Here is a 112,417-nt window from a genome sequence, read left to right as displayed (position 1 = left end):
CCTCTGCCTTTTGGGTTAACTTATAATTAACAATAATAATGTATTAAACACAACTATGTGTTACTCAATATAGTTTTCTTATTTGATCTTAACAGACCTATGTATTATTCATAACGCTTAACATTAATCAGCATTGCTCTTTTATTCTATGAAGTAGAAAAAAAGAAGTGCTGAAAAGTTCAATAACTTGCCCACGGTTGTGTGCCTATTAAGTGGCTGAACCAGGAATCCAGCCTGAAATCCTCAGACTCTCCGTTGATCTCTTTTGGCACGGTGCTTAGCTATTAACCAGGGAGATCAACCCACTGCATTATAAATAGGCCTTTATGCTCCTTTTCCTTTCCTTTCTCTCTTCCTTCCTTCCACTATTTCTGCTTGAGATTACTCTCAGGTATCCAAAAATAAATTATTTCATTGCCACCTGTTACTAAGAGGAACAGAGCCCAAGGTTTATGCTAATCAGCCAATCTTAAAAGAATGGAAAATACATGCCTTAAAAGTCCTGCTACCGAATTACAAGTTGGTTGTGTGTATATTAAGCAGACATTACTGTTCAGGCAGTAAATATAGCAATATATTATTCAGTTTCACAAAGGAATAAAGTATTTCAAATTTGCTGTGACACTTGAAGTCTCTGCACCCCTGTAATTAAGCATCTGAACTTTTAATTAAAAAATAAACAATACTGTATATTTTTCTATTTTCAAGTTGTCATTACCAATGGCATTGTAAACCACACCCTATTAGTATTGCTTTTAGCACTGCTTCAACTTTCCTAACTTACTACACCAACAGCTTTTGTCAATTTTCAAGGTGATTTATCCCTTTTTCTTTATTATTGTCTTTTTCATGTGGCTGAAATTTCTAGAAGTACAAGAACCAAACTATATTAAAAATTGAAAAACACAATGACATTTTCTAATTGCATTATCCTTTTTTTTGAGACAAGAGACTCGCTCTATTGCCGAGGCTGGAGTGCAGTGGCATGATCTCAGCTCACTGCAAACTCCACCTCCTGGGTTCAAGCAATTCTGCCTCAGCCTCCCGAGTAGCTGGGACTACAGGCACACGCCACCACGCCCGGCTAATTTTTGTATTTTTAGTAGAGATGGGGTTTCACCATGTTGGCCAGGCTGGCCTTGAAATCCTGACCTCGTGATCCACCCACCTCGGGCTCCCAAAGTTCTGGGGTTACAGGCGTGAGCCACCTCGCCTGGCCTGCATTATCCCCTTTTATACAATATCATCCTGATGCTTTCTAATGCGAATTTTTCAGGTAATTGAAGTGTATCTTTACTTTGGATAGAAAACATCCTTTGACAATTCCTTACTGTCTTATTTGACAGAGTAGCATAAATTCTTTGATTCAGTCAGTGTTATGAACACATTATTTTACAAAGTTGTAACACAACTATGCCTTTAGGACCTTGCTGTACAAGGTTCTCTATCCAAACACTTTGTAGCCCCTGCTTACTACCTAAAACCTAGAGTCTTTGGAGTCTTCTGTCAGTGGGCCAGCGTATTTCTCTTGCTGCCTAACATCCTACCTCCGCCACCCTGGGCCAAACCCTCGCTTTGCTATGTCTATATCTGGTGTGAGTTTGGAAATGTGTTAGCTGAAGTTGTTACAATAATGTATTCATTATGTTACTAAAGGTCTTCATGAGATTTGCAGGGCTCTCCCAGGAGAAAGACAGTTTCTGCTTGTAGTCTTTGTGGCATCTATGTGGCCTATATTGCTTCTCAGTGATTCTGTGAGCTTAAATAATATTTTAATTATGTTTTTCGTTTTCAGGTCTTCCTATAATTTCCTAACATTGATTGCTTAAAATATTTAAGTAAAAAGTGTCTCTAAATCAAATTTTAATTTCCATAAATGTCTAGAGCAATGGCTACAAATTAACATGCAATTTGAATTGGAGTTCTTTGGCAGTATGTTCAGAGAAATGGTGACCAGATCTCAATACGAGGAATTATGAAGGGTGGCCAATGTGTTCTCCAGTGAGAAGCATTTAACTCTCCAGTGTTCATGATAAGTAGGTTGACAGTTCAAATAATTTATTGCTGCTTTATAGTATACATAATTAAATGAAACATGTTAAACTCAAGGGAATTTTTAATAGGTTACTTGCAATTGTTATTGCAGGCAACAACTTGTACATGATTTTATTTCCAAATCCACAAAAAACAAATTTTATACAAATCAGCACTGTAAAAATGTCAATTACAGCCCCAGAGGCTTTGCTGGCAGAATAATTGTCTAAATTCTAGAATATGGGAAACAGGTTTTTTTCTGGATTCATCTTTTTTTCTTCATTTTTTTTTTTTTACAAAAAAATTTACAAGTGAAATGTTACTACAAAACTTTTTATAAGGAATTTTTGCAAAACATTTACATTTTACCATCGACTATTTCTGTTTTAAAATCATTATGTAGATTTAATACCCTATGCTGCACATCAATTTATGTGGGATGACAACTTAGTGACATGCATAAAAAAACACCACAAGGCATTAAAATGGAGACTTAAATACAAATATTGTTGCAATAAAACAGTTATAAAATTGAAAAATAGGACCTAAACATCATGCTTATCTAAGTTTGACAAATTAACTTTTTCTCCTAGATTACACACTTTTATTACTGCTCTCATGAGAGTGTGATAAATAATGACTTAACATCAAGTTCTAATGTAATCAGCAACACATACACAAACCTAACCAAAGAAAGTATACTGTAAGAAAAAACTATTCTAACACTGGAGTTTTACCATGATAAATACATAGCTTTGCACTGATAATTACAATAAAGAAAAGTTTTATAACGGTGGTAAAGGGAATGAACAGTGAAATGCCATTAAACAAAGACTCTACTGCACATCTGTGCCCTATTACTTATAACAGCTATATCCCACTGAGTCAAATAAAGGACATTGAAATTTACGATTCTTCTAAAGACAGAAAAGTAGACTCAGAATGGTATGCAGAACAGACTGTCAAAATATTTCTAATTTCAGTGGTGAAATGTGCACCTGCTAACACAAATTAACATATTTTATATGCTATAAAGCTATCCAGATTCATCTGATAAATTTATAATAGGCCTCATTGTTGATTAAAAAATAACTTCCATTTCTAATGGACATACATAGGTTTGCATTAGAACTGGTTCATGGAATAATGATGCAGAGTGTTCATACTTGGTATTAACAACAACAAAAAGTGTCACTCTGAGGAAACATGATTAAAACATTAAGAAAGTTTCTTTGCATAAAAAAATTTATAGCACTGATTGTGTAGCATAATGATAGATAAAATATATATTTGATGTTTCAGCTTCTATATAATAAAATTAAAATGAACACTACCAAATGCTCCTCTGTACCAAACAAAACAACAAACCAATTCTGATGTTTTAAAGCCAGATACATCAGTTGTTAAGAGTACATTAAATAAAATATACAAAACAATTTACAAAATCCAACTAAAATTTAAAGACTCTGTTACAAGTCTACAAAAGCTTTAAGAAACTTGAAATTTATAACCACAGTGTAAAAATTTTTTTTTCCTTTAATCTCAAAGCTTTTTTATACAAACTGAAAGCACAAAAGACCTTCAGTTTTATATAACGCTACAAAGGGCTGGCCTAAAGTGTACATAGTGTAAACAGTGATCATTACAGTATTTCTCCTTCATCAAAAATACAAGAAACATCACAATTTTGGAAGAGAATTCGCATAAGTAGTACTTTTCCTGAAATTATAGAGAATGCACAAGAAAACACGTACCTATATTCAAACAGTCCCCAAAGCAATGATGTTAATAAATTGAGCAGGTAGGTAAAAACTTTTAGTTTTCAAATGGTCAATTTCACTGATTATGATTCTGTGTAAATACTTTTTTAAAACATAAAATATCCTTATTAATATTTAAGTTACTGGTTTATAATCCAATTTTTTTCATATGAAACTTTTGGCCATCTTTCCTAATAAGACCCTTTCCTAGCCGGGCATGGTGGCTCATGCCTGTAATCCCAGCACTCTGGAAGGCCGAGGTGGGCAGATCGCCTGAGGTCAGGAGTTTGAAACCAGCCTGGCCAACATGGCGAAACCCTGTCTCTACTAAAAATACAAAAATTAGCCAGGCGTGGTGGCAGGCGCCTGTTAATCCCAGCTACTCAGGAGGCTAAGACAGGAGAATCGCTTGAACCTGGGAGGCGGCGGTTGCAGTAAGCTGAGATCGTGCCATTGCACTCCAGCCTGGGCAAGAGAGCGAGACTCCATCTCAAAAAAAAAAAAAAAAAAAAAAAAAGACCCTTTCCTGTAAGACCCTTGCATAAACAATAATATAGTTTTTTTCTTTAGTCACTTACTTCACTGAAAATTATTCTGCCTTTTCAAAAATAAAAGTTTTGCTTCATAATATATCTATTATATATTAGGCTAATTTTTAGGGAAAATTCAGTTATTGATGTAACATAAAAACATTACTGTGTTATAATTCCTAATTACCTTCTTACATAGCACTAGAAATAAAATGGGACTGGCCAATTTTTAGTAGAGGAAAACAAGAATTACAATGTAGTTAAAAGAGAATTTTCTGCTGGCCTTGGAAAAAAGTATAATTCTTTCTTTGGCTACCAAGTGAAAGCATAAAGAATTCTGCACATTGTCAACATAACTCATATTTACAAAATACGAAACTACAGAACAATTTACACTCTATGCAAATATTTCCAATATAAACATTTTAAATGAAATTTTGTGGTTCAACCTAGGGTTAGGAATATAATCAATCCTAACTTTAGAACACTGCATGTTAAGATGCCTCATTTTATTTTTCTGAAGCTATGATGAGTTTGGTTTAACCATTTTTTTCCCAGCATTTTCCTAAGGTGTCGACCTAAAATTTAACCTAAGATTTAACTCTATGTTCCTCTTGTGTCTCCAAATGGAGAAAGTAATTGGACTTCACTGATTGTCTGCATACACACTACTATAATGTAGTGGTAATAAAGATCTGAGATGCATCTCAGATTACTGTTTTGGAACTTACCTAATTCAACTGTTGAAGAATTTCTAACATTTAGAAAAGACGGCCAAACTATTTTCGGTTGATTTTCCAAAAATCAAGCTAAGGAAATACAGTATTATCCCTATCATCAGTTAACTATCTGTTTTCTGTGCTATAGAGAAAAAGAATACACGTAAATTATTACTGACTGAATTTATAACAAAGTACTTTCAAAGAAAATAAGTCCAATTAAGGTCCAGCCTGCAAACTACTAAGGTCTTTTTAAACATGTTAACACGTGATATTAAGAGATGGGAAGATTCTGTATAAAGGTTATGTGATATATTTCCAAACAACTACAACTTATAGTATGGAGGAAATACTTTTCTGTTTCCAGTACATCAGTTTGCTTTTTGTATTTTTAAAAATTCAACACTTCATGTGTTGACCCCAAACCCTGGAATACTTAAAGGAGCCAAGAATGAAAACATAATTTCCTACTCTGTAATCCACTTGACCAGCCCATTTCCAGATTTTCAAAGGTGTGTAAACAAGTGCAGCACTAGAGGTCTCTGTTATAAATAACTTTTCAGAATTCTTCCATGTTGGTTGAAACATTGGGAGTTGCTGGATTCGAATCTTGAGAAATGGCTGCAACTGTGACAATTCTTGGGGAGCCAAGCACCTCTGTAACAGATGAGTCCAGTTCTCCCGAGGTAACAATGGCAAGAGCTGTCCCACCACCTTTTTTATTCTGGTGCGTTTTGACATGTTTGGAGAGATGATCACTCCGCATAAACCTTTTAGAACATTCCGGGCATTCAAATCTCTTTTCACCTACATAGAAAAACAGTAAATGGCGTTATACACATTTTGCTTAAGTGAAATTATAATTTTTAATAATCTCCCTTCTGGTCACATTATATGACTTTTTGTACAGTTTCACTAGTTGCAAAATGCTTTGTTTTATTTAAAAACGTTATCAAATAAGCAATGCAAAGAGAAAGACCATGTGATTGAGACGAAAAGACCTGAAGTTTAAGTCCTGCTTCTGCTATGAACTGGAAATAAAAGCTGGAGCAAGTAAATAGCCACTGGAACTCTCAGTTTTCCCATCTACAAAGCAAGAGGGTTTTTAGCAGACAATTTAAAATATCTCTATCAGATGTAACAAATATATATAATGTTCAAGGCTCATGTCCACTCTTCTTCAAAACTGCTAACCTGGTTTAGTTTTAATCTTGGAGGCATGAAATATCTTGGAACTATTTCAAATAAACTAAGTTAATAATTTAATAGCATACTGAGTTCTTTACAAGGCAAAAATGAGAGGCAGGCACATGCTACATTCAGAATTTAATAAAGTTTTTAGGTTTCATAAGATAACAGTTTCTGTTGTCCAAAGCAATTCTTAAATATGTTTTCTTCAAAATATAAGATAGACCGACTGGACCGACTTCTTTGTTTTGGAATAAAAGCTAGTTTAATGTTGACTAAAAAGAAAAAAGCCATTTTGTTTTTGTGTATAATAAATGAGGCATATCAAAATTTGGTTAACTGGTTTATCCTGATGTGTACAATGAATAACTGTTAGCCGTAGATCTTCCCTCTAAAATTGTTACTTAAGGGACTGAAATGTTGTTTTCCCAGTCTGATAAAACTTGGATAATAAGTGATAGGGTTTGGCTCTGTGTCCTCATCCAAATCTCATCTTGAATTGTGCTCCCATAATTCCCACATGTTGTGGGAGGGACCCAGTGGGAGATAATTGAATAATGGGGGTGGGTTCCCCATACTGTTCTTGAGAATAAGCCTCACAAGATATGATAGTTTTATCAGGGATTTCTGCTTTTGTGTCTTCCTTATTCTCTCTTTGCCTGCCACCATCCACACGAGATGTGATTTGCTCCTCTTTGCCCTCCACCATGATTGTGAGGCCTCCCCAGCCATGTGGAACTGTAAGTCCAATTAAACCTCTTTCTTTTGTAAATTGCCCAGTCTAGGTATGTCTTTATCAGCAGCATGAAAACAGACTAATATAATGAGAAAATTCAATTTGGATAATTTCTTTTCTTGGCCCTGCTTTTGACTTACCAATCAAAAAATCTATAGGCTCAAGTTGGTCCACGTCAGATAGTCTCTCTTTTTCTTTACATTCTCTTTTTCTTTACATGTGTGCTTTTACTTTTGAGTAAACTTTGAAAAAACCATTAGTCTTCCTTATTGTTATAAACAAATATTAAAACTTACAGGAGCACTGCACTCAATACAATATTGTATTAAACATCCATCTGAAGTAACACAAAGAAGATGCACCTCCATGTCATACCACACACCAAGATACATGCTACAAAGATTTAAAACCAAGTATTAAAAAAAAAAAGGAAAATATTTCTATAACCTAGAGTTTGAAGGTACTTTAAAAAGTACAACAGGTTATTTAGAAACTATAAAAGAGAGAATAGACAAATCTGACTACACAAAAATAAAATACTCTGTATGACGTAAGATCCCATAAAGTTAAAGGAGAGAAAAAAAGGTCAACAGAAGCATAAAAACAATGTGATAAAATGTAACACATTTTGATAAGAGCTCTTGGCAAACCAGGAATAAAAATTTATTTCTTTTACCTGCTATACCCCTACATATAATTAATGGAGAAACTTCTGAACTATTACTTTATATATCAGGAACAAGATAAGAATGCTATTATATATATCATTACTATTTTCAACATAATATGAAACATTCTGACGAAGCCAACATATAAGACAGTAAAATGAACTGACGTACAATCATTGGAAGAAAAAAATTGAAATAGATTATTATTTACAGTTATTACTATTTACATAAATAATCTGAGAAAATAAACAATTAGAATAAATTTGTCAAGTGGCCAGATTCACAATCAATCGATAATAAGCAACACCATCCATTAATTATATAAATCAACATGTAATGCAAATGTTGAGGCTACAGTGAGCCACTGCACTCTAGCCTGGATGACAGAGCACGGCCTTGTCTCAAAAAAAAAAAAAAAAAGTGTGTAGACAAGGCCCTGACCCCAGGTCAAACACAAACTCTATGCCAAGCCACACTTGGCAAGCCTGGTCTTGGTATCTTATTCCAGGGTCTAGCTAGGTTCTGACAGGAGGAACCTGGGATTTCTCTGTACAAAGATGGAAGCAGTGGCCTACTTAAAAAAACAAACAAACTGTATTTAGGCTGGGCGCGGTGGCTCACACCTGTAATCCCAGCACTTTAGGAGGCTGAGGTGGGTGGACCCTGAGGTCAGGAGTTTGAGACCAGCCTGGCCAACATGGTGAAACCCTGTCTCTACTAAAAATACAAAAAAAGTAGCTGGGCGTGGTGATGCACGCCTGTAATCCCAGCTACTTGGGAGGCTGAGGCAGGAGAATCGCTTGAACCAGGCGGGGTGGAGGTTGCAGTGAGATTTGGATGCTAGGAGATAAATTACCTGCTGTAACTGCCCCGGGTGTGCCTGCCTACCAGACACTCCATCTTGCAAGACCACCATTAAAAGTCTTGCTTCCATTGTTTGTGTCTCCAAGTCCATTCTTTGGGTTTGGACAGGTGAATCTGTGTTTCTCACAAACCTGGGGGCCTGTCTGGGATCTCTGTGCCTGCATGGAGTGGGACTCCAGCCGAGAGGGGAGAGGTGTCCCACCCGATTTGGGTGGCCCACTCTGTCCGGGCGTCCTGGCTCCCCACAGAAGCCACAGACAAACCTGAGACTGTTATTCAGGAGGCAGCAGAGGCGACACAGGGAGAAAAGCAGGCACTGCAGCAACCAGGCAGCCTCGTGCAGAAGCCAAGGGAGGAAAATTGGACTGTAAGTACTGTCTTGGTGGTTGGGCATTTTCAGAGGTTGAGTGTGTGTGACTGAGATGTACCCTAGATATGAAGCAAGTGCGGAGTCCCAATCCATGGTTCCGGTCTCCCGTGAGGAGAATGGACAAAGAATGGTCAGAGAATGGATGAAGTGATTCCATGGGTGTGCAAGAAACCTCCAGTAGGGGGTGCTGAGAACACAGGGAAAAGCTCAGACACAGACTGACCAAAAATGGGAAACAGAAATTCTAGGCCTAGGGGACAAGGGCAAGAGGGAGCCAAAGAGACTCCCTCTGACATTTACCACGATAGTCCTATGGCCTAAGTTTGGCTCAGATAAAAATTAGGTGTGCCAAGCTTTAATTCTCTATGTGAATAATAAAACCCCAACCTCACAAGAGATAGGTTATGCTCTCTGCTGGATCAAGGAATTAGCCCCATATTCCCACTTAAAGAAGAAGAAAAAGAGCCTAGTAAAAATCCCTCACCCAGGGAAAAGCCCTGGGACCCCATCATCCATGCCCCTCCATACATCTCACAAAATAGGGGACAGGAAAATCAAGGGGCAGCAGGAGGGTTAGAGGAGGAAAGACCTGGACACCATGGTGGAGCCAAACCAACTGCTCCTCTAAATCCTTATCCAAATTTAAGAAAATAACACTGTAAGAGGGATATTGAGAACTTCCCTATTCCTTCCACACAGCAGGCACCTAGCATGTTCCCTCTTAGGGGAGTTCCCACGGGACAGGGAGAGACTGGCTTTGTAACTGCTCCTCTTACAAGTACTGAAATTAGGAATTTCAGGAAAAAAATGAAACCACTCCTAGAAGATCCACTCGGTTCAGCAGACCATCTGGACCAATTCCTAGGATACAGCTCTTACACCTGGGCTGAAATGATGTCCATCAAGAATATCCTGTTCGTAGGAAGAGAAAGGGGAATGATCAGGAGAGTGGACATGACCATCTGGGAGAGGCAACACCCTCCCAGGCAAGAAGTCTCACCAGCCAAACAAAAATTTCCAAATGTTAATCCTGAATGGGATAATAATGATCCCAGGGACCGTGCCCAAATGTAGGATCTCCAGGAACTAATAATTAAAGGGATCAAGGAGTCCACTCGTAGGACATAGGACACATTCACGATTCAACAAGAAAAAGAGGAAACTCCTTCTGCATTCCTATATAGGCTCAGAGATCAGATGAGAAAATGCTCCAGATTAGATCTAGAGGACCCAGTAGGGCAATGCCTTTTGAAGGTTAACTTTGTAACTAAGAGCTGGCCTGACATTACCAAAAAATTACAAAAGATGGATGGATGGAAAGAGAAACCAATTGAGGATTTACTGAGGCAAACTCAGAAGGTCTTTGTAAGGAGAAAGGAAGAGAAGCAGAAACAAAAAGCAAAAATCATGGTTTCCACTGTGGAAGAGGTAGTCAGAAAAGGCTTACATCAAGATTCCCCACTTAGGAGACAAGGGAATTATAGATTTCAACACAAAGAAAGAAGGCAAATGCAGGGAAAAGGTCCTAAGACTATGAGTGGATGTTACAAGTGTGGAAAGACAGGGCATTTGAAGAGAGGATGTCCTAAATGGAAAAAAGAAAAGGTGATACCCCTCATGACTATTGATGAAGACTAGTCGGGGGGCAGGAGCGCCTTCTGAGTAGATCCCACCAGGAACCCTTAATAAATTTGAAGATGGGACCTGAGGGAGAAGTGACATTTTTGGTTGATACCGGGGCAGCTCACTCCTCCCTAATTCACCAACCAAGGGGTACAGAACTCTCTAAGAAAAAATTGAAAGTATCAGGGGTAAAAGGGGAGGGATTTCAGGTTCCGATATTTAAGAAAATTTTAATTACATCAGGAGCAAAACAAATTGAGGCGTCACTTGTTCCTGAAGTAGGAACTAACCTCCTGTGTCGAGACCTGATTGTGAGATTGGGTTTAGGATTAGGAATAGAGGAAGGACAAATAAAAGTAATGATGGGCTTCCTGACAGAGGAGGAGGAAAGAAAAATTAATCCCCTTGTGAGGGTTAGGGAAGGCAACAGAGGGTTAAAAATCACACCCTTACAGATTAACCTAAAACAACCAGAAGTAGTTTGCAGAGAACAATATCCCATTTCCACTGAAGGGGGAAAAGGTCTCCAACTGGTAATAGAGGGATTGATTAATGATGGACAATTAAAACCCTGCATGTTACAATACTCCAATTCTCCCAAAGAGCCTGATGGGTTGTATAGATTGCTACAAGATCTAAGGGCTATAAATCAAACTGTCCAGACCTACCACCCTGTGGTGACTTAACACTACACCCTCTTTAGTAAGATACCCTATGAACGTAAGTGGTTCAATGTGGTGGATCCAAAAGATGCATTCTGGGCATGTCCCCTAGACTTTAGGATTAGCGAACCTCTTTGCCTTTGAATGGGAAGATGCTATAACTAGGAGAAAACAACAGTACCCCTGGACTGTGCTGCCACAAGGTTTCACAGAAGCCCCAAACGTATTTGGTCAAATCTTAGAAAAAGTCCTGGAGGAATTTCAACCTTCCAGGGGAACCCAGTTGTTACAATACATAGATAATCTTTTAATTTCTGGGGAGAGGAGGGCCGAGGTATCAGAAACTACCACAAGCTTAATTTCCTAGGAGAAAGGGGATTGCGAGTATCTAAGAACAAACTGCAGTTTGCAGAAAAAGAAGTTAAATATTTAGGACACCTGATTAGTGAAGGGACGTGAAGAATAAACCCAGAGAGAATACTGGGAATAGTGGGTCTGCCTTTGCCTAAGACAAAAAGAGAACTCCAAAAATTTTTAGATTTAACTGGCTACTATAGGTTATGGATTGACTCATATGATCAAAAGACAAAGACTCTATATATCAAGTTACTAGAAGAAGAACCCAATCCCTTGCAATTGTCCTCAAAGGAAATTCAGGTGGTAAAAGAGCTAAAGCAGGCCCTCATTACAGCCCCGGTCCTGGTCCTCTCATCTTTAGAGAAACCATTCCATCTGTTGGTAACAGTGGATCACCCTTGGGGTGCTCACTCAAACCTGGGGAGGGAAGTGGGAATCTGTTGCTTTTGCCTCCAAGCTTCTCGATCCTGTCTCTCAGGGGTGGCCCAAATATGTGCAAGCAGTGCTGCCACAGCCCTGCTGGTAGGAGAGTAGAAAGCTAACCTTTGTTGGGGCCCTAATAGTAAGCGCCCCAGACCAGGTCAGGAATATATTAAACCAAAAGCCAGGAGATAGTTTGAACACATTCTTCATAAAATATGAAGCCATATTATTAAGAAAAAAAAATTATTTGCTTGTAACAACAAATATTTGCCTAAATGCAGCCAGTTTCCTATGGAAAGGAGAGGAGATCAAAGACATCAGACCAGAACTGCTTAGATATCATAGAATAACAAACCAAAGGAGGACCAAACCTTAGGGAAGCTCCACTACATGATGGGATAAGGCTCTCTGTGGATGAGTTGTGATGAATGATAGATGGCAATGCTGTCACTGATGGAGATAAACACTCCCTATGCGAGAAAGGTAGATTACCTAATGGCTGGTCAGCCCAAATCTGTAAATTATATGGTCTTAACCCGGCCATAAAGCTCCTTAAAGCCAAAGAAGGCACTATATATACTAATTCTAAATATGCTTAATGGGTTGGAACACACTTTTGAAAAAATCTGGACACAGCAGGGTCTAATAAATAGCAGGGGAAAATAATTGGTACATGGGGAACTGGTCAAACAGGTTTTAGAAAGCCTCCTGCTTCCAGCAGAGGTAGCCATAGTTCATGTAAATGGTCATCAGAAAGGGAACACTATAGAAGCTACAGGAAACAGGCTTGCAGAAGAAGCTGCTAAGCAAGCCTCCCTGGACGAAGAAATTAGACTATGTAGCCTGCTCCCAAACAACCCTAAGCTAGTATTAAGGCCCCAGTTTACCAGAGAGGAGGAGGAAGAATTAGACAGGACAGGGGTCACTCAGACTGAAGATGGCAAATGGGTACTTCCTGAAATAAGTAAACCCCTAATGAGAAAACTAGTATCTACATTACACAAATGGAGTCAATGGGGACCCCAGGCTTTGTGTGATACAATACTTAGGAATTATGGGTGTATAGGGATTTATACTCTTGCTAAACAAGCATGTGGAAATTGTGTTAACTTGTCAAAAGATAAACAAAAAGGTGATTAGAAAACAGGAAGACCTCCGGAGTAAGACCACTTCAAAGCATTCAAGTAGATTTCACAGAAATGCCCAAAGTAGGAAGACTGAAGTATTTACTCGTGATGGTAGATTACCTTTCAGGCTGGGTAGAAGCCTTTCACCTTCCAACAGCCACTGCTGGGAATGTGGTCAAAATAATATTAAAACAGATTTACCTAGCTTTGGACTGATGGAAAATATTAATTCAGACAATGGAAGCCACTTTACCTCAAGGGTGTTAAGGTGAATTATGGAAGGTTTACAAATTAAATGGGATTATCTCACCCCTTGGCATCTCCCTTCCTCTGGAAAGGTAGAAAGAATGAATCAAACTCTCACAAAGCATATCACCAAACTAATCTTAAAAACTAAAATGCCTTGAACCAAATGACCCCCAATAGCATTCCTTAGATTAGAACAAGCCCCAATAAAAGACTTGGGATTGCCCCTCTATGAGTCATTATATGGGCTCCTATATTTGCGCAGAGCTACAGATCTTCCGGCTATGGAAACCAAGGATCAATTTTTAAAGAAATTATATAGTGGCCATATACTCCACCCTGTCATCCCTTAGGTTAAAACGACTTCTAACTCAAACTTCACCTCTTGAGTTCATGGCTCACCACTTTCAGCCTGGTAACTTGGTGCTGATTAAGACTTGGAAAGAAGACAAGCTCCACCCAAGCTGGGAAGGTCCCTATCAAGTGCTCCTGACCACTGAGACAGCCATGCGAACAGCTGCATGAGGTGGACTCACTATACTCGAGTCAAGGGACTGGTAAAGGAGACCCTGGAAAGGAGGGGAAAAGACCAGTGGAAAGTGCATGGGTCACCTAAGGAACCCTTAAAGTTAACTCTGAGAAAAATCTGAAAAGAAAACATGGTTTTTTGTTCTTGCGATAGTTTACTGAGAATGATGGTTTCCAATTTCATCCATGTCCCTACAAAGGACATGAACTCATCATTTTTTATGGCTGCATAGTATTCCATGGTGTATATGTGCCACATTTTCTTAATCCAGTCTATCATTGTTGGACATTTGGGTTGGTTCCAAGTCTTTGCTATTGTGAATAATGCCACAATAAACATACGTGTGCATGTGTCTTTATAGCAGCATGATTTATAGTCCTTTGGGTATATACCCAGTAATGGGATGGCTGGGTCAAATGGTATTTCTAGTTCTAGATCCCTGAGGAGTCGCCACACTGACTTCCACAATGGTTGAACTAGTTTACAGTCCCACCAACAGTGTAAAAGTGTTCCTATTTCTCCACATCCTCTCCAGCACCTGTTGTTTCCTGACTTTTTAATGATTGCCATTCTAACTGGTGTGAGATGATATCTCAAAGTGGTTTTGATTTGCATTTCTCTGATGGCCAGTGATGATGAGCATGTTTTCATGTGTTTTTTGGCAGCATAAATGTCTTCTTTTGAGAAGTGTCTGTTCATATCCTTCGCCCACTTTTTGATGGGGTTGTTTGTTTTTTTCTTGTAAATTTGTTTGAGTTCATTGTAGATTCTGGATATTAGCCCTTTGTCAGATGAGTAGGTTGCGAAAATTTTCTCCCATGTTGTAGGTTGCCTGTTCACTCTGATGCTAGTTTCTTTTGCTGTGCAGAAGCTCTTTAGTTTAATTAGATCCCATTTATCAATTTTGTCTTTTGTTGCCATTGCTTTTGGTGTTTTGGACATGAAGTCCTTGCCCACGCCTATGTCCTGAATGGTAATGCCTAGGTTTTCTTCTAGGGTTTTTATGGTTTTAGGTCTAACGTTTAAATCTTTAATCCATCTTGAATTGATTTTTGTATAAGGTGTAAGGAAGGGATCCAGTTTCAGCTTTCTACATACGGCTAGCCAGTTTTCCCAGCACCATTTATTAAATAGGGAATCCTTTCCCCATTGCTTGTTTTTCTCAGGTTTGTCAAAGATCAGATAGTTGTAGGTATGCGGCGTTATTTCTGAGGGCTCTGTTCTGTTCCATTGATCTATATCTCTGTTTTGGTACCAGTACCATGCTGTTTTGGTTACTGTAGCCTTGTAGTATAGTTTGAAGTCAGGTAGTGTGATGCCTCCAGCTTTGTTCTTTTGGCTTAGGATTGACTTGGCAATGCGGGCTCTTTTTTGGTACCATATGAACTTTAAAGTAGTTTTTTCCAATTCTGTGAAGAAAGTCATTGGTAGCTTGATGGGGATGGCATTGAATCTGTAAATGACCTTGGGCAGTATGGCCATTTTCACGATATTGATTCTTCCTACCCATGAGCATGGAATGTTCTTCCATTTGTTTGTATCCTCTTTTATTTCCTTGAGCAGTGGTTTGTAGTTCTCCTTGAAGAGGTCCTTCACATCCCTTGTAAGTTGGATTCCTAGGTATTTTATTCTCTTTGAAGCAATTGTGAATGGGAGTTCACTCATGATTTGGCTCTCTGTTTGTCTGTTGTTGGTGTATAAGAATGCTTGTGATTTTTGTACATTGATTTTGTATCCTGAGACTTTGCTGAAGTTGCTTATCAGCTTAAGGAGATTTTGGGCTGAGACAATGGGGTTTTCTAGATAAACAATCATGTCAAACACCGCATATTCTCACTCATAGGTGGGAATTGAACAATGAGATCACATGGACACAGGAAGGCGACTATCACACTCTGGGGACTGTTGTGGGGTGGGGGGAGGGGGGAGGGAGGGAGGGATAGCATTGGGAGATATACCTAATGCTAGATGACGAGTTAGTGGGTGCAGCGCACCAGCATGGCACATGTATACATATGTAACTATCCTGCACAATGTGCACATGTATCCTAAAACTTAAAGTATAATAAAAAATAAATAAATAAATAAATAAATACAAATAAACAACAATTAAAAAAAAAAAAAAAAAAAGAAAACATGGGCTGGCCCCAGTTCTGGAAGACTCTTGGTTATATGGGTTAGGGGCAGACATCACAGGGAAAGACCCCGTAGGGCGATTTATTCTCAAACTCATCAAAAACTCAACCCCCCAAGTGTCTGGTACTGCTCCAAGCCCAGGCCCTAGTAAACACTTTAGTCCACCAAATAATGATCTTAAAAGGCTAAAAATAATTGAGGTAAAGGATGTAAAGCAAACCTTAAAAACTGAGGGTATGGGGATGTGAATGCCTGGGTTGAGTGGGTCACATTTTTGGTACAAGCCCTCAACAAGAGTAACTACTATGCATGTGCTGCGAAAGGACCTCAGGCATGGGTGGTTCCATTTCCCCTAGGATGGAATACTGATCCTGGAGTAATGTGTTGCATGTTGGCTCTATACCGAGACAAGGATGCATGGGAAAATGAGACTTCTAAGAATCTGTCATTGCTCTTTCCCGCATTGTGGAGAGGGGTCAGAACCCCTCATTCTCTACAGGGAATATGAACTACTCCTCTTGCCTCTCCAGGCAGGGGGCAGAGGTCAATAAGCCCATGGGAGAACTCTCAACTTGTACCCACATCCTAAGCATCACAGGTTGAGTCAGGCAATGGCAATTACTCAGCTCTCCATACACCACGGCTGATGTCTGGTGGTACTGTGGGAAAAAAGGATGATAAGTTGTTACCGTCCAGTTGGACTGGGACTTGTGCTTTAGTCCAGTTGGCCACTCCCTTCATCCTGGTATTCCATAAGATACCCGAAAATACACACGGCTACCAAAACCAGAGAGATTTGACGTATCTTTTGATCCCAATATATATGTTAACTCTATAGGAATTCCCGGGGGGGGGGGGGGGTGCCTAACGAATTTAAGGCCCGAAACCAAATAGCAGCTCGGTTTAAGTCAGCACTCTTCTGGTGGTCAACTATTAAGAATGTGGACTAGATTAACTACATCTATTATAATCAACAGAGATTCATCGATTATACTCGGGACATCCTCAAAGGGGTGGCTAGCCAGTTAAATGCCACCAGCCAAATGGCCTGGGAAAACAGGCTTGCGCTAGACATGATACTAGCAGAAAAAGGGGGCGTATGTGTTATGCTGGGTGGGAAATGGTGTACTTTCATTCCCAACAATACTGCCCCAGATGGGACCATCAGAAAAGCTTTACGAAGATCAACAACTCTGGCCAATGAACTGGCAGAAAATGCTGGAATTTATGACCCATTTATGGGTTGGCTAGAAGATTGGTTTGGAAAATGGAAAGACATGGTAGCCCTCAATCCTTACATCTCTCATAATTGTGGCAGAAGTCTTAACAGCAGTGGGATTTTTGTATTATCCCTTGTGTGGGGGGACTAGCACAGAGATTAAAACAGCTATTAATAAACAAATGCCCATGACTTAACCAGCAAAATAACCTGGTACTATTAGAAACAAAATTAAACTCAATCTCCTATGGAGAAAGTAAAAGACTTCTAGAGCAATTCAAGGACAAAAAGGATTTAGATGAAAATGAGACCGAAGGAAGTAAACAGAAAAGAGGAGGGACTTTGTGAGAAAATGTTTTAAATGATCTATTTTCAAGGCATGATAAATCTAAATACTGGCAACCAACCTGCGGATGTAACAAACTGCACGGCTCACGCACCTAGAAGGTCACAATGAGCAAACAGAATGTAGAGAAGGGGTCAGCCCACAAAAGCGAAGAAAGTTTCATTATTGGGAAATCGAAACTTAAGCGGGGAAGGGAAGATTACACCCTTATTAGGGGGATAATGAAACTTGGATGATATCCGGGAAGATTGTAACCCTGTAATACTCGACCAATGAGGAACTAGGGGAGGGATTTGCATGCTAGGAGGTAAATTAACTGCTGTAACTGCCCTGGGTGTGCCTGCCTACCATACACCCCATCTTGCAAGACCACCATTAAAAGTCTCGCTTTTGCTGTTCTTTGTGTCTCCAAGTGCAGTCTTTGGGTTCAGACAGGTGAATGTGTGCTTCCCACATTAAGTAACATGGTAAAAGGGACTGTGCAGATTTAACTAAAGTTATGGAGCTTAATATAGGGATATTATTCTGAATTATCCAGTAGTGCGTAATGTAATCACATGAACTCTTAAAAGCGAAGAGTTTAGCTAGAATCAGGGAGATTAGAATAGCGAGGGGAAACGTGCCCTGCTGTTGCTGGAGGGGGCCACACGGACAGTATGAGAAGGAGTGTGGGCAGCCTCCAAGTGTAAACACTGGCTCCCAACTGCCAGCTGGCAAGGAAATAAGGACCTACATTCTACAACAGAAAGGAACTGAATTTAGCTGACAATTCGAATGACTTTGGAAGCAGGTTTCTCCCCAGGACCTTCAGTAAGGAATGCAGTCCTGCCAAAGCCTTGATTTTGGCTCTGTGAGAAACTGAGCAGAGCACCCAGCTGAGGCCCCTTGAACTCCTGACCTAGAGAAACTATGAGGTAATAAGTGTGTGTTATTTTAAGCGGCTAAATTTGTGGTAATTTGTTGTGGCAGCAATAGAAAACTAATCTAGTTACATATGATATAACCTTATAAAAAATTTAAAGCCCAATAAATTATAGCTGACCTAATATATGGCTCAAGATACGTAAAACATCTTCATTACAAATATCCAAAGTACGTCAAGAACAAATTTCAAATTTCATTTCTTCATGAAAATCTCAATGTATCCCAAGAAATTTTTAATAAACTGAGTATAGGAAAAAAGAATGCTCCTTTTGCCTAGATTATCTAGGAGAATACCATGCTTTATCACATTAAGAAAATGTAGTCTTTTAAAAGGATTTAAATACAATGTTCATATTTAGAAACTACATTAGACTACTTACTATTATAATATTCTTAACAGTAATTTCCCTTGGAAAAAATTTGCTGAGATTTCAAATGGAGTGATAGATTGGAATGGATGAGTGGAATAAACCAGATCTTTTAAGCTTTCTGTATCTGAAGCACCTATCAAGAGTCAGTTATCTAGCTGTCAGAGTTCTGCCTATAATCTGTTTTTCAAATTGCTACTCCCAAAACTAAGCTATGATAATGTATGAAACATAATTTTTAAATTACTAATGCTATTTCTAAGTTTGTCATTTGATAATATACCTCCATATTTATAAATTAAAATTAATTTCAAGAGCAAATTAAGGTAATATATTAGTTTCCTCGGGCTTCTATAAGAAAATACCACAAACTGGGTGGCTTAAAACAACATAAATTTATTTTCTCATAGTTCTGGAGGCCAGAAGTCCAAAATTAAGATCTCAGCACAGTCTTGCTCCCTCCAAGGACTCTAGAGAAGAGTCCTTTCTTGCCTCACCCTAGCTTCTGCTGACTGCTGGCAATCCTTGGCATTCCTTGGTTTGTAGCTGCATTGCTTCAATCCCTGCCTTTGTCTTTGCCTGGACTTTTCCCCTGTGTCTTCTCCTCTTATAAGGACATCAGCTATTGAGTTTAGGGCCCACCCTAATCCAGTATGGCTTCATTTTAACTTCATTTCATCTGCAAAGACCCTATTTCCAAATAAGGTCACATTCACAGATACTAGGATTAGGATTTAAACATATCTTTTTGGAAGAAACAATTCAACCCACTAAAGGGACATTTTTAAACGTGTGGCATTTAGAGACCGTAAGACCGATCCTTTCTCTTCCTCCTCAAATTCCTACGTAATTTGAATACAAAAATGAAGACCTTTATGAAAACCCACTTCCACATAATGAATAGTAAATATATTATTTCTTCCTTATTATTTTCTTAACAGTTTTTTTTTTTTTTTTTGAGACAGAGTCTTGCTCCATCGCCCAGGCTGGAGTGCAGTGGCGTGATCTCAGCTCACTGTAAGCTCTGCCCCTCAGGTTCCTGCCATTCTCCTGCCTCAACCTCCCGAATAGCCGAGAGTACAGGCCGCCACTGTGTCCAGCTAATTTTTGTATTTTTTTTTAAGACAGGGTTTCACCGTGTTAGCCAGGATGGTCTCGATCTCCTGACCTCATGATCCGCCTGCCTCGGCCTCCCATAGTGCTGGGATTACAGGCGTGAGCCACCGCACCCGGCCTAACAATTTCTTTTCTCTAGTTTACTTTAAGAATCTGGTTTATTATACATATAACATGCAAAATACGTGTTAATTGACTGTGATCGGTAAGGCTTCTAGTCAACAGCAGGCTATTAGTAGTTAAGTTTTAGGGGAGTCAAAAGTTACATGCAAATTTTCAAATGCTTGGAGGTTGACTTGCCTCACCTCTGTGTTGTTCGAGGGTTAACTGTAATCATTTTTGAATGTAAGGACTCAAGTTATTCAAACTGAGAGCCATGTAGTTCCTGAAACACCCCTACCTTACTCCCAGTCTATCAGTCCCTCCTACATTCTTTCTTACCTACGCGGCCTAGAATATCTAAAGTCTTTTCATGAGTACCCTACATTTTCCAGTATCATTTACCTGGGGGTAAAAGTAGATAGTTGCCCTTGGTATACACTAGGATTGGTCCCAGGACCCCGTAGATCCCCAAATCATTTGATGCTCAAGTCTCTTATATAAAATGGTGCATACAGTATTTGCATATAACCTACACACATCCTCCCATATACTTTAAATCATCTCTAGATTACCTTTATGACTAATATAAATAGTTGTTATATTATTTTTAATTTGTATTATTTTTTACTGTTTTTATTTTTTCAAAAATTTTCAATCTCTAGTTGGCTGAATCTGAGGATGAAGAATCCACATATAAGGAGGGCTGGTTGTAATAAGGGGGGAAAGATGATAATTTGAGAGAAGTCGTGCTTTAATTTTCTTTAAGTAGAAAATTGAGAGTAAGGCGAGGTTGAAGGGGAGTGACAAGGGATATAAGAAGACTTAAGGAGGTTTAGATAATAATTAAGTTAATGAGAAAACTGACAAAGAAGACTAAGATTGATAGGCAGTTCTCAGAAACTGGTTGAGATTTGAGACCATGAATTTATAGGGACACCAATCTGCCTAATGAGTGATTTTTCATTTTTTCCTGTAGCAATTATCAACTCAAATATAGAAGCTCTTTGGTTATTTCATTATAAATGCTTTATTTAGGCTATTTAATCCACTTTAATAGTTTTAACTATCATCTATAAATAGATGACTACATCAAGATCCAGATTCCGAAACTCAGCTGTGAATTAGACATTTCCTGGATGTGCCACAGACAGCATCATTCAACATGTCACAAAGAGAACTCATCAACACAAGGATCATTCTAATCCTTATGATGCTTCAGAAAGAAAGAGGGGGCAGGAGCAAAACCAAGAAATGATGTCACTGAACATGGTGAAGAACCTCCAAAACTTTGCTCTTCCATAAAAGCAACAAAAACCTATGGGAAAAAAACTGTCAAAAGCAACCATTTCAGATTCTGGCAATTAATCAAGGCTTGCAGCAATCCATGGAAGTGTTTATTCAAGAAAAATGGCTGAATTTCTGTAAGAACAGCAAGCTTTGTAGTATTTTAACTTACTAGTCTCATTTTCCACTCCCCACCTCTGTGGCAGCCTTGAAAAATAACAGCCTGAATTCTTGGCACCATCTGGCAGCCACTAGAGGGGGTGGAACACAGCTGAGGCTCTTTCAAAGCCTAATTCCCAAATAATCATTCCCTGAAGACTCCACTTATAAAACTGTCATATTTAATCTGACTCTGTGAGGTAGCCCCATGAGAAATGCCATCTCCCAGATGTAAGGCAGGGCATGTGTTTGTCTAAAACAATTAGAAGCAAGTATTTTAACTTCATGGATGCCCAAGACAGGGGATAATAATTGGGACAAACAATAGACTAACCAAAAGGCTTTAAAGGAAAAGCTAGCTGAGAGCTAAGACATTCAGAAGAGCTTTAAAAACCTCTGACATATACACAGGAATCTAGAAGGTCATACATGTTTAGAAGGTCACACACGTTTAGTGCTGTGAGCCTGCTCAGAATAGCATGAGAAGGCCCTAACTAATCTGTGCCTAATCCTGAGGCTCTAGGTAAGCAGAAAGTGAAGGCTAAGGCAGAGATGTCAAATGACTGGCTGAGTGCTGAAGGCAAGCTGCAACATGCACACAGAACCTTTCAGCACAGGCTGAGAGACTCATTAGTTCCAAGGTGTTTAAAGAAAGAATATTTGAAAAATAGGTAAAAACTTCCCCAATTTGAAAAAAAAAAATAATAATAATCTGCATATCCAAGAAGCTCAATGAACTCCGAGTAGGATAAATGCAGAGAGTGACATTGAGTCACATTATAATCAAACTGCTGAAAGACAAAGACAAAGAGAAAATCTAGAAAGCAGCAAGAGTAACTACATTTAGAGCCTTGGAAGACAATTAGCCTCTTGAGCCTTCAGTTTACTTATTTATGAAATGATGGGGTTGCACAAAATAATTTTCAGGAGTCCCTTTGGCTCTAAATCCTATTATCCTTGGCAGAGTTAACAGAAGTGTTTGCCTGATACTGAGGCATGCACATGAGGCTTAACAGAAAACTGTTTTGAATTCTTAAAATATAAAATAGTAAATCTCTCTCCCTTTCTACACTGTAGTCTCTCAAAATGAGTTTGTCTCCACTTTTTTAACATTTATGTTTTAATTTATATACAGTAAAATTCATTCTTTTGGTATAGAGTTCTATGAGTTTTGACAAATGCATTCAGTCACATAATCACCACCAAAATAAACACACAGAAGAGTTGCTATCACTTCCAAAAATTCCTTTGTAGTGTCTCTTTGTAGTTGAACTCTCCCTCCTCCTTACTTATGCCCTAGAAAACACAAATCTGTTCTCTGTCCTTATAGTTTTGATTTTTCCAGAATATCACATAAATGATATCATATATTATGCAGTCTTTTGATTCTGAGATCTTTCACTTAGCATAATGCATCTGAGTTTCATCCATGTGGCTGTTTATTAATAATTCATTCCTTTATGTTGGGGAGTAGTACTCCAATGTATGGATATTTTTATCCATTCACCAGCTGAAGGACATTTGGGTTACTTCCAATTTCGAGTAATAAATAAATAAATCTGCCACACACACACACATGCACACTCATAGCTTTTTTGTGTGAACACAGTTCTTAGTTCTCTTGGGTAAATACTCAGAAGTAGATTTGCGAGATCATATGGTAATTGTATGTTTATAAGAAAATGCCAAACTAGTTTCCAAAGGCAGTGTGTCATTTTGCATTCCCACCAGCAATATATGAGAATTCCAATTGCTCTGCATCCTCACCAGTACTTGCAGTTACCATGTTCTCATGGTTCTTGCTTTTGATTTTAGCCATTCTAATAGGTGTACAGTAGTATTTCATTATGGTTTTATTTTCCATTTCCCTAACAGATGATATCAGACATCTTTTCATGCACTTTTCTGTCACATACATATGTTCTCTGGTGAAGTGTCAAATCCTTTGCTCATTTAAAAAAAAAAAACTGTTAAATTTGTTTACACTGAGTTTAAAACTTCTTAAGGTGTTCAGCATAAAAGCACTTTGTCAGGTATGTGATTTTCAAACACTTTCTCCCAGTCTGTATCTGTATCTGTTAAGAGTTTTCATTCTCTTAACAGGATCCATCACAGAGCAAAAGTTTTTAGTTTTCATCAAGTCCTATTTACTGATTTTTTCTTTTATGGATTACACTTTCGGAGTTGTGTTAAAGCACTCGTAAGCCTATCTCAAGGCTGCAAAGATTTTGTCCTATATTTTATTCAAAAAGCTTTGTTGTTTTAGGTTTTGGATTTAAGTCTCTGAATCACTTGGAGTTAGTTTTTGTAAAAGACTTGAGATATGTAGGTTAAAGGTTTTGCATATGGCTAATTCTTCTATACAATTTATTGAAAAGACTACTTTTTCTTTACTGAACTGTTTTTGCACCCTGTGTGTGGAGGGGAATTTCTGGACTCTATATTCTGTCTTACTTATCCATGTGTCCTTCAAAACTACACAGTTTTGATTAGTGTAGCTTTACAGGAACACCTAAAATTATGCAGTGTAAATCAGCCAATTATGTTATTTTTGAAACTGTTTTGGCTATTCTAATTGCTTTGCCTTTCATATAATTTTAGAATCAGCTTGTTATTTACAAAAATGCTGCTGGAATTATGAGAAGGATTATACTAAATCTGCAGATATGTTTGGGGAGAAATTAAATGGAAACAATATTGGGCCATCCAATCCTTGAATACAATGTGTATCTCTGCATTAATGTAGTTCTTCATTGCATTCTTTCATCAATGTTTTAGTTTTTAGCTTACATGTCTTGCATATATTTTGTTAGATTTATGGCAAAAGGTTTCACTGTTTGCATCATATTACAAATGGCACTCTTTTTGTAAACTACTTATATCCCGTTATTCACTGCTAGGATGTAGAAATACAATTCACTGTTGTACATTTATCTTGTATCTGGCAACCTTGCCAAACTCACTAGTTCAAAAAGCTTTTTGGTAGGCACCATGGATTTGCTATACAGACAACCTGGTGTCTGCAAATAAAGATAGTTTTATTTCTTCTGTTAGAATCTGTATGTCTTTTATGACATTTTCCTGCTTTACTGCACTGGGTAGAAATTCCAGTACTATGGTGAATAAGAATGGTAAAATCAGATGTCTTTACCTTGTTCCTGATTCCACAGGGAAGCAATAGGTCCTTCATCATTAAGAATGATGTTAACTGCAGATTTCTAGCAAATGCCCTTTACCCAGTTAATGATGTTTCCTTCAACTCAGTTTGCTGAGAATTTTTACAGAAATACATGCAGAATTTTGCCAAATATTTATTGTGTGTTTGCTGTCATGTGATTTTTTTTCTTTTGTCATTATTAGTGAATTACATTGACTTTTTCAAATATTCAAACAGCTTTTCATTCTTGGAATAAACTGTACTACGTAACAATGCATTATCCTTTTTATATATTGCTGGATTTGCTAGTATTTTGTTGAGAATTTTGACAACTATACTTACGATATTGGTCTAAGTTTTTTTCTTTGGTATCATGATAATGTGAGCCTCGTAGAATAAGTTGAGAAGTGTTCCTTATTTTCTGAAAGAAATTGTAGAATTTGGTATTATTTATTCCTTAAATGGTAGAATTTGTCAATGAAACCATACGGGCCCAGAGTTTTCTTTGTCAAAAGTTTAAAATTACAAATCCAATTTCTTTAACAGATATAGGAGCATTCATGCTATCTATCTCTTCTTGAGCCAGTGTTGGTAGCTTGTATCTTTCAAGGAGTTGTTCCATTTTATCTAAGTCCTCAAATTTAGGTTGTAGAGTTATGCATAGCATTCTTTTTATTTCTACTCTTTATTATTTCCCAACTTCTTATTTTGAATTTAATTGGCTCTTCATTTTCTAGTTTCCTAAGGTGGAAGTTTAGACTATTGACTGAGGACCTTTCTTTTTTTACCAGTAAAAGCATTTAATGCTATGAATTTCCTCTAAGCACTGCTTTACCTGCATCCCACAAATTTTATGGTGTATTTTCATTTAATTGGAAATATTTTCTAATTTCCCTTGAAACTTTTTCTTGGCCCATGTGTTGTTTGATTTCTAGGTATTTAGGGATTTCCTAGATATTTTTGTTATTTGATTTCTAGCTTAATGATGTGAGAACATACTTCGTATGATTTTTTTTTTTTTTTTTTCAGATGGAATCTCACTCTGTCATCCAGGCTGGAGTGCAATGGTGCAATCTCAGCTCACCGCAACCTCCACCTCCAGGGTTCAAGCAATTCTCCTGTCTCAGCCTTCCAATTAGCTGGGACTACAGGCACATGCCACCATGCCTAGCTAATTTTTGTATTTTTAGTAGAGGTGGGGTTTCACCATGTTGGCCAGGCTGGTCTCAAACTCCTGATCTCAGGTGATCCACCTGTCTTGGCCTCCCAAAGTGCTGGGATTACAGGCATGAGCCACCATGCCAGTCTGATTCTTATTTTAAACTTGTTAAGGAGTGTTTTATGGTCCAGAATATGGTCTACCTCAGTGCATGTTCCATGTGCTCTTGAATAAAATACACATTCTGCTGGGATATTCTTTAAAGTGGAGTGTTATTCAGATACTCTCTTTATCCAGAGTATACAGTTGGATCCTTTTTAAAAAATGTCATTGGACAGTATCTCCGTTTGGATTAGTATAATTTATACCACTTGCATTTAGTGTAATGATTGATTTGATTAGATTTTAAGTCTATCATTTTATCATCTGTTTTTAAATTGTCTGTTTTTCATGCTTCTGTTTTCCCTTTTCTCCATTTTTTTCAGATGACAGTCAAGTATCCCTTATCTGAAATGCTTGGGCCTATAAGTGTTTCAGATTTTGGATTTTTTTTCCAGATTTTTGAATATTTGCAGAATACATACTGACTGAGCATCCTAAACTGAAAAACAACACACTCCAATGACTATTTCTTTTGAGCGTCAGGCTGGTGCTGAAAAAGTTTCAGATTTTGGAGTGCTGTGAATTAGAGATTATCAACCTATATTTGAATGTTGTTTAGTATTCTCATTTAATTTACAAAATTATTAAAGTCTATAATAACTTATCAGTCCTATATATAGGAGACATTTAGGTGAGTATCTCCTCCCCACCCTCTCTGTAGTGGTTGGTATATAATATATATCTAACTTTTCAAAATATACATAACAACTTCTATATTTTCAGAGTAAAACAAAGCAGCTTTTTAACTATTGGCTTCCTTACCCTCCCTTTCTGTTATATTGGCCATATGTATTACATCAACATAAAATGACAATCTACGACAATGTTAATTTTTTTTAACTGTAAATAGACATATGTTAAAGAATTTCAGCAGAGGAAAAACAGTCTGCTCTATTTACCCAGGTATTTAGCATTTCTTTTGGCAAGTGGCTGAGAAAACAGAAAAGATGATTTATTTTTATTTTTTGCCCTTCCTTCATTATTCAATTTCAAATTTCTCTCTGGTATAATTTATTTTTACCTTGAAGAACTTCCTTGGCATTTCTATTGAGGCAGATCTGATAGCAGCAAATTCTCTTAGTTTTCCTTTGAAAGTATCTTTACTTTGCTCTTGTTACTATACTGTTTTGAGGATATTTTCCTTGGACATAAAATGGTGAGTTGATAGTTGATAGTTCTTTTCTTTCTCTGTCCTCCACAGTTTCTAAGAAGAAATCCGCCATAATTTGAATTTTTGTTCCCCTGTATATAATGTGTCCTTCTCTTCTGGCTTCTTTCAAGATTTTTTATCTTTGATTTACAGCAGATTGATTACAATATGATATCGTTTTCTTTTAGTTTCTGCTTGGGATTCAACGAACTTCCTGAATCTATTATACCTAACATGGGAAGTCCCAGCCATTATTTCTTCAAATTTTGTCTTACATCAGTATTTTTCTCCTTTCCTTCTGGGAGCCCAATGACACAAATTTAAGACCTTTTATTATTGTCCCACAGATCCCTGCAATCCAGTTTTTTCTGACTCCCCAATCTTCTTCCTTTCAATTCTTCAGATTTTATAATTTCCAGTGGTCTATCTTCAATCTCACTGACTCTTTCCTCTATTATCTCCACTTAGCTACTGAGCATCTGATAAACTTAATATCGTATTTTTCTAGTTCTAAAATTTCTATTTAGTTCTTTTTTATAGTTTTTATAGCAGATTTCTCCACTAAAAACTTCTGCCTTTCCATTCATTTCAGTCACGCTTATCTTTAGTCCATGGATCATGGCTGTAAGAGCTGCTTTAAAGGTCTTATCTGATAATTCCGAAATCTAGATCATCTTGACATCCGTTATCTTCTCTCTTAATAAAAAGTCAGCTTTACGTGGCTCATAGTATGTTGAGTAATTTTGGATTGTATCCCGGACATTTTGGACATTATATTGCAGAGATTTTAGGTCCTGTTAAAAATTCTCTGGAAAATGTTTTTGTTTTAGCAGGCACTCAACCCGTTTAGGTTCAGACTAAAAGTTCCATCTTGCCCTCTTTGAGCAGCAGTTCCAACATCAATTCACTTTTCAAAGGCTTTGTTATGCTTTTTGTCTCTGCTCAGCACATGCTGGGAATTGGATGGTGGTTTTTAAGATGTTTAGTTCTTGAGGCCTTTGCTGTGGTTCTCTGTGTCTGTGCTGTGCATGCAATGCTCAAGGTTGAGCCCAGTGCAAGGTTGAACCCAGGACTTCTTTTGATCTACACACAGAATTAGGAAGCATCTTTTATATCGCTCTCAAAATTTCCCCTATGCCTTTCCAACCTCCAGTTGTCTCACCTTCTAGTTCCTCCGGCTAGAAAAGCCAAGTTACTGGGGGCTCCCATAATGTTCTGCACTTACACCACGACTGGGACCACCTTCAGAGTAGAAGTGACAAGACAGAAAAATGATGTTGATTTACCTCAGATGTGTTGGAAAACAGACTCTGCTTTCCAGTTCCCCTAGCCAGAGATATGGGTATTTTCTAGAGATTTTTTGGTGCCTATGCTGCTACTATTTCAGTGTAATCTGCAAATGGAACTGGTTTTGGAGCAAAAGGCCCCTTTTCTTGCTTTTCTGGTTAGATACAAGAGGTTTCTCTTAGATTGTTTGCTACCTGCACCTGCTATGCAGTGCCCGCAGGGTTAAACCTGGGAGACAAAGGAGGGAAAAAGATCTCTATGAAATGAACACATATGATACACTGTTATTCAAATTCAAGTTTTCACTTCATTTCTCAATTGCCTGCTATAGTTTGCTTTTCATTGTCCTCATTTAGATACTTAAGAAAACAAATAAGTAAACTTGTCCAGAGTTTTTAGTGTAGTCAATGGAACAGACAAGTTTTAGATAACTTGGTCCATTCTGGCCAACAGTGGACACAAAGGGCAACAGTTTTGACTGTTTCACATACTAGTTAAAACATTTATATAAGAAAATTCTGGGGACGGGCACTGTGGCTCACACCTATAATCCCAGCACTTTGAGAGGCTGAGGTGGGAGGATCACTTGAGGATAGGAGTTTAACACCAGCCTGGGGCTGGGCACGGTGGCTTACGCCTGTAATCCCAGCACTTTGGGAGGCCGAGGCGGGTGGATCCAAGGTCAGGAGATTGAGATCATCCTGGCTAACACAGTGAAACCCCATCTCTACTAAAAATACAAAAAATTAGCCGGGTGTGGTGGCGGGCGCCTGTAGTCCCAGCTACTCGGGAGGCTGAGGCAGGAGAATGGCATGAACCCAGGAGGCGGAGCCTGCAGTGAGCCGAGATCATGCCACTGCACTCCAGCCTGGGTGACAGAGCGAGACTCCGTCTCAAAAAAAAAAAAAAAGAAAAAAGAAAAAAGAGCAGCCTGGGCAACATAGCAAAAACCCATCTGTAAAAAAAAAAAAATTAGCTGGGTGTAGTGGTGTGGGCCTGTAAGTCCCAGCTACTCAGGCAGCTGAGGTGGGAGGACTGCTTGAGCCCAGGAGGTCAAGGCTGCAGTGAGCTATGATCACATCACTGCGTTCTGGCCTGGGTGACATGGTCTCAGCAACAACAACAACAACAAAATTCTGGGAGAAAACTTCAATGAAATTGATGGAGTTTTCTGTTTCATCTGTTTTGATCAAATATTCCTTATTTTGTTAAAAAAATTGAAGTTTCATTCCCAAATGAATTTTACAGAATCTGTTTCATTTCCACTTAAGTTTATAATTATTGATACAATTATAAATACATTTAACTTTATATAAAATTGTATCTTGGCTAAAACACTAAGTCGTCATATATTATAAAGAACCTATACTGCAGTTGCACAAGACTTTTTAGGGGCTCTTTTGAAAAGGATTTTTTCTTAGCTGGTGAAAAAGAATTTGAGGTATGGTTAAAGATGTAACCTCCCTATAACACTAGTTGCTAAAAATCATCCCTAGATTGCCTTACTGCTAAGCAGATTATGAATGGCAAATAAAACAGTCCAGTAAGTAGGCAAAGTATCTACAATAAAATATTCACAAAGTACACTATATTAACACATGTAACATAAAAGTGTGCATATCTATATGACATCCTTATTATAGACATTATCCATTTAGTTGTATCATTATAGTATTTCCAAGTTATCAGTATTTTTTTTTAAGAGACGGGGTCTTGTTATATTGCCCAGGCTGGAGTGCAGTGGCTATTCACGGGATCATAGGCACTATAGCCTCGAACTCCTAGCACAAGCAGTTCTCCTGCCTCAGCCTCCTGAGTAGCTGAGACTATAGGTGTGCACTACTGCACCTGGCTAAATGTAACCCTTTAAAGTGTAAGAGAGCAGCATGATTACATCTGTTTGTTTATTCTCCCCACTGAAACACCCATTAAAATAATAGTAAAGGCATAAAAGGGTTAAATCTACAATAACAAAAAAAAAAAAAAAGGAAAGGAAGTCCATCAGCAAAACAATGATTATATCAAGTGTCTGCAAACTAGAATATAAATTGTCAAGGAAGAGAATATGTTCTAGAAGACAGTCAATGTCTTCTGCTGGGAGGGAGACATGGAACATAAAACAAAATTAAAGTCCATACATAGACTATAACTACTATCAAAAAATTGGGGCAAAATGTTAATATTAAAGATTTGTATCTTAAAAAAACATGGTTGCACAGCATATTATTGTATTTTGGTAATTAGGCATCTTCCAGTGTAACACAGTGTTCCACCCAGTTACCTAAAATAAAAGCCACTAGCTTGGCAGAGGCAGTGGCTCACACCTATAATCCCAACACTCCGGGAGGCTGAGGAGGATGGATTGCTTGAGCTCAGGAGTTCAACACCAGCCTGGGCAACACTGAGAAAAATCTGTCTCTGCAAAAAATAGAAAAATTAGCCAGGTGTGGTGGCATGCACCTGTGGTCCCAGCTACTTGGGAGGCTGAGGTGTGAGGATCACTTGAGCCTGGGAGGTGGAGGAGGTTGCAGTGAGCTGTGATCGTGCCAGTGAACTCCAGCCTGGTGACAGACAGAGACCCTGTCTCAAAAAAACCAAAACAAAACGCCACTAGCTCATAAAGTTTTCAAAATCTTTCACTTAAGATTTCATCAAATCATGACCATGACCACCACCACCACCACCACCACCATCATCATCATCAACTTGAACAAAAACAAAGAATCACTGGACAATTCAGGAATGCCTACAACACTGGAAAAAGATACAGACAAAAAAATCATCCTGGAGGAAACATAAAATTCTAGATTGAAAAACTGAGATAATTTCAGCAAGCACCTGCATCCATACAATGAGAACAAAATGCAGTAAAAGAAAACAAAACCCACCAACAATGATGGAATGCACTATTGGAAATTAAAATGCAATTCAATAGAAATATCTGAAAGTAAAGTTAAAAAATTTCATGGAAAATAAAATGGTAGTGAGACAAAAGATATAAGAGAAAAACTGTAAGACCAAAAAAAAAAAAAAAAATCAACCTAGAGATTCCAAACTATGTCTACTAAGAGCCCAGAGCCCAGAGAGACAGAGAGAGAGAGACAGAGAAAGAGAGAGAGAGAGGGAGAGAGGTGACCCAGAGTACAACTCATTAGCACAACAAATAAAAATCTATTCTCAGATACAGCATTATGAAATTAGCAGCACACCACAGATTAAAAGGCGCCCTTAGAGTTAAAAACAAAACAGGGGCACTTCAAGAAGACACAGGAACTAATGTGAAAGACCTTCCAATGGCCAAAGGTGAAACAATTTGAGCAAGAAAATCATAGTATTGAATTACAACCCAAAGAACAAAAGAACTACTCATGAGACCACACCAATGTAAATAAATGATTGCATAAATAATTGGAGAAGAAAGTGTAAGTGGTACAAAGAACAAGGAAAATTGAAAATGACCTTTCAAACATCACAGTAATAACTGCTGCAGGCAAGATCCACTGAGGAATGCTAAAAGTGAAGCTTTAGTATTTTATTTGTAAGAAAGCCCCCCAAACTCCTCTAAAATAGTAATTACTGTGGTGGTTTTAACATATGTCCACAAATTCTTTGATACTTCTCCCTTCAGGAGGTGAAGCTTAGTTCTCTTCCCCCTGAATGTCGACTGAACTTAGTGACTTGCTTCTAACAAACAATATGGAAAGAGAGAAAGTGTAAGTTTACAGTGAAGAAATGTGGCACACCCTACATTAACCAATGCATCAGGGTTAACATCACCAATAATGAGATAATCACATTACATACTTCCTCTTACATGATAAGAGAAAGACACTAATGTGCTATTCTTCTCATGACAATTCACAACCTTAGTCTAATCATTAGAAAACATTAGACAAACCCAATTTGACAGACATTCTAAAAATACCAAAACCACTTTCAAATGTGTCCAGGTGATAAAAGACAAGGAAAGGACTAGGAAAAGTCACAGATTGCAGGAGACTAAGGAAACATGACAAATAAATGCAGTGTGTTATTCCAGACTGAATCCTGGAAAAGAAAAGGTATATTGGTGGAAAGTGTAATTAATAGTATTGCAACAATGTTAATTTCTTACTTCTCATAAGGTACTGTGGTTATACAAGAAGTTTACATTAAGGGAAGCTTGGTGAATGATATGAGAACTCTGCTAGCTTTGCAACTCTTCTCTAAGTATAAAATTATTTCAAAATAAAAATAAAGTTGCAGGGAAGAAATCAGGTCACCTACAGAAAAAAAAAAAAAACAAGAAAAAATAACAAACCTCTTGTTGATAAAACAGATGAAAGAAAATAGAGCTGTGACAATGTTTTAAGAGTACGTAATTTTCAATCTAGAATACTGTATTAGCCAAACAACCAAATTAAGCAGAAAGAGAAAATAAAGAATCCTTTAGACAAATTTACTTCCCCATGCTTTTCGTTAGGAAGCATTTCAGCACGTTTTCCAGCAACGAAGAGAGTAGACCAAGAAAAATGAAAACACGAGATCTTGTGAACCAATATGAGATCTAAACAAACAGAGAAGGGAAGAAATCTCAAGATAATACCCCTGGAACAGGTCTACAGAAGAAACTGTTCATGTTCATTAGAAAGATGGAAGGCTCCAGAAAAAAGGAAAATGTGACTGGAATTCACATTGTTCTTAAAAACTTGAAATAACTAAAGATTATTTCAGGTAAAGTCAAACAATACAAGAAAAAAGAAAAGGCATTGTCTAACTTTATTGGAAATAGAGTGGTGAGTTAAGAGAGAATGTCTGGCCTGCATACAGTTTTTCAAAAGAATCTTAATGTCTTCAGATGGTGCAAAGTGAAGTAAATCCTTAATTCTAAATGCAAGAACTCAATAGATAGTATAAAATATTGATAGATCAATAAATAACAGTGTGTAAGTATATGATTTAGATACATGACAGTCATCCTAGAAAGAACAAAAATGCAAAAATAGTTAAAATAGTTAGCTATGATATTCTCTGGAAAGCAGGACGGGGTGGGGCAAAGAGCCTCCTTATTACAGTAAACTTTTCTGTGATTTCATTTTTAAATACCATATGCATATATTGTTTTGAAAACCTTTATAAATTTTTTTAAAAAGCAAACAGATCACTATTTTCAGCAGTGAATACAAATAACTCCATTCATTCATAGCCAAGTCAATAAGTTTCTATTTGTAGTAGTGGTTAGACATCAAATAAAGCATAGTTGTTGCTACGAATGGTTAAGGCTTTCAACTTAACATATTAAATGCTTAATCAATACTTATTTCAAAATATATTTTTTCATATTCTTTTAGACAAATTTAACAAACAGGAGTTACTCTGTTAAATCTTTAAAAGTAACAATTTTAAGTATACTGATATTAATATTTTTTAGTGTCAACCTGTTTTAATTAAACAATTTTATGTATATTTAAGATGTTTGAACCACTGAAAGTAAGCTTAAAGTATATTGGATTATGAATTGTCAATCCAGTAGATAATAATGGTGTGAATCTTTTTTTAAAGATATGCCCCAAATCATAATATTTGGTTTTGAAGTATATGTATATATAAACTCTTGAATAAATTTGTTTTGTGTATCTGCAAGTGTGTGGATGTGTAAGAGAGAGGGACTTTACTAACTCACCATTTCTTAGACAAAATGAAGCAATCGTAATGTGAGGTTCCAAATCAAACAAAGTAGAAAATTTTCGTGGCTTCCCTAATTTATCCCACTGCTAATCCAGGATGGAAACACTGCATCCTTTCATGCAGACCTAAATAGCAGAGTATTTTTCTAAAACAGATATCAACAACTGGTATGGGATTAACTTTTAATTAATCATATTTGCCAACATCAACGGTGTGTATACTATACAGAAAGATTTCAAATTATCTTTTTTAAAATTAAAATTCAGAGCTTTACTATAATGCTAACTTTTTCAGGGATTGCGACGCTATACTAACACAGGGTGAGCATCCCTAATACAAAAATCTGAAATCCAAATTGCTCCAAAATCTGAAACTTTTTGAGTGTTGACATGATCCCACAAGTAGAAAATTCCACACATAAGTACTTAACACAAACTTTCACACATAAAATTATTAAAAATATTGTATAAGATTACCTTCAGTCTTTATGTATAAGGTATATATGAAACAAAAATGAATCCCCAAAGTATTGCATTGTGCACATGCAAGATCTCAAAAAATCCGAAATCTAGAACATTTCTAGTCCCAAGCATTTCAGATAAGGGGTACTCAATCAGTACTCATTTGTATTACTACTTTATGTGTATATCAAATTAAATAACTTTATATTTACCATTTTTAATAGATTTCATAATTTTTTCTTTTCTGATACTACTTTCTAATCTTAAAATGGAGCTAATTTCTATGCCAGTGTTGCTGTTGTTAGAATCAAATGAAGTAATATATTCAAAATATCTGACTATAATATAGCAGCTGATTTAGAAATGTCAGTTTTATTTCTCCCTTTGTCCCACATGTATCTTGGTACAGGTTTAAAGTATAAAGTATAATTCAATAATTTATTGAAATTAATTTATTCAATAATGAAATACTGAGTCCCAAATTCTAAATATTCTGAAAAGGGTAGCTGTTCTGGGCAAAAAAAGAAAAAAAAAAAGAAAGAAAGAAGGAAAATTGCCCAAAAAGAAGTCAAGGCTTAATATAAAACCACAGTCATTAATATAGTAAGAGCATTCGTGTAGGAACTGGCAAATAGATAAAAACTTCAAAACAGAGAAACCAGAAATTGAACCACACTTAAAGGAGACATTATGTAAAAGAGGACAATCAATAGAGACAGAATGGGCTGTTCAAGACATGGCTTTCCATATGGAAGAAAAATAAAATTGTACCCTCATTTCATTCCATCAACAAAAAGAATCTTGAGCTGATAAAAGACCAAACTTACAAAAACAAAACTTTAAAGCTATTAGAAGAAATTGTTTTTTGAGACTTTATGACCTTGGGACAGAAGAAAAATTTATAAACAAAAAGCAAAAGACAAAAGAAAAGATTTATATTTGACTAAATGAAAATGTAAGACTTCCATATGACAAAAGGTATGACAAAGATAAAAGACTAGCAATAGTCCTTTATTGAAAGGGAAAAGTATAACATATAAATCATATAAATAAGGAAAACTTCTGAAAGAAAAAATGAGAACCAGAATTAAAAAACAAAGCCATAAATGACTAATATACATATGAAAGATGCTTAATCTCATGGATAACCATGAAAAACACAAATTTTTAGAATAAGAAACAATTTTAGATTGAAAAAAACTTTCAAGGCCTGACACTACTGGGTACTGGTGAGCACAAAGTGGAAACTATCAATCACTGCTAGTTAAATAGCCACTGTAGAGACTCTTTAGCCATTACCTAGCAAAACCAAACATACACATTCTCTGTGATCCAATAATTCCACTTCTCACACATGTTCTCATCAACTAAGTTTGTGATAGCAAACACACACACAAACCCTAGCAATAACCTCAAACAGTATGGGAATGAATGAATATAGTGTGGTAGACTCATGTGATAAAATATTATATAGCAGTTCAAGGAAATTCATATATGCAAATATACATATATGTACAAACGGATCTCAAAACAAGTGACATTTATAATTCTGCAACATTGTAACATTTCATAATACACACAAAACATTTTTTATGTAGATCCATTAATCATATATGTCAGAGTATTAAAAGTGTATGTAAAACTTAGACACATTAGATTTATAGCAGCTGCAGTCTTTGAAAGGTGAAAGGGTAAGCATGATGTTCACTTTATAACTGCTTTGCTGTATTTAAAAAAAAGCAGAAAATATAATATTAACAACTGACCATTATGAGTGAGGGTTGTTAGATGTTTATTATTTAATTATTCTTGATACTTTGGTGAATTTTCTGGATTTGTTAAAAAAAAAAAAAAACTAAAACACACTAATGAAAGTCCCCATTAAGATGATAATTCAACTCTCTTTTCACCTATTTAAACACTTACGAAAAATAATGTATGATTTCAACATGCTAAGAATACTATATAAACAAATGGAATAAATTCCACTTGTCTCATAAATATGCTGATAAAGTTTACAAAAAGTAGAATAAAATGTATCTCAGAAATGAGGTTAAAAATGTTCATCTTAAACATCTTCCATATAATTGCTAAAGTAAATGCCTTCTCCTTCATTTGCATATTTCCAATTTGATAGCTAAACTATCACTAAAATTTTCATGTAAAAACTGAAGAAATAAGTAAAAAGTACAAGTCCTAAAATCAACTAACCTGTATGGGTTCTTCTATGTCTCTGGAGCTCATCACTCCGTGTGAATCTTTTGCCACAAAACATCCAGTTGCATATAAAAGGTCTTTCTCCAGTATGCCAGCGAAGATGTGCTCGTAAATGAGATGTTTTGCCATAAACTTTACCACATCCTTCAATATGACAGATATGCTGCTTCTTTTTTCCTGGTTCATTACTGCCTCTAGCAAAAACAAAAACCGAACATTAATTACACTGCCAAATAGTAGGCTTACAATTATAGAAATATTAAGAAGAATCAAGGTAATTAAATGATGCTTCTCTGAATAGGTTTGTTTGATCATGATGCCGTAACTGTAGTTAAAATCAGAAAATTTTCAGTTAAAGACAAAATAAAACAGGTCTGTGTACCAAATTGCTATGAAAATGTGTTAATCTCAAGGAGTTTATGCTCTATTATGGACTCATGTTCCTGGTCATAGTGGGCTCTTCCCTTGGGAAAAAAATCTCTCTAAGCCTTTCAAAACACTTGAAACTTCTCTAAAATTTCAAAAGGATGGCTAAATCCAGTTAAAAGTGTAAGATGCAGAGTTTCGTTTCTAGCAGGACAGTGTGAGGAGTTCCATGGATCTGTTTCCCAGTGAAAATTCTAAAAAAAGCAAAAAATACCACTTAAAGTCTCTGGAAATGGTCCTAAAAGCAAATAACATCAAATAAAGAAACATTTATTGAAGAAAATCTCACAGAAATTGGTAAGAACCGTAAGAGTCTGTGGTATTTGAACCAAGACTCTCCCCTTCCCTACTTCCTCCCGTCTCCACACAGGAACATTAGAGACTGGTGCAGCTAAGAATATGATTCCTACTCTTCCCACCTCCCGGTCAGAGGGGTATGGCCCCAGAAGGGGCAAGATGTCTGCATTTCTTATCTTACCCCTGGTTGCCTGTTGCTAAGTTCCAGGCAAGTGTAGCAGAACCAAGTCCTTAGCCCTGGGACAGACTCTACCTTGGATGTGGCATGATGAAAATACCAAGGTCCAGGTTGCCCTTGACCTGGCCCATTCATAGTTCATAAAGTCAAAGTTCTAAGCCAGGAGAGGCCAGTTGAGAAGACCTGAGGCTACTGCTGCCCCTGCAACCAGGCACTCAGCTCTTAAAGCAGGGTTGTCACTCAGAAAGAAAGCCACTGTCTCAACCCCCAGCTCAAAAGCCATAAATCAGAAACACACCATAAAACAAAGAGCTCCAAATCTCTTCCCAAAGGAATTGACTTCATTTGCAAGACAATGTGAAGAAGTTCAAGCCTAAGGGTACTCTCAAAAAAAGTAGAGATGGTTTCAAAAGGCAGTTAATTGGGAGAAGACTAACAGATTCACTGGAAATAAAGGCTTAACTACAGGTTGGCTAGTTTGCCAGAAAGAAGTGAGCAAAGAGGCTGTGAAGAACCTTCTTAGGGTCAGAATAAACGTCAAATACTGAGATTCTTGGGAAAAGTAAACAAAACTAATAAACTTTTAGCTAGACTGACCAAGAAAGTAAGACTCAATTATTAGAATCAGAAATCAAAGAGGAGATATCACTACCAACCTTATAGAAACACAAAGGATTACAAAGGAATACCATGAACAATTCTATGGCAATTACTTGGGTAACTCAGAGGAGATGGACAAATTCCTAGAAAAATACGGACCAAAATACTAAAACTGACTCAAGAACAAATAATCAATCAGAATACACCTACAACAATCAACTAGACTGAATTCGTAATTAAAACTACCCATAAGAAAAGCCCAAGAACAGACAGCTTCACTGGTAAATTCCACAAAACATTTAAAGAATTAATACCAGTTTGGAGGGAATACTTTCCAATTCATTCTATGAAGCCAGTATTATCATTACCAAAATCAGATAAAAACATCACAAAAAGAAAACCACAGACATATCTCTTATGAATATGGATGCAAAAATCCTCAACAAAATATAAGCATACTGTCAACATTGTACCAGAGGTTCCAGACAGAGAAACTAAGTAAGAAAAAGAAACAGAACTCCTGCAGGGTAGAAAGGAAAAAGTAAAAACTATCTCTGTTCACAAATTCCATGACCTTATACACAGAAATCCTAAAGACTCTACTAAAAAAACAAACAAACAAAAAAACTGTTATAACTAATCAAAAAGTTCAACAAAAGTTGCAGGATAAAAGATTAATACATTAAAAAATGTATTTCTACATACTTGAACAATCAAGAAAACAGTTCAACTTATAATAGCATCAGAAATAAAATTGGAATTTAACAAAAGTACAAAATGTATACTCTGAAAACTATAAAACACTAATGAAAGAAGTTAAAGATTAAACAACCAGAAATACTTCCCTTGTGCATAGACCAAAAGATGTAATATTGTTAAGTTGGCAACCGTCCCCAAAGTGATCTACAGATTCAATGCAATTTCCATCAGAATACCATCTGGTTTCTTTATAGAAACTGACAAACTGATTCTAAAATTCACATGGAATTGCAAGTGTCCCTAAAGAGTCAGTACAATTTTGAAGAATAACAAAGCTGCAGGACTCACATTTCTCGATTTTAAAAGTTATTACAAATCCAAAGTACTCAAGACAGTGTGGTACTGACATAAAGATAGTCATATAGATCAATGGAATACAATTGAAAGTCCAGAAATAAATCCATGTTCTATGGTCAACTAATTTTTGACATGGGTGCCAAGAACATTCAACAGAGAAAGGACAGTGTTTTCAACAACTGGTGCTTGATGAACCCTTACCTAACACCATATATAAAAATTAACCCCAAAATAATCACAGACCTAAATGTAAGAGTAAAAACTATAAAATTATCTTAAAAAAAAAAAAAAAAACAACTAGGAATCTTAATGACTTCGGATTTGGCAATGAATTCTTAGATACAATACCAAAAGCAGAAGCAATAAAGGAAAATAGAAAACTCTAGACTTCAAAATTAAAACTTTGGTGCAAAGGCACTATCAAGAAAGTATACAGACAATTCACACAATGGGAGACAATATTTTTCTTTTTTCTTTCTTTTTTTTTTTTTGAGATGGAGTTTCGCTCTTTCACCCAGGCTGGAGTGCAGTGGCGCGATCTCGGCTCACTGCAACCTCCGCCTCCTGGGTTCAAGCAATTCTCCTCCCTTAGCCTCCCGAGTTGCTGGGATTACAAGCATGCGCTACCATGCTTGGCTAATTTTGTATTTTCATTAGAGACAGGGTTTCTCCATGCCGGTCAGGCTGGTCTTGAACTCCTGACCTCAGGTGATCCACCTGCCTTGGCCTCCCAAAGTGCTGGGATTACAGGCGTGAGCCACTGCGCCCAGCCAGGAGACAATATTTTCAAATCGTATATCTGATAAGGAATTTGTATGTAGAATATATAAAGAGACAATTCCATAATGAAAAATAAATAATTTAAAATGGGCAAAAGATCCAAATAAATATTTCTCCAAAGATACAAACATGGCCAATAAGAACAAGAAAAGATGCTCAATATCATTAGTATCAGTAAAAACAAAACTGCAGTGACATATCACTTCACTAGGATAGCTTTAATCATAAAGTCAGATAATGACAAGTACTGGCAACGATCTAGAGAGACTGGAACCTTCATACCCTATTGATGGAAATGTTAAATGGTACAGCCACTTTGGAAAACAGTCGGTAAGTTCCTCAAATGGTTAAACATAGAGTTACAATATGACCCAGAAATTCCATTTCTAGGTAATTTCATATAAATACAAGAGAAATGAAAACATATGTCCACACAAACAGTTCTACACAAATGTTTACTGCAGTATTATTCATAACGGCCAGTGGGTGGATAAAACCAAATGTCCTTCAATTGACAGGATAAACAAAAATATTGCATATCCATAGAGTGGAATATTATTTGTCCCTAAAAAGGAATGAAGTATTGATCATACTGTAATATGGCTGAACCTTGAAAACATTATGCTAAAAGAAACCAGTCACAAAAGACCATGATTCCATTTATATGAATTGTTCAGAAAAGGCAAATCTATAAAGACAGAAATTAGTTGTCTAGGATGGAAGGGTTGGGATAAGGGGGTGATGCTTAAAAAAGATACAGAATTTATTCTGGGGATGATGAAAACACTCTAAAATTGATTGTAGTCATGTCTACACAGCTCTGAATATATTAAAAACCACTGAATTGTACACTTTAAATTCGTGAACTGTATGGTGTATGAATGAGTTTTATATCAATAAAGTTACATAAAAATTTTATGAAAAAGAAAAAAAATGGGCTGGGCGAGGTGGCTCACACCTGTAATCCCAGCACTTGGGGGGCTGAGGTGGGTGGATCACCTGAGGTCAGGAGTTCGAGACCAGCCAGGCCCACATGGTGAAACCCCGTCTCTACTAAAAATATAAAAATTAGCCGGGTGTGGTGGCGGGCACCTATAATTAATCCCAGCTACTCGGAAGGCTGAGGCAGGAGAATCGCTTGAACCCGGGAGGCAGAGATTGCAGTGAGCTAAGATTGCACCACTGCACTCCAGCCTTAGGCAGCAGAGTGACACTCCATCTTGTTGGGGTGGGGGAGGGGTGGGGAAGAAAGAAAAAATATTTTTTAAAAGTGTAAGGAACAAGGTGGAGGACCGCTCAAATTTCATTCCTAAAATAGCCCAACTTAATTCCCTTTCTAATATTATATATCAACTTCTAGGCTACAAAGGTAATGAGGTTCTAGTGACCATCATTCCCAGCCAATTACTTGGTTTTAACTCCTGTTTTATGCCTTCCAATTAGACACAGTTGAAAAATACAGCACTTACCTTCCTTCTCCTTCCCTACAATTAGGACAGGAACAGGCAACTCTTCGAAGCCTCTTGCCAGGTTGTACCTCTTGATCAGAAGTCTGCTGGCCTTGCTGCAAATGCACTTGTGTGAGTTGGTCAGGACTAACAGCACCTATCGTGGCATTAGCAATTCCTCCAACTGCTACAGTTACAGGAGCTATAGTAGCTTGCTGGACTTTTACTCCATCTTGTCCCTGCTGCTGACCTAAAAAGGAAGAAAAAAAAGAAGTATTGTAATGTTTTCTACGCCTAAAGAAAGGATTAAAAAAAAATCCATGTGCATAATAAATTTTTTCTAACAATCTGTGTAAAGTACAAAAACTAAGAGGTTAATGGCTTATACTATGTCAATCCTTCTAAAAAATAGTATTCTTTAGTGGCTCAGGTTGCCTATGTATCTAGATAACGGAACTATATACATACATCATTTAACCCACTTCGTGGCTTAATTTCTCTCTCCATCTGTAAAATGAAGATAATACTTGCCACTTACCTACTCACTAAAATACTATGAGGATACATGAGATAGTCTAAAAGCATTTTGAGACCCTAAAAGATGTTATATAAACACAAAGCTTTATTACCATTTCCACGGTAAGCAACATATCTTATCACAACAAGAAAATACAGGAGTGAAAAGTCACTAAACAAAGGATTAAGTTTTATGGACATCTTGCATTCCTAAATAGTTTAAATAAACATCTCTTTATTGATTCGACTCTTTTTAGTGTATACATAAAGTGGTTTTTGAAATGCAAAACCACCCAAGATTAATCCATACTGTCACTGTAATCATAAAAAGACATTTAAGATATTATTACTTTATTCATTCACGTTATATAGCTTAGACTTCATCACTCAGATTATTATATATACCAGCTTGGCTTCTTCACTTTGGGAAAAATATAATAAATAATGCACAATAAAACAACAACAAAAAAATCTATTTGCATGGCTTAACATTATCCTGAAATACAATGCTTTTTTTTTTTTTTTTTGAGATGGAGTCTTGCTCTGTCACCCAGGCTGGAGTGCAGTAGCACGATCTCGGCTCACTGCAACCTTCACCTCCTGGGTTCAAGCGATTCTTCTTCTTCAGCCTCCCTAGTAGCTGGGATGACAGGCGTGTGCCACCATGCCCAGCTAATTTTTTTTGCATTTTTAGTAGAGACAGGGTTTTGCCATGTTTGCCAGGCTGGTCTCAAACTCCTGACCTCAGGTGATTCACCCGCTTCGGCCTCCCAAAGTGCTGGAATTACAGGTGTGAGCCACCGTGCCCGGCCTACAATGCCTTATAATTATCTTTTCTTTCACACAGTTCTACATTCTCTCCATCAGGTGTGGGAATAACAAGTATGTGAATGGACTGAAAAGAAAACACCAATTTATGAAAGAATGTTTCTACCTCAGAAAGTTGATGTAAGTATTAAGTAAGTAAATTTACAAATCCTCTACCAGAGTGCTGGCACGGAATTGCTCATTACATGGTAGCTACTGTTACCAATTCATCTCTGCTGAGTTCAGTGGCAATACAAGAATAAAATATGTCACTTTGGGAGGCTGAGATGTCAGATCACAAGGTCAGGAGATCGAGACCATCGTGGCTAACATGGTGAAACCCGGTCTCTACTAAAAATACAAAAAATTAGGCGGGTGTGGTGGCGGGCGCCTGTAGTCCCAGCTACTCGCTACTCAGGAGGCTTAGGAAGGAGAATGGCATGAACCCGGGAGGCGGAGCTTGCAGTGAGCTGAGATTGTGCAGCCTGGGCGACAGAGCGAGACTCTGTCTCAAAAAAAGAATAAAATATGCTAGCAGAAACAAACATGCCGGTCCTGCATACAAAATAAAAGGGTTTCTTTCAGGCTGGGCGTGGTGGCTCACGCCTGTAATCCCAGCACTTTTGGAGGCTGAGGCAGGTGTAACACGAGGTCAGGAGATGGAGACCATCCTAGCTAACACGGTGAAACCCCATCTCTACTAAAAATACAAACAATTAGCCGGGTGTGGTGGCACACACCTGTAGTCCCAGCTACTTGGGAAGCTGAGGCAGGAGAATCGCTTGAACCCGGGAGGCAGAGGTTTCAGTGAGCCGAAATTGTGCCACTGCACTCCAGCCTGGGCGTCAAGAGTGAGACTCTGTCTCAAAAAAAAAAAAAAACAAAAAACAAAAAACAAAAAAAGGGTGGGGAAGGTTATTTCAAAGCTGCACATGTAGTACCTTAAATGTATGGGGCAACCAAGAAGAGGCAATAAAAAGTACCAAGTAAGAAAATAGTACACATTTTCTAAACAAAATTAAACCTCTGACTCTCCCAGCCAAAATCAATCTCACTCTCCTCTGCGTATCCACAGCACCGTTAATCCTTCTGGTAGCACCCATAACTAACATACACATTAAAAAATTTATTTTGTCACTGTTTTAGTAAGGATACAAACCCTCTACTAAAATTTACATTTTTGTACACCTTTGAATTAGCATGGTGTGGTAAGTAAAGCAATGCAAGTGAAGTGAGAGTTGTAAATTTATGACTGCGCACTCAGAGATCCTCAGTTTCCTCAACTCTAAAATAGTAACACTGACTTCCATAAAATTTCTGCTCCCTATCTACTTTAAAGAGCTGTTCCTGAGGATCAAGTTGATTTTCCAGGGGTAAAGGCTATATAAATTATAAAGCAATACATAAACAAAAGTTATAATTATTTTGTTTCAGTATTTTTGAACACGTATTCAGTAAAACTAGATGCCTTAAGGATGACCTTGGCTACACAATCTATTCAAACTACTTGTGTACCAAGAAGCACAGTGATACACACACTTTGTTTACTGCAAAAAATGCATTTCTAGAAATGAGAGTACTGTCTGAACAAGCACTATACAAAATCTACAGCATGGTCCCTATGGAGCTGCAGGTATTTTAAGTTGGTAAGTACCCTTTACATCCCCTGAAGACACAGGTATTTTTGGCCGTGATTCTTTGACTACTTTTCCCATAACATTTATATAACAGTCATTACTTTAAAGGTCGCAATAATATTTAAGATGACCTTTATTTTGGTAAAGAACTGCTAGATGAGTTTCAAGTCAAAGCTAAGTTTGGGGGTGAGGGGTGGGGAAGAACTGCTAGAGATTCCTGATCCCTCTGGTCCCCTGACCACGTCCTTGACACACTCCTCAAGCCTCCACATTGTGAGCATTTCTTTGTTCAGTGCCTAAACAACTTGGAAAGTTATTTCAATGAATAATAGAGGCAAATTATATTTGAGTTTGTATATTGAAGCCTGTTAATTGACTTCATCTAGATGTTTCACAGACAGCTAAGTTCAACATACTGCTTTATTTCCACTGCCATCAGTAAGCCACCAAACTCCAGAGCAAGACCTCCGAGGCCCCACTTAAGTTTAATTCTATTGACTTCTCAGAGCTCATCTCTATTAGTCTCTCCCTTGCTCACTCTGCACCTGATATACTGGCCTCTCTTTTGGCCCTCAAATAAATGAAGCTCATTTCCTTCTTAGGGACTTTGCATATACTCTCCAGTCTAAGTGGGGATGCCTTTGCACCCAGATCTTTGCATAATTGATTCCTTTGTAATATTCTGGTCTGAGTTCAAATCTCTCCTCTTTAGAAATGCCATTGCTGACCATCCCATCTAAAAGTTCCCCTCAGTATATCACTGTATCATCACCTAGTTTTGTCTTATTTGTCTTAAATTACTTTGTCCTTTTATAATTTGGTCTTCACCTCACTTCTGAAGGTAAAGTGCCATGAAAGTAGGGATCTTGCCTATTATGTTCACTGCTGTATCTCTAGTATCGTAACAGTGCCTAATAACTCAATAACAGTGCCACTCAATAACATATGCTTAATAAATCAAAGTTTAAAAATAAAAAATGATTTCATCTTCCAGTCTTGCTTCTGCTAATGTCCCTGTTTCAGTAAATGCTACTCCTACTCTCCTTGTTATCCACACTGAAAACCTTAAAATGTCATCTTTTAGGCTACTTCTTTAATCATTACATCCAGTGATGACCAAATTTTGAAGACACTACTGCATAACAGCTCTTACGCTAACCTGTTTCCAAGCAAGATTATCATCTTGATCCAAGCCCTTGCTCAATCTGTGCCTCTACCAACCTAAATTGAGCTTTCCCTCCTTTCTCATCCTTCACACTGCTGCCAGAAAAATAAAAAAGTAGTGTTCTGATCATCTCGCTTTCGTGCTCAATAACATTTAATCATTCTTCCACTGACCAAAGTCTGGCATTCAAAGCACTCTACCACAAGGACTTACTCAGCTCCTGGTTCACAGTCTTCCTCCTAACGACCAAATCTATTGTGCATTTTCTCAGTGACCATTACAGGACTGCTCTGCTGCATTTGACACCACTCACCACTCCATCCTTATTCAATTTTGACTCTGTGAGCTAACTTCCTACATTTCAGAAACCCCTTCTTCTCTGTTAGCTCCTTTTTGTTTGGTTGTTTTTTTTTTTCTTTTTTTTTTAAGAGATGGGGGTCTCACTCTGCTGTTCAGACCAGTCTTGAACTCTAGGGCTCAAGCAATTCTCCTGCCTTGGTCTCCCAAGTAGCTGAGATTACAGGCATGCACCACCATGCATGGCCTTAGCAATTTTTTAAAATCAGCACTTAAATCTAAATTTATGTCACATTCTGAAAAGATTTATCAGCCAGGTGCAGTGGCTCACACCTGTAATCCCCGCACTTTGGGAGACCAAGGCAGGAGGACTGCTTGAGCCCAGGAGTTCAAGACCAACCTAGGCAACACAGTGAGATGCCATCTCTTAAAAAAATTAAAAAATTAGCCAGGCATGGTGGCATGTGCCTGTAGTCCTGGCTACTCATGAGAATGAGGTGCTGAGGTGAGAGGATCACTTGAGCCCTGGGGATCAAGACTTCAGTGAGCCATGATGGCACCACTGTACTTCAACTTCAGCCTGGGTGACAGAGAAAGTCCCTCTCAAAAACAAACAAACAAACAAACAATCAAACAAAAAACACCCTCTACTCTTCCTAGGCCACTCTCCAGGGTTCTGACTTCTCATTCTAACTCTTCTTGGGGGACCTCATCTACTTTCATAACTTTTACTGCTATGTGTAAGCTGATTATCTCACAGATCTGTGCCTTCCACTCAGAAGTGTCATACTCTTACTATCAACTGCCAGTGAACATTTCCACCTGATTCCTCACAAGCAATCTAAGAACCAGATAGCTTAGCCCACTTTCCTAATATAGCTCTTTTTCACCATTCAAATAGAAAATTTGGAAGTCATTCTTGATTCCTCTCTATCTCCTTCATCCCTGACAACAAGAGCAACTATTGTTTTATATCTACTATGTGGTAAGGCACTTTACTGGATGTTTTCCATATATTGTTTCACATCCCTATGGGCTGAATATTACTGTCCCAAATTTTTATTTTTAATAAATGGAGTCTTGCTCTCTTGCCCAGGCTAGAGTACAGTGGCACAATCATGGCTTACTGTAGCCTCTAACTCTTGGACTCAAGCAATCCTCCTGCCTCAGCCTCCTGAGTAGTTGGGACTACAGATGCATGCCACCACACCTAGCTAATTTTTAAAATTCTTTTAGAGATTATGTCTCACTATGTTGCCCACGCTACACTCAAACTCCTGACCTCAAGTGATCCTCCTGCCTCAGCCTCCCAAGTAGCCGGGAGTACAGGCACAAGCCACGGCACCCAGCTTACTGTCCCAATCAAGATGAGAAAACTAAGGTTCTCAGGGGTATGTAAAACATCCAAGATCCTAAAATGGAAAAGTGACAGAGCTGGGATTTGAACCCAGACTTATCCAACTCAAAAAGCTATTCTCTTTCCACCATATACATTATCTATGTTGATCATAAGTCCCTGTTGAGTCTACCTCTTCAAAATATCTCAAATGTCTCCATTTTCACCATACCTATTGCTTGTACACTAGTGCAAGCCCTTATCACCAGTTTTGCCCCTTCTAATATTCATATTGCAGACCTAGCTCCCCAGAAAACCAATGGGCCCTCCATACATTCACAATAAGGTCAGTATTTCTTAGCATAGTACATGAAGTTCTTCATGATCTAACTCTTGCTTAGTTTTATAACTTCATCTCTTGGCACTCCTGCTCCATGCCCACTCTCACCATCACCTACAGTGAACTCCTGTCTTCTCTAATGTTCTGTGTCTCCGAGCATTTGAATAATATAGCTGGAATCCAACACATTCTCCCACCCCAAATCTCCATCTCCCTTGGTCTGACAAAAGCCTATTCATCTTACAGATTTTAGTCTTTAATCCTTCTTACCAATGAAACTGCTTTGTAAAATAATTTTTTTAATAACTCAAAATTTATTGGTATTGTAACTACACATTATGGTGAAACAGACTGAGGATGGCTGTTCTTTTATTTTCTTCCACATTACCAGAGGTAAAACATTCCAAGGCTGCTTGGAGTAGCCAAGCCATCTTTTTTATTCCTTTTTTTGTTCTGCTTTTTTTTTTTTAATTTTTTTCAAATATAGAAACTGGGCCAAGGTAATGGAGGGGGACAGTTTGTTGGTAGGTAGTAAGATATCTGAATTGCTAACTATTCAACAAGATCTAGCTTGTTGGACAATTTCTTGCTCATTTTCTTTTAGTACCAGTAGTTTTTTGCCTTAGTAGAGCAGTAAAATTTGAGAAGACTTGAATTTAAGCTAACACGTAGAAAGGAAAGTCAGGTTTAGCTAGTAAAGGAAAAAGGCATATTCCATATAGAATAACCTAGTTCTCTGGATTGTGAGGCAGGGGCGTATGCCTAAGCCAACAAATTCTAATTTGAATTTTGGTATACCTAGCTCCCTAAGGGATCTCAAGAATTGGTTGAATTAGAATTTAAGTATTTCTGGTCTTACTAGTAAGATACCATCTCATTCCATCATAATATTAGTCATAAATTATTTCCAACAAAAGCTGCTCAAGAAAGAGGCCATCTGTGTGGTTTTTATGTCATTTGTCCTTTAGCTACCAAGGTTCCTGGCACACTGAAAGTACTTATTGAATGTTTCTTAAATAAAGCGAATGATAATCTAAAATCTATACAAACATAGAAGCTTTCTTAAGAAACTCGGCCAGCAGTATATCACAGGGCTGCTAGATGACAGCTAGTTTACAATACACATGCACATGGGTGACAAGACAGTAAGAAACCAAATCAAGTGGATATCTGCTACAATTCCTCCCTGACTCACTGATATGGCAGTCAGATCATTTAGAAGCAGATCCCAGAGCATAACTCTCAACCTTGGTTCTGAAACTATGTACTACTCTCTCAGGTATCAGATTTATCCTATGACATTTGCTATCTACATTCAGCAAGGTGTTTTTTTTGAAAAGAGTATTATAAAAATGTTAACTCTAAAAAATTACAGGCCCGGCATGGTGGCTCATGACTGTAATTGCAGCACTTTGGGAGGCCGAGGTGGGTGGATCACAAGGTCAGGAGTTTGAGACCAACTAGTCCTAGCCTGGCCAATATGGTGAAATCTTGTCTCTACTAAAAATACAAAAAAATTAGCCGGGTGTGGTGGCGGGCACCTTTAGTCCCAGCTACTTGGTAGGGTGAGGCAAGAGAATCACTTGAACCCGGGAGGCGGAGGTTGCAGTGAGCGGAGATCTCATCACTGCACTCCAGCCTGGGCGACAGAGCAAGACTCCGTCTCAAAAAAAAAAAAAAAAAAATTATAACTAAACTTGCCATTTAGGGAATAGGCTAAGATTTCTCCCTTTCTACCTATTTTGATGAAAGTAAATAATTTAGTATTACAAACATATACACTTTAAGTTTCTTTTTCTTCTGATTTTAAGAACAAAGCATGCTCACCATAGAAAACTATGAATGAGGAAATGAAATCATCCAGAAAGTAATTACCCATAGATTACCACTATTATCATTTTGATGTGGTGATCTAAGTTCTGTTTTAATCTTTGTTCAATGCATTTTAATGCTGATACAACTTTACTACATAAAAATTCTGTATTATCCTCTTTTACTTATTTAATAATATAAGTACTTCTAAGTTATTAATATTACAAATTATTTTAATATAATGGTTGTGCAATATTTCATCATATACCATAATTTACAAAGCCATTACTGTACTGTTAGATATTTATTTCCAAATACTTATTATAAGTAACATAAAGTAATGAGCAACTTGAACTAAAACATTGTTTATTATTTCCAAGGGATAGTCCAAGAAGTGAGATTACTAAATCAAAGGACATGAAACATTTGTAAGACTATCTAGATTATAAAAATACAGGAGTATATATAAAGAGCTGCATTCATTTACATTTCCACCAGAAGTATGGGAGAATACTGTTTCATCTCATGGAGCATGAGAAATTCAGTAAAATGTATAAAATCATCTAATAAACAAAAAATTGGATATCTCACTGTAGTTTCTAATAGAAGTGATTACTGCTCTCACCTCTAATACTGTACATTTCCTTAAGGTCTAAGCCAATGTAGTAAGGCAAGAAATAACAGATCTATATAAGAAATAAAGACTTAAAAGGAATTAACGAAACTGTCATGATTTACAAAAGATATAATTATATTACTTAGAAAACTATAGAAAAATCAACAAATTATCATAATATGACATCTGGACATCAGCGAGATGGCCAAATACAAGAGCAACATAAAAAAGCAACAGTTCCCAACCATATCAGCAACAAGCAATTGAAAAAGAAAAAAAAAATTCCATTCATAATAGCAATAATAACCACAAATATCTGAGAAATCAATCTAATTAGAAATATGCAAGATCTTGAGGAAGATTTAATAAACGATATAAAACAAGACCTCAAAAGAGAGAAATATATGTTCTTGGATAGGAAGAATCATTAAACTAAATGTGTCAATTCTTCCAAAATTATTCTATGAAGTGAATGCAATCACAAATTTAATTCGAAACTTTTCCATGAAACTCTGCTAATTTGACACGTGAAAAATCAGCTAAGAAAACTCTGAAAAAGCAGAATAGTAGAATAAAGATATGTTATGTAGGTAGCTACAGTAATTAAAATAAGGTGCTGTTAGCTTAGGAATAGGGACAGAAATGAACACAGTTTAAAACAGATGCGTGTGTGTACACAAAATAATCCAACTGTGCCTTATTTCTTCTTTTGGAAAAGACGATTTGCAAGGTTTTTTCTTATAGTAAATAGTAAGTAACATTACTCTGTAAGTAAGACAGATCCGCAAATTTGAAAAACAAAACTATTTATCTATCTACCTATAAATAAACTCACCAACCAATAAACTGAAATTGACCTATTTAATAATAATCATACAGCAGGTTCAAAGTACATGTGTTTCTTAATTATGTTTTGTGCATATAACCTAGGGAACAAGGTTTTCTAATAGAACTGATCAGGAAAAACAAAAGCTGTTGATTTCTATGATACAAAACTTGCCATGGGGGCCAGTGGGATTTTTTCTGTTCTGAATAATACTAAAATGATTCTTAACTGAGCCTACCTAGATTGACTTCCTTTACAGATTAAACTTGGAATCTGCCTAAGAAAATGTCTAAGGTCCTCTCAAAAAATATGTCTCCTAACATTGCAAATAATTTTCAATAAACACACTCTAAAATAGGATTTGGTTTACATAATGATCTGACTTAAAATAAGCAAGGAGGATGTATATTCCTAAACATAAAAAGATAACCAAATATGCTTAGGGCTGGGGAGCATAGAAAGGAGAAATGGGGAATGACTGCTAATAAGGGTTTCTTTATGAGGTCATATAAATGTTCTAAAACTAGATTGTGGGTAGTGATAGCTGCAAAACTCTATCAATATACCAAAAGCCATTGAATATACACTTGAAGTTGTTGTATAATATGGTATGTGTATATATAAATAAAGTTGTTTTTTTAAAGGTAACTAGATTTAAAAAAAAAATTTTTTTTAATTCTACTTTTGTTGGCTCTAAATACCTTTAAGCCAGTGGTTCCCAAATGAAGGTAATTTTGCCTTCCAGGAGATACTCAGCAATGTCTGGAGACATTTTTGGTTGTCACAAAGTGTGAGATTACTGGTATATAGTGAGTAGAGGCCTGGGATGCTGCTAAACATCTTACAATGCACAAAACAGACCCCAAAAACAAAGAATTACCTGGCCTAAAATGTCAATAATGCTGAGATTAAGAAATCCACTGAAACTCAGCATTGGAATAACTCAACTAACATTTATGCTTCTCATTCATATCATTATAAACAGCTATAACAAAACATATGAAAAATTAAAATATGGTACATTTGTGTGAGCCCTATAAAAACTACATGAGTCTCCACAAAAACAGAAACTATATGACTCTGAGTTAAAGCCTTTGAAAAGAGAGCTATATAAATTTGGGAATAGGCTGTGACAGTTTTGACAGACATATGACTAGAGAGATTCCATGGTACAGTGATGGTAAAAAAAAAAAAAAATCCTAGATTTGAAAATTATGCTTATTAATTACAAAATACTTCTTTGCCTTATGGAAGAGCTTCAATGACATGTTTTCCTGTAGATGAACTATAAATGAAAATATTAAGAAATAACCGAGTACCTTCTGTATCTCTTAAATGAAGGTGAACCACATTAGCCAATGACTTCCAGGACTATCAACATACTATGGGTTATGTACAATCTGTGAACCAATACTGAGTTACTGAACAGGCGCAACAGTTTAGTAGAGCTGAAAGTAGAACTTTTGGGTCAAGCAGACCTGTTTCTGAGTTCTGATTCTCCCTGCAGTTTCTTCCTTTGAGGACCTGGGAGCTGTGGGAGTTGACTGAAATAGTGTATATAGCACACGTCTTAGCATAATGTCTGGAATATGATAAACACTCAAGAGGAATGTTAACTCCAGTAAAACAAACTGCAAATGTATTAAGTACAAATACTTAACAGCCATTCACATTTCCTTAAGTCCTAGCACTTTGGATGTGGACTTAGTATACAAGTGAGATTTATTCATTCAGCAAACATCTACTGAGTACCTGCTATGTGCTTAATGCTGCTGGAGAAATGATAAATAAGATCTGACCAGAAGCCCTCACCTGTAGGGAAGACACACTCAAATAAATAATTATAATATGCACAATAACAAAAATGTGCATAAAATGCCTACTTAACAGAGAGGACAGTGATTTACTGTCAAAAAGAAACAATGAAGGCTTCACAGAGGAGATGAATCCACTGACAGGTGGAAAGAATAAAGGCAAATGGGAAGGCAGTGGGAAGGCTATATTTAAAGACATAACCCTGAGACAGCATACCACTGGAGATTAAAGTTCAAGGAAATGAGGGGGCTAAAGATGGGGTTGGAAGGATAGATCAGGAAGGGCCTTAATTAAACTTTTTTCTTTTTTAAGAGACAGGGTCTTGCTCTGTTGCCCAGGCTGCAGTGGAGTAGTGCAATCATAGCTCACTGTAATCTCAAACCCCTAGGCTCAAGCAATCATCCCGCCTCAGCCCTCTCCAGTAGGACAACAGGCCAGTGCCACCATACCCAGCTAAATTTTTTATTGTGACAAGGTCTTGCTATGTTGTCCAGGCTGTCAACTTCTTAAAGAAGGGACTTTCTAGGGTAGGAGAGACGGAATCCTTGTTAAGGTATTATGCCCATCCTTCCCATCCCCAATCCAGAATACCTGCCACACAATAATCATTTGCACTTACTCAATTTACTAAATGGCTATAATCGAACTAAACTATTTTACACTTATACTTTGTCTAATGCTGTCTTCTAAGATTTGGGGAGGTTATGTATATTTCCCAAGATTACATAGCTGCTATTAAGTGGCAAAGCTAAGATGTGAACCTAGGTCAGCCTGAATCCAGAGCCCTACACTCTTTTCCGGTTGGCTATATTCTCTCCTTAAGCACTAGGATATTATTTGGATTTTGCAGGCAACAGGGAGTTAGAGGTAAACACAGTAACACCTGTCTATCAATTCTGATGCTTGAAGGTATTGCTCTTTTGAAACTCCCTGAGCTAGGAAGGAAAGGCAACTCTAGTCATTTGGTGTTGGAGAGAAAAGCTTAGGAAAACAAAGACATACACCCTCTTTGGTACCTAGTTATTTCTATTTATTCTAATCTTGCTCCAGATAACTGTCAACTATTCTCAACTCTGTTTATGTTGAGGAAATCCTTCCTAGCCGGCAAACCCTAGAAAGATCTGAATACTTTTTTTAAACAGAATTTGCCATATTTAAAACAAAACAAAAAAAACTTTCTAATTTTCCCTCATTCTATGTTGAACCATACTTGCCTAAGTTGATGGTGAAAAATAAATCAAAAAAGGAAAATCTGGCTAATTCTACGTGAAATTTTAAATAGTCTCAAAAAGTTTTAAAGCTACTTCCGGTCCTTTAGATGTACAATTAGTCACCATAGTAGTAATGCATTGCTATAGCCTCTATCACCAACTTTTATTCTACATTGGGCTCTATTACCTCTTGACAGTTTTTATAACTTGAAAAGTCTGCAATTGGAAGCCTATGAAGGTTGTGAGGAAGCTTGGCACAGTGGTGCACACCTGTGGTCCCAGCTACTCAGAAGGCTGAGACTGGAGAACTGCCTGAGCCCAGGAGTTTGAGTCTAGCCAGGGCAACACAGTAAGACCCCATCTCTTAAAAAAAAAAATAGAAAATAGATTTTTAAACGAAGATTGTGACAAACGGAGCAGGGGTGTATCAGATCTCAGTTTTAGGAAAACTCTGAAATGTCAAGAACAAAATAAACATGTGAAAACCTAGAGGCAGAGATACCAGTTAGGAAAGAAGCTATTTTACCTTCCAGATCATGAGGCTCTGAAAGAGAGCCCTGACTGGCCGGGCGCAGTGGCTCACGCCTGTAATCCCAGCACTTTGGGAGGCCGAGGCGGGTGGATCATGAGGTCAGGAGATCGAGACCATCCTGGCTAACATAGTGAAACCCTATTTCTACTAAAAATACAAAAAATTAGCTGGGCGTGGTGGTGGGTGCCTGTAGTCCCAGCTACTAGGGAGGCTAAGGCAGGAGAATGGCATGAACCCGGGAGGCCATGCACTCCAGCCTGGGCGACAGAACTAGACTCCACCTCAAAAAAAAAAAAAAAAGAGAGAGCCCTGACAAGGGAATGAATCAGATATAAGAATAAATAATAATTATCATAATAAATAGTTGCTAGCACTTAGTGAAATCTTTTCTGTGTTCTAAGCACTGTGCAAAGTACTTTACATATCTTATCCCACTAAAGTAACATGATTTCTGCCATTTTACAGATGAGGACACTCAGACCTAGAGAAACACTTGATCAAGATTTAAGTGGCAAAACTAAGACTTGAACCTTAGAACTATAAACTTTTGTTAAGATAATTAATTGATAAAGATCAAATAAATCTATAAGTATTCTAATTTGAGTGATGATGATCCCATTAACAGAAATAGGGGAACCCCGGAGAGGAAGCAGGTTTGGAAAAAAAATCAGTTCTACATTCAGATGTCTCCTACAGATAGAACCCAGCTCAAACTCTGTCTTCAACTAGAACTGCTCTTCCTCCAAGAAGTCAGGCTTGGCACTATCTCTTCTCCAACCACGATATTTAACTTCCTGTCCCTTTCACTCCCTTTATTTTTGAACTTAATCTTCATCCTCACTTTGTTCCCTAGTTATGTGGACACACTCTCAATCCAACCCTCCTCTGGCTTCGCTTAGCATCCGTGGTAATCCCTTGTGTCTCTCTGAACTTCTGCCATACCTGATGGTAATTCTTATCATCCACTTTCTGGTGTTCTTAGGCTGCTAAACACCAAGCAAAGAGGTTACAGGAGAGCTAATAAAGCCCTAAACTTTACATTACCTGAGCCATCACTGTTGCTTGGTAACCTTTCATTCATCCTATGTTGGCAATGTACATAGCCCTTCATTGGCTGTTCCAATTTTTTTCCCTCTGTCCTCATCCTCATTCCCCTTTCCTTGCACCTTACAATCTGTAGATGACTTTGCCTCCTAATTTACTGAGAAGTCACCCAAAAGTATCTTTATTCTCCCTTCTATTATCAGCATCTGACTAGTTCTCCAAACATTGACTCATCTTTTTAAAATCTCATTTTAGAAGCACTTTCACTTGGGTGACAGACCCTGTCTCAAAAAAAAAAAAGAAAAGTTATTTATCAGTGCTGTCCAATGATAGCCTCTTGCCACATGTGGTTATCAGCACTTTAAATGTAGTTAATGCAACTGAGGAAATAAGTTTTTAATTTTAATTAATTTTAGGTTTATAAGCCACATGTGACCAATGGCTTTCATATTGAACAGCACAGTTCTTAGGTCTTATCAAATGATTCAAACACAAAACCTGCTGAACTTTTCTCAATACTCTCAAGTCAACATTCAATACCATCTGAGATTCCTCTTAGCTGCTGACATACTACCCTGTTCTCTTTCTATTTCTCTGATGGTTCTCACTTTTCTTAACTTTCTGCTTTTGGCCCCCAAAGACCAGGTGTAACCCTAAGTTCAGTTCTCATAATTCTGCAATTCAAACTCAAAACTATCTGCCTCAATTTCATACACTGCCATAATTTCAACACCATCTCCATGCAAAAGACTTTCATATCTAGACTGCTGATTCTGATCTCTTCTCAGGACCAATCTCCAGATACAAACTAGACACTTTCAATATACTATTAGCTCAGACTTATTAACAAATATCAAAATTCAGGTTCATCACTTTCATTTTCTAGAAGTCATTTCTTTCAATGGCACAAGCACTTTCATGGTCATCCAGATTCAAACTCTACAGAATTACCCTTAAAATGTTTTTCCTCTCTCCATTCATACATCAAATTCTTTTTTATTTTTATTTTTTTAAGACTCTTGAGAACCACGTACTTTACACTCAAGTTCAGATTTCCCATCACTGATATCTGAGTCAATACTATGGTCCCGAAACTGGCTTCCCCATTTCTCCTACGTCTGTTAAAAAATAAAACTAGCTTGGGCAACATGGCAAAACCCCATCTCTACAAAATACAAAAATTAGCTGGGCATGGTGGCAGCACACCTGTAGTCCCAGCTACTTGGGAGGCTGAGGTGGGCGGATTGCTTCAGCCTGGGAGGTGGAGGTTGCAGCAAGCCAAGATCACACCACTGCACTGCCTGGGTAACAGAGTGAGATCCTGTCTTCAAAAAAAAAAAAAAAAAACAAAAAAAAACACTAAAACTAAAACACTGCTTTATAAATGAAACTTCCTGTCCCCTACCCCTCAAAAATATACACATTCACATATCCTTTTCACCTGTCCTTGGTCTGACATTGTCATTCTACAACCAAACTTCTACCAACCTTGTGAACTTCATTTTCTAACATTCTCCTCAAAGTCTCCACTACAACTTTAAAGGTCTATCCATTCTTTCTTATACAAAGCATATTCCAACTTCCTATTGAGAGGTGACAGCGTGCTGGCAGCCCTCGCAGCCCTGGCTCACTCTTGGTGCCTCCTCGGCTTTGGCGCCCATTCTGGCTGCGCTTGAGGAGCCCTTCAGCCCACTGCTGCATCGTGGGAGCCGTTCTCTGGGCTGGCCGAGGCTGCAGCCAGCTCCCTCGGCTTGCAGGGAGGTGTGGAGGGAGAGGCACGGGTGGCAACCGGGGCGGCACGCAGTGTTTGCGGGCCAGCTAGAGTTCCGGGTGGGTGTGGGCTTGGCGGGCCCTGCACTTGGAACAGCTGGCCGGCCAGCCGGCCCTGCTGGCCCCCAGCAGTGAGGGGCTTAACACCTGGGTCAGCAGCTGCGGAGGATGCGCCGGGTCCCCCAGCAGTGCTGGCCCAGTGGCGGGCGCTGTGCTCGATTTCTCACCAGGCCTTAGCTGCCTCCCCGCGGGGCAGGGCTCGGGATCTGCAGTCCACCATGCCTGAGTCTACCCCCACCCAGCCGTGGGATCCTGCACAGCCTGAGTCTCCCCCCACCCCCGCGGGCTCCTGCACGGCCTGAGTCTCCCCAACAAGCACCGCCCCCTGCTCCATGGCGCCCGGTCCCATCGACTGCCCAAGGGCTGAGGAGTGCGGGTGCATGGCACAGGACTGGCAGGCAGCTCCACCTGCAGCCCTGGTGCAAAATCCACTGGGTGAAGCCAGCTGGGCTCCTGAGTCTGGTGGGGACTTAGACAACCTTTATGTCTAGCTAGGGGATTGTAAATACACCAATCAGCACTCTGTGTCTAGCTCAAGGTTTGTAAATGCACCAATCAGCTGTGTCTAGTTAATCTGGTGGGGACTTGGAGATCTTTATGTCTAGCTAAGGGATTGTGAATGCACCAATCGGCACTCTCTATCTAGCTGAAGGTTTGTAAATGCACCAATCAGCACTCTGTGTCTAGCTCAAGGTTTGTAAATGCACCAATCAGCACTCTGTGTCTAGCTCAGGGTTTGTAAATACACCAATCTACACTCTGTATGTAGCTAATCTAGTGGTGACGTGGAGAACTTTTGTATCTAGCTCAGGGATTGTAAACGCACCAATCAGCACCGTGTCAAAACGGACCAATCAGCGCTCTGTAAAACAGACCAATCGGCTCTCTGTAAAATGGGCCAATCAGCAGGATGTGGGTGGGGCCAGAAAAAAGCAGGCTGCCCGAGCCAGCAGTGGCAACCCGCTCGGGTCCCCTTCCATACTGTGGAAGCTTTGTTCTTTTGCTCTTTGCAATAAATCTTGCTGCTGCTCACTCTTTGGGTCCACACTGCCTTTATGAGCTGTAACACTCACCGCGAAGGTCTGCAGTTTCACTCCTGAAGCCAGTGAGACCATAAACCCATCAAAAGGAAGAAACTTCGAACACATCCCAACATCAGAAGGAACAAACTCTGGACACGCCGCCTTTAAGAACTGTAACACTCACTGCAAGGGTCCGTGGCTTCATTCTTGGAAGTCATTGAGACCAAGAACCCACCAATTCCGGACACACTATCTTTTGTACAATGCCTTCCTTCTTTATTCCTGTTAGGGCTCTCCTTTTCTCAAAGAATCAGTTCAAGCCTACCAGGCTTCATGGAGTCTTTTATTTCTGCCCTGGCTCTCAGAAGATTCATCCTGCTCTTAATTTTAGTATTACCATCTTTTACCATTCATCTCTCTTTTAGCATATGCCACTTGTATTACTTCTATGCATTACCTTTTATTTTAATGAATATTCTGTCTCCTCAACTGGAACATAACCTTTTAGAAGGCAAAGGCTTCTACCTTTATGCTCTCAGAACTTAGCCTTGTGCTTAGACTTAGTAGGAATTTAAGGAATAAGTCCCAAAGAAATGGATATGCAGTTGAGAAGTGGTAAGAGGACAAAGTTAGTAAACAGGGCCACTAACAATTAAATGGATAAAACAGGAAATAACGGTAAAAAGCAATCTTCCATGAGAGCAGAAAATATGAGCAAAGGCAATCACAGAATCAGGTATTAGTGTACTAACCATCTAAAAACAGTATAATCTTATTACAGTGATCATCAAACGATTCTTGGGACTTTTCTGTTTTACAGGCAGTTCATCCAAAGAAGTAATGCTCAAAATATATTACCTGGGTAAAACACAAAGAGTTTATGGTTAGTATCTTTCCCCTCTGCCACAGTATTTATTTTAATGAAATCTGATATACCATGGCAAGCTGGCAGCTTGTGTGGGTGGGTATAAGAATTTCCAAAACACGGTGGCTCACACCTGTAATCCCAGCACTTTAGGAGGCTGAGGCAGGTGGATCACAAGGTCAGGAGATCGATACCAGCCTGGCTAACACAGTGAAACCCTGTCTCTACTAAAAATACAAAAAGTTAGCCGGGCATGGTAGTACATGCCTGTAGTCCCAGATACCCAGGAGGCTGAGGCAGGAGAATTGCTTGAATCCGGGAGGCGGAGGTTGCAGTGAGCTGAGATCGCGCCACTGCACTCCAGCCTGGTGACAGAGTGAGACTCTCACTCAAAACAAAACAAAACAAAACAAAACAAAACAATTCCCAAAACATTACAATGATAGCTTTAATTCTATAGAAGTTTAAATCAGTCTAGCTCTGGAAATACAGAACTAATGCTCAGTGCTAAGAGGGTACAGTATGCCCTGTCAGTTCTTAGGATCATAGCTTAAAATAGCTGCATAGTTTAGGGCCAAGAGAGGTTGGTCCAACACTGTTAAGCCGTCATGGATCAGTCTAACTCCATAGATGGCTATTTTAAGCTGCATCTCTAAACAGCAAATTGAGCAATCAGGAAATACTAGATTTCTACATTCAAGTGTAAATGAACTGGCCACAGATTTTTCTCTAAAATCGTGTGTGTGTCGGTGGGGGGGGGGGGGGGGGGGCGGGGGGGAGGGGGTGGCACCTAAGAACCATCTTGCATATTCTACCAAGCAATCCAGATCTATCTTCAGTAGTAGGGAATTCAGCTTTTCACCTCCAATTAAGGTGAAAAGAGTATGAGCACTTATTTGGGGAAAAGGAGGATTTTAAAAAATTATTACATTAATTTTCTTGGACACAAATGACTTTTAGCATTTCTGTGGTGAAGGGAGAAGAGATGAGAACACAGGCAAAGAAAAGGTTTCATTCACTTATGTGATGAATTCACAATATGATTTTTAAAAACTCATTTATAGAAATAAACTGGCCGGACGCAGTGGCTCACGGCTGTACTCCCAGCACTTTGGGAGGCCGAGGCAGGTGGATCACCTGAGGTCAGGAGTTCAAGACCAGCCTGGCCAACATGGTGAAACGTTGTCTTTACAAAAATTAGCCGGGTATGATGGCAGTTGCCTGTAATCCCAGCTACTCGGGAGGCTGGGGCGGAAGAATTGCTTGAACCCAGGAGGCGGAGGTTGCAGTGAGCCAAGATTGTGCCATTGCACTCCAGCCTGGGCAACAGAGTGAGACTCCATCCCCACCCCACCCCCCAAAAAAAGACATAAACCTTGACAGGAAAACTGCACTTGATGGAAAAGACTTATTTAAATAATTTAAAGACGTGGTCACACAAGAAATGAACTTCACTGTAAAGCTATAATCAAAGCCAAATCCTTTTAATACATGACCCCAACATTTCTTCTTCGAAAGTTATAAGAACTCTTAAGAGTAATTTAGCCTTTTAATTTCATCACAATAAACCCCCGAAAGACCATGAATTTACAATACCTATATTACCATTTCTAAAATTAGTACATTTTAGAAATACATTAATTGTATTTCATTACATTAATTGCTCATAGCTAAGATAGTTCAAGATTATTTCTACATATGTGCGACTGCACTCCGTCTTGGCCAACAGAGCAAGACCCCGACTCCTGAACACAAACACACACATGCATACACACACACACACACACCTATTGAAAAAAAAATGACAGTGGGTCATGGTCATACCGCTTACCCCTTTGTCACACTGGGGGATTTAATTATTATTTTATATTGCTATGTTGTTGGTTTCTTTGAAAAACTCAATGTGCTTCATCATCTTAGCAGACAATGGTCTGTTAATTATCAAAAATACTCTTGGCCTGCTTACTCTAGATGATTCTGAAAAGGAACATGCAATTGTTCTTATTTCTAGATATAGTAAAAACTATAAATGTATAAAAAATGGAACCAAATAATTAAATACAAAGCAAGTTTTTTTTCAACAGAGCTTCATCTACTCAGCAAAGTATTCATTAAGCACCAACCACATGCAAGGCACAATCTATACACTGGAGGAAGCGAAGATGATAGCACTATTGAAGTGTCAGAGGTAGTATAACGAACCATTACTTAGCTAAATAACTATGTATGTTTTCCATCACAAAAGCTGAAAGTTGGGGCAATAAGAGCATCTCAAGGCCTCATGCAGACCAAATATAAGAGTTGGCAAGAAAAAGGAAATCTGGCAGGGACCAGATTATTCTTTATCATTCTCCTATGATAAAAGGTTGTATTATAAAATAAAGTTGCTAAATGCTTTACTCAATGTATAAAAAAATCTTATTTTATTTAGGAAGTTATAGGCTCCCTGGGGAGCAGATACATACTTTGGTGCCATGTGACTCAGATATGTTTCCCAGTGGTAAGATACCTCTATGCCTCGCCTTCTTAGGCTGGAGGCATTCAACCCCTGTAGGAAGTTTTCCTCTTCCTTTCACTCTCCTGCTTACTAACCAACCCCCAGAACTATTCCTCTTGGCCACAGTGGCTCTGCTCCCCCTCCACTGGGCTGATCTCTCAGTTCACCCTGACAGATGGCTTGTGGGGATGGGAAAGACCTTGGGGTCCACATCAGGCAGACCTGAGACATTTTATTTGAAAAAGCAGAGGAAATCCCAGACATATCACTGACAGGAGGCTTGTGAGAATGGTAGGGCTAAAGCCTAAGACCGTGTGCTGTCTAGGATTTCCTCTGCTTTTTCAACTAAAATTGGCTCTTTCCCAAAAACTCACACCACCTTTTCTCCTGTTTTCCCTGTGGGTAATGTGAAATGGCCTTGCACACCCGCCAGACTGCCTGCCTCAGGGGCACATCTGCCTCTTCGTTTTCACTTTGCATGCCACCTGACTTCCTAAACACACACTCCCTGTTATTCATTTGTCCGCAGCTCTTGCTGTGTGCTTGGCAGCAGACAGGGGCTCCCTTGTGGATGGATATTCCCTGAGATTTATACTTGTTTTTACCCTACCAGCTCAGATGACCTCCAACTCTTCCCGTCTGTTGGCACACTGCTGAGACAAACACTAATCGGAACCCTGGCTCTGCGAGCTCCTTATGACTTACCATACACCTTTTGTTCCTGTTAATGCCCCAGGGCCAAGTTTTCCAGTGTCTTTTGAAGCAGTTTGCCTGCCTGCATAGGGTTTCACTCTGAGGCCCTTTAAGGACCTTACCCACTTGCTTTTTTAGAGTTAGCAACCCTTTGGGAGGAGAGAAAATTCTTCTTTTGCCATTTGTGAGTTCTCACCCCAAGCCCCAAGTGCTCCAGAGGTTCCTCCTTTAGGTCAAGAGGGCCAATAAATGTTGCCCCCTCAAATCCAAGGGCTGCTGTTTTTGCAAGCATATGAAGGCTTTCCATGAGTATTCCTCTAGCTTCTTCCCACTTCCTCCTGTAGCTTCCACTTCACGAATTATTTCCATGCCCTTCCCAATATGCACCAAGATCTTCAGGGTCATATTTGAAGGGAGGGAAGTCCAGCCCCTTGTGGCAGTTAGCTGGAAAAGCAGGCTTCTCATCTACTTAAAGAACACGGAAAATGGGAATCTGAGAAAAGAGATCATCATTTTGTTGCTAAAATGCTGCAAGTGAGAGTCACTCTAAGGTTATGAACACAAAGATATAGGCTGGCCCAAGACTGCAGACAGAAGAGACCCATAAGACAGAGATGAAGGTTGGTTCCAGGCTAACAGATTACCATTAGAACAGGGTTGAAGGCACAATGATAGGTACACAGTAAGACAGGTTCATTCCATAACCCCAAGGATGAAGTGGGGGGCCCTGTTCATATTGGTGTCTCCAATGTTCTCAAATGGGTAATTGTGACAAGACACTACAAAGGTTAAGAGTACATGGTAAGACCAGTTCATTATGGAACCCTAAGGACGAATGGGGGATGTCCTATTTAGGATATAAGAAAGTAAGAGGGTACGCCTTCTTTTTCTTTTTCCTCCTCTGATCTCTCTTCACAGATGGGTAATCATGTTTCCATATCCCAGGACATGCCCCATGGATGCATCTTGAAAAAACCGGGAAAAGTTTGATCCTTCAAACCTTAAAACAAAAAACTAGTTTTCCTTTGTAATACTGTTTGGCCTAAAAATAAACTGGACAAAAACTACAAAAGCCTACTCCTTCAGTTAATTGCAAGTGGTGTGGGAAGCCAGGCTACTGGAAGGCAAACTTCCCCAATGGGATAATCAGGGAAAAATCCCTGCACAGCTTGACCCCTTTGCCACAAGCTCAGCCACTGGAACAGGACATTCCTGAGGGTTGAAGCACGCCCCCACCCCCAAGACAAAATCTCAACTCCTGACAGCCTTGAGCTGAAGGGGCTCTCTGCTCTGGCTGGCTTCCAAATCAGACATTGTTACCATCAACAGTACAAAGCCAAGGGAAACTCTAGATGTGGCAAGTAAAAATTATAAATTTCCCTTTTGGGTTCAAAAGCTGCCTACTCTGTGCTAATGTCCTGCTCTGATCAACTCTCCTCCAAATCCTGTCAGGTAATGGGGGCGTATGGCACCCCTTCCCTAAAAAGAAAAGATTCACACCCTTTTGGGGCAAAAACTTACTTTCAAAGATGGGTGCCCAACCTGTGAATTCATCTGTCTAATAGCCCCATTTCTCTTCAGAAAGCTACCTAAATCTTTAACCAATAACTTCAACTGGAAAGTCCTACCTCAGAGGTTTAGAGAGAACCCACATGTATTGGGAAAAGCCTTAGTAAAAATCTAACCAAGCACTCTTTTGAGGGTGGATAACTTCTACAGTATATAGATAACCTCATCTGCTCCCCCTTCAAAAGACTCACATAGCAACAAACCATAACTTCCTAATAGAAGGAAAATGACTTTTATCTAATTCAAAGGTTATAAAGGTAAAGAGGTATTTTTGGTAAGGAAGGTTAAAAAGAAAAGATATTTTATATGAGAAAGGATCTTGTATGGTAAATTATTGTCCTAAAGTAAAATGGTTGTATAAAAAGAGGGATGTTCAAGCCAAGTGAGAGAGTCCAAGTATGTTGTAGATGGTCTGTGTAAGTTGTAAAAAAAAAAGTAAAAGGGAATTTATAAAGAAATGTTATATAATTTTAAAGTTTATTAAGCCCACTAAATGCTTCCTAAACTTCTACTATGACTCTTAACTGGACAACTTGTCTGCTTTAAAGCTACATAAGGCCTGAAGACACACAGAGTTAGCCATGCCCCCTAGCTATGCTGGAAAGAGTCAGACCTTATCTACACTTCTGTCTGGTGTCCTAGGCTCTACAACTAGTACATAATTAGAATTTCTTACTTACCAGGTTTTCATCCAAAGTAAAAGCTGCTAAGATTTAACCATATAACGTGTACTTTAGACTACTGAAAAAAAGAGTTTTACATGTAAGACATGTAAGAAAAGTAAAATGTACTTTTGGTAAAATATCATAAGAAGGCATGGGAATATAGATTTTTTTGGCCTAGTTTAGGGAGTTAAAGAATTGTTTTAAGTTAGATAGGATAAAGCTAAAGGTTTGAGCAAGTTGTGGCAGATTTGTGAAATACTAATCTTGTAAAAGAAATCCTGTGTGAACACGTTGGCTAACATTAAAGGGGTACTATTCAGACTATTCATAAATTGAACATTGGAATAAAAGCATAACACAGTTTTCTTAGAGCATTCTTCTGGTCTTTAACAAAAAAATTGTAAAGGGTTATAAAAGGTCTATGACAATCTTACAAAATGAGGGCAAACTGATTAAGATTGAATAGATTAGTCTATAAGGTTTTTTTAAGAACTGGGTTTGATAGTACACCAATGCAAAGGTGAAATCCAGCTTTCTTTGGGCTGTATTTGTGTAAGTGTGTTATTGGTATGGGTTCCAGAATTATGTGAAACTCCTACAATTCTGATATGACTAGGCATACATTATCAGTAATAATTATAATTGTTAAGTTAAATTATTGCATGCCACAAAGGCTAACAAATTTCCTTTTCAGTTGTGTCTGGCTGTGGCTGCCCTAAGACTTTTTATCATCCACAGATAATTGTTACCTTGTTTTAATCCTCTTTAAAAGGTGGTTTTATAATTACCGATAGGCTTAAATGCAGGTTTCTGATAACTGGAGATTGTGACATAGGATAAAGAAAAAAACCTTTCAGGACTCTCATGAAAGCTGAAATGTTCATGAATATAAAGCAGAACGGGAGTTAACTGCATGGACTGAACTAATAGAAGACTAAAATAATCCTTTTATGACTTTTTGCTTAAAACATTGCTAATTCTTTGTTTTTCAAGGCCAAGAAAACTTTTGAGCTATTTACAGCTTTTAACAATTGAGTAGGTCGGGCACGGTGGCTCACACCTGTAATCCCAGCTCTTTGGGAGGCCCAGGCAGGCAGATCACAAGGTCAGGAGTTCAAGACCAGCCTGGCCAATGTGGTGAAACCCTGTCTCTACTAAAAATATAAAAATTAGCCAGTGTGGTGGCAGGTGCCTGTAGTCCCAGCTACTCAGGAGGCTGAGGCAGGAGAATCGCTTGAACCTCGGGAGTGGAGATTGCAGTGAGCTCAGATCGTGCCACTGCACTCCAGCCTGGGTGACAGAGTGAGACTCTGTCTCCAAAAAAAAAAAAAAAAAAAAAAAAATTGAGTAAAGTATACTCCTATAAACAAAATTTGGAACATACTTCTCAGATTTCTGCAGAATTTGGAAACTACTTGTGAGTATTCTTAACTAATGGCAATATAGTTATTCGCGTAAGTGCAATAAAATCTGTTTTCTTTTGCAACAGGACACAATTGGAGAAACTGGTTATTTTACCAAGGTTTTGACTGGAATGGCATGCTTTCCTTTAAGAATCAAAATTGACTTATAAAGCCAAGAAAAGCCCCTCTGGAAAACTGAACTCATACCTTGTCAACACAGTCCCTGTACAGGATTCCCGACCTGTGGCAAGTAAAGAATGCCACTTTTGACAGGCCCAGGAGCCCCAAGCAAGACAAGGGGAATTTGTCCAATTCATACAGGTATTTGATGGCACCAACTGATAGCTGGGCTTAAGGTTTTAAAAAGCCTTATCTGAGACTCCTTATGGAAGGAAGTTCCATCAAAGCCAATTTTAAAAGGAGCCTATATGGCAAATAATTATTCTTGCTGTGCTTTATGCAACTCATTAGGCCAAGCATAACAGGACTAAAGCTTATTTTGCAAACAAATCAGTCCTATCATAATTTGTTCTTAATAAAAATGAGAACTGAAGAGAAAAATCATGTTTCAAGAACTATGGTCCTACTGTTACTAAATTTTAGTCTCATCAGTTGTTATTAAGTTTTTTTCTGCAATTTAGAATAACTCTGCTCATTCCTGTGAACCAACCAGTGATCTCTGGCTACAGCTCAGAAGAAATAAAAGGGATGGGTAATGTAAAAATCTGGGTCAATATTCTAATTCTGGGCATGTATTGGAATTGGTTAGCAACCCCACGCACCCAGGTCTCAGCCGGCATGACTACAGCTGGCATGACTGCAGCCACCTGCCTGGCATGTTGGGAGTCTCAGAATTCTCAGAATTCTTTAATCTGTCCTCATCCCCTTATTTTGTCTTAACATCTCTACTTGTCGTTTTTGGCCTCTGTCTTCTAAATCTAATAATCTGATTTGTCTCCTCTCACTTTCAGGCCATCCAGCTCCAGATGATCCTCAGTAAAGAATACCATCCTCTCAATATTCAAGAGTCACCCTTCTACAGGGGACTCCTAGACTGCCCATCAGTGGGACATGACAGAGGCAAAATCCTGCCCCTGTCTCCCTTGGACCTGGCTGAATTCAGCTTTCATCAACCCACATAGCCACCCTGCCCTGACAGCCAGCAAGAGGCCAAGACCCACAGAACCACCACCATCATCCCTGTCAGCAGGAAGCAGTTACAGAAGACTGACCATCCATTTTCCCCAAAGAACTGGGGTCTTGGACTCTTAAGGGAGGAAATGTTACAGTAGGTAGTCAGACGTGAGCAGGACAGAGAGCACCCCCTAACCCCGCAACCAAGAATATCAGGTGGTCAGGCAGTTGTTAAACTGTCGCTCTAATATAGTAATTGGTCACAGCCAGCAACAGGGAAAGGCAAGTCTCTCAATAGCTAGAAACACCTGAAGCTGGCAATCAGCAGCTTCCTGATAAGATCTCAGGAGTTGGACAAGTGAGCTCAAGCATACACACTAAGAGGCAAATGGCAGAGTTTAACTGATATATGAGCACTAGACTGGTAAGGGAAAAAACAGCTCAAGAGAGCATGCATAAAACTTCAGCAAACACACTGCACGTGCAGCCCCTCCCAAGTGCTGGCAGGCCACTGCACATCTGCACAGCCCAACCTAAGGGAAGAATCATGCAAGAAGTAACACAACCTCAGAAACACACCAACATATAAGACCCCAAGTCAAAGGTCAAACCGCACACTTGACTCTCATGTCGCCCGCTTGGCCCATTTCCATGTACTTTACTTCCTTTCATTCCTGCCCTAAAACTTTTTAATAAACTTTCACTCCTGCTCTAAAACATGCCTCAGTCTCTCCCTCTGCCTTATGCCCCTTGGTTAAATTCTTTCTTCTGAGGAGGCAAGAACTGAGGTTGCTGCAGACCTGTATGGATTCACGACCACTAACAAAATGACATGCAATTCTAGTAACAAGCTAGTATGTAGTACATGAAAGATTTTCCTGGGCAGAGAGTTAACTTCCTTACTAAGTTATATCCTGTTTAAGCACTTGCATTATTAAGAATGTATTTCCTTAACCTAAATTTCTTCTTCCATCATAATTATATCACAATTTGTTCAATCTTCTGAGGAAATGGAGAACTATCACAAGTGGCTGTATGGAGGACCATTTTTAAGCCACTTCTCAGGCTTCATCTCTCTCTTCCTTAAAATGTGGAACACCAAACTGGATCCAATACTTATATGAAGGCCCAATGAAAGAGAATATAACAGAAACCTATTTCACCCCAAAGCATGTATATTTACCTCAATATTACTATGCCCACCAAAAAAGCCCCCTAAAATTAAAAAAACAAAAATCACTTTAAAAAATCCACCAAATTTCCTAAATCATTTTTGTTTCACTATAAATTATTGATATCCCTAGTCAGCAATTTCTCATGTTGGCTCTGTTCACAATATGACTATTTGACCCAGTCAAATTTACCATAAAAACAGAAATCCTGGAAAATCTTTACAATGAAGTACCTGGCTTAAAGGCTGCTGCAAGTTTCCAAGCTTACAAATCTAATACCAAAAGCCAAATAAAACAAAGTAAGAAAAAAACATAAAAACAAGTTGAGATACAAATGGGTAGATTTGGGACATAAAATAAGTCTCTGGGATCTATTATTAAAAATAGTTTTATAAAATAAAATATAAATAACTGTATTAAATTTTAAATTTTAGTTTTGCTAGATGGAGAAACTGTATCAATTGGAACAATTACTTAGCAACCGAACCACTGCCACTTGGGATAGGAGAAAGCAAAATTAACTTTAATACCTTATTCTCTTGAGAAAGGCAAGAAGACGACTTGCCTATAATTTTTTTCCCAATAAAAAATGCTTACATTTGAATGTCTACTTAAGCCTGAAGGAATCAGACCTAGGTTATCCTGGTTTTGCCAATAACTAAAGGTGTGATTTGGGTAAACCATATATTCACACTGGGCCTTAGTTTTTCCATTTATAAACAAAGAGAGCAGAACCAAAGATGATCTGTAAAGGGAGCTTATAGATGAGAATTTGTCATCTTCCAAATCAAGTTTAAAGTTTTTTTATACACATACATTATACATATGCATGTATATATACACACACGTATACTTAAACATATGTACATATTTACCTATACGCACATATGCATTTCAGTACCATTCTGAATCTCTTCAAGTTACTTCCAAAAAAAGCTTTAAATCTAACAATATTTAATACTTTCTTAATAATAAGATTCTTTGCCACAAGGATTGAAAAAAAATCAGTAGCCCAAAGTTTTAAAAGATAGTGTATTAATAGAAAATTGATTGCCACTGAAAAGATAGTTTGTTACAGTTCCCAAGAGGAGGCAGCACAACCTGCCATAGGATGTGGAGCATATGGGTCAGTTAGGAGACAAAAGCAGGGGTAGAAACTGTTGGCAAGATCCTTTATTGTGGTTTCCACCACAAGGAACAGGCAAAGCAGGGTAAACAGGCTTAGGGTTGGCTAGTTTGAATAACTTTAGAAGACTGTGGGGCACAGGGGCTGTCCCTAGTTGTTTGGTACCTAGCCCTGGGGGGTGATTAGAGCAGGTGGTCTAAAGTATGAGAACCTAATAAAGGAGGTGGTTAGGATGCAGGCTCTGGATTGGTTGGTGTGTGTTTTGAAAAAAGCATTTGCAGGAGAATTGTTTACTGTCTTTAGGAAATGGTTAACCCCGGAAGAGGTAGTCCTTCCAAAGTCAGCAGACCTCAGATGTCAAAGCATAATACATAAATTAAAAGGGTTAATATACTCAATCAAGCCAAATAATAGAGGAGTCTCATTCCCATTGGCTATTTACTGAACATGCACTATATACCAGCATTGTTATATGTTACAGATGTAAAAATGACAATGTAATAGAAAATAAGACTGTAAAATGTTAAACATACACACATACTAATTTAGAAGAAAAGAGTAAAGGTAAACAAAACGATGTAATAATACTTTACACCTATCAGTACTCTGGCATTTACAATACATTGTCACCCATATTACTCCATTTAATCCTCAGAAAAATCCTGTCTAGTAGGCAGGCTACCTTCATTTTATAGGTGTTTATTACTGAGGCTTGTGAAAGCTAAAGGAGATTCCCACATCACAGACAGTAACTAAAAGAACAGGGAATTGAACCCATGTCTCATTCTTGTCCATTTCTATTTTCACCAGCACCACAATGTCACCTTCATTTTAAGTTAAATCTATATAATTATCATGTAGAAACAAACAGCTATTCCTAACCACTGAGGATTGACTGCTCAATGATCTTTAAGAAGAATGGCCTAATATTGCATTAAAAAACATGTAGGATTCTTAATAATGAAACACAAATTCTTTACTAAGAGTACTTGCCAGTGGTACTAGAAAGCACAATTTTCTTTTTTTAAAAATTTCTGTATAATAGTAGTGAGCTAGACCTCAACTAAACTTTCTAAGACATTACTTCCAAAACAGCTCTTTTATTTCTCAGTAATCATGGGTAACTAAATATTTGTTAAAGTGGTTCAATAAATTTAGATTAACCTACAAAATGAAATCCAAGCAAATATTATATTTTAAATTCCTGTATTTTATTGTTATTTAATTCAAAAAATTCTTCACGGGGGGTCATTCTGTAAATGCATCCTTTGACTTTCATGCAATCCTATTATGTAAAGAAGTACTTTCTTCCAGGCCAGGCACAGTGGTTCATGCCTGTAATCCCAGCACTTTGGGAGGCCGAAGCGAGAGGATCACTTGAGGTCAGGAATTCAAGACCAGCCTAGCCAAGATGGTGAAACCCCATCTCTAGTAACAATACAAAAATTAGCTGGGTGTGGTAGCACATGCGTGCAGTCCCATCTACTTGGGAGGCTGAGACAAGAGAATCGCTTGAACCTGGGAGGTGGAGGTTGCAGTGAGCTGAGATCACGCCACTGCATTCCAGCCTGGACCACGGAGCGAGACTCTGTCTCAAAAAAAGTACTTTCTTCCCAAGACAGCAGCTTGAATCCAACATTAAACTCTATGCATGCCAGTAGTTGTGAGGCTGAAAATGGTATTCTCCCTGCCTTAATACTCTAACAGAAAATTCAACAGCTCCAGCAAATAGTTCCCACTGTTCTAATGAGACCTCTTGGACTATAAATCAGTTATGATATTCTTCACCTTCTAGAATATTAGAAAGTTGTCTCCTTTGAAACTGAAATACAAAGATCCATCTAATTCTTCTACTAAATTTCTAGATTTTACAACTACTGCCCCTGGGGCACACTAACCAGAAGTCCAAGTCGTAAGGTGCTAAGGTAATAAAATGGTTAGGTAGGTTAGGACGGTTACCTAAAGTGAAATGGCAAGAAGGCAGCAAGGACTATGGTAAAATCTTTGGTATAAAGATAAAGTATTGGGTTTTGGAAAGGTTAGGAGGTAATATTGAACAGAAGAGCTCTATATTACAGGGTTATACTGCTTGTAAGCTAGAGAATCTCAGGCCTAAGCAATCACACACTATGGCTTTAAAGGGCAGCTGGTTTCTAACTAGGCATCTTCAAGGTCTGTATCCGCTGGCAAGGGCATTCTGAATAGTCAGATGAGGTCCCAGATGGCAATCTACATGCCCAAGGGTTTAGGGACCTGGCCCCCATCTTTGCTGTTGCTGAAGGCTGGACATGTGGCTAGTCACAAGGGCGCTAGTGAATGAACCATATTCTAAAACATTCTGTGAATCCTAAAAATGACTTAAACCTAGAGACTAAACTTCTTTAATGGAGAATAGCATTAGAGTCAATATTAGATTTGGCTTCAAGAATCTGTCAAAACATTTTTTGGAACCCAGGCTTGGGGGAAAAAAAAAAAAAGAATTTGTCAAAACAAACAAACCCGTATATGAACATGCTCCATTCACAGTTTAAAAAAAAATCAATTTGATTTTAAAACTAGCAATATTAGTAAATAGTATTTTTCCTGAGCTTTCCCACTGGCTCACTGAAATAAAATTAAGCTGAATTTAGTATCTACATATTTGTGCTTTATAGAATTCTAACACTAAATGAAAGTACCTCAAGTATTTCATTTTACGAAACACACTACACACACATACATTCACTGTACAAAAGAAAAAAACCAAGACCTCCATTCCCAAAGGTTACAAAATTGTTTAATGGCAGAGACAAACTGCTACCTAGCACAGAGCTCTTTTTTTTTAAAATATGTCATAGTTACACTCTGCTCATCACAAACCACTTATGGAATGAAACATGTTTGCCTTCCAGTTTGAAAATTATACATAGTTACCACTACCAGTTCAGACAGCTGCCAAAGAATTTTTAAAGTGCTGAAAACCGTCTAAGTACTTTGATTTCAACAATCACGTTTTCTTTGTGGCTTAGGGTAAGGATAGGAGTATGAAGAGGTGGGCTAATTTTTAGAAATATCCCCAAATGGGCTGGTATCCTTAATTATAGTGAAGGTGTGGGAGAACAAGGAAGGTGATGAATAGGTATAGAATATAATCCCTTTAAGTTTTTCCGAATGTGTTTATAATGAGTAAACATATACACTAAGTATGCACACACCACACACACACACATATATGTATCTACCTACATATGCGCGCACACACACACACACACATACACATAAAGATACACAAAATGAACTCAATCATATGTTTTGGAAATACGGACTAAATTAACTATTCTATTTTTGTATACTGTGAATGCACTCTGATGTATCAAACTCTTGCAAAATGTAAATTGGTCTTCAATTCTCTTTGGTAGCTTGTTACTAAAAAAAGAGAGAAAATCCTTTTAAAACTTTTCAGGGAAACCATGATTTCCTTGGCCTCAAGGATTTGTGATGAAACAGCAGAAAAAATTATGAAGCCACACAAACTCTGGGTTCTTTTCTCAATACCCGCCATGTATCAATTCTGTAACCTTAGGCAAATTATTTAAACTTTCTAAGCCTTGATTTTCTCATCTACTAAAAACAGCAATAATCTAAGATCAAGATAAAACACAACTCACCCAGAACAAAGTATAGTCTCCATGAATAAAGAACATGTCTGTTTTGTTTCCCCAGCACCTAGAACAATATGCGATGTATACAATGGCAGATACTAAATATTATTTATCCAGCAGAAAACAATAAAGTTGCAGGACCAACCCTGTCAACTAAGCTAATGCTACATAAAAATTACATGCAGGATTAGCTAAAGAACATAAATTCTACACATATACTAATTCTTAGGGTCTCTGGGTTTTCTTAATGTTATTTCCTTCAGAAAATGGGCATAAATTCCTATCTAATGACATCTCACATCCTCATCAAGAAGCAAGTCATGAAATTTAAGCCTTACAAGGTACATTCTTTTTGGGGTTTTACAACTATTAATGAAAACGAAATACAAGACTCCCTCTTTTGGGCCCTTTTCTTCAAAAAATAAAAGAAAGGGAAAAAAGAATACATACTCTTATTGCGCTTATATTCTTAGAATCTGTGTTTTTTAATTTATTCAAAATTAGTTTGTGATACACAAATATTTAGTCAGGGAGATGTTATTACTAGCCTCAAATTCCCAATCAACACAGTCCATCAAAGTAATAAAAACTTTCTAATTCCCTTTGTGGCATATGTACCTCAAACCCCCAAAAGAACACAAGGAGTGGAGCACTCAGCTAAAGATCTAGGAATCTGTTTCTTATTGAGCATATTACAGTAATTACAATAAAATACTTAAAGTAGTAGTGGTTAGCTGTAAAGGGAGATTACAGTCCTATTCACCCGGACTTGTTTTATAAAGAATTTTTACTTACTAGCACCCTAACTTACTGGCTATATGATCTTGGCCAAGTAAATTAACCTGATAGCCTTGGTTTCCTGTTCTATAATTTGAGGTCACCACCAACACCTTCTTCATAGGATTGTGAAAAATAAACAGTTAATACATATAAAGTGCTTAAACAGTGGCATATAAGAGACAAACAATAAACTGAGTCCATAAATGATGACAGAAAACAAACACTACAGTATACAGAGAGTACATAATTCAGGGCAGTAAGTGGTAATAGTACAAGCATGTTTAGACTCTGGTTCCATCATTCACTATGTGGCCATGAGCAAATTATTTAACCTCTATAGGCCTCAGTTTTTATACCTGAAAGGAGAGATGTCAGCAATACTTACCTTACAGTGTATTCTGAAGATTAAATGAGTTAATAGATCAAGTGCTGCATGCATTATCTGGTATACTATAAACATGCAGTAAATGTCAGCCAAAATATAAAACAAACATAAGGCTCAAAGAAGTACGCTTTTACTTCTTGTTTCATTCATTAAAGAAAACTGCATAATTTCTCTCCCCACTGGAATATTATGGAAGCAGGAGTTCACTCCCATGTTATTCAATCATCTAAGGAACATATCAAGCCGCACAATATGGATGCTGAGTATTTACTTGCTGACTGAATTCATGGATGCAATCTGCCAGTAGGGAGTACAGTTAATAGATGAAAGTCTATCAAGGGGATATTAAAACCATTTACTTGCTCTATAATTAAAATCAGTAAAGGCAGTGACATCCTACCAATAAGAACAACAGGTGAGAGAAATTCGGAAAATAAAAATATGCTTTAACTTTAAAAACCTGTACTAACAAAATCAGAAATAATAAAGTTTGCTTCAACAAGCATGTTATAGTTTGTAGTATTTATGACAACTATCTGTCAGATGTTTGTCTCAACCTGGTTCACATGTAGATTTAAATATTTGGAAAAACCTGCAGAATTCACAAACCACTTTTAAGTATTTCTTTCTCTTATATAAATCCCGTTAGTACTTGTCATCATGTTCACCTAGTCTCTTCCTCTTCCCTCTTCTCCTTCAACTCCCTGGCATAGATATCCTCAACTAGACCAGAGCAAGGATTTTCCACCCCTTTCCCAGCCCCACACCAGGCACAGATACCCACTTACCAAAGCACAGATCACTATCTCGTTCCTATACGCCTGTGCAAAAGCAGCTCCGCTTCTGTGAACAAAAAGCTATGGTGACTTGACTCATTATTACAGAACTGTACTAAACCCCTTCTGACTGGCCACATTAAAAGGCATCTACATAATAATATCAGAGGGACAGAATCAACCTGGAAATTTTACATACCTTCAATTTCTTCTCAAAGTATCCCCTAACTGGTAAGATTCTCACCTTCAACCGTCTACCAAAACATATGAAGCAATCAGATTTAAATTCCCTTTATTTCCCTTTACTCATCACTTTTCCTTTTACGATCGTAAACTCTCTCACTCCTTTAATATATATCTTGAGTCTATTACAAGGATCTGTCCATCCCATTCTCCTCTGAAATCAAAGTTCTCCACCTGTGTCCTTTCTTCTGGTTCAGTATCAGAATGACAGATACTGAGCAATGCTCATCAAGGTGTGAGAAAAAATAAAATTATAAATTAATACACATACTTACATATATAACACAGACTCTACTTACATGAGGCTCACAATTCAACTTTTATATGAATACTCCTTGAGCTAAGTCTGTATTTTGTAATGTTTACAAAATACTAATTGAGCCGGGCATGGTGGCTTACACCTGTAATCCCAGCACTTTGGGAGGCCAAGGTGGGTGGACCACCTGAGGTCAGGAGTTCAAGAACAGCCTGGCCAACCTGGTGAAACCCCATCTCTACTAAAAATAGAAAAATTAGCTGGGTGTGATGGCAGGCGCCTGTAATCTCAGCTACTCAGGAGGCTGAGGCAGGAGAATCACTTGAACCCGGAAGGCAGAGGCTGCAGTGAGCCAAGATCGTGCCATTGCACTCTAGCCTAGGCGACAGAGTGGGACTCCGTCTCAAAAACAAAACAAAACAAAAAACTACTTGAATTTCAAAAATTGCATGTGAAATCCAACATAACCTGAAGTGGCCCTTTTCTTCCTTCTGATATGGTAAACTTTTTAGTCATCCTTTGAGTCTCAGCTCAGTTATCACCCTTACCATGAAAACATTCCCAGAACTCTACAAGCAGAACTAGTTCTTCCTTCCTCTGGGCTTCTGTAACACTTCATTCACAGCTTGTATAAACCAAATACCACAAAGTAATTTAATTATCTATATGTATGAGATATATAGATATTAGATGATATCTATCATGTACTATTGAGTCTAAGATGCAAGTGATCATAAGAAAGAAAAAAGTTCTGCTAATTAAACTATGACATGCCTTTGATTACAAGGTGTGTTTTAATTTTAAAGATTTAAAATGGGCCCAGGCGTGGTGGCTTACGCCTGTAATTCCAGCATTTAGGAAGGCTGAGGCGGGTGGATCACCTGAGGTCAGGAGTTCAAGACCAGCCTGGCCAACATGGCGAAACTCCCCTCTCTGCTAAAAATACAAAAATTGGCTGGGCGTGGTGGCGGGTGCCTGTAATCTCAGCTACTTGGGAGGCTGAGGGAGGAGAATCACTTGAACCTGGGAGGCAGAGGCTGCAGCCAGCCGAGATTGTGGCACTGCACTCCAGCCTGGGTGATAGAACAAGACTCCGTCTCAAAAAAAAAAAAAAAAAAAAATATATATATATATATACACACACACACACACACACACACACAAACACACAAACACACACATAAAATGAAATAAAAATAAAATGTAAAAAGCATGTCTTAGAAGCAGAGAAATACAGTGTGTCTCCCACAACAGATAATACATCCTATGAGGGCAGAAAACATGTCTCACTTCATCTTTAGTTTCTCAATGCCTATTACCATGCTTGATACAGAGCAGGGGAAAAGAACAAACCAACCTGATGTTTTTACCTAATCCCTTACCATGTCTTTCACGTCACCAGGGTAGGTCCTAGAAAAGTTCAACAAGCTGTTTTTTATATTTAGTACCATTTACTTCACTACCACAGCCTTTCTAGGGACCACTGTGAATTCATAACTAAATTACTCCAACAACATCCTTTTATCTGAGCTCCTGCTTTCTAACTTTTCTACGCTTTTATCTACAAAGAAACACTCTAATAAGTATCATTTGCATTGCAAATATTTTTACTCAATATCTCCAATCCACTAGATTCAAGTTTTTCAAATTTATTTATTATTATTATTTTGGCAGAATCTCTCCTTGAAACAAAATGTTAGGAAATGGTTCAAAAAACACACTTGTGTGGCTGATGCAGGAGTGGAAGGCTGTTTGGTTGGCAAACCCTGAGCTACTCTGTGAGACCACTAAGCCTCTAGGAAGCACACAGAAGAGAACCCATCATTCTCTGTGTTAGTTAAAAGCTTCCGCATGATAGCTTTGTGCTTTTCCAATCTTTGGTCCCCATCAAGCTCATTCCAAGTTTAGCAGCTTGACTCAAGCCATCCTCACTCTTCACCTGTCACCCCCAAAGTCTCAAATGTCCACTTTCCAAACCAATCTCTAAGGCCTATTTCAAGTCCTATCTCCACCAGAAAAAGCCTTTCTTGTTTACTCCCCACTAACCTCACTGACTTCTGAGCTCTCACACTTGTTTTCCATGCCTCAAAACCCAGTACTTAAGTATAAACTCTCATATGTAGTTGCAGCTGCCATATAATGGTTTCATGTATGTAAATCTTTCGCCTGAACACAAGCATCATTTTAAGACAGGTTTAGTTAGTATCTTCAGAACCTAACAAGGGTTAATCAGACAGCAGACATTTAGTTCTTACTATACTGAAATACACCACCTGTTTGCTGTTGTTGTTGTTGTTTTGAGACAGGGTCTCATTCTGTTGCCCAGGCTGAAGTGCAGTGGCACGATCTCAGCTCACTGCAACCTTCGACTTTCAGGCTCAAGCAATTCTCCCACCTCGGCCTCCCAGAGTAGATGGGACTACAGGCATGCACCACTATGCCCAGCTACTTTTTGTATTTTTAGTAGAGACAGGTTTCACCATGTTTCCCAAGCTGGTCTCAAACTCCTGAGCTCAAGTGATCTGCCTGCCTCGGCCTCCCAAAGTGCTGGGATTACAGGTGTGAACCACCACGCCTGGCCACACCACTTCTTTTCCACCTGTTAATACACCTCTCTCCATACACCTCACCTCACCCTTGCTTGCACTTTACCAAAGCTTTCTGATATGCCTCTTATACAAATTTCTCGTTTACCTCTGACATATAACTCAAGCTAATATCCATACCTAAAATATCTCATTCCCCCACTTTACTACTTCACATTCTTCTAGTGGGTGTCACTACGTAGAGATGTCACCAAGTTACCACCACCTGCATACAGTTTTCTTTACATTATTCAAAGCCTTTTCATACATATTAACTTATCTAATCTTTGAGACTCTATGAGGTAAAGAAGGTAGGAACTAATATCACTATTTTGCAAATGAAAAAAAGGAATGGAACTACAATTATGATGTTTGCCCAGAGTGGTACAACTAATTGGTGGGGGCGGGGAGTACCCAAGCGAAAATGTGAGTTTTAATTCTTAGTGTTGTGCTCTACGAAGCCTCTAAGTACATGTGGTCTGCACGAATAATAAACCTACTATAAGAACCATACCTCTGATAAAGCACAGATATTTCTTACCTCCTTAACTTTATTATCATCCCTGAGGAAAAGAGAAGCTTCATAAATTTGAATTATCACTTTTTCTATTCGAAAGATTCTTGCGTCTTGAACATTTTACATACAGACAGACATATTTTTAAGAGACAAGGTCTCACTCTCTCACCCAGACCGGAGTGCAGTGACAATCATAGCTTACTATAACCTTAAACAGAACTCTTGAGTTCAAGCAATCCTCCCGCCTCAGCCACCTGAGTGGCTGGGACTACAAACATGGGCCACCACATCCAGCTGATTTTTTACTTTTTCCTCTTTTCGTAGAGGTACAGTCTCACTATGTTGCCCAGGCTGGTCTCAAGCTCCTGGGCTCACGTGATCCTCCTCCCTCAGCCTTCCAAAGTACTGAGATTACAGGATGAGCCATTGCACTTGGCCTCAAACATTTTCAAAAAACACCTTTGTACCAGATATTCTGAGCCATGAAAAAAGGGACTACTGCAGGAGGACTGTCCACGGAAAAAAAAAAAAGGAAAGAAAAGAAAGGAGGGTGTGAGGGCAGTAGAGAATGAGAAATTACTTAATGGGTACAGTGTACATTACTGCAGCCATGTACGCACTAAAAGCCCTGCCTTCGCCACTATACAACATATCAATGTAACAAAATTGTACTTGCATCCAACAAATTTATACAAATAAAAGATCAGCATAAATAACTTAAAAAAAAAAGGCATACAGATTTGCTTGCTCTGTAGGGAAAATTGACAAATTTAAAGCTGTGAGTGCTTCCCACAATTTGGGCTCTTTTAGGATCCTAGATTTTCCAATTGTTCTCTAATTTCCACTCAAGAAAAAGTAATCACATTGTTCACACTAAAGTGACAGTATCAGAAACACAACTATGGTTAAAGAGCTAGAGCAGTCCCCCCTTATCAGAGGGGGGAATATGTTCCAAGACCCCCACTGGATCCCTGAAACCATGGCCTGAACCCTATACATATTGTTTTTTCATACATACATACATACATACCTGTGATAAAGTTTAATTTATAAATTACACAAAGTATGAGATAACAACTTCTCTTTGGCATATATTTGACTTATCTTGGATATATCCAAATTGCCAGCATTACTACTTTTGCACTTTTAGGCCATAAATATGTAAAGTAAAAATACTTGAACACACTGTGATACCACAGCAGTTGAGAAGGTTACTAAGTGACTTGTTAGCATATACAGAGGGTATAACTGGACAAAGAGAAGATTCCCATTTACCCTGGACAGACTAAGATTTCACCACACTACTCAGAAAGGCATGTAATTTAAAACTTGTAAATTGTTTTTTTCTAGAATATTCCATTTAACACTTTTGGACCATAGTTGACCACAGGTAACAGAACCCACAGATAAGAGGAGACTACTATACGGAGATAACATATCGTAACTACAAATTCAGTGTCAGAACTAAAGCATATGTTTAAAATACTAACGTTTTGGTATTCACCAAATAAAAGAGCAAATGACATAGAAAAATAGCACCTAAGCACATAGTAAATTTAAGAATGAACAGAAATATATTAATTTATGAATTAAAGTGCTACATTTATTGCTTAATAGAATTCACCCTAATTATACAGCCTCTATAAAAAAAATGGTAAATATCACCCACAATCTCCCTCACAAAAATCCCTAAATACTTAATCATGTAAGTTTAAGACTTACAGAGAACTCTGGCCATGTGCTGGATGGAAGTACCCAGAACGAAATAAAATATATATTCTAATTTCATAGACCTTAAATTTTAGAATTAGAAGAAGACTCAGAGTTTATAGTTTAAGCAAATTTTCTATATGGTACAAGAAATTCTTCTGCAGTCTACAAAATCTTTTACCGATGAACATCCAATCTTTAATGAATGATCACTACTTAATGAAACAAACCATTCCACTGTTGTGTAACTCTGTCTTTGTGTGTGCATATACATATGTTTTTCCAGGGCCAAACAAAATTATAGAACTACATCAGGAAAAAAAAAAAAGCCCCTCATATATTTAAAGACAGCTGTCACAATTTCTTGTTTTCTTTTAAAGATAAAACTTCGTTCTTTGATTATTGCTAGTACGAAATGTTTTCCACATTCTTCATTCTGGGAATCCTTCTTGATACATTTGCGAGTCTGTCAATGTCCCATTTAAAATGTGCCACCCGGTACTGTGCACAATATTGCAGAAGTATCTCACAAGCACAAGGTACAGAAGCTTTATTCTACTCTCAGTTCATTTTAAGCCAATACATCCCAAATCATTTTCACAAGTCTCCTGCCAAGCCAGGTTTTTTACCTTGTAGGTATGTAATTCCCTCCGTCTTAAGGAGAGGATCTTACCTGTTAAATGTATCTTACTAATTCTGGCCCACCATTTCAGCCTATTAAGATCACTCTGAATCTCAGTTCTATCATATAAGCACCACCTCCCAGCTTTGTCTCATATTTGAATTCAGTAAATTCAGCCATCCTTCAACCTGGTATTTGAAAAAAAAAATGTCAAACTACATCAAAATTAGAACCCCATGCCACAGTGTGAGACCTCGTAAGGAGGTGAATAATAATTACCACTTTTCATTCAATTGTGCAACCAGCTATGAGCCTTCAAAGAGGCCACAACTATCAATACTAAAATCAAGATAAATTATGTTAACATTATTTCCTTTGGATACTCATCTGGAAATCCTAAAAAAAGAAGATATGAACCTAGTTTCTTAGTGAACCCATACTGTCTCCCAGTGATTCCTCAGTTCTTTTTTAAAGTGCTCAAGAGCCAACTACTCAATAATTCATTCAAGGACTTTGCTAAGGACGGTTATCAAGCTCATTTGTCTGAAGTTAAGAATGTTTTAAAAAGTTGAGGTGTTATTCATGCCAAATCTTCTGACACTTTTTACCATGCAGCATAAATTTTAAGTTATTGGTACTAGCCTGAAACTGAATCTGAATGTTCCTTCTGACCCTAGGATAACATCCATTTTTATCATCTTGACTTCCAAAAAGCAAACCCAAAAATGCAGTAGAAAGACAACTGGAGGAGAAGTCAAGATTCTAGCCCTCACTTTGCCATCAAATATAAGAGGATCATTTAACCTTTCTGGGCTTCAATTTCTTCATTTCTAAAATAGGGCTAAGGAAAGAAGGTGGGAAAAAGAGGCTCATTTATTTTTAAGTTACCTTAGTAACTACAATTTCATTAAGCCCTCATCTCACCACATACTTAAATAAGCATTTGTGGTTCAACAGGTTTCCTTTGCCACAATTTTTGCTCCTTCACTAGGTAGCAAAATGACAAGCATTATGAACATCCAATCTTAACTCAAATCCACATCAGAAAAGTACAGAAGAGCACATATATGTGTACAGTCTGATATTAGGCCAGGTTCCCCCATTACTGTCAATCCTTACTGTGTCACCCCCAAGTACTTAATGTAGCAGTGCAGAATCTTCGACCCATATTTCTGCCTTCACTTCAAATAGTAAAAACACAAAATGCCTTTATAAATAGACTTTAGCAGCAGTATCAAAAGGTTACAACTGCTGAGCCATAATCTCCAAGATTCTTTCCACCTACAATTCTATCATTTTCTAAGTCTGTTATTTCTACAAGATCTATGCGTAGCACCATTCCCTATCTTCCTTCCTGATTAAGCAAATTTAGAGCTGTGAGTGCTTTCATGCCTGCCCCAATATCCTCAACCTGCTTTCATGCCTGCCCCAATATTCCCTAAGTATTACTCATTATATATTCCCTGATTCAGAATTTGAAAAGCAGATGATTAAAACTCTATTTTCAGCCAGACACAGTGCCTCACGCCTGTAATCCCAGCACTTTGGGAGGCTGAGGTGGGGAGATCACCTGAGGTCAAGAGTTCGAGACCAGCCTGGCCAACATGGCAAAACTCCATCTCTACTAAAAATACAAAAATTAGCCAGGCGTGGTGACATGTGCCTGTAGTCCCTGCTACTTGGGAAGCTGAGGCTGGAGAATCACTTGAACCCAGGAGGTGGAGGTTGGAACAGATATCATGCCACTGCACTCCAGCCTGGGCGACAGAACGAGGCTCCATCTCAAATGCAAACAAACAAACAACTCTATTTTCCTTTGCTAATCTATCCTGAAGTCCTTCTTAAAAAAAAAAAAAAAAAAAAAAAAAATACCCTTTTACAAAATTAGTGTGGCTCTACTTTGAGTACTTTTCATCTTCCATGAAAAAATCATTCAATAGGTAAAGCCAGCTTGGTAGTTCAGAACCTAAGTCATTCGTACTGAATATAAGATTTAAGTTTCTAATAATGAATTCCAATCTATAACAAACAGTATTAGAAGATTTTAAAGAAATAAGATTACTGGAGTAAATCTGACTCCTCTGAAAAAAGACTAGCCAAACACAGGAGTACATGAGTATGTATATATACAGATGCCCATTAGGGAAATCCAAATTAATAAAACATATATGGCAAAGGAAAGCCATATTTGTATTAAACCTCAAACCAATTTTCCACCTTTAGCAGCTCTGGAAAAAAAGATCAGTGTAAGAAGTTAATTTTACTGGATTGAATTCAGTTTTAAAATTAAATATAAATTTTAATTATTTTCTTTGGTACCTATTTTTACCAATAATGAAGAATTGGTCCTCCCATTTCTGGTTTCATACTATATCCCCAGGTTTCATATTTTAATTCCTTGGAGAAGTAAAGAAATTAGGTAAGAGAGTCAAGTTCTTGAAGGGTCAGCAGTATCTTATTATTAAGTCTGAACTTCCTCTGTGGGAGAACCAGCATAAAATTGTTAATTTCCACTAAAATTGACAAAGAAATATTCATTCATCAATCAAAAGGCCTATAGTATGATCTCTGTTACTACATATGATGATTACTGCCAAAAATAAGTCACATTGTGGACCACTCCAAGTTAATTACAGATTTAGGTATCAATTGTTCCTACATAGCTCTAAATTCGTTAAGGAAATGTAACACCTGAAATTCACTTTATTTAGGGCTCTTTGACTACTAGAAGACATTGTGAAAACAGGTAGTTAACTCTCCTCACTTAGTTAAAATAAAGGAGCTTAAGCCAGAGGTACAATTAGTTGTCTTTGAGCTTAAAGTAAGGTTTCTGCTTTTCCTTTGAAGTCAAACTCAGCACATTCACACTTACAAGTGGGAGCTAAAAAAAAAAAAAAAAATGATTACACATGGACATACAGGTGGAATAACAGACACTGTGGACTACAAAAGGTGGAGGGCAGGGTGAGGGTGGAAAAAACACCTATTGGGTACAAGGTTCACTATTTCGGTGATGGGTACACTAAAATCCCAGACTTCTCCACTATGCAATATATCCATGTAACACAACCGCACTTGTACCCCCTAAATCTACTTTTTATAAAAAGTAAAAGTAAAAAAATTTTAAGTCAAATTTAGAATCCCAATAACGAAACAAAAAGTATGCAGAGCATACACATATTTAGTTCCTACTACAATTCTAACTAATGCTCAGCATGAAGGTCAGGATTTACAGCTGAGACCAAAGCACAGAAACACATTATACTGAACACATTGTTAATGGGAAGAGGATCCCCCTAGGTTGTTGCTAACATTCTCCTTTCATAAAACTAAGTATGAAGCTCCCCAGCTTCAAGTACTGGATTCATTAGATTTACCTTGTATGATTTTACTTTTTTTCTGTTCATGTCATCTAGACTTCCCTTAATCTCCTGAAGAGTAAAATGAGAATAGTGGATGGTGGAGAGATTTAGCTCATTGTCCTTGAGCTAGCAATTACATTCCGTCAAAGCTACTAATTTTTCAAGCCTTGTCATAAAAATTTCGAGCAAAATTTTCCCCACAAATTAAACAATACCATTCTCCTGGGGAACAACATGAACCGACCAAGAAAGTACTTACAGATGAATGGGGACACAAAGTAAAAGATCTGAACTTTCAGGGCTCATTTATAAAAGGGCGATATGGGTACTTAATGCTCCTTCTCCCCCTTGTCAAGACAGAAAAGTTCCTGGTGTCTCACTCTTAGTGTCTTTTTTTTCTTTCTTTTTTTTTTGAGATGAAGTTTCGTTCTTGTTGCCCAGGCTGGAGTGCAACGGCGCGATCTCGGCTCACTGCAACCTCCACCTCCTAGGTTCAAGTGATTCTCCTGCCTCAGCCTCCTGAGTAGCTGGGACTACAGGCATGTGCCACCACACCCAGCTAATTTTGTACTTTTAGTAGAGACAGGGTTTCTCCATGTTGGTCAGGCTGGTCTCGAACTCCCGACCTCAGGTGATCCACCTGCCTTGGCCTCCCAAAGTACTGGGATTACAGGCGTGTGCCACCGCACCCGGCCCACTCTTAGTGTCTTACAAATGCAAAGCCAAAAGAAATTAATGAAAACAAAGTTGTTTCATTAGCTTCATTAAAACCATTCCAAGGCATTACTCCTAATTACAAAGTGCTATTTTCTCCATCATCTTTTATACCTTAGTTCAAAGAGCATTTGTCAAGCACCTACTAAGCTAGGCAATGGGGTAAAATCTGCAAACTAGGCCTAGATTAACTGTACTGACTTGCAGACATCAAGCAAGGTACATTTCTGGTCTTTGTCAGACTGCTGTCTTTTTAAAACGATTGACCATATTTATTAGAACATAAACAACATCGACAAAATTTTAAATCTTTGGTTTCAGGGGGAAAAGAATCCAACTATGTAGAGTTCAAATTTCCTCCTCTACTTAAAACAGAACCACCCAAATCATGTAAATCCTTTAAGTGAAAAAATTATCCCTGAAAATGAAGGAATAACCACACCTATTGGCAGTGTTCAGCATACAGTAGCCATCTCAATACACACTTGTGAAATAAAAACTAAAAAGTTGTAGTTGCCACCGAAATCTATTCTCTGAGGCACAAACGAACTAGCTCAACACCCCTACCTGCTTCCATATTCTGTCTTCTGGTTCACTGGTGATGACCAGACACTTGATTCTCAAACTTCAGTGAGTTTGTTTGTTTGAGAGAGGGTCTCGCTCTGTCACTCAGGTGGGAGTGCAGTGAGGCAATCGCAGCTCACCGCAGCCTGGATCCCCCGGGTACAAGCGATCCTCCTACTTCAGCCTCCCAAGAAGCTGAGACCACAGGTGTGCCACCACACCCAGCTAATTTTTTTAAATTTTTTGTAGAGACGGGGTCTCCTATGTTGCCCAGGCTGGTCTTGAACTAGTGGGCCAAGCAATCCTCCCACCCTGGCCTCCCAAAGTGTTGGGATTACAGGGATGAGCCACCACACCCAGCCACTTCAGTGAGTTTTACAATCACCTGGAAAGTTTGTTTGAAAGGCAAATCCCTTGACCCCCACAATTCAAAACTTACAGTACCAAAAACTGGATCCTGTGTTTATTTTAATGCACCATTCAAGTTAATCTAAGTTTGGTTGGCCAAAACATTTCTTTACCCTCACAATGGCTAAGGGAAAAACCTCTGGATTGCAAAAGTTATCAACTAGAGAGCAGAAAAATTGATTACTTCTAACTTAAATTATAAGTTAATTCTCTTAATTAATCACAACTCACTAATGCTTAATAAGCAAGATGAAATGGAGGTGAAATAACTTCTGCTTTGACAATGCAAACTGTCATTCAACCCACCAAAAACACTTTTCTGAAATACTACAACTATTGTCAAAGTTTTTAGCAAAGGAGTAGAAACAAAGCAAGTTAAGGATTGTAATCCGGAGAAACATTTATGTAATTATGCTGTAATAGTTTTAGGAGAAAAAGTACCACAATCGAAACACTAACTAGATGATTGTGCTTGCCACTAGCCACATGTGTCTACTTAAATTAAAATTAAATAAAATTTAAAATTCAGTTCCTCAGTTGCCCCACACACATTTAACTGCTTAACAGCCCCATGTAGCTAGGTAGATAGAAAACATAAACATTTCCAACATCACAGAAAGTTCTGCTGGATAGCGCTGGCCTAGAAGCACTGGTATCTAGATAAAAAATATAATCTCGGTTCTCCTTAATCAGGAGGCTTTATCTGGCAATTTACAATTTTACATATATATGCCTACTTTAGGTATTAACCATAAAAGAAGAACCCTAGCGTAATTTTTCTGCAACTTGTTTTAAGAAAGATCATTCAAAAGTGATAAACTTATTTATCTCACATTATCAAAATAGAAATATTTAACTAACAAGGTCTGGAAGTATCAAAGGCACTAAAACATAACGAGGTTTTCATCAAATCAGAATCAATGAAAAGGGTTTAATTACTAGAAAACAAAAGTTATTAGGTACAATAAGACTGGTCCAAAAAAGATTAAAACTACTTCCCAAGTACTTCAGAAGGAACTATTTATATGCATAACAAATAACAACTGCTTTTACAATTGGTTTAAAAATAACTTTACCACAATTAATTCAAATTAGTGACATTTTACTGTCAACATTTTTCATTGCTTTCCACCAACCTTACATTAAACATCTACAAATCACACAATGACCATGATTTAATTAAATATAATTTTATAAATGAAGGATTATTCATTCAAATCCTGATATTAGCATAAAAGTAGGCATAAAAGTTAACCAAACAATTTACAACTTAAAATTATCTCTCAACTGCATGAGTATCTAGTTTAAAACCAGTGTAATAAAACACAAAAGCATGGGCGACAAGATGCTGAAGCTTGAGAAATAACTTCCACTAAAAAAAAGTTAGCCTTATTACACCACAGAATTAAAAGTTCAACAGACTCACAATTATATATACCAATTCAGTTTAAAACTACTTTCCCTCAAAGAAGAGATAAATATCATTTCGACTAGGGTTCTTTCTGAAGAGCTGGAATGTACTCAAATAAGACCACTAAATTACAGAAGGCAATTATGATTCTAATCAGAAAGCTCTGTCCCATAAAACAATACTTTTTAAAAAACTAACAAATTTAACAATTATAAAATCTACAAAAGTGAACATGTCACATTGATTACTACAGAGCTATGTTTGTTAGTATAATATTCCTATTTCTGGTTCCTTATGATTGTGTGTTTACTTCAGAGGTCTACGTCAAACCTAAGAATTATGAGAGAAAAGCAATAATTGTTATGAAAAACTAATTAAAAGGTACTTAAAAAGATGTCAGAACTTACCTGCAACACTAGTGATTGTAACGGGAACTCCCTGCACTTGAACTCCTGCAGCACCCAGGTTGGCAACGCTCACTGTCTGAAGGTTAGGCACTGATGCAAGCTGGGCAGTATTCAAAGTTATTGGGGCTCCAGCAACAGCCACAGGAGCAATCTGAGCAAGAGTTGTGCCACCACTTGAAGACACTGGGGTGATGGTTAATTGTTGGGATAACCCAGCATTCTGAACTTGCAAATTTGAAAGACTCTGAATATTCTGAACCTGTACAGTTTGCCAACTGATTTGCCCTGAAGGTGTTAAAGTTGGAGCCCTGATAAGCACCTGAGTCGGATTTACTGCTTGAAGTTGAACATTCTGCAAAGGCTGCTGCTGGATGGTCTGAATCGTCTGCCCTGACTGGAGTTGAAACGACTGTGGTGGAATAGCCTGAATGATCTGTTGCTGAGGCTGTTGGATCTGGATCTGCTGTAAGATAGGTTGGCCTACAATTTGCACCTGCTGAAGAGAATTTGACTGATCCTGTGCATTCTGCATTCCATTAGGCTGAAGCTGACTGGAGCTCTGGGCTTCAGACTCAGTAGCAGCAGGTGTTTGAGATTCTTCAATGGTGCGTTCAGAACTACTGGCTGATGTGCTTGCATACTGGCCAGTATCTGCTGAGCTCACTAATGTGTCACTGCTTGTCAAAGACGTTGAAGCAGTGGTTGTGCAGGTAGTGGAGGAGGAGGGAGATTCCGGCATAGTACTGGCAGAAGTAGTGGTGTTGGTGGGTGTGGAAACTAATTGATTCCCATTGGAAGTCCCACTATCAGCAGTAGCAGCAGGCTGGCCAACCTGCCCAGTCCCTCCTCCGGCAGCCACGTTGTTTATCACTGGCAAAGCTAGAGTCACTCCTCCAATGTTAATTGGTAGGGTTGTTACAACTTGAGCCTGAGTACCAGGAAGAGTCTGTAACTGCAGTGGTATTGAAACACCAGGTCTAATTTGGACCGGAACTGTCTGATTTGCCAGGTTTTGAGCAAGAATATTCCCAGAAGCTGTCCTGTTAGCAGCTGTGAGTATAGCTTGATTATTACCTGCAGAAATGAGCTGAATTTGACCCTGCAAATCCTGTAGAGATGAACTACTAGTTGGATTGATTTGAATTTGTTGACCTTCCACTGTCTGAAGTTGTGGAATTACTTGATATTGTACACTACCACTTGGATTTTGTACTTGTATGACTTGAAATTGACCAGGGGTGGAAGAATTACCTGATTTAGTTTTTGTAGGAGATGCACTCCCGTTATTACTGCTGGAAGAACTAGACGAACTAGAGGCTGGTTGAGAAACGTTATTCTCTTTTGAAGCAGGAGGAGTGGAGGCAACAAGTTGCCAAGCGTTTCCAGCAAGTTGCGTTGTTACCAGTTCTAGCTGTTGTGGTTGATTTTGAAGTTGCACCAATCCTTGACTTGGATCTATAATAATTTGTTGTTGTCCAGTTGCTTGATTTTCACCAGGAGTCCCTATTTTGCTGCAAGTAGCTGCCAGTAAAGCCAGAGGAGAGGGCTGAGAGTCCTACCCAAAATGGGACGGTAAAGGAGAGGGGGGGGAAAAAAAAGTGGGCGGATTTAGTGGAGGCCAGTAGTTGCCAGGGGGTTACTTACTTTGACAGCTCTACATAACAATTTAGGAAGCAGCAGAAATCAAAAAGAAATACGAACAAAAGTAGATAAGAACTATATGAATAAGGAAGCAAGTCCTATAATATCAAGTTTAAATAAAAGGAAATTTCTTTACAACTTTGTAAAGTGTTATGTTCCTAAACTCAAAATGCCCTTGGGAACACACACACCGTTTTCTTATAGTCTGAATTCCTGATGTAATTTTAAACAGCGTTATACCCTCAAAGAGGTGAAATCTTGATGAATTTACAATTTAAGTTCCACACTCTCAGAAAGATGCTTTGAGTGGATAAACATTTTATTCTGTTACTTCTGGACATTCAAAGGGCATAACTCCCTCTCTCTCCTAATGTGTCGTGAATTTTTTTAATTTGTTTGCTTTTACCTGGGAGCCTGAGGTTTTGGGTTTTTTATTGTTATTCTCTGGCTCAGAGGTTTTCCCTCCTTCTGTAGCCATCGCCGCTGCCGCTGCCGCCTCCTCCTCCTCCTCCTTCTTCTGATCTGCAACAAACCCCCCCACCACACACACACGACAACAGGTTATTAGGATTATTATTATTCGTCTTCTTCCTCTCCTCTTCTCCCCCCTCCCCCCGAACATTAATCTCCATAAACCCGCGATCCACGCACACCGGCAGGGGGTGGGGGAGAAGGAGGGAAGGGAGGAGGGGGATATCACAAAACGTGGTTTGAAACCCGACCCATCGGCTCCAGAGCAACACCCAGAAGGAGGTTGTTCTCTCTCAGACATTAAGACAAAACACAACCCTCCTTCCCTCCCCCTGATTCCCTCCCGCCCTCTCCTCCTCCCCTTAAAGCATCTCAGCGGCCCCGGGGGAGGGGGGAGAACCGAGCAGGGTCTGGGGAGGGAGGGAGAGAGGGAGGCGGCGAAGGAGACTGAGGGGGGTGGAGAATACGTACCGCTCATCCCGCATTAACAGGACAAACCCTCAGACGGAGACACTGGGATAGAGGTGGGTGGGGGTGGGGGCGAGGCGGGAGGAGAGGCCGGTCCCGCCCGCCCGCGGTGGCTCGGAGGAGGCTGTAGCTGGCACAGGCTCTGCCTCTTTTTCCGCGAATGGCCGCCGCTGGGCTGTGGCGTAGCAGCTCCTCTCTCCGCCCGAGCCCGGCTGACTCGCCCTTGATTGACAGCGGCGGCGCGCGGCGCGGGCGGCGGCGCGGGTCGGGGGCGGGGCCAGGGCGGTGCGAGCCTGGCCGACTCCCCACCCCCCTCGGCCTCTCTCCGCCGGAGCCTCCGACTCTCCACCCCTTCCCCCAGCGGATTGGCCGCCGACCTGCCGGGGGCCGGGGCGCTGGGGCCGCCTCCTCTCCACCCCCTTTCTCGGGGTTATTCTTTTAGCAGCTCTTCTCCTCCTCCCTGGCTCCTCTGGCGCTCTTTCTCTCGGCGTTCTAGCTCAGGAGCGCTGCCGGTAGGCCCTCCATACAGCCAAACTTGTTGTCTCAGGATATCCCGCCCCCTACTCATTTCCCAGCGCCCTCCACTCAAAAACCCCCTCCAGCAATCCCTCCAATTGCCACTAAAGAAAAAAGTAGGGCCCTTGCTCCAGGCAAGCGAGAGCGGCGGACGTGGGCGCGCGCGGACCACCGACAGGTCGGCGCGCTGGGTGAACTGCCCGCTGCCCCCACGCAGGGAGCATGGCTTTCCTGAGGCGCATCCGGACCCGGGCGCCCTTTTTCCCTGGCTCGGTCTCCATTGGCTGAGCCCAGGGTGACGCGCGCTGAGTGGTGGGAGAAGGGGTGGGGGTGGGGCACTACCGCCAAGGCTGTCGGTACTCGTAGTTTCCGGCGGTCGCGGTGCCTTCTTCGAGGCACCGCCTCTCTCCCGCCCCCGACCGAGGCCTGGCTGCCGAGCGGAAAGCTGCCCGAGGGGGCGGTGGCGGCAGGGCGTGGCCGGGGCCGAGTGGGAGTTGAACTGAGCGAGGAGGAGGGGGAATGGGTGTTGTTTGCCTGGGCCTATCCGCCGCGCGGGGCTGCCCAAACCACCTCTGCCGCCGCCTCCTCGGCTCCAAGCCGCTCCCCGCGGGGCGAGCTCACACCCGGAGCGCTCGGCGATTGAGCGGGCGGCGGCGTGGGGAGGCGGGGTTTGCCGTCCTCGGGGTTTGAATGAACCCGGCTTCTTGAAGCAGCGCCCTCGCCTTGCCTTTCTTTGCTCACCTTCCCCTCAGGCCCCCTGCTTTGAGTCCGAGGCCTGTTTTCTCACGGAGAAGGATCTTCCATTTTTATTTGTTGTCTCTCTGGCTGGCAGCTGGTGCAGAGCAGTGACCCGCCTTCTAAGAAGGGTTGCATCGCGTTTTGCCTAAAAGCCTAAGTGGTTGGCGGAGTTCTAAGCCTTATCTGACAAGAGTCTCCGGGCGAAGAAAAGCCCAGCTCCGTAAGGGTCAGCCCCGCTTACGGTGTAGCATAAGCAAGCGTAAGGGCAAGTGGAATTAACATCTGGCTGCACAAAGCATCTTATTGTCAAATGCACTTGAGCAGTGTCCTGTCTCAGCTTTCCTACAAAGTCCTGAAGTCAGGATGATGCCATGGAACGTAATCAGCGCCTGATTAACTGTACCAAAGGTGGAAGTGACCCCACATGTAAATACTGGCCTTGGGAACAAGGCATGCTTACACCCCAGGCTCAAAGCCATTCTCTCACTTCTTACCTGGGCTCCACACTCAGCCTTGGGCATTTTTGTCTCCTGCCTGAGGCCTGACATGTTGCAATGGTGAGGAGGTCCCAGATGCTGAACTTGACTGGCATTTCCTTTGCTTGTTAAAGTAATTGCAAAATCAGCTGATGACAAAGCCATGCAGCGAGACAAAGCAATTCGAATAAAGAATTACATGGTATTGTCTACCCCATCTTATAAAATGAGCCAGAGATCCCTGAACAACATGCTTTTTCCCCATCGTGTACAATATAGAAAGCTCAAAAGTGCTTCTTACATTTACGTATATACTGTCTCTATCCTCAGGTCCCCTCCTCCCCCCAGTTCACCAAGATAAATGAAGACATTTTGCAGTCTTATGAATTGGGGCTTTCATTGTCGTTTTCGTTTGGAAAACCTGCTTCAGAGAGGCAATGTCACTGACTCTGAACCATAGATTAAAAATAATGCTTTGGGAGGCCGAGGCGGGTGGATCAGGAGGTCAGGAGTTTGCGACCAGTCTGGCCAACATAGTGAAACCCTGTCTCTACTAAAAATACAAAAAATTAGCCAGGTGTGGTGGTGTGCGCCTGTAATCCCAGCTACTCGCGAGGCTGAGGCAGGAGAATCGCGTGAACCCGGGAGGTGGAGGTTGCAGTGAGCTGAGATCACGCCATTGCACTCCAACCCCGGGCGACAGTGCAAGACTCCGTCTCAAAAAATATAATAATAATAATAATAATAATAATAATAATGCTTACCATCAGTATGAATCTGCAAAGTCCTAAATATTCTCCACCCTATAGATAAGTGGGAATACTGGTATCCATGAAACATAAGTCCTGCTTTTTATGGTGGACCAAAGTCTTCTAGTCCCTGGCTGTTATGGACTGAATGTTTGTGTTCTCTGCCCCCTTCCCCATTCATGTGTTGAAATTCTACACGGGGCGCGGCTCACTCCTGTTATCCCAGCTCTTTGGGAGGCCAAGGCGGGCGGATCACTTGAGCCCAGCAGTTCCAGACCAGTTTAGGCAACATGGTGAAACCCAGGATCTACAAAAATTAGCCGACGTGGTGGCGCTGTCCTGTAGTCCCAGCTTCTTGTGAGGCTGAGGGGGGAGGATCACTTGAGCCCAGAAGGCGGAGGTTGCATTGGGCCAAGATGGCGCCAGTGCATTCCAGCCTGGGCAACAGAGTGGGACCGTGTCAAAAAAAAAGAAAAAGAAAAAAAAAGGGAGGGAGGGGAAAGGGAGGGAGGAAGGAAGGAAGGAAAAATTCTACCCCTTAGTGTGATGGTATTAGAAATTAGAAGGTAGGGTCTCTGGGAGATAATTAGGATTAAATTTGGAGTCCTCATGAATGAGATTGGTGACCTTAGAAGAATCAGGAAAGAGCTTGCTTTTCCTTCCTCTGCTCTCTTCTATTTGAAGATAACAACCAAAAGTCCTCAGTGTGATACCCGGTGGAAAGCTAGTTTTGCTAGGGAGGTAATATTGACAAAGACTCTCTCCTTTGACCAAACTTTAATCTGGTTATTCTAAGTCCTCTTTCTGACTAGGTCCTGACCTGGAACTCTGTCCTTAGTTTAGTGGCTTTGTTCATTTAGTCCAGTTTTAGCAAGAATCCTGCTGGGTCGGTTGGGTAAAAACGCCTCACCCTTAATATTTGACCATACTTGGTACCTCATCAAATACCTTATCCCCTGTTCTCGATATCTTAGCACCCTGGCCAGCCTTCAGCAATAATCCCATTAAATTGGTTTAGCCAGAATCCTCCTTTATTCTGGAAATTTCCCCTTAGTAATTTTCCATCCACTGACTCCATCCTGCTCCTTGGCTTCAGATCTCTAGTTGTCTTTGTATTCATAGTTGAGCCCAATCTCTCTCTCCCACTGCAAGACCCCATTGGATAGTCTCTCCTTGACTAAAGTCTTTATTGCTGTCTTTAACAAGTATCCTGAATTATTTTTTTCTTCAACAATGTAAATATAAATTCAACAAAATACTCAGCCTCAGGCCTGCGAGGGTGGTCTTTTCCCTGAGGAAGCAGTCTAAAAACATTCCTTCCTATGCTCATTATTGCCTAGAAAACAGTGGCTTTCAAACTTTTAAAAAAATTATGACCCACAGAAATAAATATATTTTACATCATGGCTGGCCCAGTGTGTACTTTTTAAAAATTTATGACCCTGGGCCAGGCGCGGTGGCTTACGCCTGTAATCCCAGCACTTTGGGAGCCCAAGGTGGGCAAATCGCTTGAGTTCAGGAGTTCAAGACTAGCCTGGGTGAATCACTTGAGGTCAGGAGTTAAAGACCAGCCTGGCCAACATAGCGAAGTCCCATCTCTACTAAAAATACAAAAATTAGCCAGCCATGGTGGCGAGTGCCTCGGGAGGCTGAGGCAGGAGAATCCCTTGAACCTGGGAGTCAGGGGCTGCAGTGAGCCGGGTGCTATAGTGAGCCGAGATCATGCCACCGCACTCCAGCCTGGGTGATAGAACAAGACTCCGTCTCAAAAAATAAAAAAAGGAATAAGTATATTTTACATTATGGCCCAGTATGTACACACACAGAGGAAATCAGCATTTGTATGTGAAATATTTAATGACACTGAGCACTGACCATTCAGCTCAAACACGTCCATAAAGCTGAAATAGTGTCCTAGAGGTAGAAGTCCTCTGCCACGAATTATCCTTGTAGTTGTGGAATTGAGAGATCCAGAGGGATGGGGAACAATGAGGGGACTTGCCAAGGAGGGGACTTGGACACTAGTTCATGGCATAAATGAGAAAAAGGGATTGTATTTGAGTGTCTCTTTTAGGAAGTTCCTTTTTTTTTTTTTTTTGAGACGAAGTCTCGTTCTTGTTCCCCAGGCTGGAGTGCAATGGTGTGATCTTGGCTCACTGCAACCTCCGCCTCCCAGGTTCAAGTGATTCTCCTGCCTCAGTCTCCCAAGCAGCTGGGATTATAGGTGCCTGCCACCATGCCTGGCTAATTTTTGTGTTTTTAGAGAGATGGGGTTTCACCATGTTGGTCAGGCTGGTCTCGATCTCCTGACCTCACGTGATCCGCCAGCTTCGGCCTCCCAAAGTGCTGGGATTACAGGTGTGAGCCACTGCCCCCAGCCAGGAAGCTACTCTTTAAATAACTGTTAAGCTGCTTCATTTTTTTTTCTTTTTTTTTTTTTCCTAGCACCCTCCGAAAGTTATACAAATCATTTTGTATTTGGGAAGCAGATAGCAAAGATTTGGAGAGACCGTAAACCAGAGAATAGTCAAAGCTTAACATCCACCTTTGCTCAAAAGTGTATTAACTGAGAGTATAGCCAACCAGAAATTAGACATAGGACTCAGTGAACATATTTCACTTAGAACAAATAGCCTCCTTAGTACATCTGGACCATGCATAGTTGTTACCATAATAAGGCCCTGGTAGAATATAAAATCACATTAAAAATAAATTCCATAGCCAACAATAATTGTTTTCAGGAAGGAGAGAAAGTTTTAGAAAGTTTAAGTGTAATGTAATTGGGATATTCATATACATATATATATATATATAACTGTCACTGGCAAGTGAATCAAGATAAACCTGCAGAGTGCTGTGTTTAGTAGATAAGTAGATGGCCTTGCTATTCCTCACATGCATGCATTTAGCTTTCTCATAGTCTGCCCATGTACAACTTCAGAGAAGATTTAATTCACAATTTTTAAATGTGTAAAGTTTACTATTTCAGCCCAGTTACATGTATAGTTAATTCACATTAGAACACAATAGCTATTGGCAGTTATTGGAACATAGCATATACAACTGTTCAATATTTTCTATCAATCTATATGTGCAAAGGAGTATAATGTGGCTTATTATTGTTGCCATAAAAGATATTTGGTCAATGTGGAAGTTAAGACATAGATGAATTAATTTTCCTAAGGTTATATATGAACTTGGTGATTGCCAAGTGCAGTGGCTCATTTCTGTAATCCCAACAGCTTGGGAGTCTGAGGTGGGAAGATCACTCGGGCTCAGGAGTTCAAGACCAGCCTGGGTGATATAGTAACACCATGTCTCTAGAAAAACTAAAAAAAAAAAAAAAAAAAAAAAAAGCTGGGTGTGGTGGCATGCACCTGTTGTCACAACTACTAAGGAAGCTGAGGTGGGAGGATCGCTTGGGTCTGGGAGGTTGAGGCTGCAGTGAGCTGTGATGATACCACTGCACTCCAGTCTGGGTGACAGAGCAAGACCCTGTCTCAAAAATAGATAAAAAATAAAGTTGACGATTTAAAATCATGAAAATATAGAGCAAAAATGCCTATTGTATTTGCAATTGTAACTTTCCAAAACATGCCAATTCCAGATACTCAATTTATTATTTTTTCATTAATAATCTTTCATTGGATAAAACCACTCAGATTTATATTCTGGTCTGCTGCTTATTAAAAGTACAACCTTTGGGCAAGTGACTTCAACCCCTCTGAGCCTCATTCCTTCATTTATAAAACAGTGAAAATGATAATATTACCATCTCATGAGGTTGTTTCAGGAATTGAATGAGATTAAAAGATTTTTTAGAATAGTCTCTGGTAAACTTTCATTAAATGTTGGCTGTCATTTTAATCATTATTATTAATGTTATTACTAAATTATGCTAGTTTCCACAAGCAGTACACAGAGGTGTATGAGTGAAAGGCCTCTCTATTCTATCTACCTCTATTCCAAACACTGAATTCATCAATGTTAACTGATAGTATATCCTTTCTCACTTTTCTCTAGTTTACACATATCATATATGTGTGTTTATGAGATTTTTAACATAAAATTGCACACACACACACACAACATATATATGCAAACTTGGATTTTTTACCTTAATATATTATGGCCATCTCACCAGGTTAAAAAATATATAAATTGAAATTACTATTTTAATACAACATACTGTTCTATGATATGAACATATTTTATTCAATAAAAATACCTGGATTGATAGCCAGTTTTCACCCTACCATAAATTGTAATAAACCATAAATTGTAATAAACTTTGTTACACCAGTACTTGTAAAAATATTCTTTTGTTGTTACTTTTATTTTACTAGAGAGGTTTCCAACAGTGGAATTGCTGACACAAAGTGGATATTTAAAATTTTAATATATACTGTAAGATTACTGCATGAAAAAGTTTTTTATTTCATATAGTCACCCAGTAAGTGTAAAAGTGCTCATTTTCCTATAGTTTTACCAGCATAGATTATTCCAAACCTCATAAACTACTGCAGCTCTGATGGGTGAAGAATGTATTGACCTGACTGCTAGAGGGGTTGAGCATCTTTGCATTTGTACAATTCCCACTGGCCATGTACAATTCCCACTGCAGCAAACTGCCTGTTCATATTCTTGCCTCTTTTATTTTTTATAGTATTATTTGTATTTCTCTTACCCATTTTCAGGAGCTAAGTGTATTTTGTAAGATTAAGGCTTTGCTTGTCATTTGTATTGCTAATATATTTTTCCAATATTTATTTCTGTATTTATTTCTGTATTTATTTAGAGATGGAGTCTCAATCTGTTGCCCAGGTTGGAGTGCAGTGGTGCAATCTGGCTCACTGCAGTCTCCGCCTCCCAGGTTCAAGCGATTCTCCTGCCTCAGCCTCCTGAGTAGCTGGGATTACAGGCGCCCACCACCATGCCCAGCTAATTTTTATATTTTTAGTAGAGATGGGGTTTCGACATGTTGGCCAGGCTGGTCTCAAACTCCTGACCTCAGGTGATCCACCCGCCTCAGCCTTCCAAAGTGCTGGGATTACAGGCGTGAGCTACTGCGCCCGGCCCCAATTTATTAACTTTTATCTTTTGCCACATATTTTGTACAATGTACTTTTAGCTCTATTTTAGAAAGGTTATTCTTAACCTAAATGAATGCTTTTCACAGTTTATTAAAACATATTTATATCCCAGCACTTTGGGAGGCCGAGGTGGGCGGATCACGAGGTCAAGAGTTCGAGACCAGCCTGACCAACATGGTGAAACCCGTCTCTACTAAAAATACAAAAATTAGCTGGGCGTGGTGGTGTGTGCCTGTAACCCCAGCTACTTAGGAGGCTGAGGCAGGAGAATCGCTTGAACCTAGGGGGCGGAGGTTGCAGCGAGCCAAGATCACACCACTGCACTCCAGCCTGGGTGACAGAGTGAGACTCCATCTGAAAAACAAACAAAACAAACAAACAAAAACATGTTTATATATTATATACACAGGGATATGTTACCTTTTGTACTATTTAGGCAGCATCCACTATAATAGGAGTGGATAATTATTTTCTGCTTCCTCTACCTCCTACCCCTCCACCATAACCCCACCCATGCCCCTGGCATATGCACGTAAATCCTAAATGCCTAGAATAATGCCTGGCCCATGGTAAGCATTTGATACAGACTTACTGAGTCAATGAATTTTAAAGCTTTATTAGAACTACACAAATAAAATGGAGTTACCCCATCAAAGCAAAATTACAGCAATTTTTCTTTTTATCACATTTGGAAAATAAATGGAATGGCCTGAATTAAAACATAAACTATGAAATTCACTAAGAAGGGGGCTAGAGGAATGTATCCCAGAGGAAGCACTCCCAATATTATTAACAGATAGTCTCCCTAGCAGCTGCAGGCATTGATTTTTAATGATAGTTATGGATTCTCTTAACTATCCAAGGGCAGCCAGTGATAATAACATTCAGGTTCTATTTCCTGATTTATTTTCATTGATAATATTTTTCTTCTCTAAAGAACTTGAGTCATAGGTAATAAAATAGTAAAATATAAATTGAAATAGAAAATCAGTTCCAATGAAAAAGAGAAAACAAACATGACCAATAGTGTCAATGTATATGTTTCATCTGAGCTTTAATTTTGACCTTGAGCTTCCTAGCAGCCACAGCAAGTACAGAAACATGGTTGGCTGTGTAACTGCATATCAGAAAGAAAAAAATTGCCAGTTTCTCAGAGATAGCAAAGCATTTCCTAGCTCCAAAGACTGATAGCTATTTCACAAATGTCACTTGAATGTTAGGGCTATGACTTTGCCATTTCAGGCATTTAAAATGCTTGGAAGGGGGCACATGTTCTCAGGATCTCCTGAGGGCTGTGTCACAGGCAAAAAAATTGTTTAACCAAAAAATGCTTGGAAGAATTAATTGTATTAAGTTTAGGAAAGTAGTTTGAACTAATTAATAAATTACATACATGAAATTATTTTTTAAATTTTTGTGTTTATTTTGAGATTAATAGAGCATTAAATCAAATATTGGGTAAAAATTATTATTTTATTCAAATACTTATAGACTTAAAAATTGACCAATAAGGTGTGAAAATTGGACTTGAAGGCCTGAGGAACAAAACTGTGACTTTAATAAATCGAATGTTAATTTAAAACCCAAGGGTCTGTAATTTTGTTATTCTAAACTGTTCAAAAGTCTCCCTTGGATCAGTCATACCCCAAATCTCAGCACCATGCAATATACCCATGTAACTAACCTGCACATGTAACCCCCTGAATCTAAAATAAAAGTTGAAATTATTTGAAACAAAAAAGACAAAAGTTGCCCTGGGACATTTATAGAATTTATACCAACACCCTTAAAATAACTAAATGAATCAACTGGAAACTAGATATTTAAGAATTTCTGCCATTGCAAGAGATTTTACTCTTTAGGTTTTAGTTTAATTCTGCTTGCTAATAACAAGAACAGTTGTGTACAAAGCCTACTCTGTTTTTTTATAACAGATTCTTAGTTTAAATACAGTAGTCAAACAAGGCTCAGAGGAACAAATATCACGTTCATCTATAAGTGAATTCAAAGTTTAAAAATGAAGTATAAAGAAGATGGGAAGTATTCATTTTAAACTACTCAGGATTGTTTTCTGGTTTATCAAGCCACTACCCTTTAAGCCCACTCATATTTTTGTGGGGCCATGAAAATACAAATTTTTTTAGAGTATCATTAATAGAGTTCATGCAGCTTGGCTAATAGCCATTCCAAAGTGAGTGAGGTCAAGTAGGGTAAAACTTAGCTGGCTTTGAAACCAGGCAAGCAAGGGCTACCATCTTAGTTCTCAAGTGAGTTACTTAACCTCTCAGAGTTTCCTCATTAGTATGTAAAAATCTTCATAATAATTTCTACCATATAGAGTTATTAAGAAAGTAAGAAAGTTAAATAAGGTAATCTCGATGGCAGGTACTTAATAATTAATTTGAATTTCTTTCCTTCTGGTTTACAGTGTTTAAACCATCTTTCATGAAAATTAAACCTTGATTTTGCTGTTCCCCTGTATGTAGTGAGGAAATAATAGCTTCTGGGGTCATCAACCTTTTTGGGCTTTAGGGTCTATATACATTTTTGTTTTTTAAAAGCAATTTACTATAAAGCTTACGGAAAGCAGTTCAAATTTAATGTAAGAGGGTGGGGAAGTCTCCTCTTATCTCCAAAACGATCTGAACTCTAAAGTTTACTAACTTCTAGACCTAAAAGACTTGAGTTTGTCTAACAAAAGGAAAAGGCATTAGGGAGATGAGAAGGGCTCTTTAAGGTAATGTAGAAGAAATGTAGGAGGAGAAGAAGGGCTGGGATGCAGGAGAAAGAGTGTGGCAAGGAGAGTAGCAAGATTGAAAACTGCAGGCATACATGGTTTGGCTTCCCTCCAAAGGGGCGTATCACCTGAGTGTGGCTTGTGCACTCGAGGAACATGATACAGGAGTTGGGGTGCTTCTCCATCTCTACACACCAGGGAAGGTAACGAGTTCCTAGACAAAACAGATGGAATATTGGGAAAAAAACAAAAACAGAAGGCAAAAGGTTGAGAGAACTCCATGTAGAAAAGGATATAAATGGCAACTGTGACCAAAAAAGAAAAAAATACGTATAATTATCCTGTTCAATGAGCTCTGCCCACAAATATTTTTTTCCAAAGGTGGTAAGTGGTTTGAGAAAATTTGGGTTAAAATATGATTATGAAAGGGGTTAATGTCTGTCATGCATCATAGACACAGTGGTGTTTTGTGCGAGGACACTTGTAGGTGTGCTGTCTTCTCAGATAATGTGTCTGGAATATGCCAAGAAGCCTTCTTGTTAAGTCCTGCCAAATCTTTGGCCAACTCCTGACAGATCATGTGAATGTGAACAACATAACCAAAAGAAAAGTAGGAAGCATTTCTCAGGACTGTGAAGGCCGGGGTGGAAACAAAATCAGGGTACCATGTAATTGGGCAAGTTGCAACACCGAGTCAAATATAATATCAGTAATACATTTCCATAGTGATGAATGCAAAGTCTTCAACAAATTAGTATAGCAGTAGGGTTGCTTTGTTCTCTGTTAGTCGAGCCAAATCCAGAATGTTTTTTAAGAAGGACATCAACAACTGGAAGAAAAGATGGGCCAGGATGGCAAGAGACGAGAATGGTTTTAAGGATGGTGGATGATTTTGGAAAGGATACTGTAACAGTCTTCAAATATTTCAGGCCTATTCATGAAGAGGGATTAGGTTTACTTTAGGTACAGTAGATCCTCAAATAACGCTGTTTCATTCAACATCGTTTTATTATAACACTGATGAGAAAAAGAAATGAATTCCCAGCAAGGCCACTCTGTGTGGAGTCTGCACGTGCTCCCCATGACTGTATGGGTTTTCTGCAGTCCTCTGGTTTTCCTCCCACATCCCAAAATTGTGCCCGTTAGGTGAATCGTCATATCTACATGGTCTTGGTGTGAGTGAGTGTGTGTGTGTGTGTGTGTATGTGTGTGAGTGCACTCTGCCACAGGAAAGCATCCTGTCCAAGTTTAGTTCCCACCTTGGCTCTGAGCTTTGGGGATAAGCTCCAACCACCTTTGACCCTGAACTAAAATAAGCAGGTAAACATTACATTGTTTTATTAATCTTTCTTAAATGTATATGTAGCTCACATTTATTTCAATGTTTAATACTAGAAGTGTCTGGTCTTGCTCTGACCCCAGGCTGGAGTGCAGTGGCACGATCATGGCATTGTAGGCTGGAACTCCAGGGTTTAGGTGATCCTCCAGCCCCAGCCTCCCAAAGTGCTGGGATGACAGGTGTGAGCTACCATGCCTCGCCTGTTTGGGGTCTTTATTTAAGTTTGGCAATGTTTTTGTGACCAGAAATATGCCATAGAAACTTAACACTTGTTTGTATGAATTAGCCTATGGTAAAATTGGTTTGTTGTTTCTCTTAAAGTCACAGTTTCCAAGAACCTATTGATGATGTTAAGTAAGGACTTACTGTAGTTTCAGAGGACTGAACTAAGATCAATAAATGGATGTTGGCAGGAGGTAGATTTTGGCACAATATAAAAAGACCTTCTGGGTTGGAGAGATGTTGGTAAAAGGATAAATAATTTAAATGAATAAATCCTAAAGAATTAGAATGATCTGAAATGAAACAAACTCCCTTGAGGCGGTGAACTCGTCTGAATCAGAGGCATTCAAGCACAGCCTCAACTATGACTTACTGGGAATGTTGTAAAAGAGGATTTATGCATCTGACAGCATCCAGACCCAAATTCTGTGGAGACCAAAGTTTTTAAGGTTGGGGGGGCACTTTTTCCAAACAAAGGATACAAAATTATGAATAAAAATAGATACAGAGGCTTAGAAGGCACTTTTGCAAGTGAATGGTCCTTGAAACTTAAGCTTCAATAGCTTTGCAGTAAATTCATATCAAGGAAGTCAGTGGATATCAAACAACTGTGAGATTTAAATTGTTTCTAAATAATGAATAATTCTTTTTTTTTTTTTTTTTTTTTTGGAGACGGAGTCTTGCTCTGTTGCCCAGGCTAGAGTGTGATGGCGTGATCTCGGCTCACTGCAACCTCCACCTCCTGGGTTCAAGCCATTCTCCTGCCTCAGCCTCCCAAGTAGCTGGGATTACAGGCACCCGCCACCATGCCTGGCTAATTTTTTTTGTATTTTTAGTAGAGACGGGGTTTCACTATGTTGGCCAGGCTGGTCTCGAACCCCTAACCTCATGATCTGCCCACTTCGGCCTCCCAAAGTGCTGGGATTACAGGTATGAATAATTCTTCTTAATTTTAAAATAATTATCCTGTTATCTCTGAGACAGGTAGTGAAAAGAGAAAGGAAATGAAGTAAGACACACCTAGATTCCTATCCTGCCTCAGCCAGGTAACCTGGGGCAAACTATGTGATCTCTTTGAGCCTCAATTCCTTTAACTGTAGCATTGAAGTGATGATGTCTATCTTGAAATATTTGAGAGGAAAAATTAAATAAAAGCGTGTATGTAAAACGCTGATATATAGAAGTTGTGCAATTCATGATAGCTAAACTGAAAGACTAATACGATTTGGGTAGTCATAAGGATAAGATTTTTAAAGATGTCATTTGGAGTTATCGTGTCATCAGGAAGATAACAAATAATCTTATTTCACATCCTCGAATTTAAGGCGTAAGACAAGAGTTCATAAAATGTCACCAAGCTGTGATAATCATATTAGGCTTCCTTCAGCCAATTCTAGCTTGTGAATGGAATGGAAAAAAATCACTCACATAACTGGTTGGCCAAGATAAGAACCTTTGTACTCTTTGTTCCTTCTTCTTTCTTTCAAAGTTTGGGATCAGAATCAAGGACTAGGGCATTTCTTGTCACTCTGTATCCAAGACGCAAGTGGCCAGGTTTAAGTGTACACAGATGGGCCACATTATCAAGGAGGTAGTAGGTTGGCAGGAAACTATTATATCATGCAGCTCTAGGACACCATTCATCTAGAAGACTGTACTCATATTGAACTCCTCAGTCCAGCAGAGATGGTATCACTTGGGAGCTTGTTAGAAATGCAGAATCTCAGCCCCACCCATGTGTTTTAACAAAATTTCCAGGTGATTCGACACACAGCAAAGTTTGAGAAGTGCTAAACTAAACAACAATGTCCATGGTTCCCCCCGCCCACAAACTTCCGCAGTGCTCTGCAGTTCTGAGGATCCCTCCCTTGGGTTCTTGGAATGCATTTTCTTTTTTTTTTTTTTGAGACTCTGTCGCCAGGCTGGAGTGCAGTTGCGCGATCTCGGCTCACTGCAACCTCCGCCTCCCGGGTTCAAGCGATTCTCCTGCCTCAGCTTCGTGAGTAGCTGGGACTACATACACGCGCCACCACGCCCAGCTAATTTTTTTTACTTTAGTAGAGATGGGGTTTCGCCATGTTGGCCAGGATGGTCTTGATCTCCTGACCTCATGATCCGCCCACCTCGGCCTCCCCAAGTGCTGGGATTACAGGCATGAGCCACCGCGCCCAGCGTGAATGCATTTTCTTTTATAAGGTCAGAAAGGTAAGAAGGAGTGAGGGGCTGGCCTTCTTTTCCTAAGAGAAGGCCCAATCTGCCTGATTCTTATTGACCTTTCATTCTATGGGTTCTCTTCCTTTCATGCAACTCATGAGACAAGGTAGTTCAAACTTGAGGGCAAGTTATACTTTGCAGAAGGTCCAGGCATCTCTCTGGCTACCACATTCCCTTCTAAGAGGTGGAAGAGGAACGATGGGGCCAAGGGTTGGCTCCTACTCCAGAGAGAGGCCCAGATTCTCTAAACCAATTCTCTTTATTTTTCTCTCTCTTCCCTCCTCTTCATCATCATCCTTTTTCTTTTCCTCTCTCTATCAGCTGGACAAAATAAGCCAGGGAGCAAATTCACTGGGAATGACTCCTGCCCTAGGAAGACCTAGATGACAGGCTCAACCAGTGTTGGAGCTCACTCACTCTCTTATCTTTTTCAAGCTAATCAGTATGTTCCAGATCCACCTTTCCTAACCTTGGCTGTGGCCTTGAGGAAAAGGGGAAAGAGGAAGAGAAACCTATTAGGCGTGTATTATTTTTAAACCTCCAGACTAAACAAAATAAATCCTCTATTTGTCATAGCACAGCTTCTCAGGATGCACTGACATTTGGGAAGGCTCATTTAGTACAAAAAGACATGCCTTTGCTGCCAGTGACTATGTGTATGTTAATTACAAATACTTAGCACTTTCTGTGTTATATATAAGCACTTTACATGTATTGACTGACTTAATCCCCCATTAGCTCTAAAAGTTAGGTGTTATAGTTGTTCTCATTTTACAGATGTGAAAATAGAGGCACTCAGAGTTTTAATAATTTGCAAGATTACCCAGAAAATAAATGGTAGGGAGTGGGGATTTGAACCCAAGTGCCCGGTGCCAGACACCTTGCTCTTAACCTGCCTCTGACACTTGTCTCCCAGGAACCCTGCAAAGAGAGTTGTTTGGTTGGCATGTTCCTGCTCCTCCAGCCAGTTACCATCCTAATCGCATTACCATTCCCTACAGAGCTCCTTTGTCAAAGCACAGCCACAGATGTTAAATCATGAAGAATGTGTCTGACTTTGGTGAATGCGGCTGTTTGTTTAGTAGACCAACCAGATTTACAGATGAGAAAAGGAAGCATATCATAGGCTCAGAAAGACTTCCCACAGCACCAATAGTTTTTTTTTTTTAACAACAACAACAACAACAAGAAAACCCTCAACAACGAAAAAACATAAAAAAGAAAAGAAATATGAAGGCCGCATAAGATAATTAGGGTAATTCAACCAAAGAGAGACAAAGAGTTACTCTTTTCCTAAAGCGAATTTTCTAAGGGTAAGATTTTCAAAACTGAACCAATTAAATGTATTTCCTGTTCTCACCCACAGCTCCTTGCTTTGGGTAAGCAAGTATGCTGTTTACAAAGTACTTTCACAGATGTTTACTCTCTGATCTTCACAGCACCCCAAAGAGGTTGAGTATCTTGCCTAAAATAACACAAACTAAGTGGCAGAGTTTAGACTGCAGCCTGGTGTTCTGAGGTAGAGAGGCAGCTTCACTGCCTGCTCTCTGTTCTTTAGTGATAAAAGAAGAGTGGAAAGACATATGAATCTCATACTTTAAATTTGGAAATTTCCAGTCACACAGAAATAACAGCTAGCAAGTTATCAAGGGCTTCACCATTCACCAGATGCTGACCTAAGAATGTCACATGGTGTAATTTGTTTAACCCCCAAAATAGATCAGTGAAAAGCCTGTTATAATCCACATCTTGCAGATGAAGAAACTGAGGTATGGAAAAGTTAAATGACTTGCCCAGGCTCATCCTTCTAGCAAATGGCAGAGCTAAGACTCCAACCAGGACACCTGTTTCCAGAGCTGTTTGCTTATTACCAAGCTCTCCCATCTCTGCTGAAAAATTAAGATCAAATTGACAAGAGAACTCAACAGCATTAGTCCTCAGAAACATCTGTGATGGAAAAGGGAGAGTACACAACATGTTTGTAGTGGGAAGAAATATTATTACAGTACTTGCATGTTAAATAATCATTTGAAAGTAAACAGGATTATCAGTTAGGTGTCAGCATGGAATATTAATGATTAATAAAGTGTATCAGCTTATATAATCTGTATATCTTCCTGTGTAAGGAGCTGTGTGGAGTGATGGGGGCTCCAAAGACAAGCAAAAGGTGCTCCTGGCTTCAAGAAGCCCACAGGGAAGCTGGAGAGATGACAAACCATCATCACAGGAGAAGTTATACAACCCAGAAACCATAAATAAAAGTTCAATTGAAGCCATAATTGAAGAGATGTCACAAGGCAGTAGGTGATTAATTGCAAAATGAATTCTCCAGTCAATAACTGTAATGGGAGTTTAAGGCAAGGAGCAATCCCTCCAGGCTGGGGCTGTGAGGGAAAACTTTGTCAGGGAGCTTGAGCTTGAATTGGATCTTGAAGGATGCCCAAAATGTGAATAGCTGTAGGGTGGGAGGGGAAGGGAATTCCAGACAGAACAGTGTAGGTGAGCGGAGGTGTAGAAGCAGGAAAATACGGGGAAAGCACATTTGAGGTGGGGAAAAAAAAAACAGGAGGCCTGGCTGGACCTGACATAACTCCAGGGCCAACCCCTCAACCCTTGGAGCTGCTGCTGTGGAAAACACTTCATAAGGCACCCTGGTACTATCCAATCTCGAACCATCCACCTGCTGTCTGCCTGCCTTCCTACTTCTAGGCCAGGGAGCCCTTGGTAACACATGCAACCACAAGATGGGCAAATCCTTCCAAAAATCTTGTGTTCTTCCCACACTCATGTCTGTTTCTGTTTCTCATGTGAATTCCTTGAGAAGTACAATCTATCCAGGCAGCCTGTTAGGAATATATCTTTTGGAAAGCCAGAAAATTTTACCATACTTCCCATCCCTGTCTTTATTCTTGGAGACTTTCTTAAAAGCAAGTTCCTCCTGTTACAGTAGGTAGCTAGTCAGACATGAGCAGGGCAGGACAGAGCACACACTCCTGCCTCCACCAAGAGGCAGCCTCCACCAAGAGGCAGGCTCCACGAAGATGTCTGGTTAGACAGCCATCAGGTGATGGTCAAGCAGTTGTTAAACTGTTTCTCTAAAATAATAATTGGTCACAGCTGGCACCAGGGAAAGGCAGTCTTCCATTATCTAGAAACACCTGAAACTGGTGATTAGCAGCTTCCCGATAAGATCTCAGGAGGTGGGTGAGTGGACTCAACCATGCCCACAAAGAGGCAAAATGGCAGAGTTTAACTGTTATATCACCTTCCTCTAGGAGCACTGCACTGGTAAGGAAAGAACGCCTCGAGTGAGCATGCGTGCAACCTCAGTAAACGTACTGTGCATGCGGCCCCTCCCAGGTGCTGGCCGACCACTATGCATGTGGACAGCCCACCCCAAGGGAACGATCAGGGGAGGAGGATGCCGTCGTATAAACCCCAAGTCAAAGGTCAAACCATGCACTTGATCTCTCAAGTCACCTGCTTGGTCCTCTTGCAAGTGTACTTTACTTCCCTTTGTTCCTGCTCTAAACCTTTTAATAAATTTTTGCTTCTGCTCTAAAACTTGCCTGGGTGTCTCACTTTGCCTTATGCCCCTGGATTGAATTCTTCTTTCTTCTGAGAAGGCTGCAGACCTGTGTGGATTAGCCGCTGCTAACATCCACTCTGCCTGTGTGTCCCATCTGCTCCAGGCTTCATCCATCAGCAACCTATGCCCACAGGTCCACCTACACCTCCCAGAGTGCCCACTGGAAGGCCCCTGCATGGTGACAACACCCTGACATGCTCACATTCTTCCCTCCCTACGGCTTCCCTCAATGGAAACATTTCTCTGAGTTATCTCACATACAGCACGTAGGGTCAGAGTCCTGCTCACAGCCATTGTCACTGCCTTCATTCAAAAAAATAGTCTTTATGCCTGCTATGGATATAGCAATGAGCAGAATGATCAAAATCCTGCTGTCTGGTAGCTTACATCCTTTGGGAGTGGTTAACCGGGGAAAAAAAGTAAATGTATGTAAAGTTCAGTGGTGATGAATGCAATGGAGAAAATTTAAACAGGGATGTAGAGTAGGGACTACCTGTGGAGGTGGTACAGGAGGAAACTAGGAAGGGGACAGCTAAGCAGAGATCTGAAGGAGATGAGGGAGCCACTGGGGAAGAGCTTTCCAGACATGAGGGAAAGCAAGTGCAAAGGGCTTGAGATGGTCACAAGTTTTGTCAGGTTTGGGGATGGCAAGGGAGCCAGTCTGGCTGGAGCAGGATAGGCAAGTTGTAAAGTGGCAAGAGATAAAGTCAGAAAACAGGGCAGGCTAGTCAGGGAAGGCCATGGTGAAGATACTAGGGGTACTCAGTGGGAGGTGGGAAGTCATGGGACGGTTTGAGTGGAGGAGTGCGGTATCATATGATATCTATTTGGTCTTTGTCCCCAGTTCCTGTCACAGAGCTCCTAAAGCCCTTGGTATTTTCTGAGTGACAGGAATGTCTCTTTTCAAAATGAACCCCTTTCTATAACACCTGAGCTTATGCTAATGAAGTGGCTTAAGGTGAAGCCTCTCTTAGATAACCTCAGAATGGGGCCAGTCACCAGAAAGACCAAATAGTTAGAAGATTAGAGGGTTAGAACTTTCAGCCCCACCTACTAACATCCAGGATAAAGGGAGCAGAGTGCTGGAGATTAAGCTCTCTGAAAACTCCAACTAGAATTGATAAGCTTCTGGATGCTTAGTATGTGGAGGTGATGGGAGGGTGGCATGCCCAATGAGGGTGCGGAAGCTCCACTCTGCCCTCCACACATACCTTGCCCTATCCATCTCTTCATCTAGCTGTTCATCTGTATCCTGGATAATGTCCTTAATGATCAACCAGCAAATGTAAGTAAATGTTTCCCTGAGTTCTGTGAACCCTCGTAGCAAATTAATTGAATTCAAGGAGGAGGCCATGGGAACCCCAGTTTGTAGCCAAGTCTGTCAGAAGTAGAGGTGATGGCCTTTTGCTTGTGACTGGTGTCTAAAGTAGGGTGCAAGTCTTGTGGGACTGAGCCCTCAACCTGTGGGACCTGACACTGTCTCCAGGTAAATAGTGTCAGAATTGAATTGGATTATAGGACACGCAATTAGTGTCTTTTGGAGAATTGCTTGGTGAGTGGAAAACAAAAACAAAAAACCTAAACGTCTGGTCACAGAAGTGTTCTGTGTTGAGTGTGAGAGAGAAAAATAGAGAAAAAATTTTTTCCTTTATAAGGAGTAACACGGTCAGAAATATATACAAAAAAAAGTTTCACCCAACTGCTAGATGATAGATGCAGGGAAATAGGTTCAGAATGATTCTTCTTCCATTATTTTATAAAAATTCTGCATCTGTAAGTAAGGTCATGCCATTCAGTTGTAGCACACTCTCCACGTGAGCTTCACCTTCATACCTCTACTTCCTCATTGTCAGTCACTGAAGACCTCAGCCTTCAGTGAGAAGGTTTCCTCTTCTCAAGACTTGCCATCAAACAGAATTTTGTTCATACTTGGGTCTCCATTCAACTGATTATCTTCTTAGCTCATTGACTTTATTCCAAATATCTTCACATCTTTTTCCCAATTAGCCATTCAGTCTCATTGCTAGGTCAAAACTCTACCTTCACCTGGAATTTGATCTACTCTTGAAATCATTAAGTAAACATTCCATTTTCAAATTCCAATTGCCTGCCTTTGCAGTTTTCTTGCTTATTTACTCCTAATTCAGGTATTCCCCAACTTCATGGAAAACACCAGTTCATTTCCTGTTCAATCTAACTCAATCCTTCCTACTCAATCCTTCTACAGTCATTATGGCTATTTCAAACATTCTTCACACTTCGCAAACCCTTCATCCTACTTGCCCCCTCAGTGACTTTGAAAATGAAATGCATCAAACTCCTGTCACCCTGTTTACCACGCTCATCCCTCCTTCTTTCTTCAAATCCCACAGAACGAAGCTAATGCCTTCATCTTGCTCAGTTTCTCAGCCTCTCCCACCTTAGGCACTTGCTCCACAGATATCCCTGCTCTCAGGACTCTGGCTTCTTCCCTTCAGCACTTAGTCATGCTCACATCTTTCTTACTTTGGAAACACACACACAAATAACCCCAAGCACTTTACCAAACCACACCCCTTTTTTCTTCTTGCCTTATCTTTTGCTCCTCTTCACAGCCAAACTTATTGGAAAAGTGTTCTATTCCCTTTTGTGTCCTCAGCCTTCCTTCCCATTCGATTTTGCTCTCACTTTATTCCCCAAGATTGCCCTTGATATTCACCAATTTCCCTCTCCAGGCTTCAACACTCTGCACTCACCATTCATGAAGCAGCCCAAAGACAGGCCAAGCTCATGCCTGGTATACTCTTTCCTCCACGGCAGTAGACTAACTTCTGTTCATATTTCTTGCTTCAGGAACTTTCATGGCTTCAGGGAAGCTATTGCTAACACACCATACCCTCCAAATTGCTGGGTAAGATGCCCTATGCGCTGTCATGGCATCTTGTACTTGCTAACATATGCCCATGGCCAACAGACAAAATGGGCCCCCTGTGGCTAAAGGAGCTGCTCAAAGTTAAAACATGAGAATGAGGCACCCGTGACTAGGTGAGGGAGCAGTCACCTACTCTGGGTTCTTGGCTACAATCAAGCCAAATCAGTTCCTCTTGTCAGTGTCAAGACAGACTACAGCTGAAAATTCCCCAACTGACCACCAACAGACCACCTGGTGGCAACCTCCCACTTGGTGAAACCTACCACCTGGAACCAGCCACTTAAGAAAGACTAATTATTTGGGGCTTAAAAGTCATCCAATCAAGATCCTATTCTTCCCTCCCTTTCTCTCCCTCCCTTCCCTTTCCCTCCCTTTCACTCCTTGCTCTGCCTTTATATAATAATCCCTAACTCTTCATCCTGCCCCACCCCACTTTGGACCACATTTTTGTTTGCACTGAAGGCTTGTATCTTTCCAACTGCAGACTGCTTTTAGAAAATAGGGTTCTCAAAAAAAAAAAAAAAAAAAGAAGAAGAAGAAAGAAAATAAAGTTCTTCCTTTTTTCTCCAAGGATCTCATGGTCTTTTCTTAACATGCTTAATCCTTCTTTACATTTATCACATTGTATGGACACTTTACTCATGAGCCTTCCTTGCTAGACCATAAGCTATTGGGGGTCAAGGTCAATCTATATGACAGTTCTTTGTATATGCCTGGGTTATTTCTGTTTGATACCTGCTCCTTTAAATTAAGTATACAGCTAAAGGTGAATTACGAGTAACGGCATATAGAACTTGCATTTTTTCTCTGATATTAAAAAGTAATTGAAAGTGTTCAACCAAAGGAGTGGCTTGATCAAAAGTCTAATTTTGTAATAATCTCTTTTACTACCTGGTTCTCTTTGCCTCTATCAACCATCTCATTTCATGGAGCTGTCAAAGGACAAAATTCCAACAAATGTAGTGTAAAAATCTCAGTTGGCTTTATTTGTGGTTCTAAAATAGAGCAACACTTCATTCTATAAAATATAATGTATTCCAATGAGCTGAGCAGAAGAGTTTGGCTTCATAGAGAAGGGCTGAAGAAAGCAGAAGCAAAGAACAAAGAGTATGTTAATTACTCTTAGAATAATAGGAAAATAACTAGTTAACATTAGGTTATTTCAGCCTCCTTTATAAATAATTAATTAATGTTTAGAGGTGGGGTCTTGCTGCATTGCCAGGGCTGGTCTTGAACTCCTGGGCTCAAGGATCGTCCCACCTCTGCCCAGGATACCTTTTTAGTGCAAAGGAAATTTCATTATCATGCCAGTTGAAGATTTAAACTGATCTGTTTGGGAAATTGGCTGTTATTTCTTTCTCCTAATTTCTTAGAAAGTCAGATAATAACTTAGTTTGGGTTTGGTGA

General features: G+C 39.1%; 1 protein-coding gene across 2 annotated transcripts; it reads right to left on the bottom strand.

The window, feature by feature from the left end:
• Positions 1-2,041: 2,041 nt before the first annotated feature.
• SP4 (Sp4 transcription factor) lies at positions 2,042-90,675 on the bottom strand. Of its 2 annotated transcripts, none has more exons than XM_031013512.3 (6): positions 90,430-90,675; positions 89,894-90,009; positions 87,847-89,401; positions 41,557-41,785; positions 36,745-36,944; positions 2,042-5,850 (listed from the first exon to the last, which is right to left on the bottom strand). In XM_031013512.3, exons 1-6 carry the CDS (start codon positions 90,434-90,436, stop codon positions 5,603-5,605), a joined length of 2,355 nt encoding a protein of 784 aa, XP_030869372.1. In that variant the 5' UTR covers positions 90,437-90,675; the 3' UTR covers positions 2,042-5,602. The 2 variants fall into 2 exon arrangements, with proteins under 2 accessions (XP_030869372.1, XP_055203276.1); XM_055347301.2 differs by having other exon boundaries at positions 89,894-90,004; positions 90,430-90,641.
• Positions 90,676-112,417: the final 21,742 nt, after the last annotated feature.

This window comes from Gorilla gorilla, chromosome 6 (assembly GCF_029281585.2).
Source record: "Gorilla gorilla gorilla isolate KB3781 chromosome 6, NHGRI_mGorGor1-v2.1_pri, whole genome shotgun sequence".
Classification (NCBI taxonomy): Eukaryota; Metazoa; Chordata; class Mammalia; order Primates; family Hominidae; genus Gorilla; species Gorilla gorilla.
Note: the sequence above shows the minus strand (reverse complement) of the source record. Positions and strands in the feature narration are given on the sequence as shown.

Coding starts and splice junctions, on each gene's coding strand:
- SP4 (XM_031013512.3), bottom strand. Junction 89,402..89,893: donor CCAAAACCTCAGGCTCCCAG/GTAAAAGCAAAC, acceptor CATTTTGGGTAG/GACTCTCAGCCCTCTCCTCT. Junction 5,851..36,744: donor ACATAGAAGAACCCATACAG/GTTAGTTGATTT, acceptor TTTTCTATGTAG/GTGAAAAGAGATTTGAATGC.